Source organism: Staurois parvus, unplaced genomic scaffold, assembly GCF_062004578.1.
Source record: "Staurois parvus isolate SC_StPar_1 unplaced genomic scaffold, SC_StPar_1.0 ptg001254l, whole genome shotgun sequence".
Lineage (NCBI taxonomy): Eukaryota > Metazoa > Chordata > Amphibia > Anura > Ranidae > Staurois > Staurois parvus.
The window spans coordinates 560,091-700,895 of record NW_028319050.1 but is presented as its reverse complement, the minus strand read 5'-3'; the positions used below and the strand labels follow the sequence as shown (position 1 = coordinate 700,895).

General features: G+C 45.3%; 4 protein-coding genes across 4 annotated transcripts; 1 reads left to right on the top strand and 3 right to left on the bottom strand.

Annotated features, from left to right (window-relative positions):
* Positions 1-43,509: 43,509 nt before the first annotated feature.
* On the bottom strand, positions 43,510-57,456 carry LOC149437800 (uncharacterized). The gene is made up of 4 exons (XM_089660620.1): positions 57,389-57,456; positions 55,345-55,543; positions 43,881-44,102; positions 43,510-43,759 (listed from the first exon to the last, which is right to left on the bottom strand). Exons 1-4 carry the CDS (start codon positions 57,454-57,456, stop codon positions 43,613-43,615), a joined length of 636 nt encoding a protein of 211 aa, XP_089516746.1. The 3' UTR covers positions 43,510-43,612.
* A 9,902-nt stretch (positions 57,457-67,358) lies between these two features.
* On the top strand, positions 67,359-69,152 carry LOC149437799 (uncharacterized). Its single transcript, XM_089660609.1, has one exon. It carries the CDS (start codon positions 67,359-67,361, stop codon positions 68,313-68,315), a length of 957 nt encoding a protein of 318 aa, XP_089516735.1. The 3' UTR covers positions 68,316-69,152.
* A 5,827-nt stretch (positions 69,153-74,979) lies between these two features.
* On the bottom strand, positions 74,980-85,015 carry LOC149437798 (uncharacterized). The gene is made up of 4 exons (XM_089660619.1): positions 85,001-85,015; positions 84,319-84,525; positions 84,069-84,210; positions 74,980-78,261 (listed from the first exon to the last, which is right to left on the bottom strand). The coding sequence occupies exons 1-4, from the start codon at positions 85,013-85,015 to the stop codon at positions 77,105-77,107; spliced, it is 1,521 nt and encodes a 506-aa protein (XP_089516745.1). The 3' UTR covers positions 74,980-77,104.
* Positions 85,016-124,012: 38,997 nt separating this feature from the next.
* On the bottom strand, positions 124,013-129,346 carry LOC149437797 (uncharacterized). Its single transcript, XM_089660618.1, has 4 exons — positions 129,301-129,346; positions 126,265-126,362; positions 125,991-126,185; positions 124,013-124,033 (listed from the first exon to the last, which is right to left on the bottom strand). Exons 1-4 carry the CDS (start codon positions 129,344-129,346, stop codon positions 124,013-124,015), a joined length of 360 nt encoding a protein of 119 aa, XP_089516744.1.
* Positions 129,347-140,805: the final 11,459 nt, after the last annotated feature.

The following is a 140,805-nucleotide window of genomic DNA, read 5'->3' as shown; positions in this document are numbered from 1 at the left end:
TGAGAGCGAGATGGAGGAGGATGGAGGGTGAGAGCGAGATGGAGGAGGATGGAGTGTGAGAGCGAGATGGAGAAGGGAGGATGAGAGAGAGATGGAGGAGGGAGAGAGAGAGAAATTGAAGAGGAGGGAGAAAGAGAGAGAGATGGAGGAGGGAGGGAGAGAGAGAGAGAGAGAGATGGAGGAGGGAGGGAGAGAGAGAGAGAGAGAGAGAGATGGAGGAGGAGGGAGAGAGAGAGAAGTAGGAGGAGGGAGAGAGAGAGATGCAGGAGGAGGGAGAGAGATGGAGGAGGGAGATGGAGGAGGAGGGGGGAGAGAGATGACAGAAGAGAGAGAAGAAAGGAGAAGAGCGATAAAGAAAGAGAGGGAGCGGAAAGAGAATTGGGAGAGGTGGGGGTGCCCTTGCTGCAAATATCCCTCCCCGGTGCCCATTCTCCAGATTACCTTCTCCTAATCAAATTGCTTTGCTTCTCCGGCCAGCTTGGCACCTTCTACACCCAGCTGCGACATTCGTTTCTCAGACAAATGTGGTGGTCTTGGGAAAGGTTGCGTTTCAGTGGCACCCAATGGCAGTCGGCAGCAGGAGGCGGCTCACTTGTCACCCTAGTTAACCCTTTGGTCTCCCCTTCCTGGTCACATTGGCAGTTTCAGGCTGTTTCCTTCCTGCTGCATCTACTGTCAGTGACAAACGTCAGCATATTTGTGGTGGGATCACTTCTCTCGGACAGTCACAGACAGATGTAACAATGATGGATTTTAGAAAGTGTCCATGAATTTACAGATGGAGTGACAACCCTGTCAGGGAATCCTAGTAGATGACAGACTGACCAATAGCATACAATTCGAAATCCAAAACAAATGTTGTGCAGAACTTCACCTATAAAGTGTCAATATATTCAGAAATCCTTCCACAGCAAACAATCGGCGATATACCAAACATGGCCATATGCTGATTATAAAAGAGGTGCTAAATGCAATATTGTGATGTCAAAGACGTCAGAAAGGTCACACAGCTCAATGGGGTTTATTTACTAAAGTCCATTCACTCAGAATCTGGTGGTGCTGTGCATGGCAGCCAATCAGCTTCTACCTTCAGCTTGTTCATTGAAGCTTTAGCAATAAAAGCTGGAAGCTGATTGGTTTCTGTGCAGAAGTGCACGACTTTCTGAGTGAAGCAGCTTTAGTAAATACACCCCAATGTGGAAATGTAGAATATGTAGTGCTGTAGTAAATTTGATTAATCACAAAATTACAAATAAAAGTGCTAGAATAAGAAATGTCCGTGTCACTCATAAAACAAAGCAATAAACAATGCCAGCAAAAAAAGTGCAAAAAATTCACCAAAAAATGAAGTGTCCAATATTTAAATGCATCCCAAAGCTGTATCAACACTGGTGCCTGTAAAGTGCAAATTCTTCACCACTTCAAACCACCACATATGTGTGCTCTGGAGTGCCCCTTTAAAAGTGCTCAGCACTGGTTTACATGGACTTGTGAGGGATATTTCAGGGAAGATCTGCTCTGGGGATTCACAATTCCTCCTTGTCCTCCAATAGATGGCCAGCAGGAGCTACAGGGGCGGACAAACCATCATCATATGTACTGAAATACGGGAGACAGACCAGAAAAGATCCAGAATTTTGTCCCATTTTAGTCCCATCATACTCCTGGGATATGAGTCTGTTACACCTCCAGTCATCCCACATATATACCAGATACATATCTCCTGTAGAACAGTCCTGACACCTCTACTTGTATGAGGGGGGAATGTTGCTGTGGGGGCTGTCCTGTACCAGACTACATACCCAGGGGGGTACCACTGCTCCACCTGTAGGGGACCTGGGCACACAGGAGGGTCCAAACTGGGAGGAGGATCGGCTCAGTGGGGGTTCATTCAGGAACCATGCCCTGTGCAGCTCTGCAGCAGCAGAAAGCTGGTGTCTCCCCCTCTCCCTTTCAGCTGCTGGAGGGAGAGACACACAGGGCATAGTTCCTATAGTAACCCCCTCCTGCTGCACCGATCCCCCTCCTTGTCCTGCACACTTCAGATTCCCTTTTGTGTGCCCCCCCACCCAGCAGCTCTGCTGGCTTCCCTGTCGCACCAGCAGCTGCAGGTACACAGGAGCACCTGTCAGGATGGAGAACGGTGGAAGAGGCCGCTAAATATGTCCTTTACCAGCCCCTTCTTTTAGTGAATGAATGGACACAGTGTGCGATTGGTAATGTTTTCTTATGTGTTCACTGAGAACTGAGCATAGTAAGCTGGATTTCCTAGGCTTCAATTTATGAACCAACAAAAGCCTCTGTCTCCTGTTTATTCATCAGCAGTGCAGCTGAGGCTACAAAGGAATCCAAGAACTATGAGCGGCGGCTGTGTTCATACAGGTGCTGCCTCCCCAATAGCAGAACATAGGCTGCCTGTACACAGCAATAGCCACATAAAAACAAAACACTGATTGACACTGTACAGACCACAGCACCTCCAGTATGTGAATGAGTATGAGGAGGACATGGGATGGGGGAGATGAGACTGGAAGAGGAGGAGGGAGAGGACATGGGAAGGAGAAGAAGGAGGAGATGGGATGGGGGAGATGAGACTGGAAGAGGAGGAGGGGGAGGACATGGGATGGAGAAGGAGGAGGACATAGAATAGGGGAGTCAGGACTGGAGCAGGAGGAGACGGGACTACAGGAAGAGGAGATGGAAGTAGAGAAGAAGGAGGAGGACATGGGATAGGGGAGTCGGGACTGGAGCAGGAGGAGATGGGACTACAGGAAGAGGAGATGAAAGTAGAGAAGAAGGAGGAGGACATGGGATAGGGGATTTGGGACTGGAGCAGGAGGAGATGGGACTAGAGGAAAAGGAGATGGGAGTAGAGAAGAAGGAGGAGGACATGGGATAGGGCAGTTGGGACTGGAGCAGGAGGAGATGGGACTAGAGGAAGAGGAGATGGGAGTAGAGAAGAAGGAGGAGGACATGGGATAGTGGATTCGGGACTGGAGCAGGAGGAGATGGGACTACAGGAAGAGGAGATGAAAGTAGAGAAGAAGGAGGAGGACATGGGATAGGGGATTCGGGACTGGAGCAGGAGGAGATGGGACTAGAGGAAGAGGAGATGGGAGTAGAGAAGGAGGAGGAGGACATGGGATATGGAATATGAGACTGGAAGAGGAGGAGGAAGGGGAGGACATGGGATGGAGAAGGAGGAGGACATGGATTAGGGGAGTTGGGACTGGAGCAGGAGGAGATGGGACTAGAGGAAGAGGAGATGGGAGTAGAGAAGAAGAAGGACATGGGAAGGAGGATATATTAGGTTGTAAGAGTGGTAAAATAAAAGTGGGTGCACAGAAGGACTTGGGTGGGATGGCCAGTGGGTGAGCCCTGGGGAATGTTGGTGGTCAGGCCTGGGGAGACCCAGGTCTAAAGCTGTGTAAAGGGCCTCAAAATTTCTTATGGCTGCCCTATAGATAGCTGTTAGTGGTGACATTGGCTGAGTGACATCCTTTAGAAGGAGATCACTGACTCACACAATGAACTCTGCACCGGTCTTCTCCAGCAATCTACATACAGCAATGTGCAGCACTACAGTATATGTCAGAGCTCTATAAATGTGTAACAATAGTGTGTGACTGGGGGGGACATTACAATGTCCTAGATTGTAAGCTCCAAGGAGCAGGGCCCTCGAACCCCTCGTGTATCACATTGTATTGTTACTGTACTGTCTCATGTATTGTCTCCCACTGTAATGTACAGCGCTGAGCGAACTATTGGTGCTTTATAAATACTGTATAATAATAATAATAATAATACTGTATAATAATAATAATAATTAGAGTGTACATTTTTGTTTATTTAAAATCTTGCAAAATAAAGCTTGTTAATAAAACCGTACTTACTGTACATATATACAAAAAAATAAAATAAATTTATACATATATAAAAAAACAAACAAACAAACAAGCTCACATCAGCAAATAACAGAAAAAAACATGTTACGAGCACTTACTGATTTTATGCTGGAGACATTAATGGTCACCACCTTCAAAGGAGTAGGAACCGCCATCAGGATGATTGAGGTACACGTTTCTTAGCCTGCTTACCCCCTTCCCTACCTGGAGACAATATACGCTTCAGTGTCCTCTGTGATTCCTCCTCCATGGAAACCACCACCCTCATCACCTGAAGAACCCTCACCCTTCACCTCAAAAGCATTTGACACCTCCACCCTCACTGGTTCCGGAACACTGACATTTTTCCTCCTCTGCTTCTTACCCATTTTTCTTTTAGCAACCAACCATTCTTTATCCTCATTTGACAGTCCTGATGGCAGTACCCCTTCCCGCCCACCCCTCGCGATATCCTCTGTCAACCCCCCCATCACCCACCCCACCTCCCACATCATTCACTGCACCTTCCACATCATTCACCGAGCATTCTACACCAGCCAGCTTCATCCCCTTCCCACCACCATCATCAATTCCATCACTCACTCCACCTCTCGGCATCTGCTGACCTCCAGCTGCATTTCTGCCATGCCGAGGAAGAGGGTCGGTGCCACCATACGTGCTGGTCCAGCACCCTTCACTATTCTAGGAGAACCAACAGGTTTAGACACAGACTTGTCAACCACACTTTCTGACACTGACTGGGGAACCACAGACTGGGGGGACACTGACACCTCAGACGGCCTCACACACACAGATTCTGATGGGACAGAGACAGTAGGGTCCCCTGGTACAACCTCAGCCAACTAAGACTCTTCCCTATCCAGGCGGAAGAACTCCTCCACTAACTGGCTTATTGTGCATAGCCTCGGGGGAATGGTTATAAGGGTGACCAATCTGATCACACAAGTTACATCTAATGATCTTACAATCTCTTGGCAGATGTCCCAGGCCCTGACACAAAGATCACTTCTACTCTGGACAGGAGGAGAAATATCCTTTGGCTCCATGTTTATGGCATAGATTAGACTGTCCAGGGTAGAAGACAGTAATCCAATCTCTACCAATAAGGGCAGAGGAGGGAAAATACTGGACCACATTCCCAATCACTCTCAACCTCATTGCCACCTACCATCCCCCTTCCATATTCCTCGATCTTCCACACCGACCATATTCCTCTATCATCCACACCGAGCATCCACCTGTCCATATTCCTCTATCATCCACACCGACCATCCACCCGTCCATATTCCTCCACCATCCACACCAACCATCCACCCCTCCATATTTTTCCATCATCCACACCGACCATTTACCCATCCATATTCCTCTATCATCCACACCAACCATCCACCTGTACATATTCCTCTATCATCCACACCGAGCATCCACACGCCCATATTCCTCTATCATCCACACCGAGCATCCACCTGTCCATATTCCTCTATCATCCACACCATCCATCCACCCGTCCATATTCCTCTATCATCCACACCGACCATCCACCCGTCTATATTCCTCTATCATCCACACCGAGCATCCACCTGTCCATATTCCTCTATCATCCACACCAACCATCCACCTGTCCATATTCCTCTATCATCCACACCAACCATCCACCTGTCCATATTCCTCTATCATCCACACCGAGCACCACCTGTCCATATTCCTCTATCATCCACACCAAGCACCACCTGTCCATATTCCTCTATCATCCACACCGAGCACCACCTGTCCATATTCCTCTATTATCCACACCGAGCACCACCTGTCCATATTCCTCTATCATCCACACCGAGCACCACCTGTCCATATCCCTCTATTATCCACACCGAGCACCACCTGTCCATATTCCTCTATCATCCACACCGACCATCCACACGCCCATATTCCTCTATCATCCACACCGAGCACCACCGGTCCATATTCCTCTATTATCCACACCGAGCATCCACCCATCTGTATTCCTCTATCATCCACACCGAGCACCACCTGTCCATATTCCTCTATTATCCACACCGTGCACCACCTGTCCATATTCCTCTATCATCCACACCGAGCATCCACCCGTCCATATTCCTCTATCATCCACACCAACCATCCACACATCTGTATTCCTCTATCATCCACAATCATTTTTAAGGGACACAACATTTCCCCAAACTTTGTCAACCAGACCCATGAATCCTCCAGAGGTATAGGTCCATTCCTAGTCAGAATAATCACATTTTTAATCAAGGGTTGCCATGATATCACCTTGGAGACAAGCCCCTTCCAGTCCGGCTGACCCCTATTCATGTGCTCATATAGTTCCCAAAACAGATGGAGTGATTCTGGACACACAAATGACAAATCATATTCATATGAACCCATTGGACTGGCTAGGATTCCATGGCTAGGATCCTGTCCACAACTGCCCTCCTGATAGGTGGAAAACCTCTTCCTTCCCATTTGATCTGTTCCAAATTCCTGCGTTTTGACTAGAAATATTGGGGTTCTAACAATGAAGGTTCTTGTAAACATATATACTGTAATTTTTTTAAAAAAGAGCTTTTAATACACTTTGCCGTTTGCTTTCAACAGGAAATGTGGTTTGAAGTTTGTGCCTGTGACGTAAGCATTCCCTCGGGGAACTAACCGTCTGCCTTCCTGTTTCAAGTCTAAGAAAAGCATCTTGTGGTCAAACCAGTCTGAACCAGCAACTGTCATGGCGGATGACCACAAGTCTCTATTTTGCAACGTTTGCTGGGAAGGGTATATAGCAGTGTGCAGAGGGCCCCTCAGAATTTCTGGTGTTCATATGTGGTTACACCCCTTTAGCACCTGATAAATGCATGCTCTAGCTGTTGGGATTGAGCCCAGGGATCTCTTGTTTGTTCTAGTTTGGAGGAGTCACATGATGAGAACATCCATTTAACTCCAAGCTTGCTGTGCAGCGTAGAAGGATCTGATTGGACTTTCTTTATCAATTTGAACTCACAATCTCATCTGAAAGGACTCGTTTGGGGTCCCCCTAACTGACTCAACAGTTTAAAGGAAGAGGGTGCATTAGATGACAGACCTGCAACTGGCTCCCTTCCAGCAACAGCATGACTTTGTCCCGACACAGCCTTAGCATAGCTCCTACCCAGGACAGATGACACAGAATTGCCAGGTTTAGGCACATTTACCAGCAGATTACCCACCACCTGATCCTCCCTCCTCCCTTCCAGCAGTCCTGCATACATACTCCCAGAAGTACCACAATTACCAGCAGTCCTCTGTCCAGAAAAAACACTTGCTGCATTAGTGCTCCACAGTCTTAGTGTCCATACGGCACTCCTGCTCTGCAGACTTAGTGTCCATGAGGGACTCTTTCTCCTTGTTCTCACAGACAGAAGGAACCTCTTTATCAGGATTCCTGCCTTCCTCTTGCTTTCCTTGCTGATTACAAGGGTCTGTCAGCAGACGCAGTCTCTTTCTCTGTAGCCGTAATCACTGGAAAGTCCACCACACCGAGAGAGATTCTCCATAGGCACTTCCTCAGCAGCATTTTCCTGACCTGTAAGAGTTCCAGCATGTCCTCCATCAGCAGACACTGTAGCCCTGCCGCCATCTTGACCAGGCTTAACAAACTATCATTTCTCCACAACTTTCTCCCTTACAGGCCGAGGGACAACATCCTCCTCCTCATCTTCATCGGATGAGTCAGTGGAAAATCAGAAGTTCCTGCCACTCAAGGGAGATTCCATTTCTTCAATGACTTGCAGCAATCCACCATTTTCCTCAACCTCCTCCTGAGATGACCCAGGCTGCTGGGGAGGGAAGGGGGCAGATTCAGACTTAGATGTGATGGATCCTGAGACTGGGGTAGTAATAGGGCCAGCATGTGAATCCACTTCCTTATCCCCCATCCATTCCATCGCCATTGCTGTGGTATCCACCCTCTGGCTGGTACTGGCACAAGCACTCTCCTTCATCTGCTGGAACCTTTCCTCATTCTCATACTTCTCTCTGAATGCTCCGCTGCTTTCTGTCAGAGAGGCCACCAAATTCCCCTGCTTCATCAATGCCTCCTCCAGAGACTTCAGCTTGGAGTCTTGCCTCTTACTGCTCCAGGTCTTACCATGGAGAGTTTTCTTTTCCTGAATTCTGCTTTCAGGACAGCAAGCGCCTGCTCCTCCTTAGTAATATGGCGAAGTTTGTACACTACTCTGTCCTAGGAAGCTGGTAGGGACTCGCCCTGCATAGGGCCAAGCCCAGGATCCATGACAACTTGACCATGCGGCTTAGGCCTCAGTCCCTCTGGATCTTCCCCAGCTTCTTCCATCATGGCTGGGGAGAATCCAGAGGGAAAGTTGGTGTCAGTCCCGGCTGACCCCACAGCAGAGTGAGCCAGCAGCACCTTGCAGAAGAGCATCACCTGCTGGAGAGTGTACATTTTTGTTTATTAAAAATCTTATAAATAAACAACATAATAAAAACATATTTACATATATACAGAAAAAAAATTATATATATACAGTTGTGTTCAAAATAATAGCAGTGTGTGGAAAGTAGTGAATAAAGCTGAAAATCCTTCTAGTAGCTTTTATTTCCATCCACACAAATGCATTGGGAACACGACACATTCTATTCCAAATCACAACATGAAGAAAAATACATCAAATTTGTGTTGTTCCTTTAAAAAAATTGAAGAAAAGTGAATATTAGACGGTTCAAAAAAATCGCAGTGTTTGTATTCTTCTTTCCAAACTCAAACATTCACTATATAAACTGAGAAATGTTTGAAGATTTTGCTTTCCTTTGAATGACTTCATGAATATTTGGTTGTAGTCGCACTGTTTCTGAGAACTGCTGTACATCTGTGTTGCATGGAGTCCCCCAACTTCTGGCCCCTGTGATCAGGTATTCCAGCCCAGGATGATTGGACCACATTCCACAGTTCTTCTCTATTTCTTGGTTTTGCCTCAGAAACTGCATTTTTGATGTCACCCCACAAGTTTTCTATTGGATGAAGATCCGGGGATTGGGCTGGCCACTCCATAACGTCCATCTTGTTGGTCTGGAACCAAGATGTTGCACGTTTACTGGTGTGTTTGGGGTCGTTGTCTTGTTGGAACACCCATTTCAAGGGCATTTCCTCTTCAGCATAGACAGCATGACCTCTTCAAGTATTCTGATGTAATCAAACTGATCCATGATCCCTGGTATGCGATAAATAGGCCCAACACCGTAGTATGAGAAACATCCCCATATCATGATGCTTGCACCACCATGCTTCACGGTCTTCACAGTGTACTGTGACTTGAATTCAGTGTTTGGGGGTCGTCTGACAAACTGTCTCCGCCCACTAGACCCAAAAATAACAATCTTACTTTCATCAGTCCACAAAATGTTGCCCCATTTCTCTTTAGGCCGGTCAATTTGCTCTTTGGCAGATTGTAACCTCTTCAGCACACGTCTTTTTCCCAACAGTGGGACTTTGCGGGGACTTCTTGCAGATAGCTTGGCTTCACATAGGCGTCTTCTAATTGTAACAGTCCTCACAGGGAACTTTAGACCCTCTTTGATCTTCCTGGAGCTGATTGTTGGCTGAGTCCTTGTCATTTTGGCTATACTTCTATCCATTCAAATGGTAGTTTTTCGCTTTCTTCCACGTCTTTCAGGTTTTGTTGCCATTTTAAAGCATTTGCCATCATTTTAGCTGAGCAGCCGATCATTTTCTGCACTTCTTTATATGTTTTCCCCTCTCCAATCAACTTTTTAATCAAGGTATGCTGTTCTTCTGAACAATGTCAGGAACGACCCATTTTCCTCAGAATTTCAGAGAGAAATGCACTGTAACCAGCATGTCCAACATTTGCTGCCTTCCTTCCTTAAATAAGGGCAATAATTGCCACCTGTTTATCAAAGAATGAATGACCTCACTAATAGAACTCCACACTGCTATTATTTTGAACACGCCCCTTTCAATGAGTGATTCAATGACACAGAATCAGCAGCATGCATGTCATGACTGTCGGGTCTGTTGGATTTCTATTACTCTACTACACCTGCTAGGAAATTATTTGCCATATAGAAATATCATTTCCACCAAAAACAGTGATTGATCCGGTTAGTGATGTCTGACTGCTAGTATTTTCAACACAACTGTATTTATATATAATTAAACAAAAACAGCTTACTTCAGCAAAGAAAACAAATTGCCTTTTTGCCGGAAAAAACAAACAAAACAGAACCAAACTGTAATATTATTATCTTTATATTGCACCTTAACAAACCCGACCGTCACCTAACCCCCCCAGGCTAAGAAACGGTGAAACATTTATCCCATGCATGCAGCCTTTTTTAAAAAATCTGATCATACAAAAATCTAGGGGATGTGAGAGGACAGAAAGAGAAGCCACGCCCCCAGAGACTGACGGACAGCAGCTACAGGGACCTTTGTCCAGGCTCCCGGCCACCACTTGTCCTTCTCAAGACCCCAAATCCTCTCAACCTCACCCAGAATGTTGTACACCACCACCTCAACAGGAAGGACTTTTTTGCGAATGGAAACCTGACACAGCGCATTCCACGTGTAACAGACTACTAGGCTAACTAGAAAAAGTGTCTCAAAGTCCCAGTGAGTTTGAAAGGCATCATAAGACCACTCCACGTAACTCAATCGGGAAAGGAGAGGGATTCCCAGAGCCCCAGCCACCTGCTTGAAGATTTCTATGTTGAAGGAGCACTGAAACAAGAAATGGTCCATTGTATCCTGAAACCCACCGCACTCCACTCTTGGACAACCACGGTTTTCCACAGAGTGATGCTTCAGGTTGCCCTTCATATAGAGTCTGCCATGGAATGAGAGCCAGGCCAAATCCTGAAACTTTAAAGGGATTCTCTCCAGATTCATCAAACACAGACCCTCCCTCATAACCGGGCCTGGGCAATCCCTCAAGGCCAATGGCTCGCTAAAAGCAGATTCAACAACCCTCCTCTCCAGGGCCTTCCTAGGAAGAGACTTAATTTCCTCCACCGTCACTCACCATTGCCAAAGCATTTTCAGACACGGGGCAACATAAGCCGGGAGCTTACCATGTTGGACCCTCAGGCTTTTCACTGGCCCACCATTCTCCCAGCTCCACAGAAAAGGCCTAAACAAGGACTGAAAAATACCAACCCACCCAGGCAGTTCCTCTGCCAGCATTCTACCACAATTATGTTTCAAAAACATCAGAGAAAAGAAAACCACCGGGTTGACCATACATAGGCACCCATCCGCCTGGGAAGGTAGGTTACAGACCTCTTAATGAGGTTCAGTTTGTGCCCCCATAACAGCTGGAAGAAACAACTGTAGATCCTCGCATAGAGAGGCACTGGCAAAACACAGACAAAGCTGACATACAGAAATACTGGGATCAGGTAAGTTTTAATCAGGTCAATCCTTTTCCTGTAAGAGAGTTTCCAATCCTTCCAGATGGCCACCTTGGCATCGGCATCTTGTAGCCTGCTTACCCAATTTGCAAGGCCGTAATCACCGGGACCAAATCTGATGCCTAAAACTTTAATTTCCTGCTGGGGCTCTGGGAAGGCGTCCGGAAGGGTAAAGCCTTCGCCTTCCTCTCCCATCCAGAAAACCTCACTCCTATCCTGATTGATCTTTGAGCCAGATGCCTCAGCATACTATTCCATCACCGAGACCACCTCCTCCGCCTCCTGCGTCCCAGAGATGAAAACAGACACGTCATCAGTATAGGCCAAGACCCTCAGAGAAGGCTCCCCAGGAATGCCCAAAGGAACTCCACACAACGGTCCACTCTCTAACCTCCGAACAAAGGGATCGATTGCGAACGCATATAGCAGAGGACTCAAAGGACACCTCTGACACATACCTGAGCCAACCTCAAAGGGCCGTCTAAAGCAACCATTTACAAGCATGAAGCTTCAGCTCCTCTGTATAAAGTCTTTAGCCAATACTTGCCAAAAGCAGCCATAGGTACTCTTGATTAATTCAATAAAAAGCTTTGGCCTGATCCAATACCAGCAGGAACTTTGCCCAGCCCTGCACCGCTCCAGGGCCTTCCGAACAGCTAACACCGCTGAAAAAGTGCTTCTTCCCTGAACCAAACAGTGCTGATGGCGAGAAAGTAAATTGCCTGCAACAGACGATTAACGCCAGAAAATGATCTTTGCCAGTATCTTCCTATCAACATTGAGAAGGCTAATGGGCCACCAATTCTCAATTCTCAAAGAATCCTTACCCTTTGACAGAAGAATCACTGCAGATTGTCGCATGGAGGGAAAGAGCAAACCCGCTCTCAGACAGCCATTAAACACCTCCATCAAATATGGGGCCAGAGTAACCTTCAAGTGCTTATGAAACTCGGCTGTCAATCCGTCTGGCCCAGGCGACTTCTTAATGGCAAGCTGATCAATAGCTTTCACCACCTCATCTGCCGTGATGTCCTCTGTCAAACTCACAAGAGAACTGCCATTTCCCAGTCCTGGAGCAGAGTCCAGAAAACCCAACATGCTCGCCCGATCGAGGTCCCTCCTACCCAGGAGGTCAGCATAGTATGACCTGGAGGTTTCCAGGATCCCTGACTTGGACTTTGTCAGGGAACCCGTACTGTCAACCAGGCCTACAACTGACTTAACTGCTCTACCTTGTTTGCAGTCCTGGTAAGGGTCGGGCGAGTGATATTTCCCATAATCCCTTTCCAGAACCAAAGAGGCATGCCTGTCATATTGACACCGCCTGAGCAAGAGTTTAACCTCAGAGATCGCTTCTGGATCTCCATTATTCGAGACAAGCCGATCGAGCTTCCTCCGCAAATGCTGGTAGGTGACAAACTTATCAAGCTGTTTATTTCTTCCTATGGCCTTGAAAAACCCAACAATCCTTCGTTTTGTAAGCTCCCACCACTCGGACTTACTGCTGCAAATGTCCATGATTGATACCTGTGCCTGAAAAAAATCCTCAAAGGATTGACTCACCACCTCATCGTCCAGGAGTGCCGAATTCAGCTTCCAGGTACCTCTCCCCCTAGGTGGTGTATCGGGGCCAATCAGAGTCACAGACAGAATACAGTGATCAGAAAACTCCACCGCCTGACACACTGGTGCAGAGAAGGTGGAGTTCCCCTTTAAAAAAACCCCTATCTATTCTACTCTGACTAGCACCTTGCTGAAAAGTGAATCCCATGTCGTCTGGGCAACAATGAATGTGCACATCAACCAGACCTGCCTCTCTATCTATCACAGTCCAGCCTGACTCCTGTACCTTTCCTGTCCTTAGTCCTAGTGACGGTGTTAAAGTCACCACTGATGACAACTTGCTGGTCTGTAAAAAGGAAAGGCTTGATCTTCATGAAGAGATATTTCCTGTCCCATTTTGTCTGGGGCCCATAGATGTTAATGAGGCGCACGTCCTGCCCCCCCATGGAGACGTCTAAGACCATGCATCTCCCCATTTCTACCTCAATAATCCGCCGACAGGTTACCGTACCAGAAAAATGGTCGCCACTTTAAAAGGAGTAGGAACTCCTTGATGATTGAGGTATACAGTTCTTAGTCTGCTTACCCCCTCCCTACTTGGAGACCCTACACGCTTCAGTGTCCTCTATGATTCCTCCTCCATGGAAACCACAGACTCATCACCTGAAGATCCCACATCCTCCCCCTTAGATAATACATCAAAAGTGTTTGACATCTCCACCCTCCCAGGGTCAGGTACAGGCACATCCTGCTTTCGCTTCTTCTTCCCAGACTTCCTTTTTGCCTCCAACCACTCCATTATCATCATTTGATAACCCACACTGCAAAGCCCCCTTCCCTTCCACCATCACCCACAATATCATCCACCCCACTCACCTCAACCTTCACCCCAACACCCCCACTATCATCCACTCCACCCCCCAGTGCCTTATGTCCTCTGATTCTCAGGCGCCAGGGAGGGGGGGGGAGTCAATGCAACTATACACATTGGTCCAGCTTCCTCCACAGCCCCCACTACCTCTGGGGAAACTGACACAGGAGGATCAGACACAACATCCACTGACACTGACTCAGGGGGCACAACACAAGGAGATGACATATTCGATGGATCATCAAACACTGGGACCACAGGGACAGAGACATTGGGGACCCCTGGCACAGCCTCCCTCTCCTCTGCCTCCTCCATGTCCAGACAAAATGATTCTTCCACCAAAGCTGACTGGTTATGCATGGCCTCAGGGCACCGGTTGTACGAATGGCCAACCTTATCACAAAGATTGCACATGATGATGTTACAATCCTTAGCCAGATGCCCCAGATCCTGACATAGAGAGCACTTCATCTCTGGACATGAGGAGGTGAAGTGACCCCGAGAACCGCACTTATTGCAGAGCTTGGGCTGTCCAGGGTAGAACATGACAATACTATCCTTCCCAATGAAGGCTGAGGAGGGCAGATGTTGGACCACATTCCCACACACATACAGCCTCATCTGCACTGACCACCCACCAGTCCATATCCCCCTCTCATCCACAATCTTCTTCAAAGGGGTCAGTAGCTCCCCAAATCTCCTCATCCAGACAGCCAAGTCAGCATAAGGGATCAACTCATTCCTTACTAGGATGGTGACAGTCTTAACTAGAGGTTGGCGTGAGACAAGTTTTGGGATGAGTCCCTTCCACTCTGGCAGACCCCTATATACATGTTCATACTTCTCCCAGAATATATCCAGAGACTCGAGGCACACAAAGGACAGGTCTGTCAGGCTCCGCCCAACGGGATCTCTAGTGGTCCACGGCATGGGGTTTCCTCGGACGCGGAGTCTAAGTCCCAGTCTGCCTTTTCACCAGGGCCCCTGATGGTGGGGATGGACTTGGTGCAAGACTGAAACCAGGTCGCGTTCCTGGGCACCCCCGGCGGTGGCAGAGGGGTCCCGCTGAGGGTATGTGCCCGGGTTGAGCCTGCTGTGAAGGGGACGACAGATCCCGATCCGAGCGGGATGGATGGGATGATGGATCCCGATTCGAGCAGGATGGATGGGCGACTGTCAGGAGTAGGCGAGGTCAGACTAGCCGGGTCGGTATTGTGCGGGCAGCGTGGTACAGGGGGAGTAAGCGGAGAATGGTCGGGGTCACAAGCCAGGTTCAGCAGGTAGCGGGCAGCGTGGTACCGAGGGTCAGGCAGAAGGATAGTCAGGAACGAGCCGGGGTCAGAGCAGGAGAAGGTCAGCGTAAAACAGAACAGGCAGAGTTTGGCAACAAGGAAGCGTACTTACAGGACAGGAAACAAGACCTTGCGGCAACTTGGAGATGCACAGGGCAGCTTTAAATAGAGCGCCCTGTTCTCCCATTGGTGCGGCCGCGATCACTACTGCGCATGCGCGGCCGCAACTGCGATCGCCGAGGACTCTGCGCTCGCCGGATGGGACGGATCGGCAGTCTGCGCATGTGCGCACCGCCGAGGACCCGGGATTCCTGACAAGGTCATACTCATAGGATCCCACCGGACTGATCAAAGCAAAGATGTCATCAGCCTTAAAAACCATCACCAAAATCCCATCCACCACCAACTTCCTGACCGGGGGAACACCCCCACCTTCCCACCTGAGCTGCACCACATTCTGCCTCCTGAAGGATAGGGGTGCAGATGGCAGACCTGCAGCAGACCTCCCCCCAGAGCAGATTATTATTATTATTATTATACAGTATTTATAAAGCGCCAATAGTTTGCACAACGTTGTACATTACAACGGGAGACCATACATGAGACAGTACAATAACAATACAATGTGATACACGAGGGGTTTGAGGGCCCTGCTCCTTGGAGCTTACAATCTAGGAGGGGGGATAGTGATACAGGAGGAAAAGCTGTGGGGGATGGAGTGGTAGGAAGAGAGGAAGAGATTGGCAATTAGCAGGGGGCGGGGTAGGCTTCCCTGAAGAGGTGGGTTTTCAGGGTGCGCCTAAAGGAGAGGAGAGTAGGTGACAGTCTGATGGATTGGGGGTAGGGAGTTCCAGAGGATGGGTGATGCCCTGGAGAAGTCCTGGAGGCGGGCATGGGAGGAGGAGACCAGGGAACTAGAGAGAAGGAGGTCTTGTGAGGAGTGGAGAGTGCGTTTTGGATGGTAATTGGATATTAGGTCGGTGATGTAGTTTGGGGCGGTATTATGGAAAACTTTTGTATGTCAGTGTAATTTTGAATTTGATCCGTTGGGCAATCGGAAGCCAGTGGAGGGATTGGCAGAGGGGGGTGGCGGAAAAGGAGTGGTTGGTAAGATGGATGAGTCTGGCTGTATTCAGGATCGACTGAAGCGGGGATAGCCTGCGGCAAGGTAGGTCAGTGAGGAGGGAGTTGCAGTAATCTAGTCATGATATGATGAGGGAGTGAATGAGTTGTTAGTGGTTTCTGGGGTTATGAATGGGCGTATTTTGGCGATGTTGCGGAGGTGGAGTCTGCATGAGTTTGTTAGCGATTCGACTTGGGGCAGGAAGGATAGATTGGAGTCAAGAGTGACACCAAGTACTCTGGCTTGTGGGGTGGGCCTGATAGTGGCATTGTTGGACGTGATGGAGAAGTCAGTGGGGGGGGGGGGGGGTGCACGGGCTGGGGGGAAAACTAGGAGCTTGGTTTTGGAGAGGTTCAGTTTAAGGAAGTGGAGTGACATCCAATCTGATATGTCATTCAGTAGGTTAGTGATTCGGGCAGACACTGAAGGGGTGAGGCGAGGGGTTGAGAGATAGATTTGCGTGTTGTCGGCATAGAGGTAGTAGTTGAAGCCATGAGAGTGTATCAGTTGCCCAAGGGAGGAGGTGTAGATGGAGAAGAGAAGGGGCCCGGGGATGGAGCCGTAAGGGACCCCGACAGAGAGGGGGAGTGAGGGGGAGGTGGTAGCATTATAGGTAATGCTGAAGGAGCGTTGTGATAGGTAAGACGAGAGCAAGGAGAGAGCAGAGTCTCTGAGGCCGAGGGAGTGTAGTTTGTTGAGGAGGAGGGGGTGGTCGACTGTGTCGAAGGCCGCAGAGAGGTCAAGGAGTAGGAGCACTGAAAAGTGGCCATTAGCTTTGGCGGTTAGCAGGTCGTTGGTGAGTTTAAGTAAGGCAGGTTCTGTGGAGTGTAGGGGATGGAAGCTGGACTGTAGTGGATCGAGGAGGTTGTTGTCATTGAGGTGGGAGCTTAGGCGATTGTAGACTAATCGCTCAATGAGTTTGGATGTAAATGGCAGCAGGGAGATGATTCTAAGGTTGTTCGGGTCAGTGGGGTTCAGGGAGGGCATTTTGAGTATGGGAGTGATGTGCGCATGCTTCAGAGGGGAGGGGAATGCGCCAGAAGAGAGGGAGAGATTAAAGATGTGGGTGAGGGGGTGTATAATGGAGGAGGAGGGAGGTCGTAGGAGTTGTGAGGGGATAGGGTCGAGGGGGCAGGTGGTGAGGCGGGCTTCAGAGAAGACCTTAGTGACCTCCTCGGTGGTAGTAAGGTCGAAGGAGTGGAGTGTTGAGGGGGCTTCAGTGTGAGGGATGTTAGGTGGGGGGGTCTTAACAGTGGTGAGACCAAGGGAGAGGGGTGGTGAGGGGGTTGCTGTGTGAGAGGAGATGGGTGGGGAGGAGGTCTGGGCAGCGGCGATGTCCCTGCGAATTGTGTCAATCTTGTTTTTGAAGTGATTAGCAATCTCAAGGGCGGTGAGTGAGGTGCTGGGTGGAGGTGGGGGTGGAGAGAGTAGCAAGTTGAAGGTAGAGAAGAGCTGGCAAGGATTGGAGGAGAAGATATTGATAAGCATCAGAAAGTAGACTTGTTTGGCAGCGTGGAGGGAGGAGGTGTAGGTGTGGAAGGTGGATTTATAACAGGTGAATGCTAGTTAGGATCTGGTTTTGCGCCATAGTCGCTCCAGCGCACGACTGCGTCATTTGAGAGTTTTGGTATATTCAGTCTGCCAGGGCTGGAGCAGTCGGGGTCTGATGTTTCATGTGGTTTAAGGCGCTAGTGAGTCAAGAGCGGTTGACAGCGAGTTGTTATAGGCAGTCGTGGCCAGGTCGGGGCAGGGCAGGGGAAGGATGCTGTGGTAAAGTTGATCAGCTGCAGAGTGGAGGGGGGCAGGGTTCAGGTTACGGAGGTTTTGGCTTGTAGTAGTTTGGCATTTGGAGGGGTAGGTGTTTGAGGACGAGGAGACAGAGAAGGTAATAAGGTTGTGGTCAGAGAGAGGGAAGGGGGTGTTTGTGAGGTTGTGGGGAGCGCAGAGATGGGAGAAGACAAGGTGCAGGATGTTCCCATCGGAGTGGTTGGTGGATTGTATGCACTGTGCGCGTGCAAAAGAGGAGGTTAAGTGGAGGAGTTGGGATGTGGTCGGGTTGTTGATGTTGAGAGGGATGTTGAAGTCTCCAAGGATGATGGTGGGTAGCTCGGAAGAGAGGAAGAAGGGTAGCCAGGTGGAAAAGTCATCGAGGAAGCGGGATAAGGGTCCAGGAGGCTGGTAGATTACAGCAAATCTCTGGGGGGTTGGGGAGAATAGTCGGATGCAGTGGGCCTCGAAGGAGGAGAAGGATAGAGAGGGGGGTTTGGGAGGACTCGGAAGGTGCTCAGTGGTGACAGGAGACCAACCCCACCACCTTTTCGACCATTGGGTCTGGGTGAGTGGGTCCAGATGAGACCTCCATAGGAGAGTGCTGCAGGGGAGGTAGGAGGGAGTCAATGGCTTGGATCCAGGTTTTTGTGATCACTAGGAGGTTGAGGGAACGGGAAACAAAGAGGTTGTGGATGGTGGTGAGCTTGTTGCACACCGATTGGGCATTTAGGAGTGCACACAAAAATGGGTGGGTGGTTTTGGGGAGCAGAGGGACAGGTACTAGGTTGAGGGGATTGCGGCAGGATGTGGAAGTGGGAGGGTGCCTTGTGGGTGAGCGAGGTGGTGGAGGGCCAGGGTTTGGGGAGATGTCATCCGAAGATAGGAGAAGAAGGGTGAGAAAGGTGGCATGGGAGCGGGATGTGCAGGAGCGTGTAAGTCTACCAGTGGAGGTGTTCGGGTCAGTGGGAGAGTGGAGTATTAGGAGGAGGTGGTGGGTGCCGTGGAGGGGTGAAGGAAGCAGTGAGGGTGCAATGTACAGCTGTTTGGGAGGAGCAGAGGGATATAGAGAAGAGATTTTGGGAACAGAGGAGAAGAATAGGAGGAGGAGGAGTGGAGAAGGCATTTTAGGGAGGTACATGGAGTGGTGGACAGGCGTTGCGGGAGGCTTGGTTGCTGATAGTCTAACATGCAGTGGCATATCTCATTGCTGTGTCTTCCGTTAGCTAGAGTTTGTGTGCCTAGGAACAGGATGGGTAGAGTTCTGGTCGATAGGTTGTAGCCAGGGGTGATCAGGTTGCGAGTATCAGTTTGTGAAAGTCTTGGTTTGAGGGGTGAAGTTTGGTTTGCGAAGATGAAGGGTGGTAATCAGTAGCGGAGGTGTTTTCCAGGTGGTGGAGATGGGGTGCAGAAAGGGTTGTGAGAGGTGGGCATCAGGTGTGGGTGATGAGCGTGGTAGGGCTGGGGGATCGCAGAACCAGCAGTCAGGCCTTCTCCCGCACTATATTCCCGGGGGTCATCAGATGGATTTCAGGTCTGGGCAGGGTTGTGCTGTGGTGGGCGATGGTAGGCTTCACCAGGGCAAGGTTGTCCATTGAGCTCAGCGGTCCGGGCAGGGTTGCATCATGGGAGGCAGTGGTGGGCATCGCCAGGCCGAGATCATCCACTGGGCTCAGTGGTGTGGAAAGCGCTCGCTTCAGGCCACTCTTACGGGTGTGCGGGTGGAGCTCCTGTTAGGAATTCCCCCTTTCCTGGAATCCTTATATTCTTATTTCTTATATTCTCTTTGTGCTGCGCAGCGTCTGGGTGTGGCACGGGCTCGATCGCGATCGGGCAATCAACATAACCAACACTCAAGTAGGATACAGGAAGATTGCAAAGTTTATTACGTACATTACAGCTTATAAAGGCAAAAACCACAAACCCAAATTATCCAATAGTAAGACAAACTCAAATTATCCAATAGTAAAGCGTACCTTTATCTTCTACCCAGATACTAGACAAGGTGCACCTTTTACTTAAACTGTTAAAATGTTAACCTCAGTCAGTACATTCTGCCATTTTTGGCTGTGTTCCCAGATCTCTTATCTGAACATCTATCTATGTTTTGTACGATGTTTTGCAGACACCTGCAGTCTAGGCGTCCACCCTGTAACTTTGTGTTACTTTGTGGTTGTACTTGTGACATACATATACCATTTAAAATTTTCCATATAAGCTCAAAAATAATGCTGGCATGTCTTATAACATTTACTTGAGACATAATAATTTCATCTACTTAAAGCATCACTCTAACTCTTATCACAATGCATACATATTGAATACAAAATGGTATACCTGAAGCAATAGCCCTAGCTCATATTTCCCCACAACCCCCTCTTTGATCATATTGAACCTTTGTTCAACATGATCACTCAGAATACCACACCTCCTCTCTGGATTGTCCAAACAAAGTAAGTCTGGAGCCGTCTGTTGGAGAGGTGGAGTCTGGGCTCTTGTGCTTAACTGCTAGCTTCATAGTCTTACCCACTCCCCATATAGCAACTTCTAAATAAATAAAAATTGCAAAAAGAAGTGCTAGTGTATAAAGTGCAATTAATTTTTTTTATAAATCTTTGGAATACCCCGGTACCACTTCCGAATATTATGGCACCTTCCATTACTTGATTGGTTGTCAGAAGAAAGGGGGTCCTCTGTTATCTCGGAATCCCCTTTGTCCTGAGATTCATCTTCCTCCGGGTCTTGAGGCCTTTGGGATGTAAGCTGTCTATGTCTTATAGGAATCTTTCATTTGTCATCAGTAAGTCTCATTTTGAACTGAAAATGTGCACTAAGTGGATGAGGTTCATTCAGTGTCTTAATAGATCTTCTAGCATACTGATCATATGTATGTTAACAGTTTCAGTTATGTATAACTCCTCCAATGTCTGTGGGTCAGTGGGATGCAATGGGGTGGGGTATCCATTCATCCAACAGGTAAAAGTGTGCTGTTGTGCTGGAGGTATCAGTTTCAGTTTTAAGAGTTCTGGGGTGGGATGTCAGGGGGCATAGAAACTGTGTTCTCTTGTTCTGGCGAACCTCTTGGGGATTCCTTCATCTCCAGGTATTTCTTCAACCTCGATGCATGGATCCATTGTGGAGTCTGGTCAGTTAGAACTGCTGTTCTGGCGACTTTATGGACTTCAAATGGGCCTTGAAAAATGGGTCCCGTCTTTTTCCTTGCAGCCAGTTGTTTGATCAGAACTTTGTCACCCGGCAGGAATGGATGAGTGGGATCTGTGGAAAGAGGAGGACAGGTGACAGACACCTTTTCTTGGTTTTCAGATAACACACTTACCAGATGTTTTATGTATTCCTCCTGTAAAGCAGAAAAGTTAGTTTCGTCACCTGGGGTTTGGCAGTCATTTGGTGGTCTACCTATCAGTATGTCATATGGGGAAAGTCCAGTCTTTTTATTAGGGGGTGGTCTTTTTTTGGTAAAGAACTGCGGGGAGATATAACAGCCAGTTCTTTAAAGTTCCCCCTGTGGCTTTCTTCAGTCTATCTTTTATTGTCCTTTTCATGCATTCTTGAAATCTTGCATAAACAATGTCATGTTGTGTGTGGGTGTGGATGACGCGGCTGCTTCCTTTGCTGCTCTGTCTGCTAAATTGTTACCTCTGGCTAATGGATCATGTTATAATCATGTACTACCCCATATGCATATCTGCTGTCAGTATAAATGTTCACTCTTTGGTCAGCAAAAAGTTGACAGGCGCGCGTTAGCGCGACTAACTCAGAATGCTGGGCTGAATTAGCATGAAGCGGTTTGGCTTCAATGATTATGTCTGGTAGCATCACTACAGCATAACCCGTTTGGTAGGTATGATCATCTGGTCTGACACAGCTGTCATCAACAAAAACATCTATACTGCCCGATTGGGGTATGTCCTTTAGATCACCTCTGGGTGAAGTATTCTCACAGTCATGTAGAGGGGGTATAGTCACCATTTCTCCTCCCGTCTCACCCAAATTTAGCAGCATGTGTAGCAACCCAAGCACCGGAGCCGTTTCCGGACAAGTCTTAAACTGCAAGTTTCCACTCAGTCTCTGTGCTGTCATGTGCTGTGTCATCATATCGTGCAATAGCACTGCTATTGAATGTGTAGTGTATAACACCGTCGGTGATCCCTGTGTCAGTTCACTTGCATCCTTTACAGCCATTGCACAAGCAGCCATCGCTTGAAGGCAATGAGGCATGCCCAAAACCACACAAGGCAACTTCTTCGAAAGGTAAGCCACTGGTCTATTTTTCCCACCGTGTTCCTGTGTGAGTACGGCTGCAAATGCGTCCGCTGACACTACACTGTAAAGCTGAAACTCCTTCTCATAGTCCGGCAGTGCTAAGGCTGGGGCATTCGTCAGTGACCTGATCAGTCTACCAAAAGCTTCCTTCCTCTCCGGGGTCCACTCTATCTGTTGTGGGGCCTCTTGTTTTGTTGTATCCCTGAGGTCAAATCATAGTGGGAACAGTCAGGTATCCACTGCCTGCAATACACTATTGACCCAAGGAAGGACATCATTGCAGCCTTGGTTGTTGGTAGTGTAAGGGACATTAGGGCTTTTACCCTGGCTGGGGAGACAGACCTTTCTCTTCCTGAAATCAGGCAACCCAGGTATTCCACCTGTTCCTGTACATATTGTATCTTCTTTCTTGAGGCCAAATGGCCCTTTCCGGCTAGGTAATCTAGCAAGTGTCTTGAGTCTACCTCACAGTCTTCGTGGCTGACCATTAGGTCGTCTGTGTATTGGAGTAAGGTGGATCCCCTCTTTGGATCCCAACTGTCTAAAGATGCTTTCAATACCATTGAGAAAGCAGCAGGACTATCCCCATAGCCTTGAGGAAGACAAGACCAGGTCAACTGACCACCGTCCCATTGAAAAGAAAACATGTTCTGGGCAATTACTTCAACCGGAATGCTAAAGAAAGCATTGGAAAGGTCTATTACAGTGTAGAATCGCGAGCTGCTGGGAATAGCCCCAAAAATTGCCGTGATATCTGCTACCAATGGAGGTAGGGGAATAATTGTTCCTTCCTGAGATCCTGGACTAGCCTCAATGAACTATCTGCTTAATTAATAGGTGTGTTCCAGGGACTTATTGTCGGTCTGAGAACACCCATGTCAGATAAATTTGTATGGCTGGTCTTATACCCTCTATCTTTTCTTCAGACAGGGGATACTGTTTTTGAAAACAAGGGACCGTGTCTTGTTTTAAGTTTGGCTTGTAAGGGGTGCAATTTACAAAGCCTACTGCAGTTTTGTCCTCCGCCCAAATTGGGTGGGAGGTCAGGTCATTTGGTTAAAGTATGTAAAGTCCTATATGGTTCTTTCTCTTTGGATTAGTCAGTTCACACATCTTAGTCTTAGCTGTCAGTCTTCCTTGATTGTCAAATGTTATGCTGATCATGAGTTCAGACATTAATTCTCTACCCATCAACGCAACTGGGCACATGGGCAGGACTGCAAAGGTCAATTTTGCAATGAGTATGTCATCTGGGGTTAGGACACAAGAATTTAAGATCCTTAATCAACCCCACTGGTAAGGGTGCCTGTACCTTTGTGTCCCCTACTGTAATCAGTGGAAGTGTTATGTATAATATTCGGTCTTTCTTTGTTTTCTGTTTAACCACTGCAAGTTTGTCTTCTGCTGCTATCTGTTCTGCTGTTTCATCTGCCTTCCCTTGATCAGTCAAAATTTTCTCCTTTCTGCTAGATTCATCTAATGCTTTCTGGCGCTCGGCTTCCCTTTCTTTATCTTCTGTTTGTTCCCTCTCCTTCTTCTCTCTCTCTTTGATACTCTTCCTCATCCTCCTTTCTCTGTCCGTCTTTCTCTACTGCTGTCCCAATAACCACTGCAGTTGTCAGTGAACCCAGATCCCGATAAATAGTCAACGGATCATTTGTTTTAGGCTTCTCATGGTCTGTCTCCTTCTCCGCTGAGTATAATACATAGGGCGGGGGTGCAGTCGGAGTAGGTGGGGGTGGTAGGTCAGGTATGAGGACACTATTGTCATAGGCTGGAGGTACGTCTTTTTCACATATATGTGGGAAGTCAGGGGAAATTTATTTCTATATTCCTTCAGTGCTTTTTCACAATAAACATTAAAACGTTTTTTCATATAATTTTCCCAGACACCGGGGGGGATAACTATGTTTTGGATGTACCCCACAAATTTTCTTTACCTCCTCCCACTGTTGCTCTGAGCCAGGACCCGCCGGGGCCAAACAACTTATTTCAAGTTGGCTTGCTCTGTTCCTCACCAATTCTCAAAATGGGTCTACATAATATTCCCCACAGGTGCCTGCTATATACATGTAAGGACACGGTTTCGTCTGCTCACCTTCAGACTCATCCTTGCCCAACTTATTTCCCATGTCTACTTATCAATAAGAAAACAATTCGATAGAAAATGAATACAATAGATCAGATCATCAATATACACATAAACAGTGAAATCAACAAGTATCACAATTCATTAGCATTAATCAATAACACGGGGTAATTATATAGATTCCTATATACAATATATGAGTAAAAACATGAGGATGCAGACAATATGGACACCAATAACGTGTTACTCTTGTAATACGCCTAAGTCACACTTCAAACATTTAACAAACAATTATCCACAAAACAACGTTGCTTTTATATACAATTAGCACCGGCACACCACAGACATTTCCCTAAAAACGGAACTTAGCTCCGTTTTGTACTTCCCTGCCTCTTTTATCTCTTTTCCTTTATATTTCCTGTACAGTCTGTACAGTCTAAACTGTCACAGATCTGATAAACCAGCGGAGAACGAGCCTTTCCGCAATTAAAAATAAAAACCTTTATATACGGCGCGAGACAGAACTCCGCCTTTATGTAACTCATAAAAATAAAAACCTTTTTACGGCGCGAGACAGAACTCCGCCTTTATGTAACACTAAACTCATAAAAATAAAAACCTTTATACGGAGTGGGACGGAACCCCTCCTTTACAATGCACTAAGCTACTGCTTTCAGTTTCACTATACGTGAGACGTCACAGTATCCAGAGAAAGCAATATCATAATATATCAAAGGTATATTGAAACGATATTACTCACCCGGATTAGCGGAACCCCACTTCTGGTACCACCTGTTAGGAATTCCCCCTTTCCTGGAATCCTTATATTCTTATTTCTTATATTCTCTTTGTGCTGCGCAGCGTCTGGGTGTGGCACGGGCTCGATCGCGATCGGGCAATCAACATAACCAACACTCAAGTAGGATACAGGAAGATTGCAAAGTTTATTACGTACATTACAGCTTATAAAGGCAAAAACCACAAACCCAAATTATCCAATAGTAAGACAAACTCAAATTATCCAATAGTAAAGCGTACCTTTATCTTCTACCCAGATACTAGACAAGGTGCACCTTTTACTTAAACTGTTAAAATGTTAACCTCAGTCAGTACATTCTGCCATTTTTGGCTGTGTTCCCAGATCTCTTATCTGAACATCTATCTATGTTTTGTAGGATGTTTTGCAGACACCTGCAGTCTAGGCGTCCACCCTGTAACTTTGTGTTACTTTGTGGTTGTACTTGTGACATACATATACCATTTAAAATTTTCCATATAAGCTCGAAAATAATGCTGGCATGTCTTATAACATTTACTTAAGACATAATAATTTCATCTATTTAAAGCATCACTCTAACTCTTGTCACAATGCAAGCATAATGAATACAGAAATGGTATACCTGAATCAATAGCCCTAGCTCATATTTCCCCACAATTGTCTCATCAACCACTTCATTGTACAAGCAAGACAGCTGATATAGTGATCACCGAGTCCGTGCGTGGACCGCTATCTACAATCACACACTATAAACCAATATAAATGTATGGCCATATAAGTGTATGTACCAAGAGGGGAGAACACAAATCCACAAAGAAAAATCTAACAAATCCTAAGAGAAGCAATATAGATGTAAATCTGAATCCCATCTCAAATATAACTCATTTATCCCTTTCACCCTCGTATTTCATGTGAGAATCCACCATGCTTCTTCTCCTAAAAGCCTTCTAGCCCTATCACCACCTCTCTGGAAGTGTGGAAGCCTTTCTATGCCAGGAGAGATCCCCAGGATGACAATCCCTAAAATGATGGGATACATTGGAAATGTGCCTAGTTATTTGTATCACAATAGTGTTTCCCAATCCTAGTTCTTCAACCGACATATTGGAGGTGATCACAAATCTTACAAATCAATGCACTGTTGTATGGAAAACTCTTCTCTGGATGATGAAAATGGAAAATGATTGACCCAGAGATGACAATACCTGCAGGTGTTTATTATTACAAGGAGAACTACCTAAATATGCAGCCAGGTGGGCTGGCATTCTCTAGACGATGAAAGGAAAAGACGAATGAGCAGCTAACGTTGGTGCTGGATGACTGGAGGAGCGACTGCCTGACTGTAACGAGGTATGTAATCCTCTGTCAGTATAAAGAATTGGTCAATTATAATTTTTCCAATTATTCTGATGATTTGGTGATATTCCTTTGAATATGTAGTGACAAAGGTGACGGAGCGTTGCCACTAGACTGACTCTTGGATCTGGAGGTGTCACCTGGCAGATCTTCTCTATCTCTGGACCTGGCTCCTTGATTAACTACTTGCCGACTGCAGATAGCCGAATGACGGCTGCACTGCGTCCAGCCAGTTCTGGGTGGACATCATATGACGTCCTCCCAGAACGCACTCTCCTGCACGCCCCTGGGGGCGCACACCCAGCGATCTCCATGATCGCTGTGTCCCTACGGACACAGCTGATCACGTGATGTGGTAAAAGGCCAATCACAGCGGCCTTTTTACCACGTGATCAGCCGTGTCCAATGACACGCTGATCACCTGGAAATGCAAATGCCGGTTCTCGGCTGCACTTTCCTCACGCTGTCAGATCGTGAGGAAGTACTGCCGAAAACCAGCAGTTGTCAGAGCGGGAATCGGCACCAATCATCAAGGTCACTGATCATCAGTGCCCTGATGATCGGTGCCCAGCAGTGCCACCCACAAGTTCCACCCACCTGTGCCCAGCAGTGCCACCACAAGTTCCACCCCACCTGTGCCCAGCAATGCGCCCACCTGTGCCCAGCAGTGCGCCCACCTTGTGCCCAGCAGTGCGCCTACCTGTGCCACCCAGCAGTGTCACACACCTGTGCCCAGATGTGCCACCTACCTGTGCCCAGTAGTGCCACCACCTGTGCCCAACCACCTGTGCCCACCATTGCCACCCACCTGTGCCCACCAGTGCCACCCACCAGTGCCCATCAGTGCAGCCCAGCAGTGCTGCCAGTCAGTGCCCAGCGGGTTGTGCAGTCAGGGCCCAGCAGTGATGTCAGTCAGTGCCACCTATCAGTGCTCTCTATCAGTACCCATTATCAGTGTCGCCTATCAGTGCCACCAATCAGTGCCGCATATCAGTGCCACCTATCCGTGACATCTCATTAGTACTGCCTATCAGTGCTGCCTATCCGTGCCACCTATCAGTGCCGCCTATCAGTGCTGCCTATCAGTGCTGCCTCATCAATGCACATCAGTGAAGGAGAAAAATTACCTGTTTGAAAAATTTTATAATAGAAACAAAGAAACTTTTTTTTTCAAATTGTTTTGCACTTTTTTGCTTATAGCACAAAAAGTAAAGTGCCCAGCAGCGATTAAATACCACCAAAAGAAAGCTCTATTTGTGAGAAAAAAATGATCAAAATTTCATATGGGTACAATCTTGCATGACCGCGCAATTGTCAAAGTGCAACAGGGCTGAAAGCTGAAAATTGGCCTGGTAAATAAAGGGGTATAAGTGCCTGGTAGGCGAGTGGTAAGGAAATATGTTTGCTTCATGGGCAGCCAATCTCTGTTATATTTAGGGCTGCTTTGTTGGTGACATCTTACCCTCATTGGATTGTTTATATACCTCATCTCTTCCATCCATTGCTGCCTTGGGCTCCAATCAAACTGCTACTTTGTGACATTTCCTCCCATGGTCTCTGCAGACTGAGCAGTTGTTATGCTGAAGAAGAATCCTGATCCCGATGACGTGTTTCATGTGATTTGTACTCGGCACACAATGCAGTCTGTTACTAAGCAGAGGATCACAACAAACTCGGCTCTCACCTGTTCTGTCCCTGTTTGCCAAGTCATATGACATTGGTGGCCTAAAGAGGAACTCTACTTTTGTTGAGAAAAAACTCTGGGTGATCTCTGTACATTGCGGGGATTTTATCAAACTTTGTTGCAGATTCCTACCTTGTGTTATTCTGCAGAAATAGCTGTTTGCTTGTCTGTGTCCATGTGCAGAGTGAATGTGAATGGAAGTGACTAATTATCAGCCCGCTGGGCACTAATGAGGAAAATTGCAGGGTCTGACTTGTATCTTAGTGCAGACTTCTGGGGAAATCAGTGAGCCAATCACACAAGCAGGAAATGACATTTTCAGGGGACGCTCTGTACACACTCTGTGCACAGAACATCCCCAGTTAGCCATATCGCATTTAGTATTTTACAGAAAATGACAGCGCTGCAGAAATATAGAAAAGTGACAGCAGAAAAAGGCAGAGTGGTCCACCGAGTCTGCCTGTTTATTTTGTGTGTTTTTTGTGTTCTCTTCTTTTTTTGGGGGGGTTAACTTTTTGGTCTGAGACCTATGTTTGTCCCAAGCATGTTTGAAGCTATTTACTGTTGACTGGCTCACTACCTCTGCTGGAAGTTCACTCCAAGCATCAACTACTCTTTCAGTAAAATAATACTTTCTGAGATCAGTTGTGAACTTTCCTCCAGTTAGTTGGAGGTCATGTCCTTTTGTTCCCCATCTCTGGACTCATTCTATCTTATCAATATCTTTTTGTAAATGAGGTCTCCAGAGCTGGACACAGTATTCTACATGAGGTCCAACTAGAGATCTACATAAAGAAACCTTTCTCCTTCTGGTGACCCCTCTAGTGATATACAGATCTATATAGAGGAATCAGGACCTCCTTCCTCCTCCCGGTGACCCCTCTAGTGATATACAGATCTATATAGAGGAATCGGGACCTCCTTCCTCCTGCCGGTGACCCCTGTAGTGATAATAGATCTATATAGAGGAATCGGGACCTCCTTCCTCCTGCCGGTGACCCCTCTAGTGATATAAAGATCTATATAGAGGAATCGGGACCTCCTTCCTCCTCCCGGTGACCCCTCTAGTGATATAAAGATCTATATAGAGGAATCGGGACCTCCTTCCTCCTGCCGGTGACCCCTGTAGTGATAATAGATCTATATAGAGGAATCGGGACCTCCTTCCTCCTGCCGGTGACCCCTCTAGTGATATAAAGATCTATATAGAGGAATCGGGACCTCCTTCCTCCTGCCGGTGACCCCTGTAGTGATAATAGATCTATATAGAGGAATCGGGACCTCCTTCCTCCTGCTGGTGACCCCTCTAGTGATATAAAGATCTATATAGAGGAATCGGGACCTCCTTCCTCCTGCTGGTGACCCCTCTAGTGATATAAAGATCTATATAGAGGAATCAGGACCTCCTTCCTCCTGCCGGTGACCCCTCTAGTGATATAAAGATCTATATAGAGGAATCGGGACCTCCTTCCTCCTGCCGGTGACCCCTCTAGTGATAGATCTATATAGAGGAATCGGGACCCCCTTCCTCCTGCCGGTGACCCTTCTAGTGACATATAGATCTATATAGAGGAATCGGGACCTCCTTCCTACCTGTAACCCCTCTAGTGATGCATCCAAGAATTCTATTCGCTTTCCCCACTGCTTGGTCTATGTTTGCTCATTTTGCAATCATCTGAAATAAGTACCCCCAAGTCCTTTTCCTCTGTAGTGTTGGCCAACACTGTACCCCCAATGTTGTACTCTTTCAAGGAATTCATTTTCACTAGGTGCATTATTTTACATTTAGAAATATTGAACTGCAGTGTCCACTTCTTCCAGCAATGCCAAATCCTGTTCCATGTTACAGACACCTCCAGGGATATCCTCCCTATTACACACCTTTGTGTCATCAGCAAAGAGACATCCCCTTACCCAACAACCCTTTAGTTCTATCCCTTACATATAGATTACATAGAACAGGACCCAGTACAGAACCTTGGGGTACACCACTAGTGACTGCTCTCTGTTCTGAGTGATCCCCATTTACAACCACACTCTGGTATCTATCATTTAGCCAGCTGCACATCCACTGAACCCCCCAAGGGCGAAGTCCTAGCTTGTCCAACTTCTGTATTAGATCATTATGTGGAACTGTATCACATGCCTTGCTGGAATCAAGATATTCTATGTCCACAGCACCACCCTGGTCCAAAACATTGGTGATAAGGTAAAAGAATACAATCAGATGAGTCTGCCATGGTCTGCCCTCAGTAAAGCCATGCTGCTTTGGATCCAGCAAGTTGTGTGACAATATGACTTGAGTCACAATTGAAAATGCTTTATAATTTTTTTTTTCCATTTTTTTTTCCTACAAAGCGGAGCTACCCTTTAAGCTTTTTTGTTTTAAAGTGTATACCTTATAATAATTTTTTACTGTATTGCCAACACTCAACTATCACTTCTGCTACTACTACTACTACTTGAAAAAAAAGTTGTCAATAACAATGTAGCACCCTCCTAGAGTAGAGCAGGCTGCTGGGTAAATTTACCTAGCTCATCTGTAATCAGAGGAGCCGGTGTTGATTGTTTGGGGCTGCTCAGTGTCTCACAGGCTGCTGGTCTGTTACTTCTCCCTGTATTCCAGAGGATTCTAGAAGTATAGTGGGAGGAAGAACCAATCCTGGTGAGATGTGCCCAGTAGGTGGTTGAGGAGCTCATAAATAGTCTGAGGCCTGGACAGCGGAGTGCAATGTTCCTCGCTTCAGTCCTGCAGGAGGGGATGCCTGTGCAGGACCTTGAAAGAAGCTATTAGTAAGACACAGAGATCCCAGCTAGGCTTAGCTGGAGGGCCTATTTGCAATTCCAGGGATCAAGTTGGATCTGGAGAAGCTCACTGGAGAAAACCTGAATAAAGTTGATTGGAAAGAGTCCAGCTGTGCTATGGTGGTATACATCTACATCCCACTCACTAGGAAGAGCATGGTGGATATTGGCAGGAGGCAACCAATGGTCCTGTGGCTGAGTGAGTAGATGACCCCGGTGATGAAGAATAGTGACTTTGTGTAGCTTCTAAACTCTGGAAGGAGTACAGGTCACAGTCAGCATAGAGATCCTGTGTGATATAAATTTTGTACTGCCAAGCCAAACGTTGAGGAGTCCACAAGTTGTTCAGTTTTACAGTTTATCGGGGTACCCTATTCACCCCATCCAAGTTCATTGTGTCCAATAAAAAAACAAAAAGAAACCCCTAGACTGTTCTCTGGAGCCAGTGGAAGAGTGCAGAAAATTCTAAGTGCCTGGCTGTGTGTGCTCAGAGGGGGAATAGAATCAAATTCACCAGTGGCTCATTAGGGGGTGCGCTACAACTACTTATTACTAATTTATTTTGGGGTGGAATTCAATCACATTGGGTTTTTGTTGCTGCTGTAAATGAATAGAATAAATGAATAGACATGCATTTTATGTAGTGCCAGAATATGGTGTCCTTAATGGTGTCCATGAGAGTTCTAATCTTCTGTAATTCCATGTAAAGATTTAAATCTCTCCCCAAGCATGTTGTTTAACCGCCTCCCACCCGCCATATAAGGCAATGATGGGTGCAAGGTGGTTCTCTCTTTCTGGGATGTCCTCCCACTCTAACCGCGCATGCGTGGCTCCGGGAGCGTGCAGCGTGGTGATCAATGGTGCACTGTGTCCCTCAGACACAGCGGATCACCAATCAATGGAAAGAGCTGAAGATGTTGGCTCGGTCATGTGATCAGCTGTGTCCAATCACAGCTGATCACATGTAAATAGGGAAATGCCAGTTATCTGCATTTCTCTCCTCACGAGTTGTCACGCTGACAGAGGAGAGGAGAGCCGGTAATCGGCATTCCTCGGAGGGGACTGTTGGTTATGTGTTAGAGAGGACACTGGTAGTGATGAGGCAGAACTATGTTTTTACTTGTGTGGCTTAAGTTGCAAACATACAGAGCACATTTCAGCAGACAGTGATAGCAGACATCTTACTTCCTAAAGAGAGAGAGAGGAAGAGAAGAGAAGGAAGAGAGAGAACCAACAAGTTCTACACATATGCACAACTGATAACCTTAGTGTACACTGCCATCTACTGGTCAAGTGATATTAACACACAATACTATATAGTACATGCTGTTGTATTCCCAACAGGGACATGTACACTGATCATCAGGGCCTACCAGTGCACATCAATGCCACATATCAGTGCCCATCTGAGCTGCCTTTCAGTGTCACCTATCAATGCCAGTCAGTGCCACCTATCAATGCCAGTCAGTTCCACCTATCAGTGCTGTCAGTCAGCGCCACCTATCAGTGCCAGTCAGTGCTGCCTATCAGTGCCAATCAGTGCTGCCTATCAGTGCGCATCATTGCCTGTCAGTGCTGCCTATCAGTACCACCTAACAGTGCCACCTAACAGTGCCAGTCAGTGCCACCTATCAGTGCCTGTCAGTGCTGCCTATAAATGCCATATATGAGTGCTGCCTTTCAGTGCCCATCAGTGATGCCTGTCAATGCCCATCAGTGCCACCTACCAGTGCCTCCTCATCAGTGCCGCCTATCAGTGCCCATCAGTTCAGCCTATCAGTGCAGCCTATCAGTGCCCATCACTGCAGCCTCATTATTGCACATCAGTGAAGGAGAAAAATCACTTATTTACAACATTTTATAACAAAAACTAAGAAAAAACATGTTTTTTTTCAAAATTTTCAGTTGTTTATGGTTTGTTTAGCAAAATATAAAAAAAACCCCGAGGTGATTATTAAATACCACCAAAATAAAGCTCTATCTGTCACAAAACAATGATAAAAATGTCATATGGGTACAGTGTTGCATGACCGCTCAATTGTCATTCCAAGTGTGACAGCGCTGAAAGTTGAAAATTGGCCTGGGCAGGAAGGGGGTAGAAGTGTCCTTTAGGCAGGAAGGGGGTAGAAGTGTCCTGTAGGCAGGAAGGGGGTAGAAGTGTCCTGTAGGCAGGAAGGGGGTAGAAGTGTCCTGTAGGCAGGAAGGGGGTAAAAGTGTTCTGTAGGCAGGAAGGGGGCAGAAGTGTCTTGTAGGCAGGAAGGGGGTAGAAGTGCCCTGTAGGAAGGGGGTAGAAGTGCCCGGTAGGCAGGAAGGGGGTGGAAGTGCCCGGTAGGCAGGAAGGGGGTAGAAGTGACCGGTAGGCAGGAAGGGGGTAGAAGTGTCCTGTAGGCAGGAAGGGGGTAGAAGTACTTGGTAGGCAGGAAGGGGGTAAAAGTGTCTAGTGCGCAGGAAGGGGGTAGAAATGCCCAGGGGGCAGGAAGGGGGTAGAAGTGTCCTGTAGGCAGGAAGGGGGTAGAAGTATCCTGTAGGCAGGAAGGGGGTAGAAGCGCCCTGTAGGCAGGAAGGGGGTAGAAGCGCCCTGTAGGCAGGAAGGGGGTAGAAGTGTCCTGTAGGCAGGAAGGGGGTTTAAGTGCTCTGTAGGCAGGAAGGGGGTAGAAGTGCCCTGTAGGCAGGAAGGGGGTAGAAGTGCCCGGGAGGCAGGAAGGGGGTAGAAGTGCCCGGTAGGCAGGAAGGGGGTAGAAGTGCCCTGTAGGCAGGAAGGGGGTAGAAGTGCCCGGTAGGCAGGAAGGGGGTAGAAGTGCCCTGTGGGCAGGAAGGGGGTAGAAGTGTCCTGTAGGCAGGAAGGGGGTAGAAGTGCCCTGTAGGCAGGAAGGGGGTAGAGGTGTCCTGTAGGCAGGAAGGGGGTAGAAGTGCCCTGTAGGCAGGAAGGGGGTAGAAGTTACTGATAGGCAGGAAGGGGGTAGAAATGTCCTGTAGGCAGGAAGGGGGTAGAAGTGACCGGTATGCAGGAAGGGGGTAGAAGTGACCGGTAGGCAGGGAGGGGGTAGAGGTGTCCTGTAGGCAGGAAGGGGGTAGAAGTGCCCGGTAGGCAGGAAGGGGGTAGAAGTGTCCTGTAGGCAGGAAGGGGGTAGAAGTGCCCTGTAGGCAGGAAGGGGGTAGGAGTGCCCGGTGGGCAGGAAGGGGGTAGAAGTGACCGGTAGGCAGGAAGGGGGTAGAAGTGCCCGGTGGGCAGGAAGGGGGTAGAAGTGCCCTGTAGGCAGGAAGGGGGTAGAAGTGACCGGTAGGCAGGAAGGGGGTAGAAGTGCCCGGTAGGCAGGAAGGGGGTAGAAGTGCCCGGTAGGCTAGTGGTTAAAGGAATTTCCAATATTATATGTTGAAACTTGTAGCCACTGGCAGTTGGGCTCTCATTGAACAATAACTTTTTTCCCTTTAATATATGGCCGCAGGTCAGTGCTTGGCCCCCATGCCATTTCTTTATAAATCTTTTAACTTTTGAGAAAACATCCAATATTGAAAATGAATTTTCTGCCCCCTTGACTTCAGTGGGGTTCAGATTCCAGTTCCAAACTTCGACATCATTCAGTGAACACCCACCAAACCAGACCTGGGTACAAATGGTTCCTCAGCAGTCAGAAAAAGGGGCCCGCTCCGCCACCCAGTCTGTCTCAGGCAGACCTTCTCCCTTAGTGACCCGCTCAGAAAAGCACCAAATAGTTTTCAATGTTTCCTGCAGAAATCACATTTTGTATAGACTTCTGCACACTCTTCCACAGGTCAGTCTTTGTCATGGAGCTCATTTTTCTGTTTTTAACACATCATCTTCAGGTACAACATGTTCACTTGATGCCGGATATATCCCATCCACATTCAGATGCCATTGTAATGAGATAATCCATGTTATTCACTTTACCTGTTAGGGGTCATAATGTTATGGTTGATTGGTGAATAAAACAGTTTAGTGTATATTTCTGCATGGTCCTGGGATGTTTATGTTCTATTGGGTTCTATATGTCATTGATATTTATTGCATTGACTATCTTTTGGTAAATCTGCTCAGCGAAGCACAATGAGAACTCCGGAGATTAATTTTATATTTCTTTACACAACTTGTCAGATGTCTCTTGTGGACGTTCAGAGGTCCCCTGAAAACAGCACCGCGTCCTACAACCCAAGAGGTCTTCACCAATCTTCATATATTATCCACATTAGTCACATCAGACTCCAAAAGTGTAATAAGGGGCCGTGTACCCATACCTGCTACCTGTGGCTGCAATGTTCCTATGTTTGTACACCCTGCACTACCCCCTGTACACACTGAAGTGTGACCCCCCAGGTCCCTGTAAGGAGTCAGACTATTCTGGGTATAACCAGACTTCAATCCTAATTAGGACCTATACAGAGAATCAGTTGTTCTGTCTGCTGAATTCACACCCAGAATGTCAGTGAAGGATGCTGGGACTTGTACTTCTACCATGACCAGGATTTAAGTGGATGGATTCTGGGACTTTTAGTTCTCCCAGAGGAAGGATACTGGGACTTGTAGTGTCAATATTAAATTGGTGAAAGGATGATGGGACTTGTAGTGCCCCTGTGATATCAATGGGAGGGATGTGGAGACTTGTCCTGTCCACTGCATGGTATTAGTAGAGGGATGATGGGACTTGCAGTTCCCCATGATATAGGTGGAAGGATGCTGGGACTTGTAGTGCCACCATTAAATTGGTGGAAGGATGATGGAACTTGTAGTGCTCCTGTGATATCAATGGGAGGAATGTGGAGACTTGTCTTGTCCACTGCATGGTATTAGTAGAGGGATGATGGGACTTGCAGTTCCCCATGATATAGGTGGAAGGATACTGGGACTTGTAGTTCCCCCATGGCATTACTGAATGGATTCTGGGTCTTGTAGTCCCCAATGATATCAGTGGATAGATATTGGGACTTGTAGTTCCCCCTGATATCAGTGGAGGGATACTGTGACTTGTAGTCCTCCATGATATTAGTGGAGGGATGCTGTGACTTGTAGTCCTTCATGATACCAGTGTAGGGATGTTATAGAGAATGATACAGACTCTCCCCCTCTCTATACAGTATAGATCATCCATTTATACAATATCTATATGGAGCCTACACAATATACAGACTTCTGGTCTATGATGATAGTGGAGGATGCTGGGGCTTGTAGTTCCCCACGATATCAGTGTAGGGATGCTGAGACTTGTAGTTCCCCATGCTATTAGTAGAGGTATGTAGTACACAGGGATATACAGAATGATACAGACTCTCCTCCTCTGTATACAGTATTCATCATCCATTTATACATGATCTATATAGGGTGTACACAATATACAGACTTCTGGTCTATGATGATAGTGGAGGGATGCTGGGACTTGTAGTCTCTCATGATATCAGTGGAGGATGCTGGGGTTTGTAGTTCCCCATGATATCAGTGTAGGGTTGCTGGGACTTGTAGTCTCTCATGATATCAGTGGAGGATGCTGGGGCTTTTAGTTCCCCACAATATCAGTGTAGGAATGCTGGGACTTGTAGTTCCCCATGCTATTAGTGGAGGTATGTTGTACACAGGGATATACAGAATGATACGGACTCTCCTCCCCTGTATACAGTAGACATCATCCATTTATACATGATCTATATGGGGCGACACAATATACAGACTTCTGGTCTATGATGATAGTGGAGGGATGCTGGGACTTGTAGTCTCTCATGATATCAGTGGAGAATGCTGGGGTTTGTAGTTCCCCATGATATCAGTGTAGGGATGCTGGGACTTGTAGTCTCTCATGATATCAGTGGAGGATGCTGGGACTTGTAGTTCCCCATGCTATTAGTGGAGGTATGTTGTACACAGGGATATACAGAATGATACAGACTCTCCTCCCCTGTATACAGTAGACATCATCCATTTATACATGATCTATATGGGGCGTACACAATATACAGACTTCAGGACTATTGGGAAATTAGAGTTCTGTGAGCAGTGAGCGGAGTTCCCATTTTTTGCCGGCTCTCAGAATATGGAACTCCACTTTGTTTAGAGAAGTCAGAAGAATGATTGGTGGAGTCTCACCTTGTTAGATCTTCCCATACATCCTCCAATCAGATTGCTTGTACTTCCCCACAATATTTATAAAAAATTATGAAAATATTTCTAGAAAGGTAAAGAATCCAATCAGAGAAGATTCTGGAAGATGAAACCTGGAACCATGGCACTGGGAGCATCCAATTTCTTATCGTATGAAGACCAGAAGTGAGAAAAGATGTTTTTCTGCCTCGCCCACAAGGATATTGTTCCAGAATGTAAGGGGAGGGGAAGGAGGTTTCTATAATACACCTCCACCTGCAGAGACTGGTTGGCTACATCCAAGTCTTCTCTCCTGTATAATGAGATGAACAAGTCTCACCTTAAGGCTGAGTGTATGCGTAGAGGGAAGATGATTGAACGACTTCCCAGGAGGAGAGACCATTCCAACCTTCCTTCTAGACTCCACTCAATGCCAACCTGCCCCTCCTACACTCGGCAACACCGTCCTTGTATTATAGGAGGGAGGAATGGACTCCGGAACATGATTGAATGACTTCCCAGGAGGAGAGACCATTCCAACCTTCCTTCTAGACTCCACTCAATGCCAACCTGCCCCTCCTACACTCGGCAACACCCGTTCTTGTATTATAGGAGGAATGGACTCCAGAGAGACCATTCCAACCTTCCTTCTAGACTCCACTCAATGCCAACCTGCCCCTCCTACACTCGGCAACACCCGTTCTTGTATTATAGGAGGAATGGACTCCAGAGAGACCATTCCAACCTTCCTTCTAGACTCCACTCAATGCCAGCCTGCCCCTCCTACACTCGGCAACACCCGTCCTTGTATTATAGGAGGAATAGACTCTGGAGAGACCATTCCAACCTTCCTTCTAGACTCCACTCAATGCCAACCTGCCCCTCCTACACTCAGCAACACCCGTCCTTGTATAATAGGAGGAATAGACTCCGGAGAGACCATTCCAACCTTCCTTCTAGACTCCAGTCAATGCCAGCCTGCCCCTCCTACACTCGGCAACACCCGTCCTTGTATTATAAGAGGAATGGACTCCGGAGAGACCATTCCAACCTTCCTTCTAGACTCCACTCAATGCCAACCTGCCCCACCTACACACGGCAACACCCGTCCTTGTATTATAGGAGGAATGGACTCCAGAGAGACCAATCCAACCTTCCTTCTAGACTCCACTCAATGCCAGCCTGCCCCTCCTACACTCGGCAACACCCGTCCTTGTATTATAGGAGGAATGGACTCCGGAGAGACCATTCCAACCTTCCTTCTAGACTCCACTTAATGCCAACCTGCCCCTCCTACACTCGGCAACACCCGTCCTTGTATTATAGGAGGAATAGACTCCGGAGAGACCATTCCAACCTTCCTTCTAGACTCCACTTAATGCCAACCTGCCCCTCCTACACTCGGCAACACCCGTCCTTGTATTATAGGAGGAATGGACTCCGGAGAGACCGAATCTGTCCAATATAAAGTGTTAGTAAGTAGTGGTGAGCCAGACTCTGGCTTCTGTTTGACAAGGTTTTGGCAATCTTCAAAGTTCAGATTAATCTAAGCCCCATGGAAATAAGCAGGAGCTGAATCTGGCAAAATAAAAAATAATGGCCATTTGGGTTAAAGAAAAAGGGGTGTCAAAAACAGCATGCCCAATTCTTTTCTATAACATGCCTGGGGTGTTTTAATAATGCCTGTGAAGGGGTATTGATTGCATCACATCTGTAATGTTCAGAAAGTGCTGCAGCAGGACTAACATTTACAAAGGAAGAACGGTTTAACCGCTTAGGGACTGCCCACAGTACATTTATTGCTGCAGGGCAGCCTCTGTGAGCAGGATCACCTATATATACACGTTATTCTGCATCTCTGGGTAAGGGGCGTGCATGAGGCATGCGCTCACCCTATCCCCTCCGCTGATCACGGCCCCTGGTGTCAATCACCGAGTGATTACCAGCTGGCACCCAGTGATTACTGGCGATCACTGACAGGGAGGAGGGCTGCATTGTTTACCAACAACCCTCCTCCCTGTCAGTTTGGGCACACTGCTTGGGATGGCTGAGCACAGCCATCCCGATCAGTGTGCTTACAGTGAAGCACACACCCCTGCCTCCTAGTAAAACACTCTCATCACACAGTTAACCCTTTGATCACCCCCAAATGTTAACCCCTTCCTCCCCAGTGCCATTAGTACAGTGTCAGTTCTTCTTTTAGCCCTGATCATTGTATTGGATGTCCCTATCAGTATCAGAATGTCCGCCACAGTCCTGCTATAAGTCGCTGCTAGCCGCCATTATCAGTATAAAAAAAAAAATCCCAGTATCTACAACGCCATTTGTAAATGCTATGACTTTCATGTAAACCAATTAATTTACACGTATTGCAATTTTTTTTAGCAAAGACACGGAGCAGAATATATTGTGGCCTAAACTTATGACAAAATTAGATTTTTAAATTTTTTTACTGGACATGTTTAATAACAAAAAGTCCAATATATTGTTTTTTTTCTCAAAATTTGTTGGTCTTTTTTTTTATTGCGCAAAAAATAAAAAAACACACAGGCAAAAGAAAGCTCAATTCATGGGAAAAAAGGATGTAAATTTAATTTTGGTGCAGTGTTGCATGACCGCACAATTGTCAGTTAAAGTAACGCAGTGCCGTAAAGCAAACCTCTTCTGTAACCGTTTCCTGACCGCCCTATAGCAGAAATCATGTATATATATGTGATTTGTGCTCCCGTGGTTTTCACGCCCCTCCTAGATGGCATCAGATTGCCTGTCAGTACACCAGTCATCACATTTAACCCCCTGCTTGCCAGGAATCCGCTCCTACACATTAAACCTCCATTGCTAGTATAGTGTCTGAACAGGTCAATATCTTTGATCAGGTCAGCACTATACCAGCGTTCACATTAGTATAGTGTCCCAAAAAGCACAGCGTTAGTGGGATCAGCCCCGGCACCTGCCAGCACCTGCGTTTAGCCCCTACACTTACTCCCCCTTCTCTCCCAGCAAGTGCAGTGTCAGTAGGTCACTGTCACTTGATACACTGCATACAAAACCGCAGTGTTCCCAGAATCAGGCCTGATCTCTGTTAGCACTTGCTGGTAAATTTTGATGACTCTCATATGCAGCAGAGTGCCAGTACTAGTGCCACGCTACCTTTTGGTGAACTGGTGAGTACCAGCGGTCTAGTACATCCTGGTCTTTCACATAGCAGCACTGCAGTATGACTTGGTGACGTGGCGAGTCCCATAAGTGCAGTACAAGCTGGTGTGGTGGAGAGCACAAGTATTGTCCAGCAACCACAAGTATTGTCCCGCAGCCACCAAGAATTCGCACACAGGCCTGTAGAGCCCCTAGTATCCTTCCAGATGTGCTTGCAAATCCCGATTGGCAGCCCACAAATTCCACAGCACCCGTACTTCCCCCATTCACTGCCCAACCCGGAATTCAGGTGAAAACAGCAAATTTAACTCCTCCCCTTGATTTTTTGGAGCTGTTTTTCACGGAATATCTATATGCATTGATTGCGGATCAAAGCAATTTATATGCACAACAATTTATCGCCACCAACCCAAATTCAAATCTTGTCAGACCAGTCACATGGAAACCCATTACAGTTTCCAAATTTAAATTTTTTGGGGGCCTAACCCTCAACATCGGCATTACTAAAAAAATGAATTGTGGTTGTATTGGTCCACAGACCCAATTTATCATATAAAAATGACATAAATTCAAATAAAGTAAAGACCCAACCACCACAAACAAAGAATGGCAAAAGAGAGCTGGGATGTCCAGCAACATTCATCTAGAAGACATTTCCTGCACTCAAGGCACTAATACACCTCCAGGGTTGTGTGGGACCCCTGATGTACAGGAAGATAGGACTTCAGTGAGGAACATTTCCCTCACTCAGGACAGGAATATGGATTCACCCCGTATGAGATCTCTGATGTGTATGAACAACGGACTTCCACGCAAAACATTTTCAGCACTCAGGACAGGAATATGGCTTCTCCCCCATGTGAGACCTCTGATGTCTGTAAAGACTGGACTTCACTAAAAAACATTTCCCGCACTCAGGACAGGAATACGGCTTCTCCCGTGTGAGATCTTTCATGCACATTAAGCTTTGATTTATGACGGAAACCCTTCCCACACTCAGGACAGCAATGTGACTTCTCCCCTGTGTGAGATTTCTGATGTCTGTAAAGATTGTACTTCACTGAAAAACATTTCCCGCACTCAGGACAGGAATATGGCTTCTCCCCTGTGTGAGATCTCTGATGTCTGTAAAGAGTGGACATCTGTGAAAAACATTTCCCACACTCAGGACAGGAATACGGCTTCTCCCCCTTGTGAGATTTCTGATGTTTATTAAGAATGGACTTCCGCGCAAAAAATTTCCCGCACTCAGGACAGGAATATGGCTTCTCCCCTGTGTGAGATCTCTGATGTCTGTAAAGAGTGGACATCTGTGAAAAACATTTCCTGCACTCAGGACAGGAATATGGCTTCTCACCTGTATGAGATCTCTGATGTGTGTGAAGAAGGGACTTCAATGAAAAACATTTCCCGCACTCAGGACAGGAATATGGCTTCTCACCTGTGTGAGATCTCTGATGTGTGTAAAGATGGGACTTTACTGAAAAGCATTTCCTGCACTCAGGACAGGAATACGGCTTCTCCCCTGTGTGAGATCTCTGATGACTATGAAGTTTGGACTTCTCTGAAAAACATTTCCCACACTCAGAACAGAAAAATAGCTTCTCCCCCGTGTGAGATCTCTGATGTCTGTAAAGACTGGACTTCACTGAAAAAGATTTCCCACACTCAGGACAGGAATACGGCTTCTCCCCCATGTGAGATCTTTGATGTGTGTAAAGATTGGACTTCACTGAAAAACATTTCCCGCACTCAGGACAGGAATACGGCTTCTCCCCCGTGTGAGATCTTTCATGCACATTAAGATGGGATTTATGACAGAAACCCTTCCCACACTCAGAACAGGAATGTGACTTCTCCCCCGTGTGAGATCTCTGATGTCTGTAAAGACTGGACTTCTTTGAAAAACATTTCCCGCACTCAGGACAGGAATACGGTTTCTCCCCCATGTGAGATATTTTATGCAGATTATGACCGAATTTAGAACAGAACTTCTTCCCGCACTCAGTACAGGAGAAGCTCTTCCCTGTTGGAAGGCCGGCCCGGTCCCGCACAGTCTGAGGTTCCTCAGGATACAAGGAATCCGATGGTCCATCTACACTGGGTGGTGCCGGATGGACATTGGAGGGAGCCGGGTTTTCTCCTGGACTATACTGTGTGATGTCCTCATCTTCTACTTTCCAGTCTGGAGACAAAGTGAGACAATCCTCGGAGGTTTTCCTCATCTCCCGGCCATGGACTAAAATACAAAGACAAAGAGGATTACTAGACAGGAGCTGATTGGTTCCCCCAAACCAGGACTCCACCCACATCAGGCAGCTTGGTCTCTGAGGAGCTTACAATTCCACCCTCAAGGGAACTAGGAAATGGCTCCTCTGATCTCCTACCAGGTCATTTCTTTATTCATGGACCTTAGTCAGAGAGTGAGGAAACAACCAGAACTGTCTTTTATAGGAGGGACAGTGATGAGGGGATTATAGGACGAGGGTCCCCACCCCCTCTATCACTCATCGCCATCTTCCCAACACAAGAAGTACTGCACTTCCTTATTTAGTCCATGATTTAGTCATAAAGAACAGCGGGGCTGAGTCCCACCAGAGGTCAGAGAGTGAGGATGGGGGGAGAACAACCAAGATGAAGACTGGACTGATCCTGAAGACCACCATCATTGGGGTATTGACTCCTCCCTCATTATCACTTTCTGTTTAAGGGTCCAAAGTTGGAGGATGTTATCACACTATTATCATCATGTAAAAGTCTGTGCTCCAATCACATCATCCGATATAAAATGTCCAGCTAAAAGGAAATGGGTGTAAAAGAAGTAAGGCCAATGTAATGTACAACTTATTATATAGGATACAAATGTTAGGACTATATAGTATCAGAATGATGTAATGTACAACATAGAGTATATAGTGCAGGGGTCAGGACTCATAATATTGTATTCAGTAATCAGTAGAACATTAAATGTTTACTGCAGACAAGTTGCAGAGATCCCACACCGCTGCCTCCCATCTCCTGAGACTGCACTCAGTGACTTGGGTCTGAAACACTACAGACATATCCCTCCACCCGGCACAGCCAGCAGATAACAGAGAAGGTCCCCTGGAGGAGTCAGGCACAAGGCAGGAGACCCCAGTCACATGTCCTGGGTGCCTACATTATGCAATGCTTAGAGTAAAAATCAACATTTTTGCTGCCAGCTGAACCCCAGAACCTCCATAAATCCAGTCTAGATACATAAATTGTGTCTGCAGCACAGAGAAGGAAGATTATCCGAGAGAAATCCAGGAATACAGGACGGGGAACACAGCTCAGGAAAGTGACCAGGGGATTACAGGCTGATATCACCCAGTCCCCGCCCTACTCTGGACCAATCAGTGAGCAGTATGGGTGGAGGAATGGATTTAGTGTTCATGACCCACCTGTGCTGATCTCTGTAGGAGTGTCCTCCTCTATAAATGTCCCCGTTATTCCATCCTCCTCCATAGACTGCTGATCATCCCTCACATACGCCTCTTCTGCTTTCACCTCAAATTCTATATCGATTGGATCTCCACTCTAAATCAAGGAAATGAGAGAAAATATCATCTGTAAAATGTAAGATTTATGATTGTGACATCACACAAAATCCACACATTGTCTTCATGAGTTCATGTTCTAGATGCTCCATCCCACCAACCTTGTAATAGTGAGGGATGGTGTGACCTTCCTGTGTGGAATCCCGGGAATACAGAGGATGGGGACATCTCTCTGGTTGGATCCTGTAGCTGGATGACTCCACCATGGTGTCCTGGTACAGATCTTTGTGTTTTTTTAGAAGCTCTGACTCCTCCATCCCCCCATCCTCATCCTCTTTTATCTCTTCTTTAACCTCAACTTTAGGATCTCTCAGGTTTCCACTCTGAATATATAATAAAAATGACATCAATGGTAACAATGCAGATAATGTACAGATCCTAATGATACTATCAGTGATTGTTCCTCATCTACCTGATGATGGTGAGGGATGGTGTGACCTTCCTGTGTGGAATCCCAGGAATACAGAGGACGGGGACATCTCTCTGGTGGGTTCCCATGACTGGATCCATCTGTAGGAAACACACACACTGACTGAATCCATTGTTTCTATGTGTTTATCAGATGATGGGGGATCTAGGTGGATCCTCCGTACTGCTCTCTCCTTTACAATAAAGTCTCCTCTTACCCGGTGATGTGAGGGGCGGCTGATTGTCCATCATGACGTCCTTGTAGAGATCCTTGTGTCCTTCTAAATACTCCCACTCCTCCATGGAGAAATAGACAGTGACACCCTGACACCTTATAGGAACCTGACACACACAATGATACAGTCACCATCCAGACACATCCCTTGTCTGTTACTGGAGAATGTCCCAGAATTCCCGGCACCGCTCACCTCTCCTGTCAGCAGCTCAGTGATCTCTCTGGTGACTTCTAGAATCTTCTTCTTCTTTCTCTCTTCTATCAGGGAGGGAGGTGGAGGCAATGTGATGTCATATGATCTCCAGACTTCAAAGGAGGAAAACTCTACATCTGAACACAAATAGTCACATCAAATGATATTCCCAGAATCCTCCTCACCTCTCCATTCAGGTCTCCATTTTATTAAAGCCCCACTTTAGGCTGAGGTATAATTCCCCCCCACAGGACCCCCACACTACGCAGAGTATAGGCTTGTTGCAGCATTCTGATGTCATTACATACAACGCAGGACCAACAGTCCCACTTTACATGTGAGGATACCAAGGGACCCCACATCCTAAGAGCATCAGAAAAAAAATCAAGATGGAGGGACATTGGGAGGAGGAGCTGTGAGGTCATTGTGATGTCATAGGATTCTCTGAGTCTGAACGGAGGGAAATTGGGAGGAGGAGCTGTGAGGTCAGTGTGATGTCATAGGATTCTCTGACTCTGAATGGAGGGACACTGGGAGGAGGAGCTGTGAGGTCAGTGTGATGTCATAGGACTCTCTGACTCTGGATGGATAGACATTGGGAGGAGGAGCTGTGAGGTCAGTGTGATGTCATAGGATTCTCTGACTCTGGATGGAGGGACATTGGGAGGAGGAGCCGTGAGGTCAGTGTGATGCCATAGGATTCTCTAACTCTGGATGGAGGGACATTGGGAGGAGGGGCTGTGAGGTCAGTGTGATGTCATAGGATTCTCTGACTCCGGATGGAGGGACATTGGGAGGAGGAGCTGTGGGGGGCACTTTGTGAGGTTTCTGTACATTGCTCCCAGGTGCATCCCACTTCTCCAAACATGAAAGGTGACCTTTATCTTTGGGCTTTGCCAGGACTCATATTTCTCAGATCTCCGTGATCTCCGGAGACTTTACTGATCACATTTTAGGATAAATATCTGAGACTGGGATCATTATGGAGAAATATGCTTTCAGGACATTATTATTATTATTATACAGGATTTATGGCGCCAACAGTTTGCTCAGCACTTTAAAATATAATGGGAGACAATACAGATCAATACAGTACAATACAAGAGAGATAGGAGGGCCCTGCTACTTGGAGCTTACAATCTAGGAGGGAGGGGCTAGTGGTACAAAAGGTAGTAACTGTGGGGGATGGACTGGTAGGAGGAATAGAAGATTCCATTATTAGCTGAGTGCAGGATAGGCTTCCCTGAAGAGATAGGTTTTCAGAGATCACCTAAAAGTGAGTGGAGTAGGCGATAGTCTGATAAAATGGGGTAGAGAGTTCCAGAGGATGGGGGAAGCTCTGGAGAAGTCCTGGAGCTGAGCATGGGAGGAGGAGACAAGGGAGCTAGAGAGCAGGAGGTCGTGCGAGAAGCGGAGAGGACGGTTTGGGTGACATTTGGAGACAAGATTGGTGATGTAATTTGGGGCAGAGTTATAAATGGCTTTATATGTTATTGTTAGTGTTTTGAATTTTATCCGTTGGGCAATGGGAAGCCAGTGGAGGGATTAGCAGAGAGGGGTGGAGGACACTGAATGGAGGACTGTGGAGGGATTGGCAGAGAGGGGTGGAGGACACTGAATGGAGGCCAGTGGAGGGATTGGCAGAGAGGGGTGGCAGATACAGAACGGTTAGTAAGGTGGATGAGTCTGGCAGCAGTGTTCATGATAGACTGAAGAGGGGATAGCCTGCGATGAGGTCGGCCAATGAGGAGGGAGTTACAATAGTCAAGGTGAGATATAACAAGGGAGTGAATAAGTTGCTTAGTGGTTTCCGAGGTTAGGAACGGGCGTATCTTGGAGATGTTGCGGAGGTGAAGTCTACAAGATTTGGACAGTGATTGGATTTGGGGCTGAAAGGACAGATGGGAGTCTAGGATTACACCTAGTACCCTGGCATGAGGGAGGGACTGATTGGTGTATTATTGATCTTGATGGAGAAGTCAGTGGAGTGGGCACAGGCTGGAGGGAATACTAAGAACTCAGTTTTGGAAAGATTCAGTTTGAGGAAGTGAAGGGACATCCATGCCGATATGTCACTTAGTAGTTTAGTAATGAGAGAGGAGACTGAAGGGGTGAAGTGAGGATGAGACTGAAGGGGTGGGGTGAGGGGTAGAAAGATAGATTTGTGTGTCATCAGCATAGAGATGGTACTTAAATCCATGGGAGTTTATCAAGTGACCAAGGGAGGAAGTGGAGATGGAGAAGAGAAGGGGTCCAAGGACAAAACCTTGAAGGAACCCTACAGAAAGAGGGAGTGGAGAGGAGGAGCCAGAGTTATAGGTAACGCTGAAGGAGCGCTGCGATAGGTAGGAGGAGAACCAGGAGAGATCAGAGTCTCGGAGGCCAAGATAGTGGAGTTTTTTGAGGAGGAGGGGATGGTCAACTGTATCAAAAGCTGCAGAGAGGTCAAGAAGTAAGAGTATGGAATAGTGGCCATTGGTTGGGTTTAGTATGGAGTAGAGACCATTGGTTGGGATGAGTATGGAATAGTGGCCATTGGTTGGGATGAGTACGGAGTAGTGGCCATTGGTTGGGATGAGTACAGAGTAGTGGCCATTGGTTGGGATGAGTACGAAGTAGTGGCCATTGGTTGGGATGAGTACGGAGTAGTGGCCATTGGTTGGGATGAGTATGGAGCAGTGGCCATTGGTTTTAGCAGTTAGTAGATCATTAGTGAGTTTTAGTAGGGCAGTTTCAGTGGAGTGTAGTGAGTGAAAGCCAGACTGTAAAGGGTCAGGAAGGTTGTTATTGGTGAGGTGGGAGCTCAGGCGATTGTAGACTAAGCGTTCTAGGAGTTTAGAGGTAAATGGCAGCAGGGAGATGGGTCTTAAGTTGTTCAGGTTGATGGGGTCCAGGGAGGGCTTTTTAAGTATGGAAGTGATGTGCGCATGCTTTAGAGGGGTTAGGGAGGGATAGGTTGAAGATGTGAGTGAGGGAGCATAGGATGGAAGAAGAGGGTGACCGTAGTAGTTGTGAGGGGACAGGATCCAGGGGGCAGGTGGTGAGACGGGCTTCTGAGAAAACCTTAGTTACCTCTTCAGTAGGGAGGTCAAAAGAGGAAGGTGTTGAGGGAGGTTTAGTATAAGGTATGCTATGTGGGATGGATGTCTGTGCAGTGATGATGCCCCTACAAATTGCGTCAATCTTGTTTTTGAAATGATTTGTAATCTCATAAGCAGTGAACGAGGTTCTGGGTGGAGGAGGAGATTCTGGGTGGAGGTGGAGGTGAAGGTGCTGGGTGGAGGCAAATGCAAGTTTCCAGCAGAGCATTGCAGCCCAGCAGAAAGCCTTGGAACAAGCAAAGGCCCGCCATAGGGAATTGCTGGTGCAGCAGGACCAGAAACACCAGCAACAAATTGAGGCTGTTTTGAAGCAGCTCCAGCAGAGGCAGCAGACTGGGGCTGGTGATGATTCTGGTAAAACACCATCATTTTTTGTGGGCCATTTGTTGCCAAAAATGACTGGAGATGATGATCCTGAGGTGTTTCTAACCACATTTAAAAGGACTGCTGAAAGTGGCCTAAAGAACAGTGGGCTGGATTGATGGCCCTATTATTAACTGGAGAGTCGCAAAAAGCTTACTATGACCTGGAGCCGGACCAGGCCAAAGACTATGAGGTGCTAAAAGCGGACATTTTGGACCAGTTGGGTGTTACCCTTGCTGTCCGTGCTCTACGGGTACATAATTGGGAAACCTCACAGGTCGCAGATGTATGATCTCATTCACCTGAGCAGGAAGTGGCTGCAGCCATAGACTTTGACTGCCCCAAAAATTGTGGAACGTGTCGTCATGGATCGGTTCCTAAGGTCTCTGCCTAATGCCATTCAAAAGTGGGTCAGCCATGGAGACCCAGAGATAGCAGACAAGCTTGTGGATCTATTGGAGAGATACTTGGCTACAGAGAACCTGATCTCCTCATCCAGAGACTCACGGACTTTCCACCCTAAGACCAGACCATCCCCAGTGGTGGGTAAGACAATTCCAAGTGGTGAGGGTGGAGAGAGTGAGAGGGTGGGAGTATTACCCAATGTCTGGCAAGAGCGTCCAGGAAGGTCAAAGCCACAAGAGGCGGCAAAAAGGGTTATTTGTTACCGCTGCCGGCAAGAGGGACATATTGCAGCCAATTGCCCAGTGGTGGATGAGCCTATGCAGTGTGACTTTCTGAGGGACCGCCTTCAGTCGTTGTTTGCGACAGTGGTATGCACGGCCAGCCCAGGCACCGAGAAACATTTGTGCAAAATGACTGGTAATGGAAATAATATTGTGGGGTTGCTGGATTCAGGTAGCCTAGTAACCTTGATAAGAGAGGAGATAGTCACTACAGAGGTCTCTGGGTATAAAAAGGTGGCTGTTATTTGTATGCATGGGGACACCAGGGAGTATCCCGTGGCAATTGTGTTTTTTGAGACCCCCAAAGGTAAGCTGTCTAATCAGGTAGGATTGGTGCTTCACTTACCACATGATGCCATTGTGGGGAGGGATTTTCCACAATTCTGGGAACTCTGGGATTGTCCTGACCCCCCACTGTCTCCCTTGCAGACCAGGAAGGTGAATCCCGGAAATCGTCTGAGTGTGGTGAGGTCTCTCCCAAGTTCCCCTTGTCAGTACTAGCTGGGGAGACCCAAGGAGCTGGGGAGGAGCCCGCCACTTCAGATGAAAACCTGCCGGCTGTGGAGTTTTCAGACTTAGAGGTGCATAGGGAAAATTTTGCCACCGAACAGTTGAAAGACCCCACGCTGATAAAAGCCCGGGAAAATGTAGTAAAAGTAGATGGCGAACTAGTGAGAAAACTTCTGCTTATCCATACTTCCTTGTGGAAAGGGACCTACTCTATCGAGTCGCTCAAGGGGCGGAAGAAACCATTGAGCAACTGGTGGTGCCCAGACCTTACAGGAAGTTGGTGTTGGAGTTGACCCATGGACACATCCTTGGGGGTCATTTGGGGGTGGAGAAAACCAGGGAAAGAGTATTACATCAGTTCTATTGGCCTGGGGTCATTAAGGAAATAGAAAATTACTGTTCCTCTTGCCCTGTGTGTCAGAAGTTGGCCCCTATGCCCCATTTCCGTAGTCCACTCGTACCTCTTTCCATCATTGAGGTCCCTTTTGAAAGTATTGCAATGGATTTGGTCGGTCCGCTAGGGGGCATCAGTACATGTTGGTCATCCTCGACTATGCCACCCGCTATCCAGAGGCGATTCAGCTCCGAAATACCTCTGCCAAGACGATAGCTAAGGAGCTATTTCTCGTTTTCAGCCGAGTGGGTATTTCGAGGGAACTGCTTACAGACCAAGGAACCCCCTTTATGTCCCGGGTGATGAAAGAACTGTGCAAACTGTTCAAGGTAAAACAATTGCGCACCTCTATGTATCATCCCCAAACCGACGGGTTGGTTGAAAGGTTCAACAAAACCCTGAAACAAATGTTAAGGAAGGTGGTAGATAAGGATGGAAAGGGGTGGGATTATTTAATACCCCATTTGATGTTTGCCATCCGGGAGGTACCCCAGTCCTCTACAGGGTTTTCACCTTTTGAGTTGCTCTATGGGAGACACCCAAGGGGGCTGTTAGATATTGCCAAAGAAACGTGGGAAAGTGAGAGTTCTCCTCACTGGAGTGTAATCGGGGAGCCCAGACCAGGTTGTTTGCTGAGGGAGATAGAGTGCTAGTGCTAATCCCTACGGTAGAAGGCAAATTCCTGGCCAAATGGCATGGCCCAAACGAGGTGATTGAGAGAGTGAGCGAGGTGAATTACAGGGTCAGACAACCAGAAAGGTGGAAACCTGAACAGATCTACCACGTTAATCTGTTGAAGGCCTGGAGGGACGGGGAATCCCTAGTTGCAGAGGCTGTGTCACCAGCGCCATCTGACTGCTTGGTTCTGGAGGTTGGAATAGCTGTCACGCTGTCTACAACTCAAACACAGGAAGCTAGAGAGTTTGTGCTCCTCAACACAGATGTTTTCTCTGAGCTGCCGGGACAAACCTCGGGGGTGGAGCATGACATTATCACCCCACCGGGTGAAAGGGTAAAACTAAAACCCTATAGAATACCAAAGGCCCGACGGGAGGCAATACGTGGGGAAGTACGGAGAATGCTGGATTTGGGGGTGATAGAGGAGTCCCAGAGTGACTGGTCCAGCCCCATAGTGTTGGTGCCCAAACCAGATGGGAGCTGGTGATTTTGTAACGACTTTCGACAGTTAAATAAAGTTACAAAATTTGACACCTACCCCATGCCAAGGATAGATGAACTAATCGACCGACTGGGAGCAGCCCGGTACATGACAACGCTTGATTTGATGAAAGGTTATTGGCAGATTCCACTAGCTAAGTCAGCAAAAGAGAAGACTGCATTTGTAACCCCAGAAGGTTATTCCAGTATAGAAGAATGCCGTTTGGGTTACAGAATGCACCGGCCACCTTTCAGCAAAAAATGGATCAGATTCTTCACCCCCATCAGAAGTATGCTGCAGCTTACCTGGATGATGTGATTGTCCATAGCACAGATTGGGCCTCACATTTGCCAAAAGTTCAGGCTGTGCTAGACTCCATACGGAAAGCTGGGTTTACGGCCAACCCAAAGAAGTGTACTATTGGACAGGAGGAGGCCAGGTACCTGGGGTACACTACTGGGAGAGGGGTAATAAAACCTCAGATAAACAAAGTGGAAGCGATACAGAGTTGGCCACACCCAAATAACAAGAAGCAGGCATGGGCTTTCCTAGGAATTGCTGGCTACTATCGGCAATTCATCCCCCATTTTGCTTCTCTGGCGGTGCCCCTGACCAACCTGACAAAAGGGAAGGAGTCTGTCATGGTTAAGTGGTCCCCTGATGCTGAAGCAGCCTTCCAGTCTTTAAAAAGGGTCTTATGTAGCCAGCCAGTCCTATACTCCCCAGATTTCTCAAAAGACTTTGTGGTCCAGACGGATGCATCTGATGTTGGCTTAGGAGCGGTGCTGTCCCAGGTTTGGAAGGGGGAGGGGCACCCGGTTATCTACCTCAGCAGAAAGCTAAAATCTCACGAGGAAAATTACGCCACCATTGAGAAGGAGTGTTTAGCGGTAAAGTGGGCCCTAGATTCCCTTCGGTACTATCTGCTGGGCAGACACTTTGACCTGATCACAGATCACGCTCCCCTGAAATGGATGGCTCAAAATAAGGAGACCAATAGAAGGGTAAATAGGTGGTTTCTGGCCCTACAAGAATTTACCTTCATGGTGAAGCATCGCCCTGGAGTCCAGATGGGAAATGTGGATGCTTTATCCCGGGTTCATGCCTGCCTGGCTACTGGTGTTACAACCCCAAGGTTGAAACAAGAGGGGGGGGTATGTGACAGTAGGCAGGTGAAATCACCTGGTTGTGTCCTGGATGGACAATACATTTGTCCGAGGTTCAGGCTTTATGGGGATTTGTCCCACTAGAGGGAAGTGCTGAGTCCTTTAGTACTGAGGTAATGAGCCCAGCTGAAGGTAGTGGGCTCATTAACACCTGTATAAAACTTCCCAGAGTGCTTAGGGAGTTGCTCCAACCTGGAACCAGATCTATGCCTGAACTGACTGGGGAGCAAACATCTTATCTGTGTGCAGGGAGACAACAGCCTGTGTGGATAAGCCTCCAACTACTAGCACTAGGTATCGCATCAGGCTGTACCTAGTGGGTAGCTAGGGAAAGCTGTTGGTACAGTAAGTAGCCAAGTTGGCCAGGATTTAATTTGATGTTTCTTTTTGGTTTGACATTTTTGTACATATTGTAAATAAACTGCACCTTTTTGTTTTTTCACCTCCACTGTTGTTGTGCTGTGCCTGTCTTTTTGTGTTGTGCACCCATCCAGGGGGTCACACACACCCACTGCTGAGCTAATCCCGTTACACACTCAATATTAAATGACATCAGAATGTGAATCAATGCAAAAAAAAAAACATCCGTGAATATTCAAAATATAAAGTCCATGCAAGTGAAACTGTCAAAAGGTGATCTTCACTCAAAAAAATCCTCAAATGTCAGCAATGCCTGCTCACCTCCACACACTGACCACACAGGGCCAAAGGCTAGTAACCTCCTCTGTACCAGATCCTCATAAATATGCTCCTCATCCAGGGACCACAGGATAAATGGGGACTCCTCCCAAGTGTACCTTATCCACTCCACCTCCCCTCCAGGACATATAAGTGACACAGAAAGATCCTTCCATAGTGCAGTATTGTTTATTGTAAGAATGGATAAAAGTTCTATTGCATCACGTGTAATTCCCAGACACATCAGCCTGTCACCACATCCTATGGGTGTACTGCATGGTATCTGGGGGAAGCAATATGGCCGCTGCATCCGGACATGCGTCACCTCGTAACCAGAAATGGCGTACCGACGCGTTGCATCACGTGCATTGGTACGCCATTTCGGGTTACGAGGTGATGCATGTCCCTGGATGAGGAGCATATTTATGAGGATCTGGTACAGAGGAGGTTACTAGCCTTTGGCCCTGTGTGGTCAGTGTGTGGAGGTGAGAAGGCATTGCTGACATCTGAGGATTTATTCACCAGAGTGAAGATCACCTTTTGACAGTTTCACTTGCATGGACTTTATATTTTGAATATTCAGATTTTTTTTTTTTGCATTGATTCACATTCTTATGTCATTTAATATTGAGTGGTTATTAGTTTTGTAAAATATATTGTTAATGCATTCGATATATTTTTCTTTATATCACTTTATTTATTTCTATATATTCTTTGTGTAGTGGTGTCACATTAAGGATAGTTTATTCCCGTTTGCGGGTCATTTTTTACCACTGAGCACTAATATGTTGACACATTTTGCACAATTAAGTATACATTTTTATTTATGATTAGGATTTGGGTTTATATAGCGCTTCACTATTTTATGTATTTTTATTTCACGCTTCTTGGGTTAAGTCGAGTGGCAGCAGCTATAATTATAGGGATCATTATCCATATAAAGTGCAGGAGGACACCTTCATTTGTTTGCTGGGATTTGGTTTTACGCCACAATCGCTCCAGCGCACGGCTATGTCTCTTAAGATGTCTGGTGTGGTCAGTCTGCCACGGATGTAATGGTCGGGGCCTGATGCTTCGTGTTGTTAGAGGAACAAGTGAGTCCAGTGCGGATGATAGTGAACTGTTGTAGACAGCAGTGGCCAGGTCAGGGCAGGACAGGGGAGAGATTCTGTCATAGAGTTGGTCAGTTGCAGAGTGGAAGGAGCCGGGTTCAAGTTGTGAAGGTTTCTGCGGGTAATTGTTGGCTGCTTGGAGGGATAGGTGTTTGAAGACGAGGAGACTGTGAAGGTGATGAGATTGTGATCAGAGAGAGGAAAGGGGGTGTTTGTGAGGTTGTAGGGAGTGCAAAGATGGGAGAAAACAAGGTCTAATGTATTCCCATCAGAGTGAGTGGAGGACGGTATACATTGTGTTCAGGACATTTACTACAAATGACAGTTTTCTCTCTTTCTTCCTATTTGAATCTTATGAAACAAAGACATAGATATTCCAATCCCCCTAAATATCCCCCCATCCCCCGCCACTAATTAAAGTCATAAAATCCATTAGTATAGACTGATGAGGTGAGAAGGTGACACCTCTCCACAATGAGGAGAATGTTCCGGCCCCGGAAGTGGGGGAATGTTCTGCCCCTGAAGGGGATAATCTGGGTTCCCACACTATATATGTGTGTATCATCATCTGCTGGAGATAAAAGACGTCACAGTGACTATGGAGGAAGAGGACGGACGTGACTATGGAGGAAGAGGACGGACGTGACCATGGAGGAAGAGGACGGACATGATGGGGGGTTACTGGGTATAAATAGGAAATAACATCTTCTTACCTCCTCTGCTGCCACTTCCAGCAACGTCTCCTCTCTGTTTCCTGCCTGTACCTGACATCACTTCCTGTCTTCCATAGAGACTTCCTGTCTGGGTAGAAGTGAGATCCCCACTTTGTGGAGCTCAGAGGATTTGCAGCCCCGAGAAGCGTCTGGTAGTGTGACCCCGGCCTTGTGCTGGGTGTGTATGGACTGTAGATCCTTATAGAGGGGTCACCTCCACTCCCACCAAGGGGGACAGAAATATATGACTACCTAGTCCAGCCTTTCTCAGCCAGGGGTCCTCCAAAGGTTTCTAGGGGCTCCTTCAGCAATGAACAATTCCTGTCTCTTAGTAACAAATGGCATCAATGATCTGTAAAATCCATTTCTTGGAATACATCACAGGACACGAAGCATCTTTATAAATCCTTCCTAACACTGTTATGCCCACCTACAGGTGATCGGACATTGGCAAACAATAGACAGGACGTCCCCTTGTAGAGCATATCTCCGACATAGGAAAGGTTTGTAGCAAGCCATAGCCCATAACAGGAGGGGACGGATCTCTGGGATTCCTGAGGGACTCCAAGAAATGGATTTTACAGGTAAACCAAAAAATGTCATTTTCTTTGTCGCACATCACAGGACACAGAACATCTTTTACATTCCTTACTAACAGGGATGTCCCACCTAGAACATGAGGGGAGGACAACAAGCCAACAGGTCCCAAAAACAACCAGAAATAGGAAAGAACCTCATGCAGCAGCCTGCAAAAACCAATGTGTCCAAAGGGAAGAGTCCTTAGTGACTCCAACATCCACCTGGTAACATCATAAAGAGTGCACCGAAGACCAGGTAGAGGCTTCACCAACATGATACACTGAAGGTAGGTAGTGTCATCCCTTATAAAGGGGGAACCTGTCCTTTCATCCTGGAAACTGGAGCAACAAGCCGACAAATTCAGGGAATAAATGTAGACATGGAAGCTGAGTGATCCTTCTATTCGGTCCTCAGGAGCCACAAAGAGAAATCCTGTTGCCAAATTGCGGCTGTCAACTACAGGTAACCTGATAGACAAACAAATACCCAACATGATAAAAACCTATTCCCCCAGTTACTGAGCCTGAGGGCAAAGGAAGGTAATACACTGTCCTGGCTGAGATGAGGGCAAAGGAAGGTAATACGCTGTCCCGGCTGAGATGAGGGTAAAGGAAGGTAATACGCTGTCCCAGCTGAGATGATGGTAAAGGGAGGTAATACGCTGTCCCGGCTGAGATGAGGGTAAAGGAAGGTAATACGCTGTCCCGGCTGAGATGAGGGTAAAGGGAGGTAATACGCTGTCCCAGCTCAGGGTAAAGGAAGGTAATACACTGTCCCAGCTGAGATGAGGGTAAAGGAAGGAAATACGCTGTCCCGGCTGAGATGAGGGTAAAGGGAGGTAATACGCTGTCCCGGCTGAGATGAGGGTAAAGGAAGGTAATACGCTGTCCCGGCTGAGATGAGGGTAAAGGAAGGTAATACGCTGTCCCGGCTGAGATGAGGGTAAAGGGAGGTAATACGCTGTCCCGGCTGAGATGAGGGTAAAGGAAGGTAATACGCTGTCCCGGCTGAGATGAGGGTAAAGGAAGGTAATACGCTGTCCCGGCTGAGATGAGGGTAAAGGGAGGTAATACGCTGTCCCGGCTGAGATGAGGGTAAAGGAAGGTAATACGCTGTCCCGGCTGAGATGAGGGTAAAGGGAGGTAATACGCTGTCCCGGCTGAGATGGAAAGGTACAAACCCCTTTAGATAAAAATAATAAATAAAAAGCTAAGGTAAAAAAGCCATCTTTGTGAAAGAACAAAGGGAACAAAAGGAAGGTCCTGAATGGGTTTAAACAGAGAATTCTGTAAAAACAGAAAGAGAAACATAGAAACAATGACAGGCTGACCGGAGGAACAACATGCATGACATCTAGTACCAACGCATGCAACTAGAAAGTGTAATGCAATCAGCCCCTGAAAGAAGAGACTGCCAAGGCTGAAATCTGACTCTTGGTTATACACAAGGCCAGGCACACATTCACCCCCCACCCCAAGAAGGAAACCAAGACACGGACCAAAACAAGGAGGAAACCTCTTAGGTCAACAAAACACAAAATATGATTGTTAGGACCTGCGGGAAGTCTCCCTAATTTAGAATTCCTAGTCTTCAAAAGAGCAGAAACAACAAAAGGCCTATCTACATCTGTCTCTCAAAACCTTTTTGGCTGCAATAGTCAATCCAGTATGCCCTCTGACACCATAAGGCTGGAAAAATCAGTCTTTGTAACAGCAGGGCTTGACTATCTGGAGATCCAAGGACTTGTGTAGAATCAAAGAAAAAACATGAAGCATGAAGTAAGGAGGGGAACAGTTCCAAAATTCTAAGGCCTGGTTCACACTGCAATAAACAGCTGCCGGAGGTCTTTACCGCTCAGCCTTTGGGCTGGGAACATTTCCCTTGCCGTACCATCTGGTAGCCCAGTAAATGAGGTTTTCCTAGATCACAGATGATGAGTGTAGACCGTATAGTAAGAACATACCCAAATCCACGGCACCGCTCCAACCTGTACCCCCTAATGACCACGGACCATCCAGGTGATAGTACTTGTACCCCGTTTCTTCTCCAGCATGAAATCATGAATAGGAACAAAAAAGATGAAAAGCTGCACTCTGCAATTAATAATTGTAATTAGCTCCCTCTTAATATTTCATTCTGTTGATGATGAAATAACTCCATACACATGATCTCCACCTGATAAACCAAACTCCCGAAATATGTTTCACCCAAATGGGCTCGCTCACATAGAGTAGGGTTGGGGCCACTCTATCCTTGTGAATGAGCCCACTGGGGTGAAACACAGAATAAAATATGAAGAATGGGCTGATTACGGAGTGTGACTCTTCATCTTCTTGTAGACGGTATAGTCACAGATGAGAACACAGGAGACCAAGTCCATATCTCATGCTTCCTAATTTATAGAGATAATATGTGGGCTCTAACCCTGTCCAATCACCTCTGGGGGATGTTCCCTCCTCAGCCCTGGGGTTGGTTCTGTCTTCTGAAGGTGCCATGGGCTACATGGACCCACCGTTTCTGGTGTCTGGGTTGGTGATGTGATTTCCAACACCAGTGCTTCAGTCTGATCTCAACATATTCATTCACAGCATGGCTGTCATGAGCAGACCCCATAGAACCATGTTGGGGCCCCTCTGGGATTCTGTACTCCAGAAACATACCATTTTATATAAGAAGGACAATCCTTTTCAGCCAGTGGGGAGCCCAATGTGCACAAATCTCTTCTCCCCACTGGGGTCGTAGTCAGCACATTATAATATTTCCTTTGACGCTCAGTGAGGTGACAGATCATTCATCTGTATCTATGTCTACAGGGATGTCAGATCATTATTACCATCTAGGTGTTCATTCCTCCAATCTTCACACTCCAGAGCCGACTATTCAGATTTTTATATTGTGACCATTTGTCTTCTACTGACCACTAAATGAAGAGAACACTGTATCTGTAATACTGAACATTGAATTCCAGGAATATCTGTCATATCATGCCACCTTTACAGGGGATGTTACATCCAACCATTGCTGGTGTCCTCCATGTCTATGGTCACCTTACAGAGACTATCTGAGATATGTTCCTGAAGGTCCTGCCAACATTCCATACCAGATCCTTATCTGAGCATGCTGGCCAGGCCAGGAAAAGGGTGGGGAGGGGGTGTATTTCCTCCCTTTTGGACCATACCAGGTGACATGACTTCAACATGGATAAGGGGGGGGGGGTAACTTGGACAATGGTTTCTTCCTCTTACATATAACTGTATTTATTCACAAAAACGCAAATTGTAAAGAAACAAAATTATAAAAAGTGTCCTATACTGTACATCAATGTCAATCATGAAGTCCAATGCCCTCCTAAAGAAAAAAATCTGATCTAATATGAGGATAAGGGGCCATTTCTCAACCGGAGTTCATTGTATCCATATAACAGATATGTGACAGGACTAAATCTGCAATTACATTTTACTGCAAAATCAAAGGTGACAAAATTGTTCTTCCCCAAGCAGTCATATATTTCTGTCCCCCTTGGTGGGAGTGGAGGTGACCCCTCTATAAGGATCTACAGTCCATACACACCCAGCACAAGGCCGGGTCACACCACCAGATGCTTCTCGGGGCTGCAGTTCCGCTGAGCTCCACAAGGTGGGGATCTCACTTCTACCCAGACAGGAAGTCTCTATGGAAGAAAGACAGGAAGTGATGTCAGGTACAGACAGGCTGTAGAGAGGAGACACTGCTAGAAGTGGCAGCAGAGGAGGTAATAAGATGTTATGTTCTATTTACACCCAATAACCCCCCATCATGTCTGTCCTCTTCCTCCATAGTCATGTCTGTCCTCTTCCTCCATAGTCATGTCCGTCCTCTTCCTCCATAGTCACTGTGATGTCTTTTATCTTCAGCAGATGATGATACACACATATATATTACTAACCTACTAAGTGACATATTGGCATGGATGTCACTCTTCCTCAAATTCAATCTTTCCAAAACTGAGCTCTTAGTATTCCCCCAGCCCGTGCCCCCTCCCCCGACTTCTCCATCAAGATCAATAATACAACCATCAGTCCCTCCCCTCATGCCAGGGTACTAGGTGTAATCCTAGACTCCCATCTGTCCTTTCAGTCCCAAATCCAATCACTGTCCAAACCTTGTAGACTTCACCTCCGCAACATCTCCAAGATACGCCGTTCCTAACCTCGGAAACCACTAAGCAACTTATTCACTCCCTTGTTATATCTCGCCTTGACTATTGTAACTCCCTCCTCATTGGCTGACCTCTCCGCAGGCTATCCCCTCTTCAGTCTATCATGAATGCTGCTGCCAGACTCATCCACCTTACTAACCGTACTGTATCTGCCACCCCTCTCTGCCAATCCCTCCACTGGCCTCCACTCAGTGTCCTCCACCCCTCTCTGCCAATCCCTCCACTGGCCTCCACTCAGTGTCCTCCACCCCTCTCTGCCAATCCCTCCACTGGCCTCCATTCAGTGTCCTCCATCCCTCTCTGCCAATCCCTCCACTGGCCTCCACTCAGTGTCCTCCACCCCTCTCTGCCAATCCCTCCACTGGCCTCCACTCAGTGTCCTCCACCCCTCTCTGCCAATCCCTCCACTGGCCTCCACTCAGCGTCCTCCACCCCTCTCTGCCAATCCCTCCACTGCCCTCCACTCAGTGTCCTCCACCCCTCTCTGCCAATCCCTCCACTGGCCTCCATTCAGTGTACTCCACCCCTCTCTGCCAATCCCTACACTGCCCTCCACTCAGTGTCCTCCACCCCTCTCTGCCAATCCCTCCACTGGCCTCCCTTCAGTGTCCTCCACCCCTCTCTGCCAATCCCTCCACTGGCCTCCCTTCAGTGTCCTCCACCCCTCTCTGCCAATCCCTCCACTGGCCTCCACTCAGTGTCCTCCACCCCTCTCTGCCAATCCCTCCACTGGCCTCCCTTCAGTGTCCTCCAACTCTCTCTGCCAATTCCTCTACTGGCCTCCACTTAGTGTCCTCCACCCCTCTCTGCCAATTCCTCTACTGGCCTCCACTCAGTGTCTTCCATCCCTCTCTGTCAATCCCTCCACTGGCTTCCCATTGCCCAAAGGATAAAATTCAAAACATTAACAATAACGTATGAAGCCATTTATAACTCCGCCCCAAATTACATCACCGATCTTATCTCTAAATATCACCCAAACCGTATTCTACGCTCCTTGCAAGACCTCCTACTCTCTAGCTCCCTTGTCTCCTCCTCCCATGCTCATTGCCAGGACTTCTCCAGAGCTTCCCCCATCCTTTAGAACTCTCTACCCCAATTTATCAGACTATCACCTACTCTGTTCACTTTAGGCAATCTTTGAAAACCTCTATCTTCAGGGAAGCCTCTCCTGCCCTCAGCTAATACTGGAATCTTCTACTCTTCCAACCAATCCATCCCCCACAGTTACTACCTTTTGTACCATTAGCCCCTCCCTCCTAGATTGTAAGCTCCAAGGATCAGGGCCCTCCTATCCCTCTTGTATTGAACTGTATTGTTGCTGTATTGTCTCCCGTTATATTGTAAAGCGCTGAGCAAACTGTTGGCGCCATAAATCCTGTATAATAATAATATAGTGTGGGAACCCAGATGAACCCCTTCAGGGGGAGGAGTTGATGATAATATATTTGCTCCCAAAGCTGGCCTACATGGTTCAGTTGTATCGTTTAGCCAGCGGGATGACCATAATATCTGAAGCGATTCCCCCATCCACACATTGGAGGTGGATGGGGGAATCCTCCCCGCTGCACTCTTGTATTCTGACAATGGGGGGACTCCTCCGCTCTCAGAATACACAGATCAGCACTGAAGCTATTGGCTGCAGCCGCTGGGGGAGTGGCTTTTATCTGGCAGTGGCTACACATGGATGGAAATGTGAGCGATCCCTGCTGAACCAGCTGAATTTCCATGGATCTATGGTCACCTTCAGTGACTTCCTCCCCTTCATCTCCTTCATGATGGAAGTCATGCTGAGATCATCTCCCATTGGCTGAGCAATATTCTCATTTGTCTCTCAGCTCCTTCTTGCTATTCCTCGTCCTGCCTGTTGTTTCCTTGGATTGATTTTCTGTGTAGTGACCCCGGCTTGGTCTCTTGGATGCGCTCGTCTGTTGCTTGCCCTGACCTTTCTCCTGATTCCTGGATCTCCTCCTCATCTCTCCTCCATATCCTCTTACACAGCTTTTCTCCACACCTGCAGTGACCCTGGGGGGAGGAAACTTGGCACCAGCACGCCGCCAAATCCATCCCCACCATTAGGGGCTCTGGAGACAATTGTCTGCTATTTACACTCCGTTCCTCCGCACGTCACCTGATCACATGACAGCTTACTTCCACAGATTCCGGACAGATTTCTGGATGGTAAAGGTCAAAGGTCACTCTTCAGTTTAGGAGAGGTAGGACACACCCAGGAACAAGGATTTGGTTTGCATGGGAGCCTCATATAGAGGACCCCTCAAATCTCCTCATCCCAATGTCCCTCCATCCAGAGTCTATATGTCCTATGACATCACACTGATATCACAGCTCCTCTTCCCAATGTCCCTCCATCCAGAGTCAGAGAATCCTATGACATCACACTGACCTCACAGTTCCTCCTCCCAATGTCCCTCCAACCAGAGTCAGAGAATCCTATGACATCGCACCGACCTCACGGCTCCTCCTCCCAATGTCCCTCCATCCAGAGTCAGAGAATCCTATGACATCGCACCGACCTCACGGCTCCTCCTCCCAATGTCCCTCCATCCAGAGTCAGAGAATCCTATGACATCACACTGACCTCACAGCTCCTCATCCCAATGTCCCTCCATTCAGAGTCAGAGAATACTATGACATCACACCGACCTCACAGCTCCTCCCCCAATGTCCCTCCATCCAGAGTCAGAGAATCCTATGACATCACACTGACCTCACAGCTCCTCCTCCCAATGTCCCTCCATCTGACATTTTTCTGATGCTCTTAGGATGTGGGGCCCCTTGGTATCCTCACATGTAAAGTGGGACTGTTGGTCCTGCATTGTATGTAATGACATCAGAATGCTGCAACAAGCCTATACCCTGCGTAGTGTGGGGGTCCTGTGGGGGGAAATTATACCTCAGCCTGAAGTGGGGCTTTAATAAAATGGAGACCTGAATGGAGAGGTGAGGAGGATTCTGGGAATATCATTTGATGTGACTATTTGTGTTCAGATGTAGAGTTTTCCTCCTGTGAAGTCTGGAGATCATATGACATCACATTGCCTCCACCTCCCTCCCTGATAGAAGAGAGAAAGAAGAAGAAGATTCTAGAAGTCACCAGAGAGATCACTGAGCTGCTGACAGGAGAGGTGAGCGGTGCCGGGAATTCTGGGACATTCTCCAGTAACAGACAAGGGATGTGTCTGGATGGTGACTGTATCATTGTGTTTGTCAGGTTCCTATAAGGTGTCAGGGTGTCACTGTCTATTTCTCCATGGAGGAGTGGGAGTATTTAGAAGGACACAAGGATCTCTACAAGGACGTCATGATGGACAATCAGCCGCCCCTCACATCACCGGGTAAGAGGAGACTTTATTGTAAAGGAGAGAGCAGTACGGAGGATCCACCTAGATCCCCCATCATCTGATAAACACATAGAAACAATGGATTCAGTCAGTGTGTGTGTTTCCTACAGATGGATCCAGTCATGGGAACCCACCAGAGAGATGTCCCTGTCCTCTGTATTCCCGGGATTCCACACAGGAAGGTCACACCATCCCTCACCATCATCAGGTAGATGATGACAATTATTGGTAGTTGTGATTTATACACAGCATGTTTGTTACAATGAATGTTTTATTATATCTTTCAGAGTGGAATCCTCGGGGATGATAATATTGATGGTAAAGAAGAGTATAAAGAGGAGGATGAGGAGTATGGAGTGATGGAGGAGTTTTCAGAAAGACACAAGGATATGATGGAGCCACCTAATACCAGGAACCCCCCAGAGAGATGTCCCCGTCCTCTGTATTCCTGGGATTCCACACAGGAAGGTCACACCATCCCTCACCATCATCAGGTAGATGAGGAGCAATCACTGATAGTATCATTAGGATCTGTACATTATAAAAAAAATGTACAAAGCGAGTGCTATCCAGTCAGCAGCTAAGCACTGAAGGTAACCAACATAAACCTTATGATAGAATAAATAAAATAGTGCAGCGCTAAAATAATGATTCAGATGAAAGGGAGGTAAAAATAAACAATAAATAATAAAATTTTATGTAAATAAACAATATATGTGAACGCACTTAAAAAATTCAAATGAAGACTAGTTATCAGATTAGCACAAAGGTAACTAGATAAAACCTTTAAATGAACATAAAGTATATAAGTGCAGTGCTCACACTAAATAAATAAATATGACATATAGTTCGTATCAGTGACTGAAAATATATAATTATAAATATATGGGGCAAATAATTTGTGTCAGTGACTAGATAGTGCCCATATAGTCCCAAAAGCTTCAATTGGTGCTTGTGCTCGTGGAAACAGAAGAAATGCGCACTCACCAGACACACAATATTAGTGCGTGTTATATCTTATATCCTGGTGTCATCAAGGTAGTCATCTGAGCCAGTTGTGGAAAAACGCTTCCTCTCAAGGTGGATGGGTCCCAGGACTTTAAATGTTGATGATCCAGGGGTGTCCAGAGTTCCCCTTAAGGGATAGGTGGGTGCAGCTCACAAGGGTTAACTGGAGGCTCCCTCTCTGGAGGTAATAAACTGGTACTGGGTGTCGTCACCGAATAAAGATGGCCACCAAAGTTCCACGATGCTCCGACGGCATGACATCACGGTGTGACTTGGCTCCTCCTTACACGTTACGTGCGCACGCACATCATCAGAGGAAGAAACCATTGGCACCATGACGTGACATAAGGCTTTAAATAGGCAGAATGGCGCATGCGTATCAAGCCGGCGACATTTTGCTGAAGCCTAAACAGATTGTTTACTCTCGTGCGCTGATGCGCCATTTTACTAGAGGTTTTTTATATAGATAAAAAGAGTATGTACATTCGTTCGCTTATGCTGTATATTACCTTAAATTCTAAATGTCAAAAGAGTATAATATATTAAAAACTCCTAATATATTGAAATATATTGGTGATGCAGGTGTGTTAATGCTTTATATGATTAAATAAACCATTTCAGATGTCAAAAGTATAGCACTTATATGAGTGTTGGAAGTGATTGATCTACATTAAATATTGATCAACTGTTGTATATTAATATCAATAAAGGATATTAATTAATAAGTAAAAGAAATAAAAAGTTGTATAAGAATATCAGCAAAATCATAATAAAAATATAATAAAGTCAAATAATGATACCATTAAAACACCTATTGTATTCAAATAATAAAATAAGTAAAATATATACTAGTGCCCATTATAGTAAAATTATAAATGATTATATTATTATATAAAAAAAAATTTTAGAACAAAAAATGGACATCAGAAGGATTTGGCAAAAGATCCGATGAGCGTTAACGAATGTACTAAGACTGAAATCACATATGATATGAATATAACCGTATTGTAAGAATAATACACAAGAATTAAAATATTTATGCTAAAAGTACACATTAAAGAATGTTCAAATGAAATTAACTATTAACGATAAAACAATTAACATCTAACTCAATATTGAGTCCTGCCGGGTGCAGGGTACCTAACTCGTAAATTTGTTTGGTCTCCAGTTGGGATACTGGCCGAGTCTTATATGTCCCTCTCCAGTGCGGGATGATAGTATCTATCCCTATGAACATAAGTGAGGAGGGATCTCTCTTCTGATATCACCTATAATGTAAGGAGAGGGAATGCTCCTTATATCCTTTTTTAATATTATAAATGTGCTCCGGAGACGGTCCCTCAACCTTCTCGTGGTACGACCCACATACTGTTTGGAGCATTCTAATAGACTACATATTTCCTATTACAGCCGATGAATTTGTCTATATTATATGTCTTATTAGTTTGATTAGAAAGATATCTGGTTATTATTTTCTTTCTAGTATCATTAGGATCTGTATATTATCTGCATTGTTACCATTGATGGCATTTTTATTATATATTCAGAGTGGAAACCTGAGAGATCCTAAAGTTGAGGTTAAAGAAGAGATAAAAGAAGAGAAGGATGAGGATGGGGGGATGGAGGAGTCAGAGCTTCTAAAAGAAGACAAAGATCTGTACCAGGACACCATGGTGGAGTCATCCAGCTACAGGAACCCACCAGAGAGATGTCCCCGTCCTCTGTATTCCCGGGATTCCACACAGGAAGGTCACACCATCCCTCACCATCATCAGGTAGATGATGACAATTATTGGTAGTTGTGATTTATACACAGCATGTTTGTTACAATGAATGTTTTATTATATCTTTCAGAGTGGAATCCTCGGGGATGAGAATATTAATGTTAAAGAAGAGTATAAAGAGGAGGATGAGGAGTATGGAGTGATGGAGGAGCTTTCAGAAGGACACAAGGATATGATGGAGCCATCTAATACCAGGAACCCACCAGAGAGATGTCCCCATCCTCTGTATTCCCGGGATTCCACACAGGAAGGTCACACCATCCCTCACTATTACAAGGTTGGTGGGATGGAGAATCTAGAACATGGACTTGTAGAGACAAAGTGTGGATTTTTTATGTGATGTCACAATCATAAATCTTACATTTTACAGATGATATTTTCTCTCATTCTCTTGGTTTAGGGTGAAGATCTGATAGATATAAAAGTTGAGGTGAAAGCAGAAGAAGAAGAGGCGTATGTGAGGGATGATCAGCAGTCTATGGAGGAGGATGGAATAACGGGGACATTTATAGAGGAGGACACTCCTACAGAGATCAGCACAGGTGGGTCATGAACACTAAATCCATTCCTCCACCCATACTGCTCACTGATTGGTCCAGAGTAGGGCGGGGACTGGGTGATATCAGCCTGTAATCCCCTGGTCACTTTCCTGAGCTGTGTTCCCCGTCCTGTATTCCTGGATTTCTCTCGGATAATCTTCCTTCTCTGTGCTGCAGACACAATTTATGTCTCTAGACTGGATTTATGGCGGTTCTGGGGTTCAGCTGGCAGCAAAATGTTTTTCAGCACAAGCGATACTAGACCTAGACACCTGGGGTGTGTGTCTTGGGTGTCCTTCCCCATGCCCAGATCTAGTTATATCTCTGACAGAACATTTCTCCCAGGGTTCCTTCTCTGTTATCTGCTGGCAGTGCCGGGTGGAGGGATATGTCTGTAGTGTCTCAGACCCAAGTCACTGAGTGCAGTCTCAGGAGATGGGAGGCAGCGGTGTGGGATCTCTGCAACTTGTCTACAGTAAACATTTAAGCTTCCACTGATTACTGAATACCAATATTATGAGTCCTGACCCTTACACTGTATCATTTATATTGTACATTCCATACTCCTGACCCCTGCACTATATACTCTATGTTGTACATTACATACTCCTGACCCCTGCACTATATACTCTATGTTGTACATTACATACTCCTGACCCCTGCACTATATACTCTATGTTGTACATTACATACTCCTGACCCCTGCACTATATACACTATGTTGTACATTCCATAGTCCTGACTTCTGCTCTCCCCCCTCCCCCCACTGCTATATATACACATAATATGGATTCTCTCATGTTAAACCCATTTCCTCCCAGCTGGACATTTTATATCGGATGATGTGATTGGAGCACAGACTTTTACATGGTGATAATAATGTGATAACATCCTCCAACTTTGGACCCTTAAACAGAAAGTGATAATGAGGGAGGAGTCAATACCCCAATGATGGTGGTCTTCAGGATCAGTCCAGTCTTCATCTTGGTTGTTCTCCCCCCATCCTCACTCTCTGACCTCTGGTGGGGCTCAGTCCTGCTGTTCTTCATGACTAAATCATGGACTAAATAAGGAAGTGCAGTACTTCTTGTGTTGGGAAGATGGCGATGAGTGATAGAGGGGGTGGGGACCCTCGTCCTATAATCCCCTCATCACTGTCCCTCCTATAAACAGGGTTCTGGTTGTTTCTTCACTCTCTGACTAAGGTCCATGAATAAAGAAATGACCTGGCAGGAGATCAGAGGAGCCATTTCCTAGATCCCTTGAGGGTGGAATTGTAAGCTCCTCAGAGACCAAGCTGCCTGATGTGGGCGGAGTCCTGGTTTGGGGGAACCAATCAGCTCCTGTCTAGTAATCCTCTTTGTCTTTGTATTTTAGTCCATGGCCGGGAGATGAGGAAAACCTCAGAGGATTGTCTCACTTTGTCTCCAGACTGGAAAGTAGAAGATGAGGACATCACACAGTATAGTCCAGGAGAAAACCCGGCTCCCTCCAATGTCCATCCGGCACCACCCAGTGTAGATGGACCATCGGATTCCTCGTATCCTGAGGAACCTCAGACTGTGCGGGACCGGGCCGGCCTTCCAACAGAGAAGAGCTTTTCCTGTACTGAGTGCGGGAAATGTTTCCGTTATAAATCCTATCTTAATAGGCATCAAAGATCTCACACGGGAAAGAAGCCGTATTCCTGTCCTGAGTGCGAGAAATGTTTTTCAGTGAAGTCCAATCTTTACACACATCAGAGATCTCACACGGGGGAGAAGCCGTATTCCTGTATTGAGTGCGGGAAATGTTTTTCAAAAAAGTATAATCTTAAAAAACATCAGAGGCTTCACACAGCTGAGAAACCATATTCCTGTCCTGAGTGCGGGAAAACATTTTCACAGAAGGTTCACCTTAGCACACATCAAAGACTGCACACAGGGGAGAAGCCATTTTCCTGTTCTGATTGTGGGAAAAGTTTTTTTCAAAAATCAGAGCTTGTTTCACATCAGAGATCTCATACGGGGGAGAAGCCATATTCTTGTCATGAGTGTGGGAAACGTTTTTCATGGAAGTCCAGTCTTTGCATACATCAGAGATCTCACACGGGTAAGAAGCCATATTGCTGTCCTGAGTGCGGGAAATGTTTTTCAGTGAAGTACAACCTTTACAAACATCAGAGATCTCACACGGGAGAGAAGCCGTATTCCTGTCTTGAGTGCGGGAAATGTTTTTCACATATGTCTAATCTTTACATACATCAGAGATCTCACACAGGGGAAAAGCCATATCCTTGTCCTGAGTGCGGGAAATGTTTTTCACAGAAGTCCAATCTTTCCATCCATCAGAAATGTCACACGGGGTAAAAGCCACTTTCCTGTCCTGAGTGAGGGAAATGTTCCTCTCTGAAGTCCTGTCTTCCTGTACATCAGGGGTCCCACACAACCCTGGAGGTGTATTAGTGCCTTGAGTGCGGGAAATGTCTTCTAGATGAATGTTGCTGGACATCCCAGCTCTCGTGGGGAAGAAGCACACCCTGATATACACCTCAGATAAACTCCATGGCTGATCTTCATCATGGAAGAAACAGTTCATAAGGAGATCAGAGGCCCCCAAAGACATGGATGAAGTGTGGGACCGGGTTGGCCATTGATATCAGGAGAAGAATATAAATGGAGTGTGAAATGCTCTGTAATGATGGAAAACATTCCCCCGGCTCAGCAAATCTCCTAATGACATCGGTGTTTTAGCCCCATTCACAGAGAAGGAATGGACAGGAGATAAAATCTCTCATACAGACAGAATGGTCATGTGACTTTATAAAGAGGAACGCCAGAAAATCACATCAATCAAATCTTCCAATGTGTTCCCCATACACAGATTCCCCTACATATCCGCCTTTATTTCCTCCTTTCCCCCATTTTCTATGTTGGGATCTTTTCTACAATACTTTGTTATAATTAGAGATGAGCGAATTTCTCAAAAATTCGATTCGGCTGATTCGGCGAATTCCAGTATGAAATTCGATTCGATGCGAATTAATTCGCTACGAAGTTAACTTATTAAAAGGGTTTCTAGGCTTCAGAGAGCCTTTAAATTAGTGCAGAACACTGTACCTTTAATTTAAATGCCCTTGAAGATGAGGAAGGAGAAGGAGAAGGATGAGAAGAAGGAGAAGGAGAAGGATGAGAAGAAGGAGAAGGATGAGGAGAAGGAGAAGGATGAGAAGAAGGAGAAGGATGAGAAGAAGGAGAAGGATGAGAAGATGGAGAAGGAGAAGGATGAGGAGAAGGAGAAGGATGAGAAGAAGGAGAAGGATGAGAAGAAGGAGAAGGATGAGAAGAAGGAGAAGGATGAGGAGAAGGAGAAGGATGAGAAGAAGGAGAAGGATGAGAAGAAGGAGAAGGATGAGAAGAAGGAGAAGGATGAGGAGAAGGATGAGGAGAAGGAGAAGGATGAGAAGAAGGAGAAGGATGAGAAGAAGGAGAAGGATGAGAAGAAGGAGAAGCAGAAGGAGAAGGATGAGAAGAAGGAGAAGGATGAGAAGATGGAGAAGGATGAGAAGAAGGAGAAGGATGAGAAGAAGGAGAAGGATGAGAAGAAGGAGAAGGAGAAGGATGAGAAGAAGGAGAAGGATGAGAAGAAGGAGAAGGAGAAGGATGAGAAGAAGGAGAAGGATGAGAAGAAGGACAGTTCTGTGACAGTTTCTGTCTATTTCTGACAGTTCTGGGACATTCACTCCATACAGCGGTTTCAACCGCTGTATGGAGGGAATGTCATAGAACTGTCAGAAATAGACTATTTCTAACAGTTCTGGGACACTCACTCCATACAGCGGTTGAAACATTGTATCTATTTGTTTCCATAAATGGATCCATTTATGGAAACAAATAGATACAATGTTTCAACCGCTGTATGGAAGGAATGTCCCAGAACTGTCATAAATAGTCTATTTCTGACAGTTCTGGGACATTCCCTCCATACAGCGGTTTCCGGCAAAAAGTGTATGTGCAGAGTTCCTCTATTCTGCAGATACACTTAGAGGAGCTCTGCAGATACACTTAGAGGAGCTCTGCACATACACTTAGAGGAGCTCTGCACATACACTTTTTGCCGGCTTGGAATTATTCTTATTTTCATCCTACTTCTTCTTCTTCTTCTTCATTCTCATCCTCTTCTTCTTCTTCTGAGGATGAAGAAGAAGAAGAAGAAGTAGGATGAAAATAAGAATTCCAAACCGGCAAAAAGTGTATGTGCAGAGCTCCTCTATTTCTGACAGTTCTCTGACAGCTTCTTCACATGTACAGCGGTTGAAACATCTGTATCCTAAATGTAAACTAATAGATACAATGTTTCAACCGCTTTACATGTGTTCCTTCTGTCAGAGATCTGTCAGAAATAGCGGAGCTCACTGCAGGGACACTTTTGCCGGCTGATCGGGAAATATTCGATTCGCGCACCCGAAGTAGGCAAAATTTCGGATTCGACGCGAATCAAATATTTCCTGAAATTCGACTCGAATTCCGGTTCGCCTGGTTCGATTCGCTCATCTCTAGTTATAATAATGGAACACGTTGTGTATTGTATTGTACACCAATAATAATGACTCCGCCCCCACATTCCAGACAAGGGATCTTCCTGACCAATCGGATTTCTGCATTTACTATTTCCTGATTTATTTTTGCAATCCCTTTGAAAGTGAAATTATAATAAAAAATGTATTTAATGAAAAACAAAATCCTGTGTGTGCAATGATGACAAAGCTGTGTATCCAGAAACGGCTGGTCGGTGACACTTCCATATACAGCCCAATGAAGTGACAAGGAAGCCCTAGAACCCTTTGGAGGAACCCTGGCTGAGAAAGGCTGGACTAGGCAGTCACATATCTCTGCCCCCCTTGCAGGGTTCCCAACCCTCCGTGACTTTTATTACTGACACGACATGAAATAGAATAGAATGGATAGATAATGTGGACATTGTAGTCAATGGAAGGTGATGAAGGGACGGGCAGAATCAAGCTCCTTGATAGTAGAGGCAGACCCGATCAGTCCTCATGGGGGTCACATACATGTATAATAGACCCTGGTGGTGTCATGGAGGACAATCCTCAGGTATCCTCATATGTAGATGATAGTCACTGAGATATCAGATAAAGTCACACGCTGCTATCTCACACTTGGCACAAAGACAGCCAGTAGATGGATGTAAAGAGATGATGGAACGGGGCACTTGTAGAGTCAAAGGAGGCAGCGGTCACCATTCACTTTCAGCACAGGAGAGTCCCTCAATCCTCAGTGAGGTCATATACATACATGGCAGACCCATATAGATCCCATAGGGGGTAATCCACGTAGTCATCCACGGATAATTGTGGTAATAGCAGTGTTGCCAGTATATGGATGGCGGGTTATAATTAGAGATGAGCGAATCGAACCAGGCGAAGTGGAATTTGTTTCGAATTTCAGGAAAAATTTGATTCGCGGCGAATCCGAATATTAGCATACTTCGGGTGCGCGAATCGAATTTTCCCCGATCAGCCGGCAAAAAGTGTCCCTGCAGAGAGCTCCGCTATTTCTGACAGTTCTTTGACAGTTCCTTCACATGTACAGCGGTTGAAACATTGTATCTATTTGTTTCCATTTAGGATACAGATGTTTTTATTCTGAAACAAATAGATACAATGTTTCAACCGCTGTACATGTGAAGGAACTGTCAGAAATAGCGGAGCTCTCTGCAGATACACTTTTTGCTGTACTGGAATACTTCTTCTTTTCATTCTTCTCCTTCTCCTTCTCCCGTGACTGCCCAAATGAGTGAAGTGTGCGGTGATTCTAAGATCGACGGCACTCATCTGCATGTCATACTGACTGACAGTATTATTTCTCTTCCCCAGCAGACTCCAAGGGCATTTAAATTAAAGGTACAGTGTTCTGCACTAATATAAAGGCTCTCTGAAGCCTAGAAACCCTTTTAATAAGTTAAATTCGCAGCGAATAAATTCGCATCGAAACGAATTTCTCCCGCAAATTCGGCGAATCAGCCGAATCGAATTTTTGAATAATTCGCTCATCTCTAGTTATAATGACAGGATAGATAGTGCAGTAGGCAGTGGGTGAGCAGAAATATGAGACTGATAGAGCCCTGTGTGCCAGCGATAGGAACAAGGACATCAGACAGGTGGAGCTCAGCCAAGCAATTTCCATGAATGGGGACTCCCGCAGTGTATTAGTGCCTTAGTCCAAAAAGCAGAGTCCGCTCACCCATCCAAGTGCCGTTTGCTAATGCATTGTCCTCCCGCTCCATAGTGGAAGTGTAGAGGCACAACGTGTAATCATCTGTGGATGAGGAGGTCTGCAAAGAGGTCTAGTGTGTCCAGAGCGGTGTGGCCAGGTGATGAGGCCGCGTGGAGAGTCCTGGATGCCAGGGACGCGGGCATCATGATGTTGTGACGTCAACGTGTTTCATCCACTGAGTCACGTGAGCTTCTTCAGCCCGCACCGCACCGGACACACTAGACCTGTTTTCAGACCTAATCATCCACGGATGACTACACGGCATACCTCTACACTTCCACTATGCAGCGGGAAGACAATGCATTAGTAAACAGCACTTGGATGGGAAGAAGAAGGAGCCAAGAGAAGATGGGAAGCAGAAGGAGCCTGGAGAGGATGGGGAGGTGAAGAAACCTAGAGATGAGGAGGAGGAGAAGGAGCCTAGAGAGGGGAGGGAGCCTTGAGAGGATGGGGAGGGGATGGAGCCAAGAAAGGATGGGGAGGGGAAGGAACCAAAAGAGGATAGGAAAGGAGGAGCCTAGAGAGGATGGGAGGGGGGTATAAACCTAAGGAGAATTGGAGAGAAGGGTGGAAAAGAAAAGGAAGGAAAGTATAGAGGATGGGGAAGAAACCTAGAAAGGATGGGGAGGAGAAAGAAGCCTAGAGAGGATGGGGAGGAGAAGGAGCCTAACAAAGATGAGGAGTGAAAGAAGCCTAGAGAGGATGGGGATGAGAAGGAGCCTGGATAAGATGGGGAGAGAAAGGAACCTAGAAAAGGATGGGAAGGGGAAGGAGCCTAGAAAGTATTGGGAGGGAATGGAGCCTAGAGAGAATGGGAGCCTAGAAAGCATGGGGAGTAATAAGAGCCTAGAGAGGATGGGGAGGGGAAGGAACCAAGAGATGATAGGGAGGGGAAGGAACCTAGAGAGGATGAGGAGAAGAAGTTGCCTAGAGAAGATAGGGAGGGGATGAAGGCTAATGAGGATGGGGAGTGGAAGGAGCCTAGAGAGGATGGGAAAGTGGAAGGAGCCTAGAGAGGATGAGGAAGGGAAGAAGCCTACAGAGGATGGGAAGGAGAAGGAGCCTAAAGAGGATGGAGAGGGGAAGAAGCCTAGACAGCATGGAGAGGGAATGAGCCTATTGAGGATGAGGAGTGGAAGGAGTCTAGAGAGGGGCATGAACCTAGAAAGTATGAGGAGGGGATAGAGCCTAGAGAGGAGGGGAACGTAGAAACAATGGGGAGTGGAAGGAACCTAAAGTGGATGGGGAGGGAAAGGAACCTAGAGAGGATAGGGAGGGGAAGGAGCTTAAGAGAGGATGGCAAGGACATAAAGCCTAGAGCAGTTGGGAGCCTAGAGAGGTTGGGGAATGGAAGGAGGCTAGAGAGGATAAAAAGGAGAAGGAGCCTAGAGGGTATGGGGAGTGAAGGGAACCTAGAGAAATTGTAGGCAATTGAACGTAGAGAGTTTGGGGAGGGAAAGGAGCCTAGAAAGGATGGGGTGGGGAAGGACCATGGAGAGGATGGGAGGGGAATACATTGAGTAGTTTTCTGGCACTACAGACTCCATGCAGTCATTTCTGGCATTCAGCACTTGCCATTGTCCTCACTGTGTTCATTTTCTACAAACATCAACCCATAGGTGCCTCCCTCCCAGGAATACAGAACACATTTCCTCAGATGATCCCAGTATTGGACCCATTTAGTATGCTGGACATGAAAGTATTCTGCATCCAACCTTCTGGAAAAGACAAACATATTTCCTCCCCCCATCCCTTCACTGGGTTGTTTTACAGAAGAACTAAAGGCATTGATTTTCTGGAGAGTGGAGAGGGATGAGACCTCCTGTTGGTTTCTATTGCTGCCTCGGCCTCCTTTAGGGAGATTCAGCCTCTCTATTTGTCCTGTTTACAATTATTACCGAAAGTGATATAAAATCCTGAGATTTGGGGTGTCACCAGAACAGGATCAGAAGAAGACTCCCTATGACACCATTGTATGTAGGGGGCGCTCTGCAACTAGATTTTACACCATCGTATATAGGGGCAGCTTTCCAAATACAGTCAGGTCCATAAATTCCTACACCGTTCACCTGATTTGGATGTAAATACCCTCAAATTAATGCTGACAGTCTGCAGTTAAAGCACATCTTGTTCATTTCATTCCAAATCCATTGTGGTGGTGTATAGAGCCAAAAATGTTAGAATTGTGTCCATGTCCCAATATTTATGGACCTGACTGTATATTATTACACACTATACAGTATTCTCTCTCTGCCCTCTACATTGTAACCCCCCCGGGACACCCCCCATGTGTACATCTGGAGGTCATCTTTCCAATGATATAACAAACATCCCCAGATTAATACAACACATGTACTGGGGGTCCAATCAGAACCCTCCAGGCCCCAGCAGTGCACACCCCCAGATTAATATGACACATGTACTGGTGGTCCAATCAGAACCCTCCAGGCCCCAGCAGTGCACACCCCAGTTTAATATGGCATGTGTACTGGTGGTCCAATCAGAACCCTCCAGGCCCCAGCAGTGCCCCCAGCCCTGAATTCTCTCCAATGGAACTCCCCAGTGAAATCTCCTCTCATCAATTACTAGCCGGATTCTCTCTATTACCTCCTGTATGTACAAAACTCCCCCAAATCTCTCCCCTCCTCACCATCCACTAGAAATTGGAGGAATTGTTTCTTCTTCCTGAAATCCAGACCTAGAGAGGAATAGAAAAGAACCAACAAACCCCACAAAGTCTTTTTATAGAGATTTATTCCATCAAATCCAAACTATTCTACACATATTTATTCCATGGAATATGAAGAGATTTTTCTATCAATAATCCCATCAAATCTGCGTGTTTATTGGACTTTATTCCCAGCAATAATCAATCAGGAATCCATGCCAGCAATCATCAGATCAATAGGAATGTTTCCAATATCCAGTGATCACGGTTTGATCCTCCAACATAACCAGTGCACAGAATGATAAATCTATCCCATGAAATGGATCTTATTGATTGGTTGATGTCATTTATTGATCTATTGATTCCCTTCTATGATAGAATAGATTGATTTCTCCATGTATTGATCATCCTCTCCATATATCTCTTCACCTTGTCTAACATCATACAAATCCTGAATGCTATAAATCTCAGTCCTGTCCATGAATTGTATGTGACTCGGGTCTTTATAATACCGTATACTGGACTGTTACTTCATTCCCTATTTTTAAATCGTCTTCTTACACCTGTCCTGATGAAGTGACACTTTGAAGCCATGAAACGCGTTGATGGTGTATTTTACATTCACTTGTCCAGTAAACTCCGACCTTCTGAAGAAAACATTTCAGAGTTTCCTCCTTTACTATGGGCTCATCTGCTGACCTCACCCTCATTTTTTCTTGGGGTGAAAGTTCTCCACCGGGATCCAAATCCTGCTTAGTATATGATGATCCAGAATTCCCTGATGACCATGGAGGGTGACCACCCATTGACTTCAGTGAGGAGAGGGACATATTCTCCACAAGTTCTCAGATAGGTTGTCTGATCCCTGGATGGGTTCCCCACAACCTCCCAGATGTGAGTCCATGCACCGTACTTCTCCCCATCTTCTAGAACCATCTCCCACCTTCTGGTATCCATCACTACACTCAGTCCCATCTCTCTCATGGTCTTTTATCCTCTTTTCCTGTCTCCTGATGGTTTGGAGGATTTCTACATATTGCTCTCATGACAGGTTTACTTTATTTGTATGCAGAGGGGAGGGGGAGGAGTACACAGACTCCTCCCAGTGTTGGTTTATGAGGGGGACCTATAGGGTATTCTGCCCCGTCCAATCACAATATCCCCTGAGGAGCCCCCACTGTGTGCAGGTACCCCCCAGACATGAGACTGTCCTCCAATCTGGTTATTTCCTGATAGATCAGATAAAGTTGTGTCTATGAGGGTCTCTGTCATGTCTATGGGCCCCTTATTGTACTATAACCCCTCCCCCCTTGATCTGTACTGGGAAATATCCGGGCTGTGATTGGTGAGGACAATACTGCTGTTATCTCCAATATTGTTCTATGGGTGGGATTTGTAGGAAGATCCTGTACAGAGGCTCCTATTCATTCACAAAACTGAAGCCCAGGAAACACCCTTTACTATGCTTTAGTGAATGAACACAGGAGTGATTGGTACTAATCACTCACTGTGTTCATTCAGGAAGGGGCTGGTAAACATGGTAGGCCAACACCTTTCCATTCTGAACACCAAATTAATCTCCAACCCCAGCAGCAGCCAGTGTGGGGGGCAGGAGGGGAAGTCAGACAGCAGCACTGCACAGAGGGGGGCTGGGGCATCGGTAGGAGGTCCCAGCACAGGGAGGGAGTTTTAGTGATGGGGAAGTATTTAGATATTTTGATCTCCTTGTGGCTCCCCTGCAGCAGCTGAGGCCAGTGGGAGGGGAAAGACGCCAGAAGTAGGGGAGCCAAAGATGGATTGGTGCTGCAGGGGGAGGGGTGAATCAGTGCTGTGGGGGGATCAGTGCTGCAGGGGAATATTAGAGTTGCAGGGAGCCATCTTAGAGGACAGGCAGAGGAGCTGTCAGTACAACATCACTACATCCATGGCAGGGAAAGGGTTCAAGTGCCACCTAGGGGCCATTTTTCATCATCTCAATGGATCTTTGATGTGTGTGAAGACTAGACTTGTCTGAAAAACATTTCCCGAACTCTGGCCAGGAATATGGCTTCCCCCTGTGTGACATCTCTGATGTGTGTAAAGATGAGATGTCATTGAAAAACATTTCCCACACTCAGTACAGGAATATGGCTTCTCCCCCGTGTGAGGTCTCCGTTTGCGCAGAATAGTCTACTCTGAAAAACATTTCCCACACTCAGGACAGGAATACAGCTTCTCTCCCGTGTGAGATCTCTGATGTGTGTGAAGACTGGACATGTCTGAAAAACATTTCCCGCACTCTGTCCAGGAATATGGCTTTGTTCCTGTGTAAGATCTGATGTTCACGCAGACTGGACTGCTCTGAAAAAGATTTCCTGCACTCAGGACAGGAATATGGCTTCTCCCCCGTGTGAGATCTCTGATGTGTGACAAGTTTTCCTTTTTCTACAAAACATTTCCCACACTCAGGACAAGAATACGGCTTCTCCCCCGTGTGAGATCGTTCATGCACATTAAGATTGTATGTAGAACAAAACCTCTTACCACACTCACTACAGGAATATGGCTTCTCTCCTGTGTGAGATCTCTGATGTGTGCAAAGACTGGACTTCACTGAAAAACATTTCCCGCACTCAGGACAGGAATAAGGCTTCTCCCCAGTGTGAGATCTCTGATGTTTGCGCAGACTAGACATCTGTGAAAAACATTTGCTACACTCAGGACAGGAATATGGCTTCTCCCCCGTGTGAGATCTCTGATGTGTGACAAGTTTTCCTTTTTCTACAAAACATTTCCCACACTCAGGACAAGAATACGGCTTCTCCCCCGTGTGAGATCGTTTATGCACATTAAGATTGTATGTAGAACAAAACCTCTTACCACACTCACTACAGGAATATGGCTTCTCTCCTGTGTGAGATCTCTGATGTGTGCAAAGACTGGACTTCACTGAAAAACATTTCCCGCACTCAGGACAGGAATATGGCTTCTCCCCCGTGTGAGATCTCTGATGTTTGCGCAGACTAGACTTCTCTGAAAAACATTTCCCGCACTCAGCACAGGAATACGGCTTCTCCCCTGTGTGAGATCTTTTATGTACATCAAGATTGTACTTAGAACAGAAACCCTTCCCGCACTCAGTACAGGAGAAGCTCTTCCCTGTTGGAAGGCCGGCCCGGTCCCGCACAGTCTGAGGTTCCTCAGGATACGAGGAATCTGATGGTCCATCTACACTGGGTGGTGCCGGATGGACATTGGAGGGAGCCGGGTTTTCTCCTGGACTATACTGTGTGATGTCCTCATCTTCTACTTTCCAGTCTGGAGACAAAGTGAGACAATCCTCGGAGGTTTTCCTCATCTCCCGGTCATGGACTAAAATACAAAGACAAAGAGGATTACTAGACAGGAGCTGATTGGTTCCCCCAAACCAGGACTCCACCCACATCAGGCAGCTTGGTCTCTGAGGAGCTTACAATTCCACCCTCAAGGGAACTAGGAAACGGCTCCTCTGATCTCCTACCAGGTCATTTCTTTATTCATGGACCTTAGTCAGAGAGTGAGGAAACAACCAGAACTGTCTTTTATAGGAGGGACAGTGATGAGGGGATTATAGGACGAGGGTCCCCACCCCCTCTATCACTCATCACCATCTTCCCAACACAAGAAGTACTGCACTTCCTTATTTAGTCCATGATTTAGTCATGAAGAACAGCGGGGCTGAGCCCCACCAGAGGTCAGAGAGTGAGGATGGGGGGAGAACAACCAAGATGAAGACTGGACTGATCCTGAAGACCACCATCATTGGGGTATTGACTCCTCCCTCATTATCACTTTCTGTTTAAGGGTCCAAAGTTGGAGGATGTTATCACATTATTATCACCATGTAAAAGTCTGTGCTCCAATCACATCATCCGATATAAAATGTCCAGCTGGGAGGAAATGGGTGTAACAAAAGAGAATCCATATTATGTGTATATACACCGCGTTCCAAATTATTCTGCAAATTCTATTTAAGTGTCACAAAGATGAAATATTTTGTTTTTCAGTGTAACTCATGGATGGCATTGTGTGTCAGGGCTCTTTTGATCACTGAAAACAATCTGGGACACCTGTGATAATTAGATTGGCCGGTGAGCCCAATTGAAGGAAAAACTACTAAAGGACGGTGTTCCACATTATTAAGCAGAGTACATTTTCAAGCAATATGGGGAAGAAAAAGGATCTCTCTGCTGCCGAAAAGAGTGAAATAGTTCGATGCCTTGGACGAGGGATGAAAACATTCGATATTTCAGGAAAACATAAGCGTGATCATCGCACTATGAAGAGATTTGTGGCTGATTCAGAGCACAGACGGGTTGGTGCAGATAAAGGCACATTGAGGAAGATTTCTGCCAGATCCATGCATCGGATCAAGAGAGCAGCTGCTAAAATCCCAATACATAGCAGCAAACAGATATTTGAAGCTAATTTAAATGTTAACCGCACTCTAATATCCACAAAACGAATGGATCACAAGTGCTATTTGCTTATAAATAAATAAAATGTGAGAATAAATGGTGTATCATGATTGAAATATGTGAAAACATAAATTAATATTAAACGTGGCTAATTATATAAAATCATGCATATCATATGATTCCATCACAAAATGTGCAATCCTTGTGACAAATGTGCAAATTTTCCCTCAGTGCAAAACATGTAATTTGATATATAAAATTCAAAAGTGGATGAAAAGTGATAAATAAATATTTTTATTATTTTCTATATATAATTGTTTTATTTATCACTTTTCATCCACTTTTGAATTTTATATATCAAATTACATGTTTTGCACTGGAGGGAAAATTAGCACATTTGTCACAAGGATTGCACATTTTGTGATGGAATATGATATGCATGATTTTATATAATTAGCCACGTTTAATATTAATTTATTTGTTTTCACATATTTCAATCATGATACACCATTTATTCTCACGTTTTATTTATAAGCACATAGCACTTGTGATCCATTCGTTTTGTGGATATTAGAGCGCGGTTAACATTTAAATTAATTTCTTATAAACGCACATCAGAAGAGAGTGCGCTTATTAACCAGCGATCTAGTACTTATACCTTCATAATATACCTCAGTGGCTCGCAAGCTAATTTGTTTGAGATATTTGAAGCTGCTGGTGCCTCTGGAGTCCCACGGACATCAAGGTGGAGAGTCCTCCAGAGTCCTGCAACTGTGCATAAACCTTCTATTCGGCCACCACTAACCAATGCTCACAAGCAGAAACGGCTGCATTGGGCAGAAAAATACATGAAGACTCATTTTCAAACAGTCCTGTTCACTGATGAGTGCCGTGCAACCCTGGATGGTCCAGATGGATGGAGTAGTGGATGGTTGGTGGACGGTCACCCTGTTCCAACAAGGCTGTGATGTCAGCAAGGCGGTGGTGGAGTCGTATTTTGGGCTGGAATCATGGGAAAAGAGCTGGTCGGCCCCTTTAGGGTCCCCGAAGGTGTAAAGATGACCTCTGCAAAGTATGTGGAGTTTATGACTGACCACTTTCTTCCCTGGTACAGAAGGAAGAACTATGCTTTCCGTAATAAAATCATCTTCATGCATGACAAAGAATACCTCTCCATCAATGGCTGCTATGGGGATAAAAGGAGAGAAAGTCATGGTGTGGCCTCCATCCTCCCCTGACCTCAATCCTATTGAGAACCATTGGAGCATCCTCAAGCACAAGATCTATGAGGGTGGGAGGCAGTTTACACCCAAACAGCAGCTCTGGGAGGCTATTCTGACATCTTGCAAACAAATTCAAGCAGAAACTGTCCAAAAACTCCCAAGTTCAATGGATGCCAGACTTGTGATCTGCTATCAGATAAGGGGTCCTATGTTACAATGTAACGTGACCGCTTCAAATGTTTACAAATTTGGAACAAAAATCCTGTTATCATTAGGAGGTTTGTTCAATAAAATGTGCATTGTACTCTTATAGTTGTAATATGAGAATTCTGCCGACTGTTATTTACATCAATTATTTAGGGAAATGAGAAAAATATAGTTTGCATAATAATTTGGAACAGGGTGTATAGCAGTAGAGGGGGAGAGCAGAAGTCAGGACTATGGAATGTACAACAGAGTATATAGTGCAGGGGTCAGGAGTATGTAATGTACAACATAGAGTATATAGTGCAGGGGTCAGGAGTATGTAATGTACAACATGGAGTATATAGTGCAGGGGTCAGGAGTAGGTAATGTACAATATAGAGTATATAGTGCAGGGGTCAGGAGTATGTAATGTACAACATAGAGTATATAGTGCAGGGGTCAGGAGGATGTAATGTACAACATAGAATATATAGTGCAGAGGTCAGGAGGATGTAATGTACAACATAGAATATATAGTGCAGGGGTCAGGAGTATGTAATGTACAACATGGAGTATATAGTGCAGGGATCAGGAGTATGTAATGTACGACAGAGTATATAGTGCAGGGGTCAGGAGTATGTAATGTACGACATAGAGTATATAGTGCAGGGGTCAGGAGTAGGTAATGTACGACATAGAGTATATAGTGCAGGGGTCAGGAGTAGGTAATGTACAACATAGAGTATATAGTGCAGGGGTCAGGAGGATGTAATGTACAACATAGAGTATATAGTGCAGGGGTCAGGAGGATGTAATGTACAACATAGAGTATATAGTGCAGGGGTCAGGAGTATGTAATGTACAACATAGAGGATATAGTGCAGGGGTCAGGAGTATGTAATGTACAACATGGAGTATATAGTGCAGGGGTCAGGAGTATGTAATGTACAACATAGAGTGTATAGTGCAGGGGTCAGGAGTATGTAATGTACAAGTTATATAATATAAGGTTCAGGACTCACAGTATTAGTATTCTGTAATCAGTGGAAGCCTAAATGTTTACTGTAAACAACTTGTCACAGACAACATCATGAAACAGGTTAGACTGGAGGTGAGCAAATCCTTGGACAGAGGGGTGGCGGTGGACGTGGTATACTTGGTGTCACGTTGTAGAAGTCTGCCAATTATTAATCCCCTTATTAATGCCTTGTATCACATGCCCCTCAGAGTCCCGCTCTGTATTGTTCCAATTGTCCCGTGTCACTCGGCCAAATGGCCTAATTCAATTACATTGGGCCCCCTCCCTCCCAGCCAGCTTGCTGCCAGCTCACCGCACACCTCCTTTCATCTATGTGGACATCAGCCCTGCCTCTCAGGATGTCCCTGTCACAAACCCGATTCATCCCTGGGGTCTAGTGTTCCCCCTCCACCTCTCCTCTTGCAGCTGTGAAATGAGAGGTGTGACTACCATCACTCTGTCCTGTCTCTCCATCTCTGGCAAAGAAGAGGTGGCGAGGTTCACACCTCTCCTTGTAGAAGTGCAAACCTCCCACAGGGATGGCCCGAGCTCAGGTGTCTGACGCCATCTCAGCCCTGACACCCACAGCATGGGCAGGCGGAGTTCCTGTGCTCACAGATGTCCTGGAACAAAGGTCGTGCTTATGAGAGCGTGACCCCTGCCCAGGGGGCATGCCTCATTGCCGGGCAACAAGGCACACCAGCGCTGGCCCGGCCCCAGTTGCCAAGGAGACCGGGAAGGGTCTCGTATCAGCTTAAGAGGCTGGTGCCGGGCGCATTCCATTGTGCAGTCATCAAAGGATCCCAAGCTGCGGCAGGACCTTTGAGACTAGACTCTGCAAGCCCACCCCCAGCCTCACAGAGACCCCATTTGGACAGAGGGGTGGCTGTGGAAGTGGTATACTTGGACAGAGGGGTGGACGTGGCATACTTGGACAGAGGGGTGGCGGTGGACGTGGCATACTTGGACAGAGGGGTGGCGGTGGACGTGGCATACTTGGACAGAGGGGTGGCGGTGGACGTGGCATACTTGGACAGAGGGGTGGCGGTGGACAAGGTTGGGGGATATGATCTCCATGTGTAATACATAAGGGGGGGATATGATCTCCATGTATAATACATAAGGGGGGGTATGATCTCCATGTATAATACATAAGGGGGGATATGATCACCATGTATAATATATAAGGGGGGGATATGATCACCATGTATAATATATAAGGGGGGGATATGATCACCATGTATAATACATAAGGGGGGATATGATCTCCATGTATAATACATAAGGGGGGGATATGATCTCCATGTATAATACATAAGGGGGGGGGATATGATCTCCATGTATAATACATAAGGGGGGGGGATATGATCTCCATGTATAATACATAAGGGGGGGATATGATCTCCATGTATAACACATAAGGGGGGATATGATCTCCATGTATAATACATAAGGGGGGATATGATCTCCATGTATAATACATAAGGGGGGATATGATCTCCATGTATAATACATAAGGGGGGATATGATCTCCATGTATAATACATAAGGGGGGATATGATCTCCATGTATAATACATAAGGGGGGGATATGATCTCCATGTATAATACATAAGGGGGGGTTGCTGTAGGAAAGTCCTGGATTCTTTCTTGGATACACAGAATATAACTGGATATAACATTTATAGGGAAAGTTGATCCCGGGAATATCTGATTGCCTCTCGGGGGGGTCAGGAAGGAATTGTTTCCCCTGCAGGAGCAGATTGGATCGTGCTTTGCTGGGTTTTTGCCTTCTGGTGGATTGGCTGTGGGTGTCGGATTATAACTTTTATTTTTAATGGTTTAACTAGATGGACTGTCTTTTTTCAGCCAGACTAACTATGTAACTATGTAGGTCCCACACCGCTGCCTCCCATCTCCTGGGACTGCACTCAGTGACTTGGGTCTTAGACACTACAGACATATCCCTCCACCCGGCACAGCCAGCAGATAACAGAGAAGGTCCCCTGGAAGAGTCAGGCACAAGGCAGGAGACCCCAGTCACATGTCCTGGGTGCCTACATTTTGCTTCCAGCTGAACCCCAGAACCTCCATAAATCCAGTCTAGATACATAAATTGTGTCTGCAGCACAGAGAAGGAAGATTATCCGAGAGAAATCCAGGAATACAGGACGGGGAACACAGCTCAGGAAAGTGACCAGGGGATTACAGGCTGATATCACCCAGTCCCCGCCCTACTCTGGACCAATCAGTGAGCAGTATGGGTGGAGGAATGGATTTAGTGTTCATGACCCACCTGTGCTGATCTCTGTAGGAGTGTCCTCCTCTATAAATGTCCCCGTTATTCCATCCTCCTCCATAGACTGCTGATCATCCCTCACATACGCCTCTTCTTCTTCTGCTTTCACCTCAAATTCTATATCGATTGGATCTCCACTCTAAATCAAGGAAATGAGAGAGAAGGTCACCTGTAAAATGTAATGTCACATAAAATATCCACACATTGTCTCTATGAGTCCATGTTCTAGATGCTCCATCCCACCAACCTTGTAATAGTGAGGGATGGTGTGACCTTCCTGTGTGGAATCCCGGGAATACAGAGGACGGGGACATCTCTCTGGTGGGTTCCTGGTATTAGGTGGCTCCATCATATCCTTGTGTCCTTCTGAAAACTCCTCCATCACTCCATACTCCTCATCCTCCTCTTTATACTCTTCTTTAACATCAATATTATCATCCCCGAGGATTCCACTCTGAAAGATATAATAAAACATTCATTGTAACAAACATGCTGTGTATAAATCACAACTACCAATAATTGTCATCATCTACCTGATGATGGTGAGGGATGGTGTGACCTTCCTGTGTGGAATCCCGGGAATACAGAGGACGGGGACATCTCTCTGGTGGGTTCCCATGACTGGATCCATCTGTAGGAAACACACACACTGACTGAATCCATTGTTTCTATGTGTTTATCAGATGATGGGGGATCTAGGTGGATCCTCCGTACTGCTCTCTCCTTTACAATAAAGTCTCCTCTTACCCGGTGATGTGAGGGGCGGCTGATTGTCCATCATGACGTCCTTGTAGAGGTCCTTGTGTCCTTCTAAATATTGATGTGTATCATCATCTGCTGGGGATAAAAGACGTCACAGTGACTATGAAGGAAGAGGACGGACATGACGGGGGGTTACTGGGTGTAAAAAGAACATAACATCTTATTACCTCCTCTGTTGCCATGTCCACCAACGTCTCCAATCTCATTCAACCACATGGCAAAGCCTGCCTTTATTCAAAATGAGTTCCTGTCTGTTCCTGTCTTCACTTCCTGTTTGTTCTTGACATCACTTCCTGTCTGTACCTGACATCACTTCCTGTCTGTTTTCCATAAAGAAGTCCTGTCTGGGTAGTAGATATGAGATCACCATCTTGTGGATTTCAGTGGAACTGCAGCCCCGAGAAATGTACCTTAATAACAATTCCTGCATTGTATCTACCTTACAGAGATATCAGGGAAGAGCCAAAATAACTAAAAAAAGTAAGAAACAATAAACCTAACTCTTATGCAACCAACTGTTTAAAAAAGATATTTTACTACAGATAGAAAAGTCTTAAAGACACAGAACACAAGATAAAAACAAAGGAATACATAATAAAACAGAGACCTCCAAAATCAGACTATCCAGAATGTCTCGTCCTTCCTATCAGAGACCGAGACAGACTACCCAGATTGTCCCATCCTTCCTATCAGAGACCGAGAGAGACTACCCAGAATGTCCCGTCCTTCCTATCAGAGACCGAGAGAGACAGACTACCCAGAATGTCCCGTCCTTCATATCAGAGACAGAGACAGACTACCCAGAATGTCCCGTCCTTCATATCAGAGACAGACTACCCAGAATGTCCCGTCCTTCCTATCAGAGAGAGAGACAGACTACCCAGAATGTCCCGTCCTTCATATCAGAGAGAGACAGACTACCCAGAATGTCCCGTCCTTCATATCAGAGAGAGACAGACTACCCATAATGTCCCGTCCGTCCTATCAGAGAGAGAGGCTACCCAGAAAGCCCCGTCCTTCCTATCAGAGACCGAGACAGACTACCCAGAAAGTCCCAACCTTCATATCAGAGAGAGACAGACTACCCAGAATGTCCCGTCCTTCATATCAGAGAGAGACAGACTACCCAGAATGTCCCGTCCTTCATATCAGAGAGAGAGAGACTACCCAGAATAAACAAACAAACAAGAGAAAACTGTGCTCAAATCCTAGTGCATGCATTTATCCATCAGGTGCTAAAGGGGTGTAACCACATATTAACACTAGAAATTCTGAGGCCCCTCTGCACACTGCTATATACCCTTCAAGCAGACTCTGCAATAAATAGGGATTTGTTTTCACACATATTGCAATACATGCTTAAGCTGCCAACTGCGTCAAAGTGATCCCTCTATGGCCAGTCCTACTCTGCTCTGCCTACGCAAATGCTACTGTGGACACCATGCCAACATAGGGGAAAAGACTCAATGGGGGAGAGCTAAAAGGTTGCATAGTCTGCTTGAAAGGGTATATAGCAGTGTGCAGAGGGTTTTTCAGAATTTCTGGTGTTAATATGTGGTTACACCCCTCTAGCACCTGATGGATAAATGCATGCACTAGCATTGTATTGTTGGGTCAGTAGCCAGACCTGAACCTTGTAGCTCTCCCCATTGTGTCTTTTCACCTATGTTGGCATTGTGTCCACAGTAGCATTTACATAGGCAGAGCAGAGTAGGACTGGCCATAGAGGGATTACTTTGGCAGCTTAAGCCTGTATTGCAATATGTGTGAACTAAATATCCCTATTTATTGCATAGTCTGCTTGAAAAGGTACAGTCATGGCCGAAATTGTTGGCACCCTTGATATTTTTCCTGAAAATCAAGTATTTCACACAAAAAAGGTATTGCATTAACACATGTTTTGCTATACACATGTTTATTCCCTTTGTATGTATTGGAACAAATATAAAACAGAGGCAGAAAAGCAAATATGACATAATGTCACACAAAACCCCAAAAATGGGCTGGACAAAAGTATTGGCACCCTTAACTTAATATTTGGTTGCACACCCTTTGGAAAACATAACTGAAATCAGTCGCTTCCTATAACCATCAATAAGCTTCTGACACCTCTCACCCGGAATTTTGGACCACTCTTCCTTTGCAAACAGCTCCAGGTCTCTCTTATTGGAAGGACACCTTTTCCCAACAGCAATTTTAAGATCTCTCCACAGGTGTTCAATGGGATTTAGATCTGGGCTCATTGCTGGCCACTTCAGAACTCTCCAGCGCTTCTTTGCCATCCATTTCTGAGTGCTTTTTGACGTATGTTTGGGGTCATTGTCCTGCTGGAAGACCCAGGATCTTGGACGCAAACCCAGCTTTCTGACACTGGGCCCTACAGTGCGACCCAAAATCCTTTGGTAATCCTCAGATTTCATGATGCCTTGCACACAGTCAAGGCACCCAGTGCCAGAGGCAGCAAAACAACCCCAAAACATCATTGAACCTCCACCATATTTTACCGTAGGTACTGTGTTTTGTTCTTTGTAGGCCTCATTCCGTTTTCGGTAAACAGTAGAATGATGTGCTTTACCGAAAAGCTCTATCTTGGTCTCATCTGTCCACAAGACGTTTTCCCAGAAGGCTTTTGGCTTACTCAAGTACATTTTGGCAAACTGTAGTCTTGCTTTTTTATGTCTCTGTGTCAGCAGTGGGGTCCTCCTGGGTCTCCTGCCATAGCGTTTCATTTCATTTAAATGTCGACGGATAGTTCGCGCTGACACTGATGCTCCCTGAGCCTGCAGGACAGCTTGAATGTCTTTGGAACATGTTTGGGGCTGCTTATCCACCATCCGGACTATTCTGCGTTGCAATCTTTCATCAATTTTCCTCATCCGTCCACGACCAGGGAGATTAGCTACAGTGCCATGGGTTGCAAACTTCTTGATAATGTTGCGCACTGTGGACAAAGGCAAATCTAGTTCTCTGGAGATGGACTTGTAACCTTGAGATTGTTGATATTTTGCCACAATTTTGGTTCTCAGGTCCTCAGACAGTTCTCGTCTCCTCTTTCTGTTGTCCATGCTTAGTGTGGCACAGACAGACACACAATGCAAAGGTTAAGTGAACGTCTCTCCTTTTTATCTGCTTTCAGGTGTGATTTCTATATTGCCCACACCTGTTACTTGCCCCAGGTGAGTTTACAGGAGCATCACATGCTTGTAACATTCTTATTTATCCGCAGTTGTGAAAGGGTGCCAATACTTTTGTCCAGCCCATTTTTGGAGGTTTGTGTGACATTATGTCGAATTTGCTTTCTTTCCTCCCTTTTTTTGTTTTGTCCCAATACACACAAAGGGAATAAACATGTGTATAGCAAAACATGTGTTAATGCAATACGTTTCGTGAGAAATACATGATTTCCTGGAGAAATATCAAGGGTGCCAACAATTTCGGCCATGACTGTATATACCAGTGTGCAGAGGGGCCTTCAGAATTTCTAGACTACCCAGAATGTCCCATCCTTCATATCAGAGAGAGACAGCCTACCCAGAATGTCCCGTCCTTCATATCAGAGAGAGACAGCCTACCCAGAATGTCCCGTCCTTCATATCAGAGAGAGACAGACTACCCAGAATGTCCAATCCTTCTTATGAGAGAGAGACAGACTACCCAGACTGTAACATCCTTCATATCAGAGACCGTGACAGACTACCCGGAGTGTCCCATCCTTCATATCAGAGATAGACAGACTACCCAGAATGTTCCATCCTTCAAATCAGAGAGACAGACTACCCAGAATGTCCCGTCCTTCATATCAGAGAGAGACAGACTACCCAAAATGTCCCATCCTTCTTATGAGAGAGAGACAGACTACCCAGACTGTAACATCCTTCATATCAGAGACCGTGACAGACTACCCGGAGTGTCCCATCCTTCATATCAGAGATAGACAGACTACCCAGAATGTCCCAACCTTCATAACAGAGAGAGACAGACTACCCAGAATGTCCCATCCTTCAAATCAGAGAGAGAGACAGACTACCTAAAATGTCCCATCCTTCATATCTGATAGAGAGACAGACTACCCAGAATGTCCCTGTCACAGCTGTTTCCCCCTCTCAGCACCCCTGCTCTTTTCCTGCTTTCCCTGCCATCCATCGTCCTTCCTCTCAGGCCCCCCCTGCTGTCCCTGCTGTCTCTGCCATCCCTCGTCCTTCCCCTCACGAGATCTGCTGAGACATGGAAAGGGAAATGGGTGCTAATAGGCTGCAGGAAATCTGCTTAGACATAGAAAGGGAAATGGGTGCTAATAGGTTACAAGAGATCTGCTGAGACATAGAAAGGGAAATGGGCACTAATAGGCTGCAGGAGATCTGCTGAGACATAGAAAGGGAAATGTGCGCTAATAGGATGCAGGAGATCTGCTGAGACATAGAAAGGGAAATGGGTGCTAATAGGCTGCAGGAGATCCGCTGAGAAAATGAAAAATGAAAGGTGTATGAAATGGATGAATGTGCAGACACTCCCAGAAGATGATGTCATTATGAGTGGATTGATATATATTTTTGCATTGTCCCCCCCAGAAGGATCAGGTTTGGCGGGATCGCTCTCATTAGCTATACATTTGTATTTTGTGTTCTGTGTTTGTAAGACTTTTCTATATGTAATAAGAGATGTTTGTTGAACAGTTGGTTACATAAGAGTTACATTTATTTCTTCTTCCTTTATTCAGTTGTAGCACCTCCTTGGGTGATGCTTGGCTAGATATATAGGTTCAGCTCCCACCTGGTGACATCTCCGACTATACCCAGAACACTCCGACACTGAGAATATTTTATATGGGTTTTTTTGAAGAAACAAACCCTGAAAAAGAACTGGCTGATTTAACACAGGTAATGTACATACAACACAGATACCACTTTGCATAACACAGTTAGTAAGAAGTCTCTTTTCATTCGCCAAAGGCTCCAGAAACTGCCTAGTATCACACTGACTAGGGTGGCACATGAGAGTGACATTGACACATGAACAATAACTGTTGTAGAGATGTGCTGGTTGCTTTAAATCTTAAACAGCAGCTGCAAAGCATTTATTTTTTCTTTTCCCTCTCTGTGAGTGACAGACAGGGAAAGCATAACTGTGCTCTGATTGGTTGTTGCTACAGCTGAGAAGGATCCACCCATAGCAGCACTGTTGCAGCTGGACTTATGATTGGCTGTGAAGGAAAGGAGAGAGGAAAAAGGAAGAAGAAGCACATGTGGGGTAGGAGACATTTTCAGGGAACCGCATGGAGCAAGGGCTCCTGGTGTAAAGTCACAAAAGTCTCACTCTCTGTTCTGCTAAAACCTATGGACTGGGCTGGGAGTGTGTAGCAGAGGAATTGTTGCAGGAGGACAGTGTGCAAATCAAGGATTGTCCTGCCTGACACTGAGGATTACAGCCACTCAAGTGCATGTGTCTCTCAACGTCTGGAGCTGCTGAAAGAGAGAGGATTTCTACTGCTGTCTAATGCTATTTAGAGAACAATCCATAAACAGTGAGTACTCTGTGATGAAAGGGGATTCTGATATTGCTGCATTTGCTGTTCATCTGTGGAGAATGGTCATGAGAAAGCCTGCTCTCTAATTCTCAGAGTGACACAGATCTTGGAAAGCCCAAGCTGCTCAGAATTAGCTATTCCTGCTGCTGATTGATGAGAGAACTGTATATTACTGGTTTGTCTCCTCAAGACTTGGCGGTAGCCTCTAATGACCCACAGGCCAGAATTCCTCAGGGCACGGAGTCTAAGCCCCAGCCTTCTGTTTCACCAGAGCCCCTGATGGTGGGGATGGACTTGGAGCAGTCTGAGATCAGGTTGCAGCCCCCAAGTACAACCAGCTGTGGTAGAGATAGTTGCCAGTGGCAAGTAGCAGGTGAGAGCCAGATGTGAAGAGGTGGTGCGTAGCGTAATCAGACAGGCCAGATCGGTAACAGCGGAGGCAGACGGTACAGAGCGGCAGGCAAAAGGATAAATGGGTCACAGGCCAAGTTCAGCAACAGGAGGTCAGACAATCAGGAGAAGACAGGAGATTGGTCAGACAAGCCAGGGCAGGAGAAGGTCACGGCAATCCGGGTCAGGCAGGGTCAGCAACAAGGCAATCTTTCAGGAACTAGGAACAGGTATAGCAGGAATAAGACCAAATGGCAATTTGAGCATGCAAGGGGTTGGTTTAAATAGTGCGCCCTGCGCTGTCATTGGTGCCAGGCACATGCGTGGCCGCAATTGTTGCTGCGGTCGCCTATGTCCTAGCGCCCGCATGCTAGTGCACATAGGAATTCTGCGCATGCGCAGACCCATGCGCCGCGGTGAACTAAGAGATTCCTGACATTGCCCCCCCCCTACGGGCAGCCTCCGGATGCCCAACTGATTCCTTCTTTGTGGGTGTCTGCGGAGAAATTCTTGAACCAACCTGGGAGCATGTACGTTTTGGGCTGGTTCCCACAAATTTTTCTCTGGCCCATAGTCTTTCCATTTGATGAGATATTGTATCCGACCTCCTCTCTTCCTGCAGTCTAAGATTGCTTCAACTTCAAATTCCTCCTCTCCATCAATGTCTAGGGCTACCGGAGGACTTGACTTACAATCCGGGAAGGGATCTGGAGTTGTAGGCTTTAGCAGGGTGTAATGACTTTTGGGGACCATTTATTAAAAATATTATATTATTTCAAAGTGGGTGTCCCAGTTGACTGTTAAGGGTTAACATTCTTGAGTGAATTTTCTTAGATATTTCAAGAGGTTACCACACAGACTCAATGCATGAAAGAAGTTGATTCAAGAGACAATGAGACAGATACCACTATTTGAATATCTGCAGGTGATCAAACAAAGATCAAACCAGAAAATGACAATGGTGGGATCTGATTCTGGTTATTCCAAGACCTTGCAGATGTGTGTCATCTAAACAAGCACCATTGTCTATGGGAAGCCAGGAGATACTTCAATTGCAGGAAACTCAATTATAGAGTCAAACATGTCACTAAAGTCTAACTGGCTGTTTACCCTAATTACCCAACAATGGATGAAGCTGTCAGGAATGGACTTGCCAGTAATGGTGGGACTCACCTGCCTTGTGGGCTGCAGTACCAGGGCTGGCCAGCGGGTGCTCTCAGCAATCAGACTCAACCCTGCAGTCAGCCAAACACCTGAAGCTGATTACGGAGGTGTATTTAAGGGATGGCCAGACCTGCAGTCTGGGCCTTGGTGTGTATTTTTCCATGGGCCCCTGTATCTTGTTACCTGCATTCTTGTTCCTGCCTGACTGACTTGTTGCCGACCCTGCTTGATCCTGACCTCTGCTGACTTCTCCTGTTTGATCCCTGGCTTGTGACCCCGACCATTCTCTGCCTGACCCCCTGTACCTACCTGCCCGTTAGTTGGTGTACCCGGCTTGTGACCTGACAACTCTCTGCCTGCTCCTCCTGTTCCTACCTGCCGGATTGTTATTGACCCGTCCGGCCTGACGACGCTTCCATTGTATGTACTGTTATCTGTGGGTGGTTTGGTTTGGTTCGTTTGCACTGTGTTATGTTTTAGTATTGCACTGCGTTTTGTATTGTTAGTATTAATAAATTATATTGTTTATAACATATCTGAAGCCTGCGTTTCCCTGCGTCAGTTCACATACCTCTGGTCATACCCGGAGCCCTGACAGAAGCTTTCTATGTTACATATCCTTGGACTATACAACCAGCATAAGGTGAGACCTGGGTCATCTAAAGCTAAAAACTTGATATACCTAAATAGAAACATTATAAAAAGCATCTTACCAACACCTTTTTATCAAGGGAGAATATATTCAATAAGGTTGGGTATTGCATCCCACTTAACTGGAGTTGGAAGTGATGAAGAAGATAATTTGTGAATTGGGGTAAATTTTATATTTCCAAAAGAAATCAGCTTTTCCAGTACAGTTTAAATATCAGAAAAATGAGAAACCGAATGTATTTACATCTTTCTATGGTCCTTATCCAGGATTTAGTAGTGAAATCAACTATACTTGAATAGGACATCTAATTGATACATAAAGACATTTTGTTTATATCAAAGGATGAGTCATCATGAAGACCAGCAATTCATTTGTAATACCTGACTGTCCTCAGTGGACAGGTGAGGAATATCTCTAGGTACGCACACTTCTCAACCGGCCAATCAACAAGCCTGTTGGGAGGTCCCTTGAAACAAAGGATTGTATGGTATAAAAATGCCATACACCTCAGAAAAAAACACTACACTACAATCAAGAGGGAACACTACCCTCTAGACTACACTCAGGACTAAACTTCACTTGATCTGAACTTCATTTAACTTCACTTGCCTTCTGAAAAATCTTCAAGACTTTTAAATCTGCTAAAACTTCTGCTACAGCTTCTAAGATAACTTCCAAACTATCTCTTATCTACCCTGTTGCTAATATATACTGCACTATCCCTCACTTGCTACCTGCGGCCATTTTGCTGAAGGAGTTCCAGCTGCCATTTTGTTTTGAGGACCATTTGAAGGCCCAACTGCATCCCACTGGGAGGCCTCAAAATCAAGATTCTGGGAGTGGTGAGGCTGTGCTAGAATATTATATTTCTCTTTGATATTTCCAGCTTTCTGAAGAATTATAACATTTTATTGTGTGGTTAGGAATATTAAGGTTATATATATATATTATCACTAGAATTGTGTGAAATTGGTATTAGATTATATATTGTGTATTAACTCATTTGTAGTGTTGTTGTGGTGCAATTTATCAGAGATATTTTCTTATTTTCCTATGGCCACGGAAAATGAGAAATAAGATTTGAAGCACTATAGGATTACAATGTATCCCTCAGAATTTGGTTTCTCCAATATTTACCGTTATCTGAAATCATATATTGTTTGATAACATAAAAATTAGCACATCGTATTTTTAATTGTGTGTACGAGTATATATTTATCACCAGTATTTTGCATTTGTATTAATATACATATAAATTTTGTACTTCAATACATTTATTTATTTATGTATCAAAAAGGCAATTTTTGTGTATATGGTACGAAATCACATTGGTGAAAGGACTCAAGGTAAATTATTAAGTGGTGATCAAATTATTAAGGTGTCCAAATTATTGGTTCATTAAATATTTGCCATATTTTAACGGCTGGAGGCATTGCAATATTTTGTTCAAGGGAGAGAACACCGCCCTACATATTTAGAATAAATTATTACATAAACCACCGCAGGATAAATTTGGAGGCACTGCTGAGAGACCAAAGAAACCGTACCATAATACAAAACGCACTGGTGATTGTATATTTATATGCATTGTCAAAAATATATTTTGTATAAAAATGGCATCCAGTAACCACGGATCCACCTCTTTCAAGCATAGCAAGGAAAAGGTAGCTGTTCAGAATGTTGAGGATGAAACTCCTAAGAGAGCTAGAAAAGCCAGCCATGCTTGTCAAAGGTATACAGAATGTGCGGTAATAGATTATCTCCGCCAGAGATTAGATTTACCGTACTTGCCGGCGTATAAGACGACTTTTTGACCCTTGAAAATCTTCTCAAAAGTCGGGGGTCGTCTTATACGCCGGTACACATCAGGGAGAACTTTTTAGGGGGGCGGCGCGGTGCTGCCGCCGTCCCCCCCTTCTGACTGAAGGGACACCAAGTACAGGGGTGGGCAGAGGGCTGCAGTCTCTTACCTGGCTCCCACGACGATCCATCCAGGAAGCGCTGCTCCTTCAGTCACTCCGGCCACTCCCTCACTCCTGCCGCTCGGCTCCGCCTCCTCACCGGTGATTGGCCGCCAGAATTGTAGCTCAGGAAAGGCACACAGGCGGCCAATCACGGGCGAGGAGGCGGAGCCGAGCGGACCCGCGAAAATCGAGTGAGGGTAAGTGTGCAGTGCAGAGGTGCTGCTGCAACCACATATGCTGGCTGCAGCAACACCATACTAGAACAGGAGTCAGCAAGTGTCATTGGTGTCAGTGGGAGGAATAGTGCCCCATCATTAGTGTCAGTGGGAGGAATAGTGCCCCATCATTGGTGTCAGTGGGGGAGGAATAGTGCCCCATCATTGGTGTCAGTGGGAGGAATAGTGCCCCATCATTGGTGTCAGTGGGAGGAATAGTGCCCCATCATTGGTGTCAGTGGGAGGAATAGTGCCCCATCATTGGTGTCAGTGGGGGAGGAATAGTGCCCCATCATTGGTGTCAGTGGGAGGAATAGTGCCCCATCATTGGTGTCAGTGGGAGGAATAGTTCCCCATCATTGGTATCAGTGGGAGGAATAGTGCCCCATTATTGGTGTCAGTGGGAGGAATAGTGCCCCATCATTGGTATCAGTGAGAGGAATAGTGCCCCATCATTGGTATCAGTGGGAGGAATAGTGCCCCATCATTGGTATCTGTGAGAGGAATAGTGCCCCATCATTGGTATCAGTGGGAGGAATAGTGCCCCATCATTGGTATCAGTGAGAGGAATAGTGCCCCATCATTGGTGTCAGTGGGAGGAATAGTGTCCCATCATTGGTATCAGTGGGATGAATAGTGCCCCATCATTGGTATCTGTGGGAGGAATAGTGTCCCATCATTGGTGTCAGTGGGATGAATAGTGCTCCATCATTGGTGTCAGTGGGATGAATAGTGCCCCATCATTGGTGTCAGTGGGAGGAATAGTGTCCCATCATTGGTGTCAGTGGGATGAATAGTGCCCCATCATTGGTATCAGTGGGAGGAATAGTGCCCCATTATTGGTATCAGTGGGAGGAATAGTGCCCCATCATTGGTATCAGTGGGAGGAATAGTGCCCCATCATTGGTAACAGTGAGAGGAATAGTGCCCCATCATTGGTATCAGTGGGAGGAATAGTGCCCCATCATTGGTATCAGTGGGGGGAATAGTGCCCCATCATTGGTATCAGTGGGAGGAATAGTGTCCCATCATTGGTATCAGTGGAAGTTATAGTGTCCCATCATTGGTATCAGTGGGATGAATAGTGTCCCATCATTGGTGTCAGTGGGAGGAATAGTGCCCCATCATTGGTATCAGTGGAAGTTATAGTGTCCCATCATTGGTATCAGTGGGATGAATAGTGTCCCATCATTGGTATCAGTGGGAGGAATAGTGCCCCATCATTGGTATCAGTGGAAGTTATAGTGTCCCATCATTGGTATCAGTGGGATGAATAGTGCCCCATCATTGGTATCAGTGGGAGGAATAGTGCCCCATCATTGGTATCAGTGGGAGGAATAGTGCCCCATCATTGGTATCAGTGGAAGTTATAGTGTCCCATCATTGGTATCAGTGGGAGGAATAGTGCCCCATCATTGGTATCAGTGGGAGGAATAGTGCCCCATCATTGGTATCAGTGGGAGGAATAGTGCCCCATCATTGGTATCAGTGGGAGGAATAGTGCCCCATCATTGGTATCAGTGGAAGTTATAGTGTCCCATCATTGGTATCAGTGGGATGAATAGTGCCCCATCATTTAGTGGAAGAAGAGAAAAAGCAGGCTCAAGGCACATATGAGGACCTGTTTAACCAGAAGGGTCGGGTTGTCAGGTTTTCATTAGCATTTTCTAAAGCAGAAAATAATAAAAGCCGTGACAGACTTCCCCTAGAAGCCTGGCCCATGTTATGGTTTATGAGCAGTGAAGCTGCCCAGCAAACGCCAGCTTTAAGGGAGGACTTGTTAGAAGCCCACCACCTTTTGAAAGACAGAGATCAAGAAATTGAGTCCTTGAGGGAGAAGCTTGACCATACATGTGTTTGTCTCAACAAATCTAAGGAACATCAAGCTAGCTTAGTCAAAGACATTCAATATGCTCAAGGCTTATATGAGGAGCTGAAACAGTTTAAAAAGAAATATCAAGACGTAAAACAAGAAGTAGAATTCTTTAGATCAGGAAGAATATCCCCTGTGGAAATTAAAGTTCATCCAGGAGATAAAAATGATCAATCAGAACTTGCTTTTGTAAGATCTGAGCAAAAAAGCACTAGAGGAGCAGATTGTCAGGTTAACTGCCTAAATAAATGCTGGAGTCCAGAACCGGACCAACCCAGTTAAGCAGGAGGCTGATGAACGGGAATACCCATATCACAGTGAAGTACCTGATAGTGAGGCAGAGACAGACTATAGGTCACCCCCTAGGCTCCCAAGATATACCCCAGAGTGTGCAGAGGAAGAATACGAGGATTCATATAGGCAGGAAGGGAAGTCCTGGGATCATTCAAAAGATATGACACCCTGAAGGTCATTAAGTTTTTGAAAGATACCATTCCTATTTTCACCAAGAATGGGTCCCTAGCGATTACTGAACATATGGAAACATATGAACAAACCTTAGAAATTCTAGGCATTAAGGATGACCGCACCAAAATTGGATTATTGCCATGGGTGTTTGAAGAAAAATACCGGCAATTCTTTGATACCTTGAAGGCCTGCTCTAATCAGTCCTGCAGAGAGGTAAAACATAGGTGTCACATGGAATTTGGGCCCTTTAGAACTGTTACCTCTGCCAAGGCTGCGGCCTACAATTTAAAGTGTGGTCCTAACCAAAGCCCTGCAGAATTTCTGGCCTCAGAAATGCTTATTTCCTGGCTGAGAAGGATCCCAATCCTGACCAGCCAGAATTCAAGACTCTATTTTATGAAGCGCTACCTGCTTACATAAAATTGGGACTTGCCCAGGATTACAGAAGAGGACGCTCTCTTGATTGGTTGGTGAAAGAAAGTGACTATTTGTTCTCAATCCAACAGTCCAGTGAGAGCGGGATAAAAAGAGAGCCCAAGAATAGTCCCAAGATAGTTGCAGCCACTACCGTTTCCCCTCCAAATCTAAATTTGCAGGCGGAGAAGAAATCTTATGCGGAAGTAGTCCATGGGGGTAAACCCAATGGTTCCCCTAGATTTGTACCTCAAACCCAGTGGGTGAGGAAGGAGAGGCAAGAGCCAAGGAAATACGGTAGTGGGAGTGAAAAAGGTAAATGGTATGACAATGCCCAGTATAGTGATGAGAACCAAAGGGGTCAATGGTATCCTCGGAGGTTCTACTATACTCACCAGAACCAACAGAGAAAATTTATAGAAACAACAATTTTAATAGGAACCCCAATTTTGATAGGAACCCCAATTTCAACAGAAACTCTGACTTCCAAAGACTCCTTCAAGACCAGGAACACCCTCAAGCTCAAAGGGAGGATACAGTACCCCAGGCTCCCCTCAATTACAGGGAGGGCCATAAACCTCAGGGAGCAAGGCTATGGAGTCGGGACTGGAGCAGCAGTTCTGACTCCAGGTCTCCTAACCAATCCCGTTCGAAATGCAACCGCAAGTACAGGAATAGGGAGAATCACCGGAATGCCTCCTCTAAGCGCATTGAGCAAATAGAGGCGCAGATCAGCAAAATGGCTGAACAAATGGACAGGCTTGTCAGTAACCATTCTTCCAATCCTTTTTTAGGAGCAGCTTCTGTGACCAACCAAGGGTCACAGAATTAATAAGCGACCAAGCCTTAAACCAACAGGGGAGAACACTGAGTGAGACAACAGGAGATGTGTGTCCCGTCCTTGACACGCCCACTAATGGAGAATCTAGTTCTCGGGCCAAGGGGGACCAGTTGTTGGTTATTAATTCCTCTCCTGTTTTTCAGTGTCCATCTATTCCCCCTAATACGGTCACTTCGTCAGAAATCGTTGTGATTGACAAGCCAGACGGAACGCCAACTTCTGGTTGTGCTTCCGTCTTGAAACAGTCCGAGAGTCCCGCCAGGAAGGATAAGGGTGATGTGTCTGCAAAGTGCGGTGAGATAAGAGCCAATCACATCTCATTGAATGGCCCACAGATCTTCAACCACGCTAATTTCATGTGTGAGCTGACTGAATCTGATGGGAGATATTATGCCACAGTGCAGGTGCAGGATGCCAGTGATCTTTCTATTGTCAGCCTAATAGACACTGGATCCCAAGCTACCATTATGTCACAGGAACATTTTTACAAAGTGGCAAATGTCATGCCCAATAAACCAAAACTTAAAAGCTTTGACAGCCCACTGATTGGTGTAGGCAGAGAACCTTCACAAGTCATGGGTACCGCCTGGCTTAAACTTAAACTGGGTAATAAGGAACTTAGACACCCCATCATCATTGCCAGCATCTCCCAGCACCACATGATCATTGGGATGGACTTTCTAAAAAGGCTGAACACAATAGTTGACTGTGTGAACCAAGTCCTGTGGTCACAGGTAAATACCCCGATTAAATATGGGAAACTTAAAACTCCCCATTCCCGACAACACTGCCACCTGGTGGAAGAAAGGCCTGGATCATTAGAAATCCATTTCAGGAACAGCCAACTTCCTGATGTCACGGTTATCCAACCTGATGACCATAAACCTATAAGAAGAGATGAGGATCACATTTTTAAAATCCCCCAAAATAAAATAAAAGATATTTCCCTCCAAGATGATATCCTTACGATATCTTTTCATCAGGAGGATAAACCAAGGAAAGGTGGGAATCACGCCCAATTCTTGACAGGTATTGAAAGGGTTAACAGTGATTTATTTATCCCCATCCGGATAAACGGTCTTAATAGGTCAAAATATGCCAAACTAGTTTTGAGACAGGAACACAGCTTTGTAAGCCATGGGCTGATAAAACACCTGACCGAAATGGAAATGATCCGTTTCTCCACACCTCGGCGTCATTGGATTTCAGACTCCATTGATGATTCTGATGATTACAATTCAATAGCTAGGTGTCTCTTAAACGTCACTGTAGGGAATAATACAGCCACCCATGTGTTCCTAGTCTTGGATAATCCCCAAACTAAAATTTATTTTGGCAATGATGTGTTACATCGTTTTGCAACTCAAGTCGACCTAATTAAAAACTGCTTATGGAGTCAACTAAATGGGGACCCTGAGAGATACCAAAATCTGGACTTAGCCTTAAAATCCCAGCAACAGATGCCTTATGCTGTTGAAGTCCAGGTAGTCCAAAGAATTACAATTTCTAAGGGCATAAATAATTTCATATTCCCCATCCAAGTTAAAAAGGGACATAGACTGAAGGGGTCAGATGCATTAGTATGCCTCTCCCATAAAATGCAGGGGGAGGGACTGAACATTACACACACGCCCCTAGTCAACACACATCAATCCCCGATGTACATTTACATACATAATCTGTCCAATCAGGACATCGTCTTACCCAAAGAGACCCTTATTGGTCTAGCGGTAGAGACTGAATATTACACCTTTGGGGTCACTAACCAGGTGATTGGACTCATCCCCGATGAATATTTGTCGGAGGAACAATTAATTGAACAAACATTCCATTCATTACCAGAGGGTATTTTCACCATAGAGTCCATTTATCCATTTGATTCTAAAGATGGCACCTGTCGAATCGAAGAGACATCAATTGTCTTTGATCACCCAATCAAAGAACAAGAGTACCCCAAAGAACCTTGATGGCAGGAGAACACACACACACACATCACATACCCAATGACCTCACCACAAAACTTGAGGAGGCATATGAGATAGGTCAGCCGGAAAGCTTTCCTGGATTCAAGGAGTTAGTGGAAGAGATGGTGGCCCTCGCCAATGCGTGCTCCAATGATCTCGACCGACAATTGCTCCGAGAGCTTCTCCTTGAATTCCAAGAGATCTTTGCCAAGGATTCTTACGATTGTGGGACTACTGACCTACACATCGCTAGGATCCAAACAGATCCAGATGCCCCACCAGTATTCGTAAGACAGTATAGGTTACCATTAGCTTCCTATGAATCTCTAGCTGAGATTATCAGGAAGTTACATGAAAGGGGTATAATTAGGCCCATCCACAGCTCCTATAACCACCCGATCCTGGGTATTTTAAAACCCAATGGACAATGGCGTTTGTGCGCTGACCTCCGTCAGCTAAACAAACGTGTGTACATGTCAGGATGGCCTGTCCCATACATAGACCAATGTCTCGCCCAGCTCCAAGGATCCCAAGTTTTTACAGCCTTGGATTGTGCACAAGGGTATTGGACCATTAAGGTGAGTGAGGAAGACCAATACAAACTGGCTTTCAGTTTTGGAAATCGACAGTATTGTTGGGTACGAATGCCTTTCGGATTCATAAATTCCGGACATGAATTTGCTGTGTTCATGCACAAGGCCATGCCAGACGCCTTCGAAAGGGGGACGTTGGCATATGTGGACGATATCCTGATCAAAAGTACTGATATGGCCAAACACATTACAGAACTTCGGCATGTACTGGGCCAATTAAAAGCAGCAGGAGTTAAACTGTCCTTACAAAAAGCCCAGTGGTGTCGCACGAAGGTGAACTTCCTAGGCCATGAAGTTACTGCTGAAGGTTTGAACCCACAAAAGAAGAAGGTTGAGGCGGTTCTGAACTGTAAAGTCCCTACTAACCTTAAAGAATTGAGATCATTCCTAGGTATGGTAAACTACTCGCGTAAGTTTATTGATAATTACGCCGAGATAAGCAAGCCACTGCTTCACCTACTGAAGAAGGATGTCGAATGGTCGTGGGGTAAGAAACAGGAAGACGCCATGAAGGAGTTAAAGGAACGTCTCACACAAGCCCCGTGTCTCGGATATCCCGAAGGGGGTAAAAATTTCTATCTAGAGACAGGGTTTACGCAGGTAAGTATGAGTTCCGTTCTTTACCAGAAACGTGATGATGTCAGTAAGGTGATTGCCTATGCCAGTAAAACTTTGTCCCCGGTTGAAGTAAAGTTCAGTGACTGTGAAAAAGCTCTATTGTCCACCGTGTGGGCATTACAGAATTTTCGCAGTTACATTCAGGGAGAGAGAATCATTGTTGAAACGGCACACCAGCCTTTACAGTATTTAAAGAGTGAACGTATCAAGGGAGGAAATGTGTCTAATAGCCACATCACTGCTTGGACTTTGTCTTTGCAAGGGTGGCCTCTTGAAATTCGGTATAAACAGAACAAGGAAAGTCCAGTAGCCCAGGGCCTAGCCGAGCTCCATGATTGTTCCGCAACTACGCCTGCTATGGAGGCCCCGGACACTGACTTTCTGGAAGAACAACTGTTCTCTCCCTACAAGGTTTACGATGAAGAATACTGTAAACAGCTGCCGTGTGTATATGTGGATGGTTGTGCTTTTCATCACAAGGATGGGGAACAGCTCCAACTAGTGGCAGGTATTGGAATCGTTTGGACCCAAGGTGTCACCCCAATTTCTGTGGGATACAAACTTGGACCAAAAAGCAGTCAGGTTGCTGAACTTACTGCAATCCTTAGAGCAGTTGAGATGGCTATAGAGTTCAACATTGGAGAGTGTGCCATCATAACCGATTCCAATTATGTCAGGAATAGTTTTGTGGAGTATTTCCCTAGGTGGAAGCGAAACAACATGAACAAGAGTAATCACAAACCCGTGAAACATGGTAAGCTCTTTTGTCACATCGATGAACTGGTAAGGTCCAATGATATCACCCTGCACTTCAAGAAGACCAAAGGCCACTCCAAGGTTCTAGGTGCCGAGAAAGAAGGGAACGATCTGGCCGATTCTCTAGCCAAGGAAGGGGCGATCGCCGGTGAACTGTTAGACATTGATCAATTTTTAGGTACCGTACAGGTTGAAGCTGTCATCAGGCAACAGGCCAGAACAGCTGGTGATCCAAATGCAATACAGTGGAGTCACGATTCTCCTAGTGAGGATTTAATTACTGCCCAAAAAGAAGACCCAATAATTGGCTTGTTTTATAGTCATATAGAAGATCCCAACCAAAATCCCATAAATAAGGAAGTATGTAGTGGAAAGGAGGATTTACGTATCTTAATGAAATCCAAATCCCAATTCTCTTTATACCAGGGATTGTTGATACGAACCTCAAAGGGTGGCGTACAACAATGGGTCGTCCCACTTAAATTTAGAGGTTTGATGCTACAGCATGCCCATGATGCTCCTACTTCCGGTCATCGTGGAGAGAAGATCACGTATGAGATCCTGCGGGATTATGCCTACTGGCCTCATATGTTACGTGATGTGAAGGAGTACTGCCAAGGTTGCCTAATATGTCCCCAATTTCAACCTATCAAGCCAACTCACAGAGCACCTCTCCAGAAAAGGGGGATATGTATGCCTTGGTCAGACCTTCAAATGGATTTTATTGGGACCGTAACAAAATCTTCACGAGGAAATCGGTATATGTTAACAGTTACATGTTTATTCACCAAGTATGTCGAATGTATACCAGCACCAAATAAGAGCTCCGAGACATGTGCTGCATTGCTAATAAATCATGTCTTTTCACGTTTTGGTCTCCCACAGAGGATAGAGTCTGATAGAGGATCGCACTTCACTAGCGAAGTGATGGCCAAATTGTGGAAAATTTTGGGGGTTAAAAGGAAATTGCATATCGCCTATCGGCCAGCCTCTAGTGGTGGTGTAGAACGATACAATCAGACCATCGTTAATGTCCTTAAAAAATTTGTTAAGGAAACAGGCAAAGATTGGGATGTCAAACTCCTGCTGGTCCTGATGGCGTTGAGGGCTACTCCAAATACAGTTACAAAAATGTCATCTTTTGAACTGATGACAGGTAGACGGATGGTACTGCCCCAGCACTTATTGTATCGCACTACAGATCAAAATTTGATCAACGCCACCACCACACACCAGTACATAGAGGATCTACGTAAACATCTGCAATATGCTTTTGCCTTTGCCCAGCGAAATTTGGAAAGAGCTGCAACTAGTGCTAAGACATACTATGATCTCAAAACCTCCAAGAAGGAATATGAGATTGGTGACAAAGTCTATCTATACAACTTTGCAAGAGACCAGATCAAGGAACGGAAATTCCTTCCATCTTGGAAAGGTCCGTTCTCTATCATTGATAAAATCTCTCCGGTCGCATATAAATTGCAGGTTACCCGGTATGGTGAAATCAGTGATAGATGGGTGCACATCAACCAATTACGTGCTTGTCATCCAAAGTCTCAATTGCAGTTGTTGGAAGACTAACCCACCAGTTCCTATCTGGAGATATTGAGATCATTCTTAAATTTCCTTTGAACATATAATTCATCTTTTTCCTCACAGGATCCAATAATATAAGTTGGTATATATCCAATGCTTAAACTGTTCATTTTAATAATTTAGAAAGGAAGGCCCAGACGATGACTAGACCGGCGATCGGAGGTGTCAATGACCGGACCCTAGAAGGAAGCTATAATGTCCTGTGGGAAAGACCAGATGCCAGAGATCGATCCGGAGACGATAACCTGATGTCCCAGGCCACCAAGGGCCAGTCCAGAGGAAAAGACCCGCCTAGGAGACCGTCTAAGAGACCTGTCGTGCGGAGGACCCATGGACCCTAAGGTGGATGTGCCAGGCCGGCCTCATCACAAGACCAGGATCGTCATCAGAAGTGTCCATCTAAAGACGCCGAGTCAAGTTGAGGACCAACCAGCATCACCGCTGCCATTTTATTATTGAAAAAAAAAATTTATTTTTTTGAATTTCATTCACTTCACCGGAGAAGACGAACGATCACTCTAGCCAAAAGTCCCACTCATGTTTTGCGACACAGACACCCATCTACACGTGCCTTTACCCCAAAAAAAAGGGGGATTTGTTGTGGACCTTTTGAATTATGTCTCAAAAACATGATTTATCAAGACATAATCCTATATAACATCAAGTCAGCATAGCCGGATGTTAAGGGTTAATTTGTCTTGGTTGGAAAGTCGAATGACCATCTAGCTAGAGAAATGTTAACGATGGGTGAAAGGATTTTTTTTTTTCCTCCTAGAGACAAATATACTATTTGAAGTTCTACAGGTGGTCAAACACCATTATTCAGACTTCAATAAGCAGGTAAACATATACAAGGTCTGGACATGACAATAGAGGAACCAAACTGATTGTCTGAGAGCTTACCCAAACCTTGTAGAGTGTGATAAACCAACAGAACTCTCAAACTATCACAATATGCTATTGTCCACCAAGGGTGAAAGTATTAACAGTTGTTTACTGTGACTCCAATACAAGAGCCAGGCAAACAGAGAGTTTTTCCCTACACATAGAAAATGTTGGTTCTAAAACAAAGAAGTTAAATTCAGGACATTTAAAGCTAAAAAAAAAATTGAATGTATCCATCCACAAAGATATACTACAAAAACATATTATAAATGAGATGTTATAAAGAATAGGTTTTACACACCACCAAATATTCAGCAATGGGAACTATATATCACTAACTTGAGTATTGAGATGATGGAAAGTAAGATGTATTATAAACTAGTATTAGTTACATGTCTTATCAGGAAACAGACAGGATGGTATTTCAAGAAGGAATAACTGAATATACACCTATATTCCATGGTCCCTATTTAGAATATTATAGGTATGATCACTTCTATATCTGGAAAAAGACGTATATTTAATCCATGAAATTACCTTAAAATTCCACCCAAGGTGAGTCATCTCAAATACTCAAATTGTTCTATGATACATGACTGCCATCTGGTGGGCAGGTGAGAAATAGCTTATGTACACACATTTCTCAACTAGCCAATCAAGAAGCCTGGTGGGAAGGTATCTTAGAACAATGGATTAGTTGGTATAAAAGCCCTTGTACCTTTAAGAAAAAAAAAAACTCATCAAAAGAAAAGACCTCATCAAAAGAAAACCTGACTGAAGAAAGACCTGATTCTGAAGACATCTGAAGAGACCTCTCTATAACCCCTCTTCCATCCTTTCAAACTTCCTAAAACTTTACTAAATTTCTAAACCTCTGTCCTTATAACTTCCTACATTCTCCCACACTATTGAACTCTATCTCAATTTCCCCTGTGGTCATCATTCTAAAGGCGTTCCACTGCCAGCTAAATCCACGGGAGAGTTGCCTAGTCTGAATGCCGGGTGCGGTGAGATTGTTTATTTGATTTTGCATTACCTATTTTCTCTGTTGTGTGGAATCATAAAATTACCTTAGTGTATCACAACAATATTGGGTAGTTCGAGATATATGTAGAGAGATCCTGTTTTCCTGTTTCGAAATTGTGTGGTGTCAAATTATAAATTTTTTATATTTCATAATTTATTGAATATTAATAATCAGAGTATAATATATCAAGGGCTAGCTTCTTGCAATCCTATGGCCACGGCTTGTGAGAATATAACCTTTGAGATACTCGAAATTATTAATTATTAATAAATTTAATTAATAATCAGATCATTTAGAAATTGTGATATTGATGTAATTAGTTAGAAACCTTATTATTGTATATTACATTGGTAGGGTATATCTTTGATTGTGTGTACCAATGTTCATTTATCACCAGTCTTTTGCGTTTTGTGTTAATATATATATAATTTTTGTACATAAATAAATTTTTATATTTATCTATTTTAAGGCAAATTTTGTGTGTATGGTACGAAATCATATTGGCTAAAAGAATTCAAGGTATAATAATAAGTGGTGATCAAACTATCAAGGTGTCCAAATTATTGGTTTACTAAATATTTGCCTTATTTTAACGGCTGGAGGCACTGTAATATTTCATCTAAGGGAAAGGGACACGCCCTTTATAAGTAAAATATATCCTTACATAAACCACCACAATAGGACAAGGTAATGTGCAGTAAATTGATTGCTTATTGCCGTGCCCTAAATGTGAGATATGAATATTTCCAGAAGTGATGAACAATCCAAGTCAACTTATTACAACTTCAAAATAAATAAATAATAAATTGGAAAAAAACTAAAAAACATGAAAAAAAATCATAATATAAGTAATTTAAATAATAAAAATGAATAGTGTCCAAAAAAATCTATATAAATTCGATTAAAGTTGATTAGTCAAACAAGATTGCAGATTGATTCTTGCTGGAATACAGATACTTCTATGCGCTCACCTTCCATTCAGCCCACTGCTGGGCTAACACAGCTTTGTGATGTTTATCCTTCATGGAGATCTTTAGAGACTCCCTTGGATACTCCTGATGGTTGATAATGGATGATTGTGGGTCTGTGGGTTAGCTTTTTCTCATGGCAATAAAAAGTGCTCCATCTCCTTGTATTATTCCTCGTTGGTATAGTGGGAAAGAGAAAGATACATAGTGCCTTATCGTTTATTAAAAGAACAATTTTATTCACAACTTCTTCTTATGCATTCACAAGTATTCAGTATAAAAAGTCCAGAGTTAAAATCAGTGAAACCGCTACATGTGTGTGTGACAGGTCTCATGGTTACTCACACTCGTTCACATAGACTTACACTCGCTGTGAAGTCGGGTTGCTGTGCTGACGTCAAAGCCCCTCCCCAACGCGTTGTGCCACAGGGACATGTGGCTTCATCCGGGGGATGTGACAGGTCTCCTGCATGGCGGCTCACACTCGCTCACATAGACTTATACTCGCCGTGAAGTTGGGTTGCTGTGGTGACTTCAAAGCAGCAAAATGGGCCCTAAACAAGTACTCCACCTTACACAACAAACAACAGAAATGCTTATTAAAATGTTTGGACTTTTGTTTACATCATAACTATCTTTGGTATCAAAACAACTATTACCTTCAAGTTAAAGGAGTCGCCATGGGCACTCATTTCACTCCCAGTATAGCGAATCTATACATGGCACAATGGGAGGAGGAAAATATATTTTTGAATCAAAGAAAAGAAATACTATTATACCACAGATTCATAGATGATCGTATAATGGTATGGAATGGGGAAGAAGCTACATTAACTAAATATTACAAAAATCTAAATAATAACCAAAAAAATATAACTCTTAGTTGGAATATAAGCAATAAGGATGTCAAATTTCTAGATATTTGGCTAATAAAAAATGGATCAGAAATATATACAAAAAAATATTTAAAAAGAACCGATAGAAACGCATTTATATCACCACCAATAGCTGCCATTACAAGCCTTGGATAAAAAATATACCAAGAGGGCAGTTTATGCGTTTAAGGAGAAATTGCACTAATTCGGTAGATTATAAAGAACAAAGTAAAATCGTAATGAAAAGATTCATTGATAATGGGTATAGGAAAGAAGAAATCGAACATGAGAGTAAACAGAATTACGAGATAGAAAGATCATATTAGAAAATAATAAGAAAGATATAGAAAATACCAATATATCTCTGATAATGCCGTTCAACAAGCAATTTAAGGATATACAAACAATTATTAACAAACATTGGGATAGATTGAAATTAGACAAAGATCTCAAAAACATTATTCAAGACAGACCAAAGTTTATATACAAAAAAGCTCCAATATCCGTGATAAAATTGTTAAAAACATATTAGATCCACCCAACGAAAATGCTAAATCCACATTTTTTCAGGGTGTAGGCTTCTACTCTTGTGGTGGATGCCACAGCTGCAAAAGAACAAAAAGTAACCCTAAACGCAGGTCAGAATTCCAAAATCCCAGTAATGGTAAAATATATAAAATCGATCAATTCATATCCTGCGATACATAAGGAGTTGTATACACTTTAAAATGTCCTTGTAACCTGATATGTAAACTACATATCTACAACATATAACTACAGGGAGTGTAAACTACACTCCCTCGGCCTCAGAGATTCTGCTCTCTCCTGGCTCTCATCCTACCTGTCACAACGCTCTTTCAGCGTTACCTATAATGCCACCACCTCCCTCTCACTCCCCCTCTCTGTTGGGGTCCCTCAAGGCTCTGTCCTCGGGCCCCTTCTCTTCTCCATCTACACCTCCTCCCTTGGCCAACTCATACACTCTCACGGCTTCAACTACCACCTCTATGCCGACGACACACAAATCTATCTCTCAACCCCCCACCTCACCCCCTCGGTCTCCGCCCGAATCACACACCTGTTGAGCGACATATCAGACTGGATGTCGCTCCACTTCCTTAAACTGAACCTCTCCAAAACTGAGTTTCTTGTCTTCCCTCCAGCCCGGACACCACCCCCCATTGACTTCTCCATCATGTCCAACAACGCCACCATCAAACCCGCCCCGCAGGCCAGAGTACTTGGTGTCATTTTGGACTCCAACCTATCCTTCCAGCCCCAAGTCCACTCTTTAACAAACTCGTGCAGACTCCACCTCCGCAACATCGCCAAAATCCGCACGTTCCTAACTCCAGAAACCACTAAACAGCTCATCCACTCCCTCATCATATCACGACTCGACTACTGCAACTCCCTCCTCACTGGCCTGCCTCGCCGCTGGCTATCCCCGCTTCAGTCCATCCTGAATACGGCTGCCAGACTCATTCACCTTTCCAACCGCTCCGTTTCCGCCACCCCCCTCTGCCAATCCCTCCACTGGCTTCCGATTGCACAACGGATCAAATTCAAAATCCTAACGCTGACGTACAAAGCCGTCCACCATACTGCCCCGAACTACATCACTGACCTAATATCCAAGTACCGCCCAGCACGCACACTCCCCTCCTCACAAGACCTCCTTCTCTTTATTTCCCTGGTCTCCTCCTCCCATGCCCGCCTCCAGGACTTCTCCAGGGTGTCACCCATCCTCTGGAACTCCCTGCCCCAACCCATCAGATTATCACCTACTCTCCTCTCCTTTAGGCGCACCCTGAAAACCCATCTCTTCAGGGAAGCCTACCCCGCCCCCTGCTAACTTGCCGACCTCCTCCACTCTTCCTACCACTCCATCCCCCACAGCTACCTCCTCCTGTGCCACCATCCCCTCCCTCCTAGATTGTAAGCTCGAAAGAGCAGGGCCCTCGATCCCCTCATGTTTTGCATTGTATTGGTATTGTTCTGTCACATGTTCTGTCCCCCTTTGTAATGTACAGCGCTGAGGGAACTATTGGCGCTTTATAAATACTGTATAATAATAATAATAATAATATATATTGGAAGAACTAAAATAACACTCAAAGAACACGTTTATAATATCAATAAAGGATATAAATATCAGAATGTGCCCCTGCATTTTCAGCATTTTCACAATAAACAGGCAGACAAATTAGAATTTGGGGGCATAGAGAAACACAGCAAACATTGGAGGGGAGATAACTTAGTAAGAGAAATCAGCAAAACAGAATCTTATTGGATATACAAAATGGATTGTTTGGCCCCCAAAGGCCTACACAAAGAATTTGATTTATCATGCTTTTTAAGTGATTATTAGAATGAAATAGGTTAATTTTTGTTTGATTTAATATGCTTCATAAAATATCCATTAAAATATCTAAAAATATATTAGTCCCTTTTATATTATATCCCAAAGTATATGGTGGGTATGTGTGTATATATATATATGTGTTGATATATCTAATAATAAAACTCAATGTATTTTGACCAGCCAAATCAAATACTAAGTAGTAGTGGTTACTATAATGCACCCACCATAGTGACCACATGTTGTGGTAATAATGATCCATTTCATTATATGCTAGTTAATTTAATAGTTGGGTACTTTATTGATGGTAATGTATAAGTATCACAAATATTTTGCATTCTTTAATGTTGATTATCTTTTATATATACATAATTGCATATTTTTATTTGTTCCTTATATATATTATTTTTGTGCATATATGTTTTAGAAATGTGTGATTGTCTTCTGCGTAGCTAACTACTCATTTGATCTATACAGCCCATAGAAAGAGGGTTTATAAATTGTGGGGCAGTGACAGTCAAAGGTTATCTAAATAGAGAACAACACTGGTAACAAAGTTTCTATCAGCTTGAATACACCTGTGCTTAATCATAGCTTAATATGTAGATTGGACCCCAAAAAGATGTCCGCGACCATCCAGACCTCTAGAAAATGGCGCCGTATCACTATAAAAGAATCCTTAGTATGGTGACTGTTCTATCACATCCCCCGGACGAAGCCACATGTCCCTGTGGCGCAACGCATTGGGGAGGGGCTTTGACGTCAGCACAGCAACCCGACTTCACAGCGAGTGTAAGTCTATGTGATCGAGTGTGAGTAACCATGAGACCTGTCACACACACATGTAGCGGTTTCACTGATTTTAACTCAGGACTTTTTATACTGAATAATTGTGAATGCATAAGAAGAAGTTGTGAATAAAATTGTTCTTTTGATAAACGATAAGGCACCATGTATCTTTCCCTTTCCCACTATACCAATGAGGAATAATACAAGGAGATGGAGCACTTTTTATTGCCATGAGAAAAAACTAACCCACAGACCCACAATGATCCATTATCAACCATCAGGAGTATCCAAGGGAGTCTCTAAAGATCTCCATGAAGGATAAACATCACAAAGCTGTGTTAGCCCAGCAGTGGGCTGAATGGAAGGTGAGCGCATAGAAGTATCTATATTCCAGCAAGAATCCACCTGCAATCTTGTTTGACTAATCAACTTTCATCAAATTTATATAGACTTTTTTTGGACACTATTCATTTTTATTATTTAAATTACTTATATTATGATTTTTTTTCACGTTTTTTAGTTTTTTCCAATTTATTATTTATTTACTTTGAAGTTGTAATAAGTTGACTTGAATTGTTCATCGCTTCTGGAAATATTCATATCTCACATTTAGGGCGCGGCAATAAGCAATCAATTTACTGTACATTACTACAAAACACATTTATATGAGGATGTGAATAGATGCCTGCTGACCTATATATTTATTTACTATCTTATACCTCAGTGGCTCGCAAGTAATTATAATATATACAGTCAGGTCCATAAATATTGGGACATTGACACAATTCTAACATTTTTGGCTCTATACATCACCACAATGGATTTGAAATGAAACGAACAAGATGTGCTTTAACTGCAGACTGTCAGCTTTAATTTGAGGGTATTTACTTCCAAATCAGGTGAACGGTGTAGGAATTACAACAGTTTGCATATGTGCCTCCCACTTGTTAAGGGACCAAAAGTAATGGGACAGAATAATAATCATAAATCAAACTTTCACTTTTTAATACTTGTTTGCAAATCCTTTGCAGTCAATGACAGCCTGAAGTGTGGAACGCATAGACATCACCAGACGCTGGGTTTCATCCCTGGTGATGCTCTGCCAGGCCTCTACTGCAACTGTCTTCAGTTCCTGCTTGTTCTTGGGGCATTTTCCCTTCAGTTTTGTCTTCAGCAAGTGAAATGCTCAATCAGATTCAGGTCAGGTGATGGACTTGGCCATTGCAGAACATTCCACTTCTTTGGTTGCTTTTGCAGTCTGCTTTGGGTCATTGTCCATCTGCACTGTGAAGCGTCCAATGAGTTGTGAAGCCTTTGGCTGAATATGAGCAGATAATCCCGAAACACTTCACAATTCATCTGGCTGCTTCTGTCAGCAGTCACATCATCAATAAATACAAGAGAAGCAGTTCCATTGGCAGCCATACATGCCCACGCCATGACACTACCACCACCATGATCACTGATGAGGTGGTATGCTTAGGACCATGAGCAGTTCCTTCTCCATACTCTTCTCTTCCCATCACTCTGGTACAAGTTGATGTCGGTCTCATCTGTCCATAGGATGTTGTTCCAGAACTGTGAAGGCTTTTTTACATGTCGTTTGACAAACTCTAATCTGGCCTTCCTGTTTTTGAGGCTCACCAATGGTTTCCATCTTGTGGTGAACCCTCTGTATTCACTCTGGTGAAGTCTTCTCTTGATTGGTGACTTTGACACACATACACCTACCTCCTGGAGAGTGTTCTTGATCTGGCCAACTGTTGTGAAGGGTGTTTTCTTCACCAGGGAAAGAATTCTTCGCTCATCCACCACAGTTTCAAATAAATCATAAAAAACAGTGCAGCGCTCTAAGAGACTGTATCTACAACTAAATACTAATAAAACAATAACATTAATAAAATAGAATTGATATAATGGTGCCAAAAAAACTTTATATAACAACAAATTAGTGCCAAACCATAATGAAAAAACATGAAAAAAATGAAGTGCCAAACCTTAACCATATGAATGGTGTGTACACAATTAGTAATAATAAATCACACTCCAAACATAACATCCAATAACGGAAATCTTAGCAGTGCTCACACAGTGCCACAAAAAAAATAAACATAGATAAATGTATCCAAAGCAATGTCTTTTTAGTGAAAAACGACATAAATCATGCGATGTGCAATAGTGATATTGAATGCAACACGTGACTGTGCCAAACTCCTCCTCGTTAGTGGCTAAATTGCCTCCTCACCTCCTCCTACTGACCCCAAGGGGCCAACAGGCTTGCAGGATCACCCTGGATCCTTAATAGACCATGGCCAGCAGCTTCCTTCCTTCCCTGGATCTCCTTAGAGGGGCTCCTAATTCCCCTATTTGGTCAGGGCGGTCCTGAAGAATAATAGCTCACAATCCAGTGAGCCACAAAAAAGCCTCTAAGTGCAATATTTCAATTTAACTCGGTTTATTAGAAAGAGTAAAAAAGGTTTCACTCACATTACAGACACTCTTTCCTCTTCACTGATGTGTGGGTGTACTGCATGTGGCTGGGACCTCTTGGGTGTAGCAAAATGGCGTCTCCCGCCGGAAATGCGTCACCACGCACCGGAACTACAAACTCGCGTACCTACGCGTTACGTCACCGTCTACTCGTGACTTCATCTGAGTATCTAGATGAAGTCTAGATACCCAGATGAAGTCACGAGTATACGGTGACGTAACGCGTAGGTACGCGAGTTTGTAGTTCCGGTGCGTGGTGACGCATTTCCGGCGGGAGACGCCATTTTGCTACACCCAAGAGGTCCCAGCCACATGCAGTACACCCACACATCAGTGAAGAGGAAAGAGTGTCTGTAATGTGAGTGAAACCTTTTTTACTCTTTCTAATAAACCGAGTTAAATTGAAATATTGCACTTAGAGACTTTTTTGTGGCTCACTGGATTGTGAGCTATTATTCTTCAGGACCGCCCTGACCAAATAGGGGAATTAGGAGCCCCTCTAAGGAGATCCAGGGAAGGAAGGAAGCTGCTGGCCATGGTCTATTAAGGATCCAGGGTGATCCTGCAAGCCTGTTGGCCCCTTGGGGTCAGTAGGAGGAGGTGAGGAGGCAATTTAGCCACTAACGAGGAGGAGTTTGGCACAGTCACGTGTTGCATTCAATATCACTATTGCACATCGCATGATTTATGTCGTTTTTCACTAAAAAGACATTGCTTTGGATACATTTATCTATGTTTATTTTTTTTTGTGGCACTGTGTGAGTACTGCTAAGATTTCCGTTATTGGATGCTATGTTTGGAGTGTGATTTATTATTACTAATTGTGTACACACCATTCATATGGTTAAGGTTTGGCACTTCATTTTTTTGATGTTTTTTCATTATGGTTTGGCACTAATTTGTTGTTTTATAAAGTTTTTTTGGCACCATTATATCAATTCTATTTTATTAATGTTATTGTTTTATTAGTATTTAGTTGTAGATACAGTCTCTTAGAGCGCTGCACTGTTTTTTATGATTTATTTGACACTGTGGATTGGTATCAGTTTTGAGTGCTGGCGGCTATTGAATTAGGTTGAGTACTTTCATTCACATAGCGCAGGAGGACCTCGGATTATTTTCATCCACCACAGTTGTTTTCCGTGGTCTTCCGGGTCTTTTGGTGTTGCTGAGCTCACCGGTGCGTTCCTTCTTTTTAAGAATGTTCCAAACAGTTGTTTTGGCCACGCCTAATGTTTTTGCTATCTCTCTGATGGGTTTGTTTTGTTTTTTCAGCCTAATGATGGCTTCACTGATAGTGACAGCTCTTTGCATCTCATCTTGAGAGTTGACAGCAACAGATTCCAAATGCAAATAGCACACTTGCAATGAACTCTGGACCTTTTATCTGCTCATTGTAATTGGGGTAATGAGGGAATAACACACACCTGGCCATGGAACAGCTGAGAAGCCAATTGTCCCATTACTTTTGGTCCCTTAACAAGTGGGAGGCACATATGCAAACTGTTGTCATTCCTACACCGTTCACCTGATTTGGATGTAAATACCCTCAAATTAAAGCTGACAGTCTGCAGTTAAAGCACATCTTGTTTGTCTGTAGACTACTTGGTGTAACATTAGATCTTCATCTCAGATTGTAAGCGGATTGGATTGGCCTGTGTATAGGATTCCAGATCAAGTCATGACAAGGTACACGTTGAGCGTTGAATATCTGGGTGTAGAGAGATCACGGGGAGGATTTGTATATCTGTTGTCACATGTTGCTGAGTTACTGATTTCTTACACGACATTTCCAGACAGTTGGATGTAATTCATTAATATTTGGCAGTAATTGCTGGCTTGTATTTCTCCCCATTATTGTGGATTAGATCATTGTACTGTTATCTTGTATTGTTTATTATTTATCATCACCTATTAGATTTCATCCCCATTTTGTACTGATTTATATTATTAATAAATATATATTTTTGCACATTATTGTGTTTTATTTTGTCTTCCAATTATCACAAATACAGAACTGGGATGTCGGTTACTTTGTGAGAATTAGTAGGGAATCTCCTTCATTCCAGATCCCGCCTGTTTCCATGAATTGTATACGGATTATTTCCTCACAGATAAAGTTCTGACAATTTGTACCGTTCTGGTGTTTTTGATCCTCAGAAATGAGATCTGCCGTCATCAGACATGATGGATTTTCAGACATCTATCCCATAGTTTGTAGACTCTATAACTCTCCTACACACTGAATCATAGACACTGATTGGGGTTATTGTACCCAAGAAATGGCGCAGAATACACCTTTATCTACATTTATAAGGAAAGACGATTTATTTGTAAAAACAAGAAACAAGCAAAAATGGTAAAAAGTGGTGTTTAAATACCACCAAAATAAATATCTATTTGTGTAAAAAAATTACAAAAATATAATTTGGGTACAATGTTGCATGACTGTGTAATTGTCATTCAAAGTGTGAGATGGCTGATAGTTACCAGTCGGCCTGGGCAGGAAGGGGGTGGAAGTGTCCGGTATACAGGAGGTAGAAACATTTATTTTTAAACAGACCTCCAAGTGTTTGTGAAATCTCCCACCACAAAATGTACTCAGCCAATCACAGGACAGGACTCCATTTTTACTCTTCTCCTGATATCAATGGCTGACCCAGTCCCACACTTCATCCATGTCTTTGGGAACCTCTGATCTCCTTATGAACTGTTTCTTCCATGATGAAGATCAGCCATGGAGTATATGTGAGGTGTATATCAGGGTGTGCTTCTTCCCCACATGAGAGCTGGGATGTCCAGCAACATTCATCTAGAAGACATTTCCCGCACTCAGGGCACTAATACACCTCCAGGGTTGTGTGGGACCCCTGATGTACAGGAAGACAGGACTTCAGTGAGGAACATTTCTCTCACTCAGGACAGGGAAGTGGCTTCTCCTCATGTGAGATCTCTGATGTCTTGAAAGATGGGACTTCACTGAAAAACATTTCCCACACTCAGGACAGGAATACGGCTTCTCCCCCGTGTGAGATCTTTGATGTGTGTAAAGACTGGACTTATCTGAAAAACATTTCCCGCACTCAGGACAAGAATACGGCTTCTCACCTGTGTGAGACCTTTCATGTTTGACAAGATCTGATTTTTGTGCAAAACATTTCCCGCACTCAGGACAGGAATGAGGCTTCTCCCCCGTGTGAAATCTCTGATGTCTGTACAGATGGGACTTCTGTGAAAAACATTTCCTGCACTCAGGACAGGAATACGGCTTCTCCCCCGTGTGAGATCTCTGATGTGTGTGAAGACTGGACTTGTCTGAAAAACATTTCCCACACTCAGGACAGGAATACTGCATCTCCCCCGTGTGAGATTTCTGATGTCTGTACAGATGGGACTTCTGTGAAAAACATTTCCTGCACTCAGGACAGGAATACGGCTTCTCCCCCGTGTGACATCTTTTATGCCTATTAAGTTGGGATTTATAATGGAAACCCTTCCCGCACTCAGTACAGGAGAAACTCTTCACTGTTGGAAGGCCGGCCCGGTCCCGCACAGTCTGAGGATCCTCAGGATACGAGGAATCCGATGGTCCATCTACACTGGGTGGTGCCGGATGGACATTGGAGGGAGCCGGGTTTTCTCCTGGACTATACTGTGTGATGTCCTCATCTTCTACTTTCCAGTCTGGAGACAAAGTGAGACAATCCTCGGAGGTTTTCCTCATCTCCCGGTCATGGACTAAAATACAAAGACAAAGAGGATTACTAGACAGGAGCTGATTGGTTCCCCCAAACCAGGACTCTGCCCACATCAGGAAGCTTGGTCTCTGGGGAGCTTACAATTCCACCCTCAAGGGAACTAGGAAATGGCTCCTCTGATCTCCTACCAGGTCATTTCTTTATTCATGGACCTTAGTCAGAGAGTGAGGAAACAACCAGAACTGTCTTTTATAGGAGGGACAGTGATGAGGGGATTATAGGACGAGGGTCCCCACCCCCTCTATCACTCATCGCCATCTTCCCAACACAAGAAGTACTGCACTTCCTTATTTAGTCCATGATTTAGTCATGAAGAACAGCGGGGCTGAGCCCCACCAGAGGTCAGAGAGTGAGGATGGGGGGAGAACAACCAAGATGAAGACTGGACTGATCCTGAAGACCACCATCATTGGGGTATTGACTCCTCCCTCATTATCACTTTCTGTTTAAGGGTCCAAAGTTGGAGGATGTTATCACATTATTATCACCATGTAAAAGTCTGTGCTCCAATCACATCATCCGATATAAAATGTCCAGCTGGGAGGAAATGGGTGAAAAATCATTAAGGCCTATAGTGTGTAATGTACAACTTATCATATAAGATACAAAAGTTAGGACTATACAGTATTAGTTTTCTTTTTCAGGATTTCTTCTATATTCATCTGGTGATCTAGCCAGTAAATCTGTTTTATAAAAACTCTGCAGCAGAATGTATCAGTTCCAGGGATGAGGCAGACCATTTACCACTGACAGGGGGTTTACAATAATCAGCTTTTAGTTCCAAAAAGTATTTTATTAGAAGAAAAAAAGGCTCATAGCAAGGCAAACACAACTACGGATCGCAGTCTGAGTATAGACACAGTAAACAGCATCCCGTATTGCAGACAGGTCAGAGATGAAGACTACAGTGCAATCAGAGCATGACAATGCAATAGGACAGATGTATATTACATATCTGCAAATATGAAGAGTATATTAGCTGAATTAATGTAAATAATAATAGAAACTGACCCATGTAATAATGAGCTCTTAGGTTGCGGGTGTACAAAGTGTTGGGCAAGGGTAGCCTAGAAAAGTGTGTATGCTCCGTGTTGTTTAATAATGAGCTCTTAGGTTGCAGGTGTACAAAGTGTTGGGCAAGGGTAGCCTAGAAAAGTGTGTATGTTCCGTGTTGTTTAATAATGAGCTCTTAGGTTGCAGGTGTACAAAGTGTTGGGCAAGGGTAGCCTAGAAAAGTGTGTATGTTCCGTGTTGTGTAATAATGAGCTCTTAGGTTGCGGGTGTACAAAGTGTTGGGCAAGGGTAGCCTAGAACAGTGTGTATGCTCCGTGTTGTGTAATAATGAGCTCTTAGGTTGCGGGTGTACAAAGTGTTGGGCAAGGGTAGCCTAGAAAAGTGTGTATGTTCCGTGTTGTGTAATAATGAGCTCTTATGTTGCGGGTGTACAAAGTGTTGGGCAAGGGTAGCCTAGAAAAGTGTGTATGTTCCGTGTTGTGTAATAATGAGCTCTTATGTTGTGGATGTACAAAGTGTTGGACAAGGGTAGCCTAGAAAAGTGTGTATGTTCCGTGTTGTGTAATAATGAGCTCTTATGTTGTGGATGTACAAAGTGTTGGACAAGGGTAGCCTAGAAAAGTGTGTATGTTCCGTGTTGTGTAATAATGAGCTCTTATGTTGAGGGTGTACAAAGTGTTGGGCAAGGGTAGCCTAGAAAAGTGTGCATGTTCCGTGTTGTGTAATAATGAGCTCTTAGGTTGAGGGCGTACAAAGTGTTGGGCAAGGGTAGCCTAGAAAAGTGTGTATGTTCCGTGTTGTGTAATAATGAGCTCTTATGTTGAGGGCGTACAAAGTGTTGGGCAAGGGTAGCCTAGAAAAGTGTGTATGTTCCGTGTTGTGTAATAATGAGCTCTTATGTTGCGGGTGTACAAAGTGTTGGGCAAGGGTAGCCTAGAAAAGTGTGTATGTTCCGTGTTGTGTAATAATGAGCTCTTAGGTTGCGGGTGTACAAAGTGTTGGACAAGGGTAGCCTAGAACAGTGTGTATGTTCCGTGTTGTGTAATAATGAGCTCTTATGTTGAGGGTGTACAAAGTGTTGGGCAAGGGTAGCCTAGAACAGTGTGTATGTTCCGTGTTGTGTAATAATGAGCTCTTAGGTTGCGGGTGTACAAAGTGTTGGACAAGGGTAGCCTAGAAAAGTGTGTATGTTCCGTGTTGTGTAATAATGAGCTCTTATGTTGCGGGTGTACAAAGTGTTGGACAAGGGTAGCCTAGAACAGTGTGTATGTTCCGTGTTGTGTAATAATGAGCTCTTAGGTTGCGGGTGTACAAAGTGTTGGGCAAGGGTAGCCTAGAACAGTGTGTATGTTCCGTGTTGTGTAATAATGAGCTCTTATGTTGAGGGTGTACAAAGTGTTGGGCAAGGGTAGCCTAGAACAGTGTGTATGTTCCGTGTTGTGTAATAATGAGCTCTTAGGTTGCGGGTGTACAAAGTGTTGGACAAGGGTAGCCTAGAAAAGTGTGTATGTTCCGTGTTGTGTAATAATGAGCTCTTATGTTGCGGGTGTACAAAGTGTTGGACAAGGGTAGCCTAGAACAGTGTGTATGTTCCGTGTTGTGTAATAATGAGCTCTTATGTTGCGGGTGTACAAAGTGTTGGGCAAGGGTAGCCTAGAACAGTGTGTATGTTCCGTGTTGTGTAATAATGAGCTCTTATGTTGCGGGTGTACAAAGTGTTGGACAAGGGTAGCCTAGAACAGTGTGTATGTTCCGTGCTGTGTATCCGGATTAATAGAATGTGTGTTACATGGAAGTATTTGCGTTTGTAAGAAAATAATTGCTACATTCTGTTGGGGCTAAGTAAATGATAAGAGTGTATACAAAAAGAAGAATGAAGAGAAGTCTGAAAGAATAGGACAGTTAAAGAGAGGAGTGTGGCGTGGTGTAATTGGAGGGGGGGAGAGGAGAAAACAAAATGTATATAAATTTGGGGAAGGGAGAGGAGGCAAGGGGAGAATAGATAATTGCAGATAAATGGATCATATCCTTATGTAGGAGCCGGTAAAGTCTTCATTTAGCTTAGCATATAATATACGTATAGTAATCAGTAGGGCAAAATGTGGGTCAAAAACTCAGACGACACATTATGCTGAAAACTTTCACCCCAACCAATTGTAATTCAAAAACAGCCTTGATGAACCTGGCATTCTCTAACACATCATTATGTCTAACCATTCAGTGTGGGGGTCTAGATTGGTCATGCAGTGTTGTGTGGTAGGTAGTGGTGGTTTGGAAGTGACTCCAACAGCCCCATGTCCTCCTAAATCTCTCGGGGCGTTCCTGCACCACAGAAATCAGTTCCTTCATTTCCTCAATTTTGTTGATCCTAGTAAACCATTCTCGAATAGTAGGGACATGTGTGGAACTGGGATACACTGTTTTGCAGCGTTCACCATATACAAGGCCAGTGATTTACGGTACGTCCTAAAAGGGAGTGAGGAGTGGTGGAGCAGGAATTGTGCGGGGGAGAGGTCTAGGGTGTACATAGTCACCTGTGTAATTATGGTTTGAACTTTTCTCCAGAAGAGCTTTATCAAAGGGCAATCCCACCATACATGCAAGAGTGTACCTATTGCCTGGTGGCATCTCCAACACAAATCTGAGACATTAGGATCGAATTTGTGAAGCAGGGAAGGTACTCTGTACCATCTAGAGTATAGTTTGAAGTTGTTTTCCTGTGTGGAGACACAGATGGACCCTTTATGAATGTGTTCATAAATGTGATCCCAGTCTTCTGGTGATAGTGGGAGTTGCAGGTCGGAGCTTCAGGCCCTGCAAGCTTTTTGGGACGGAAGATCAATCGTGTTTTCGAGGCATGTGTATAGCTGGGATACAACATGTCTCTGGGGTGAATCTGTAAAGCATAGTTTTTCAAATGGGGTAAATGGTCTAGTGTAGTCTGTTAGATGTGAAGAGCTATGTATAAAGTGGTGGAGTTGTCTGTACATCCACGGTGTCAGGGTCAGGGATGGCCATTTATTTAGAATGAGGTCTCTGGATAAGAGTGTCTTGTCTTTCAAAAGATGATGTATCCTCAATTTGTCTGTGGAGCTATACCCGGCGAGAAAAGCACTCGACATACCCGGTGGGAAGTCTGGGTTCAATTTGATCAGAGTGAGTGGGCCAGGGGTGGAAGAGAAACCGTTTTTCTGATTCATCTGATAGTAACATGATAGAGTGCGGCCTATGAGAGGATGTTCCCTGAACTCAGGTGGCATGTGGGTGTTTTTCAGCCAAGTGGCAGTTGCTAGCGGGGTCCCCGAAAATGCAGCTTCTAAGGTAACCCAAGCCTTACGGTTGCAATTTGTCAACCAATCTACTATTCTTGCAAGGTGACAAGCTTTGTAGTAACGGGTGATGTCAGGTAGTCCAATACCTCCACTCTTCTTAGGCATAGTGAGTTAGTCGAAGCCCATTCTGGGGCGTTTGTTACCCCATAGAAATGAGGTACACAGTGTTTTGTAAGACTTAAAAAAGGAATTGGGTAATTTGTTTGGGATCGTTTGCAGTAGTATAGAAGTCTAGGGAGTACGTTCATCTTGAGGATAGCAGCCCTGCCAAACCAAGAGAAAAACAGTTTGTCCCATGTCTGAAGATCTTTGGTGATGTTACATATGAGGGGAAGAAGTTTTTAGTATAGAGCTCTGTAAGGTGGGTCGGCAATTGAACTCCTAAATACGTGATGGCCTCGGATTGCCATGCAAAGGGAAAATTCATTGTTGCTTGTTTGATGGCATCCTTGTTCAGGGAGACATTTAGGGCCTGGGATTTAGTGGAGTTTATTTTAAAGTTGGCCAAGTATTGAAACAATTTGAAAACGTGTAGTAGATTAGGTAGCGTGATATGTGGTTCTGTCAGGAAAAGTAAGATATCGTCAGCAAAAGCTGCTACCTTATGACCTTTGTCATTGATCAAAATCCCTTTAATACTGTCAGTCTGTTTAATGCAATTCAAAAAGGGTTCCAATGTGAGAATGAATAGGAGGGGGGATAATGGACAACCCTGTCTGATCCCATTGCCGATCGAGAAGGCGTCTGAAAGGAGGCCGTTGACTCTCACTCTGGCCATTGGCATTGCATATAAAGACATAATAAAGGTCAAGAGTCGTGGAGGGAGCCCAAGACCCGTCAGAACAGCCTCCATGTAGTCCCATGCCAATCTATCAAAGGACTTCTCCGCATCTAGGGAGAGGAAGAAGCCAGATTTCTTTTTTTGTGTCAACCAATGATGAATATTTATGGCCCTGATCGTATTGTCTCTGGCCTCTCTACCACAATGATCAGCTTTTATTTATTCATGTAAAACTTTTATCCATAAAGGAAAAAAAACAGTTTGATGAAACTGAATATGAAGTGTGAGCTGGAGTTTGGCTTCAATTAGTTACTGTTTTTATATCTGCTAATACATCTAACACTCCCCTCCCCCCAGACTGACCATGCTGCTGCCTCCACAGTGGGGGCGCTGTGATATGTGAGGTGTGTTACTGGCCAGATCACCAGGTGAAAACAGGGAAAAAAGCCAAAGAAAAGGAATACAGCCGCCACACCCAATGATTGGTAAGCTGCAATATGGGACATTAGTGGTTTAATATCCCTTTAGTTTGGTTGGTGAAATCTCATACTATGTCCAGTGATAGCAGTGACATCTACTGGCCACAGTGAGACATCACAAGACAACCTAAACTTAGGGAGAAACCAAGTGAAGAACTATACAATCAGCCTGAGCCAAGTACAGCCCAGCCACAAACTAAACCCACATAGTAGCCTCTATTCAGGACAAGGGGCCACACTAATAAATAGTGTAAGGATCACATCAAATTGGTATTTAGTAATCAGAGATCACTTACAGTGGTTGTAACCCTCAGACATGGAATATGAACAAAGCATATCCCTCTACAGTGTGTACTAGTCTTGGTCCAGAGAACTAAGTGTAATTTCTGTCTGCTGTCTCCTTCCTCTGCGATCAGCATGAATCACTTATGACAAGTCTTCCTGACACCAAGAGAAAAAAGATGACAGGGAAGGGAGCTCCAGCACACAGCCTGTAATTGACAGCCTCAGCTCTGTTCCTGTGTGTGAAGGGGGTGTGTCCCTTCCCTCCAATCATCTCTCAGAGCTCACTTCACTGAGCTCTGAAGAGAATGACTTCAGCACTCTGCCCTCTTTTTTCTGACTTGTTAGACAAGCTGTATAAATTCTGTACTTTGAACAAATATAGAGAAGAGAGTGCACCAGATAAACAGGTACAACGTATGTAGGAGGATTTGTTTCATCTCTGTGTATCATCTGAGGCCAGTCTCTTCTTTGGTTATATGGAGGGTTTACAACCACTTTAACTGTTTATTTGAGACAAGTTGCAGAGATCCCACACCGCTGCCTCCCATCTCCTGAGACTGCACTCAGTGACTTGGGTCTGAGACACTACAGACATATCCCTCCACCCGGCACAGCCAGCAGACCACAGAGCAAGGAACCCTGGGAGAATTGTTCTGTCAGAGATCTTACTAGACCCGGGCATGGGGAAGGAGACTCAAATCACATGTCCCAGGAGCCTAGGTCACATAACGCTGCCAGCTGAACCCCAGAACCTCCATAAATCCAGTCTAGATACATAAATTGTGTCTGCAGCACAGAGAAGGAAGATTATCTGAGAGAAATCCAGGAATACAGGACGGGGAACACAGCTCAGGAAAGTGACCAGGGGATTACAGGCTGATATCACCCAGTCCCCGCCCTACTCTGGACCAATCAGTGAGCAGTATGGGTGGAGGAATGGATTTAGTGTTCATGACCCACCTGTGCTGATCTCTGTAGGAGTGTCCTCCTCTATAAATGTCCCCGTTATTCCATCCTCCTCCATAGACTGCTGATCATCCCTCACATACGCCTCTTCTTCTTCTGCTTTCACCTCAAATTCTATATCGATTGGATCTTCATCCTAAACCAAGAAAAAAATCATCTGTTAAATATAAACTCACATGAAAAATGCACAAATATTCTCCATGAGACCATTCTCTAGATCAGCGGTTCTCAACCTGGGGGTCGCGACCCCTTTGGGGGTCGAACGACCATTTCCCAGGGGTCGCCTAAGACCATCGGAAAACATATTTCCGATGGTCTTAGGAACCGAGACACCGCTGCTGTCTCCGGCAATGTGTGGGCGGGATGATATGCTGCCCCTGTCACCGCCTCCTCGCCGCTGATTGGCCACCGGAACTGTAGCTCAGGAGAGGCACACAGGCGGCCAATCACCGGCGAGAAGGTGGAGCTTGGAGAGGAGGAGCCGAGCGGCAGCGCGCGGAGATCGAAGAAGATTGAGGGAGCTGCAGGAACGAGTGAAGAGAGAGGCCAGAGAAGGAAGACAGCTGACAGGTAAGTGCAAATTTTGCTGCTGCAGCCAGGTATGCAGGCTGTAGATGGGAGAGAGCGAGCCCAGGCTGGAGCAGGAGTCAGCAAGGTAAGTATCATTGGTGTCAGTGGAAGGGATAGTGCCCCATCATTTGTGTCACTAATACCAACGATGGGGCACTATTCCTCCCCCCACTGACACCAACGATGGGGCACTATTCCTCCCCCCACTGACACCAACGATGGGGCAGTATTCCTCCCCCCACTGACACCAACGATGGGGCACTATTCCTCCCCCCACTGACACCAACGATGGGGCACTATTCCTCCCCCCACTGACACCAACGATGGGGCACTATTCCTCCCCCCACTGACACCAACGATGGGGCACTATTCCTCCCCCCACTGACACCAACGATGGGGCACTATTCCTCCCCCCACTGACACCAACGATGGGGCACTATTCCTCCCCCCACTGACACCAACGATGGTGCACTATTCCTCCCACTGACACCAACGATGGGGCACTATTCCTCCCCCCACTGACACCAACGATGAGACAGTATTCCTCCCCTCACTGACACCAACGATGGGGCACTATTCCTCCCCCCACTGACACCAACGATGGGGCACTATACCTACCCCCACTGACACCAACGATGAGACAGTATTCCTCCCCTCACTGACACCAACGATGGGGCACTATTCCTCCCCCCACTGACGCCAACGATGGGGCACTATTCCTCCCCCCACTGACGCCAACGATGGGGCACTATTCCTCCCCCCACTGACGCCAACGATGGGGCACTATTCCTCCCCCCACTGACGCCAACGATGGGGCACTATTCCTCCCCCCACTGACGCCAACGATGGGGCACTATTCCTCCCCCCACTGACGCCAACGATGGGGCACTATTCCTCCCCCCACTGACGCCAACGATGGGGCACTATTCCTCCCCCCACTGACGCCAACGATGGGGCACTATTCCTCCCCCCACTGACGCCAACGATGGGGCACTATTCCTCCCCCCACTGACACCAACGATGGGGCACTATTCCTCCCCCCACTGACGCCAACGATGGGGCACTATTCCTCCCCCCACTGACGCCAACGATGGGGCACTATTCCTCCCCCCACTGACGCCAACGATGGGGCACTATTCCTCCCCCCACTGACGCCAACGATGGGGCACTATTCCTCCCCCCACTGATGCCAACGATGGGGCACTACTCCTCCCCCCACTGACGCCAACGATTGGGCACTATTCCTCCCGCTGACGCCAACGATGGGGCACTATTCCTCCCACTGACACCAACGATGGGGCACTATTCCTCCCACTGACACCAACGATGGGGCACTATTCCTCCCACTGATACCAACGATGGGACACTATTCATCCCACTGACATCAGTGATGGGGCGCTAGTCCTCCCACTGCAAAATTACAGTTATGAAGTAGCAACGAAAATAATTTTATGGTTGGGGGTCACCACAACATGAGGAACTGTATTAAGGGGTCGCGGCATTAGAAAGGTTGAGAACCACTGCTCTAGATGCTCTATCCCAACCTTGTAATGGTGATCTTCCTGTGTGGAATCCCGGGAATACAGAGGACGGGGACATCTCTCTGGTGGGTTCCTGGTATTAGGTGGCTCCATCATATCCTTGTGTCCTTCTGAAAACTCCTCCATCACTCCATACTCCTCATCCTCCTCTTTATACTCTTCTTTAACATCAATATTCTCATCCCCGAGGATTCCACTCTGAAAGATATAATAAAACATTCATTGTAACAAACATGCTGTGTATAAATCACAACTACCAATAATTGTCATCATCTACCTGATGATGGTGAGGGATGGTGTGACCTTCCTGTGTGGAATCCCGGGAATACAGAGGACGGGGACATCTCTCTGGTGGGTTCCCATGACTGGATCCATCTGTAGGAAACACACACACTGACTGAATCCATTGTTTCTATGTGTTTATCAGATGATGGGGGATCTAGGTGGATCCTCCGTACTGCTCTCTCCTTTACAATAAAGTCTCCTCTTACCCGGTGATGTGAGGGGCGGCTGATTGTCCATCATGACGTCCTTGTAGAGATCCTTGTGTCCTTCTAAATACTCCCACTCCTCCATGGAGAAATAGACAGTGACACCCTGACACCTTATAGGAACCTGACACACACAATGATACAGTCACCATCCAGACACATCCCTTGTCTGTTACTGGAGAATGTCCCAGAATTCCCGGCACCGCTCACCTCTCCTGTCAGCAGCTCAGTGATCTCTCTGGTGACTTCTAGAATCTTCTTCTTCTTTCTCTCTTCTATCAGGGAGGGAGGTGGAGGCAATGTGATGTCATATGATCTCCAGACTTCACAGGAGGAAAACTCTACATCTGAACACAAAGAGTCACATCAAATGATATTCCCAGAATGCTCCTCACCTCTCCATTCAGGTCTCCATTTTATTAAAGCCCCACTTCAGGCTGAGGTATAATTTCCCCCCACAGGACCCCCACACTATGCAGGGTATAGGCTTGTTGCAGCATTCTGATGTCATTACATACAACGCAGGACCAACAGTCCCACTTTACATGTGAGGATACCAAGGGGCACCCACATCCTGATGTAGTGATTTTTGGACTATTTATTAAGGAAAATGAAGGAAAATGATATTACCCAAAAGAAAATCCTGAACTGATTGTGATGGGCTAACTCATTGATTAACTTCAGGTGACCCATCCAGGAAGCCCCCATAAACAATGAGTGGATGAGGCCTGTTTAAAATACAATGGAGACCAAATACACTATTTGAGACTGGCAGATTCTCAAACACAAAGTACCATAAATTGACAATTGTGGGACTCGGTAATATTTACTATGGTTTTCCCAAGACCTTGCAAGATGTTTGTTAGCCAAACAAGCACAACTGTCTATGGAAAGCCAGGAGGTCAACCTCAATTAAAGTGAATCGCAGGTCTCAGGGAAACTCAATATAGTGAGTCAGAGGTCTCAATAAAACCCAACTGGATGTGTACTCCAATGATCACACAATACTGCTAGTAACTAGAAGCTTCCTATGCCATATCTCCGTGAACTTTGCACTTTTCATGAGGAAAGACTTAATTCAGGTAATATATTACCAAAAAGCTTGGCATATATCTAAACTGAAATATTATCACAGGTATATACCAACACACCAAGATCCATTTAATAAAGTTGGATACTGCATGTCACTCAACTGAATATCATGAAGTCATAGGATATGAGATGGTTTGTGAGTGGGGTAAATGACATATATCAAAATAAAGATACAACACCTGTGTCTACATCAAGATGGAGAGAGAGAGACGGTATAAATCATCTGATGAACGGGAATTAGGCACACAAGATAATACAGAACAAATGATGACATCATTATACAGAGATCCGCCATTTCAGGACAAAAATCAGCAATCAAAATACAGCTCATATCAGGAAACTGAGACACCAAATCTATTCACTTATTTCTATGGTCCTTATTCCAGAGATATTGGGGAAAGTCATTTATACAGGACCTTAATGGGACCCATATATTTTATCTAGAAAGATATCCTTTTTATATAAAGGGTGAGTCATCATTAAGATCACCAGTTCATTCGTGATACCTGATTGTCCCCGGAGGACAGGTAAGGAACGTCTAAGTCACTCAAACTTCTAAGCCGTCCAATCAACAAGTCCATTGGGAGACCTCAGAACAATGGACCTCGACCATATAAAAGATGCCACACACTTGATGGAATATACTTCATACCAGACTACTTCACTTCTTCACACTTCATACTTCACTTCTTCAGACTATACTATACATATACTATACATAGACTATACTATACTGACTAGACTTCAGACTTCAGACTTGATACTTCACTGAGATGCTGTACTTACTTTTCAAAACTTACTCTAGATACTCACTTCACTTTTCAATGCTCATACTATACTCACTTGCTACCCGCTACATGCTGCTATTTTGCTGAGAACTTCCAGCTGGCATTTTATTTTTGACGGTCTATTTTGGAGGAAAAGACTTTCGCCAGAGACTCTGCTGCTGATCCAAATTCTGGTGCCTGACTGACTGGAAACACTTTTCTTTTCCCCAACTGTATCCCACTGGGAGACCTCAGAAATCAAAATTCTGGGAGTGGTGAGACTGCGTCAGAATACCGTAATTTTCTTTTATATTTAAAACCTATTAAGATTTCTAACATTTTATTGTGTGGTTAGGATAGTGTAGGAAGGTTATCTGGACAATGATTAATATAACTGTTTGGGTATTGATACTGATATTATATACTGTATACTAACTGATTTGTAGTGTTGTTGTGGTGCTAATTATCAGAGATACTTTCTTATTTCCCTACGGCCGCGGGAACATGGAAATAAGATCTGAAGCACTATAGGTGACAACTAACCCCTCTAAGATTGTTTTACATTATTTAATAGACATATATTGTGTTTTTATACCATAGAGGTTAATGTAATCTATCTTTGTGTGTATGAATATACTCATCACCAGTCATTTTCGTTTGTATTAATATATATATGAATATTTGTACAGAAATAAATTTATTTATTTATCAAAAAGGCAAATTTTGTGTACATGGTAAAGGAATCACATTGGTGAAAAGAACTCAAGGAATATTATTAAGTGGTGATCAAATTATTATGGTGTCCAAATTATTGGTTTATTAAATGTTTGCCGTATTTTAACAGCAAGAGGAACTGCGATATTTGGTTTAAGGGAGAGGACACCACCCTATTTAGTGTCACGGAGTGCCAGTGCCTCTCCCATCCCCCACCATATCCCTCCACCCCTCCCTTCCCCCTTTCACATTCTGATGTCCATGTAGCTTCCATGAACATTGCTGGGCCGGCCATTGTCGAGGCAACCTAGCAGTGTCCCACATGGATTTTAAAATACTCGCACAGGAAGCCGCCCTCCTCTGTGTTCCTGTGCACATTGCTGGAATCATCTTGCTCCCTCTGCTGAATGTCTCAGGGTGGGAGTCTCCGCAGCTCTGCATGAGCCTCTCTTCCAAGGTCAGACCCCATGGCCATGCTACTCCTGCTGCTGTTCCTGGCTGCTGTGAGGGCCCCTGCCTGCTGGTCACTGGGCCCTGGAGAAGCCAGCCTCTGTGAAGGCCCCTGCCTTTGGATCGCTGGGCCCCTGGAGAAGCTGGACGCTGTGAGGGCCCCTGCTGCTGATCGCTGGGCCCCTGGAGAAGCTGGCTGCTGTGAGGGCCCCTGCCTGCTGGTTGCTGGGCCCCTGGAGAATCCAGCTGCTGTGAGGGCCCCTGCCTTCTGATCGCTGGGCCCCTGGAGGAGCCGGCCGCCGTGAGGGCCCCTGCTGCTGATTGCTAGGCCCCTGGAGGAGCCGGCTGCTGTGAGGGTCCCTGGAAGCTGCCTGCTGCCGAGCGTCCACGAGTCGCCCACCTCCCTGCAAGCCGCCTGCTGCCAAGCATCTGCAAGTCACCTACCATGAGTGTCCCTAGAAGCCATGAACTGCCCATGGTGTGTGCACCGACCACCCGTGGTTTTGAACCGTCCCTGCTGCGTGCACCGGCCACCCGTGTTTTCAACTGTCCCTGGTGTGCGCACCGCCCGCCCGTGGTTTTGAACTGTCCCTGCTGTGTGCACCGACCACCCGCTGTTTTGAACCGTCCCTGCTGTGTGCACCGGCCACCCATGTTTTGAACTGTCCCTGCTGTGTGCACAGACCACCCGTGTTCTGAACTGTCCCTAGTGGGCACACCGACCCCCCCTCCCCATGACCCCGATGTTCCTAGAAAGCTGGGTGGGAGCTGTGCTAGGTCAGACTCCACAGCTAGAGTCCCGTTGAGTCCCCGTGACCCCAATGTCCCTAGAAAGCTGGGTGGGAGCTGTGCTAAGCCAGACTCCACAGCTAGAGTCCCGTTGAGTCCCCGTGACCCTGATGTCCCTAGAAAGCTGGGTGGGAGCTGTGCTAGGCCAGACTCCACAGCTAGAGTCCCGTTGAGTCCCTGAGACCCCTGCCCAGGGGTAGGTTGCCCGCCTGTTGCCCGAGTCTCCAATCTGCTGTCCAGTCAGGGAGGGAGCAAAGCTGAGGCGGGACCATCGTGACCTGGCTCTGCCTGGGACCCCCCAAACCTAGGGGGGAGCTTGCCTGCCTGTTGCCCGAGACCTCTGCCCAGGGGTAGGTTGCCCGCCTGTTGCCTGAGACTCCAATCTGCTGTGCAGTCATGGAGGGAGCTCAGCTGAGGCCCCAAGCCTAGGGGGGAGATTGCCTGCCTATTGCCTGAGACCCCTGCCCAGGGGTAGGTTTCCCGCCTGTTGCCCGAGACTCCAATCCACTGTCCAGTCACGGAGGGAGCTCAGCTGAGGCCCCAAGCCTAGGGGGGAGATTGCCTGCCTGCTGCTGGAGACCCCAGTCCTTGGGTGGGTTGCCTGCCGAAGACCCCCGTGCCTGGAATCATCCCTAGTTTGCACACACATCACCCTCCCTGCCATTTCCCCATTGAGTGTCTGTCATTTTGTTGTTTCAATAAAGCTTTGTGTGTTCCCCATCTTCTCCGTGTGCTCTGTCCTTCCTACACTTCTGTTACAGTTAGTATAAATTATATCATAGACCACCACACTAAGAGCATCAGAAAAAAGTCAAGATGGAGGGACATTGGGAGGAGGAGCTGTGCGGTAAGTGGGATGTCATAGGATTCTCTGACTCTGGATGGAGGGACATTGGGAGGAGGAGCTGTGAGCTCAGTGTGATGTCATAGGATTCTCTGACTCTGGATGGAGGGACATTGGGAGGAGGAGCTGTGAGGTAAGTGGGATGTCATAGGATTCTCTGACTCTGGATGGAGGGACATTGGGAGGAGGAGCTGTGCGGTAAGTGGGATGTCATAGGATTCTCTGACTCTGGATGGAGGGACATTGGGAGGAGGAGCTGTGAGGTCAGTGGGATGTCATAGGATTCTCTGACTCTGGATGGAGGGACATTGGGAGGAGGAGCTGTGAGCTCAGTGTGATGTCATAGGATTCTCTGACTCTGGATGGAGGGGCATTGGGGGAGGAGCTGTGAGATCAGTGTGATGTCATAGGATTCTCTGACTCTAGATGGAGGGGCATTGGGGGAGGAGCTGTGAGGTCAGTGTGATGTCATAGGATTCTCTGCCTCTGGATGGAGGGACATTGGGAGGAGGAGCTGTGAGGTCAGTGTGATGTCACAGGATTCTCTGACTCTGGATGGAGGGACATTGGGAGGAGGAGCTGTGAGGTAAGTAGGATGTCATAGGATTCTCTGACTCTGGATCGAGGGACATTGGGAGGAGGAGCTGTGAGCTCAGTGTGATGTCATAGGATTCTCTGACTCTAGATGGAGGGGCATTGGGGGAGGAGCTGTGAGGTCAGTGTGATGTCATAGGATTCTATGACTCTGGATGGAGGGACATTGGGAGGATTAGCTGTGAGGTCAGTGTGATGTCACAGGATTCTCTGACTTCAGATGGAGGGACATTGGGAGAAGGAGCTGTGTGGTCAGTGTGATGTCACAGGATTCTCTGACTTCAGATGGAGGGACATTGGGAGGAGGAGCTGTGAGGTCAGTGTGATGTCATAGGATTCTGACTCTGGATGGAGGGACATCGGGAGGAGGAGCTGTGAAGTCAGTGTGATGTCATAGGATTCTCTGACTCTGGATAGAGGGACATTGGGAGGAGGAGCTGTGAGGTCAATGTGATGTCATAGGATTCTCTGCCTCTGGATGGAGGGACATTGGGAGGAGGAGCTGTGAGCTCAGTGTGATGTCATAGGATTCTCTGACTCTAGATGGAGGGGCATTGGGGGAGGAGCTGTGAGGTCAGTGTGATGTCATAGGATTCTATGACTCTGGATGGAGGGACATTGGGAGGATTAGCTGTGAGGTCAGTGTGATGTCACAGGATTCTCTGACTTCAGATGGAGGGACATTGGGAGAAGGAGCTGTGTGGTCAGTGTGATGTCATAGGATTCTGACTCTGGATGGAGGGACATTGGGAGGAGGAGCTGTGAGGTCAGTGTGATGTCATAGGACTTATAGACTCTGAATGAAGGGACATTTGGATGGGGAGATTTGAGGGGTCATCTATATGAAGCTCCCATAGAAACCAAATCATAGTTCCTGGGTGCGTCCTACCTCTCCTAGTTCCTGATTCCTCTATATGGATCTTTATATCACTAGAGGGGTCACCGGCAGGAGGAAGGAGTTCCTGATTCCTCTATATATATCTTTATATCCCTAGAGGGGTCACCAGCAGGAGGAAGGAGGTCCCGATTCCTCTATATAGATCTTTATATCACTAGAGGGGTCACCGGCCGGAGGAAGGAGGTCCTGATTCCTCTATATAGATCTTTATATCACTAGAGGGGTCACCGGCCGGAGGAAGGAGGTCCTGATTCCTCTATATAGATCTTTATATCACTAGAGGGGTCACCAGCAGGAGGAAGGAGGTCCCAATTCCTCCATATAGATCTATATATCACTAGAGGGGTCACCGGCAGGAGGAAGGAGGTCCCGATTCCTCTATATAGATCTTTAAATCACTAGAGGGGTCACTGGCAGGAGGAAGGAGGTCCTGATTCCTCCATATAGATCTATATATCACTAGGGGGGTCTTCTTTTATTTTATTATTTTACTGAAAGAGTAGTTGATGTTTGGAATAAATTTCCAGTAGAGGTAGTTAGCCAGAGACAAATCACAGAGATCATCACAATAGTACACAATGAATGGTTATGAATGAAAGCCATTCATTGTGTACAACTGTCATGTGATCACTGTGATTGGTCATAGCAATCACATGGTACTGGGCTGGCCTGGTACAATGATCTGTCATCTGGTGGACACAGCAGGTGACATATCAAGATACAGCAGAACCACTAGACTTGGAGGACTTCATATGATGTCCACCCAGGATGGGAGAGATCCCGCTCAGCTGTCATTCTGCTATAGGCCTGGTGGGAAGCAGTTCATTACAGGGAACACTGTACAGGATCTATATGTAGTCTCGGGGTCCCTGTGGAAGTCCATGTGTGGACATTTCTACCTATGATAAATGACAGGCTAAACCCACCTGGAGACTTTCTCCACACCTGGAGTGTGCTGAGTTCTTGGAGAACGTCTACACAGTGTTTCCAGATTGGCTTTATCACCCCAACGAGCTCGCTCCAGTTCATGGATGTCATCATTATGTTTGGAGGATCTCACCAGTCAGGAGCCTTTCCTGTCATCCTACATGTTCCCTTCTGAGGATTGTTCTATCCTTCCAAACAAATGTATGAAATCATGGATGAGTCCTCCTTCTATGTGATCTAGAAGATCTTCAATCACAATGTCTTTATGGATGAAGTGGATGGCCCAGTTTACATATTATTTATTGCTTTACAGCTTTATTCCCTCCAGGATTCATTCTTTATTTATAGAACCATTCAAGGAAGTGTTCTTACTTTGAGAGATCTCCACCACCATTCCTCTGTGACCATTACATCCTTGTCATTTATGTCTAACATCTTCATTATGAGTGGATTGATAGATATTTTTATGCCTTTGGATTTATTTTTGCATTTTTTTTACCCAAAAAGATCTGTTTTGGAGGTCTCTGTTTTATTATGTATTTTGTTTTTATCTTGTGTTCTGTGTCTTTAAGACTTTTCTATCTGTAGTAAAATATCTTTTTTAAACAGTTGGTTGCATAAGAGTTAGGTTTATTGTTTCTTACTGTTTTTTAGTTCTTTTTGATCTTCTCTGGTATCCCTGTAAGGTAGATACAATGCTGGAATGGTTATTAGGGGATGTTTCTCGGGGCTGCTGTTTCTCTGAAATCCACAAGATGGGGATCTCATTTCTCCCCAGACAGGACTTCTTTATGGAATACAGACAGGAAGTGATGTCAGGTACAGACAGGAAGTGATGTCAGGTACAGAGAGGACATTCGGAGAGGTGAGTTGGGAGGAAGCAGATCAGAGATATTTTGCTGCACTTGGCAGCAGAGGAGGTAATAAGATGTTATTTCCTATTTACACCCAGTAACCCCCGTCATGTTCGTCCTCTTCCTCCATAGTCATGTTCATCCTCTTCATCATCATGTCCGTCCTCTTCCTCCATAGTCACGTCCGTCCTCTTCCTCCCTGGTCACGTCCGTCCTATTCCTCCATAGTCACGTCCGTCCTCTTCCTCCATATTCACGTCCGTCCTCTTCCTCCCTGGTCACGTCCGTCCTATTCCTCCATAGTCACGTCCGTCCTCTTCCTCCATAGTCACGTCTGTCCTCTTCCTCCATAGTCACTGTGACATCTTTTATCTCCAGCAGATGATGATACACACATATATAGTGTGGGAACCCAGATGAACCCCTTCAGGGGCAGAACATTCCCCCACTTCCGGGGCCGGAACATTCTCCTCATTGTGGAGATAAATTCTAGTAATATGGTCCTCTAAACAAACAGCACTGACAATAAATAGACAAGACAAGGACCATCCTGACCATACATGGCCTACAAAGGGCAATGATGACACTACACAGGCAGCCAATGGGCAATCATTACACTATGCAGCCAACACAATGATGGAGTGCCGGGGTCAGGAGTATGGAGCATAGAGCCCCTTACATTGCTGCTCAGGAGGAACGAAACATTCCTTTTTAACAGAAAATGTATATAAATCTGAGGCTCTTTTAGGAATATCTGGGGTTTCAAAAATGAAAGGGACTTTATAGCGACTAAAACATTTAATATGTGTAACATTGTTCTGTTTATCTCCTCCTCCCCTCCCCCGCCTGTCTCCAGCACCGCACCCGGGGACTAGCAGGGAGGGGAGAGACCTTGCAGTGTAATGAGAACCGATTGGCTGCTCCTCAGGAAAGGGGAGTATCCGGCTTATCCTTCCTCCCTTTCACTCCCAGAGACGTTTTTGCAAACATTTAAAAAATCATTTTAGCCCTAAAGATGACACGAAACCCCCAAAATATCGATTTTCTGAAAGTAGAGACTTTAGAGAATAAAATAGTGGCAGTTCTAATGTTTTATGTCAGAAAATATTATCACAAAGTCTAGGAAATGCCAAATTTCAGTAAAAAATACACTTAAGTTAATTTCATGGCACAAAAAAGCAATAAATGACCCATTTATGTGTAAAAATATAAAAGCCGAGGTTGCAGCGAGTAAATAGATATCCAACATGTCAAACCTTAAGTTGTGTGTGCTGAAATGGTGACAACCTTTAGTCCCGGTATTATCTATAGGGGACACATTTATAGCCCCTTCTAGGTCATCAGTATAGAGTACGGAGGAGGTCTGCTCCTAGAATTTAATGGTGTGAACCTCCTGCACTCCTAACTCAATACTGATGACATTGTTGTGGGCTTTTGAATCACGTCTCAAGAATATGACTTTTATCAAGACATAGTATTATATGGCAAACAGCTCAGCATAACCGGATGTTAAGAGTTAATTTTGTCTTGGTTGAACCACCAAGAATTCTAGTTAAAGAACTGGAGAGAATGGGTGAAGGGATTGTTTTTCTTTCCTCCTAGAGACAATACTACTTTGAAGTTCTACAGGTGATCAAACACCATTATTCAGACTTCAATAAGCAGGTAAACATATACAAGGTCTGGACATGACAATAGAGGAACCAAACTGATTGTCTGAGAGCTTACCCAAACCTTGTAGAGTGTGATGAACCAACAGACCTCTGAAACTATTACCATATACTATTGTTCACCAAGGGTGAAAGCATTAACAATTGTTTACCATGAGCCCAATACAAGGGCCATGCAAATAGAGAGTTTTTTCCCTACACAGAGAAAAATGTTGATTCTGAAACAAAGGGGTGAAATTCAGGACATTTAAGTCTAAAAGTTCACTGTATATCATTACAAAAATGTATTACAAAAACAGATTATAAATAAGATGTCATAGACTTTAAACACCACTAAATACTCAGCAATGGGAACTATATATCACTAACTTGAGTATTGAGATGATGGGAAGTAAGATGTATTATAAACTAGCATTAGTTACATGTCTTATCAGGAAACAAACAGGATGATATTTCGAGTAGGAATAACTGAATATACACCTATATTCCGTGGTCCCTATTTAGAATATCATAGGTATGATCACTGCTATATCTGGAAAGTGCCGTATATTTTATTCCTGAAATTACCTGAAGATTCCACCCAAGGTATGAGTCATCTCAAATACTCACATTGTTCTGTGATACATGACCGCCACCTGGTGGGCAGGTGAGAAATAGCTTATGTACACACATTTCTCAACTAGCCAATCAGGAAGCCTGGTGGGAAGGTATCTTAGAACAATGGACTAGTGGATATAAAAGCCCATGTGCTTTAAGAAAAGAACCCTCATAAAGACCTCATGGAAAGACCTGACATCTGAAGAAGATCTCTGCTGAAATAACTACTCTTCCATCTTTTCAAACTTCCTAAAACTTTAAACCTCTAAACTTATAACTTCCTACATTCTCCCCTATTGAATCTATCACTTGCCTATATATCAGTCTAAAGGCGTTCCACTGCCAGCTAAATCCACGGGAGAGTTGCCTAGTCTGACGTCCGGGTGTGGTGAGATGTTTATTTGATTTTGTATTAATTACTTTCTCTGTTGTGTAGAATCATAAAATTACCTTAGTGTATTACAACAATATTGGGTAGTTAGATATCTGTAGTCAGATACTGTGTTACTGTTAAAAAAAAATTGTTTATTGCCATATTATAAATTTTTCATATTTCAAAATTTATTGAATATTAATAACCAGAGTATCACATATCAAGGGCTTACTTCTTGCAGTCCTATGGCCACGGCGTGCGAGAATATAACCTTTGAGATATTCGAAATTATTAATTATTAATAAATTTAATAAATATCATATCATTTAAAATTTGTGATTGATGTAATTAGTTAGAAACTTGATTAGTGTGTCTTACATTGGTAGGTTATATCTTTGATTGTGTGTACCAATATTCATTTATCACCAGTCTTTTGCGTTTTGTGTTAATGTATATATAATTTTTGTACATAAATAAATTCTTATATTTATCTATTATAAGGCAAATTTTGTGTGTATGGTACGAAATCATATTGGCTAAAAGAATTCAAGGTATAATAATAAGTGGTGATCAAATTATCAAAGTGTCCAAATTATTGGTTTACTAAATATTTGCCGTATTTTAACGGCTGGAGGCACTGTAATATTCCATCTAAGGGAAAGGGACACGCCCTTTATAAATAATATATATCCTTACATAAACCACCACAGGATAAATTTGGAGGCACTGCTGAGAGCCATAGAAATCGTACCATAACACAAAACGCACTGGTGATTGTATATTTGTACACTTGGTCAAACATATATTTTATATCAAAATGGCATCCAGTAATCACGGATCCACCTCTTCCAAGCATAACGAGGAAAATATGGCGGCTCAAGGCATTGAGCAGGAAGTTATGAAGCCAGCTCGGAAAGCTGCCGGTGCTTGGCAGAAGTATGTTGAAAATGAAGTAATAAATTATCTCCGCAAGAAATTGAATTTGGGGGATAGCAATAATGAATTTGTGGATGAAGAGAAAGAGCAGGCTATTAGCACCTTTGAGGACCTGTTCAACCAAAAGGGCCAGGTTGTTGGGTTTTTAATAGCATTTGCTGGAGCAGAAAGTGATAGAAGCCGTGACAGACTTCTCCTAGAAGCTTGGCCCATGTTATGGTTCATGACCGCTGGAGCTGCCCAGCAGACCAGGACTCTAAGGGAAGAGTTGTCAGAGGCCCGCCTCTTGTTAGAAAGCAAAAATCAGGACATTGAGTCTTTGAAAGGGAAGCTTGGTCATGCCGGTGTTCGTTTAGACGAATCCGAGAAACATTATGATAGATTGGTCGGAGACTTTCGAAGTGCTCAGGACCTATATGAAAGAAACTTTCAGGAATTAAAACAACTTCAAAAGAAGTATCAGGACTTAAAAGATGAGGTGGAGTACTTCAGATCAGAGAGGTTATCTCCTGTCAAAATTAAAGTTCACCCAGGGGATAAGCATGACCAGTCAGAACTTACCTTGATAAAATCTGAGCAGAAAACTCTGGAGGAGCAGATTATAAGGTTGACGGCCCAAATAAATTCTGGGGTCCAAAGACGGACCAACCCAGTCAAACCAGAGGCTGATGAGCGGAGATACCCGCATCACAGCGAAGTATCTGATAGTGAGTCAGGGTCAGAATATAGGTCACCTCCTAGGCTTTCAAGATACACTCCAGAGCGCTCTGAAGAAAAATATGAGGTTTCATATAGGCAGGAAGGGAAATCCCAGGGGTCATTCAGGAGATATGACACCCCAAAGGTCATTAAGTTCCTGAAGGACACTGTTCCTATGTTTTCTAAGAAAGGGTCCCTTGAGATCACCGAACACATGAGAACATATGAACAGACGTTAGAGATTCTGGGCATTAGAGATGACCACACCAAAATAGAATTGCTGCCATGGGTGTTTGAAGAGAAATACCGGCAATTCTTTGAGACCTTGAGGGCCTATTCCAGTCAGTCCTGGAGAGAGGTTAAACATAAGTGCCACATGGAATTTGGGCCTTATAAAACTGTAACCTCTGCCAAGGCTGCGGCCTACAATTTAAAGTGTGGTCCTCACCAAAGCCCTGCAGAATTTCTGGCTGTCCTCAGAAATGCCTATTTCCTGGCTGAAAAGGATCCCAATCCTAACCAGCCAGAATTCAAGACACTATTCTATGAAGCATTACCTGCTTACATAAAATTGGGACTTGCAAAGGATTACAGAAAGGGATGCTCTCTTGATTGGTTGGTGAGAGAGAGTGACTATTTATTCTCGATCCAACAGTCCAGTGAGGGCGGGATAAAAAGAGAACCTAAAAATAGCCCCAAGATAGTAGCAGGCACTACCGTCTCCCCTCCAAATCCAAATTTGCAGGCAGAGAAGAAATCATATGCGGAAGTAGTCCGTGGGGGTAAAACCAATGGTTCCCCTAGATTTGTACCTCAAACCCAGCAAGTGAAGGAGGTCCAAAACTTTGCACCCCAAAACCAGTGGGTGAGAAAGGATAGACAAAAGCCAGGGAACTACGGTAGTGGAAGTGAGAAGAATAAAAAGTATGGTAAGGGTCAGTACAGTGATGAGAATCAAAGGAGGCAATGGTATCCTCAGAGGTTCTATTATCCTCGCCAAAACCAACATGGGAATTTTTATGGGAACCCCAATTTCAACAGGCCCCATAATTACAATAAGAATCCCAATTTTAATAAAAACTCCGACTTCCAAAGATTTCCTCCACGCCAAGAACACCCTCAAGCTCAAAGGGGGGATACAGTACCCCAGGCTCCCTTTAATAACAGGGGGACCCCAAAACCTCAGAGAGAACAATGGCGTCGGGACCAGAGCAGTAGTTCTGACTCTGAGTCTCATTACCAGTCCCGTCCAAAATACAAGCGTAAGTATAGGAAGAGGGAGAATCAACAGAATGACTCCTCTGAGCGTATTGGACAAATAGAGGCACAGGTCAGCAAAATGGCTGAACAAATGGACAGGCTTGTCACTCAATTTCCATCCAATCCTTTTTTAGGAGCAGCTCCTGTGACCAACCAAGGGTCACAGAATTAACAGGCAACCAAACCTTAAACCAACAGGGGAGGACACTGAGTCAAATGACAGGAGATGTGTGCCCCGTCCCTGACACGCCTACTAATAGAGAATCTAGTTCTCAGGCAAAGGGGGACCAGTTGTTGGTTATTAATGATTCTCCTGTTTTTCAGTGTCCATCTATTGCCCCTAATATAGTCGCGGCATCGGAAGTCATCAGGATTGACAAGCCAGACGGAGCACCAACTTCTAGTTGTGCTTCTGTCTTGAGACAGTCCAAGAATCCCACCAGGGAGGATAAGGGTAATGTGTCCACCACATGCGGTGAGATAAGAGCTAGTCATAGGTTATTGAAGGGCCCACAGATCTTCAACCACACTAATTTCATGTGTGAGCTGACTGAATCTGATGGGAGATATTATGCCACGGTGCAGGTGCAGGATGCCAGTGATCTTCCTATTGTCGGTTTAATAGACACTGGATCCCAAGCCACCATCATGTCACAGGCACATTTTGACAAAGTGGCGAATGTCATGCCCACCAAGCCGAGACTTAAAAGTTTTGACAGCTCATTGATTGGTGTAGGTGGAGACCCGTTACAAGTCATGGGTACCGCCTGGCTTAAATTGAAACTGGGTAATAAGGAACTGAGACACCCCATCATCATTGCCAGTATCTCCCAGCACCACATGATAATTGGGATGGACTTCCT

Coding starts and splice junctions, on each gene's coding strand:
- LOC149437800 (XM_089660620.1), bottom strand. CDS start 57,456: ATGGACTTGGTCTCCTGTGTTCTCATCTGTGACTATACCGTCTACAAG. Junction 55,544..57,388: donor AAGATGAAGAGTCACACTCC/GTAATCAGCCCA, acceptor TTTGTCTATCAG/GTTACCTGTAGTTGACAGCC. Junction 44,103..55,344: donor ACCTTCAGTGTATCATGTTG/GTGAAGCCTCTA, acceptor TTATATATTCAG/AGTGGAAACCTGAGAGATCC.
- LOC149437799 (XM_089660609.1), top strand. CDS start 67,359: ATGAGGAAAACCTCAGAGGATTGTCTCACTTTGTCTCCAGACTGGAAA.
- LOC149437798 (XM_089660619.1), bottom strand. Junction 84,211..84,318: donor CCATCCCTCACTATTACAAG/GTTGGTGGGATG, acceptor TCCTTGATTTAG/AGTGGAGATCCAATCGATAT. Junction 78,262..84,068: donor TCCTACAGAGATCAGCACAG/GTGGGTCATGAA, acceptor TTTGTATTTTAG/TCCATGACCGGGAGATGAGG.
- LOC149437797 (XM_089660618.1), bottom strand. CDS start 129,346: ATGGCCGGCCCAGCAATGTTCATGGAAGCTACATGGACATCAGAAT. Junction 126,363..129,300: donor AGCTACATGGACATCAGAAT/GTGAAAGGGGGA, acceptor TGTTTCCTACAG/ATGGATCCAGTCATGGGAAC. Junction 126,186..126,264: donor CCATCCCTCACCATCATCAG/GTAGATGATGAC, acceptor TATATCTTTCAG/AGTGGAATCCTCGGGGATGA.